This window comes from Andrena cerasifolii, chromosome 1, assembly GCF_050908995.1.
Source record: "Andrena cerasifolii isolate SP2316 chromosome 1, iyAndCera1_principal, whole genome shotgun sequence".
Taxonomy (NCBI): Eukaryota; Metazoa; Arthropoda; class Insecta; order Hymenoptera; family Andrenidae; genus Andrena; species Andrena cerasifolii.
Window position 1 is genome coordinate 3,855,539 of NC_135118.1, and position 120,697 is coordinate 3,976,235.

The 120,697-nt window shown below is 38.9% G+C and overlaps 12 protein-coding genes and 1 non-coding gene across 19 annotated transcripts; 6 read left to right on the forward strand and 7 right to left on the reverse strand.

The window, feature by feature from the left end:
* Positions 1-247: 247 nt before the first annotated feature.
* Inx7 (innexin 7) lies at positions 248-26,252 on the reverse strand. Its single transcript, XM_076807506.1, has 8 exons — positions 25,657-26,252; positions 21,459-21,549; positions 13,954-14,026; positions 10,330-10,507; positions 6,569-6,906; positions 6,141-6,331; positions 4,119-4,564; positions 248-697 (listed from the first exon to the last, which is right to left on the reverse strand). Exons 1-7 carry the CDS (start codon positions 25,742-25,744, stop codon positions 4,315-4,317), a joined length of 1,209 nt encoding a protein of 402 aa, XP_076663621.1. The 5' UTR covers positions 25,745-26,252; the 3' UTR covers positions 248-697; positions 4,119-4,314.
* Positions 26,253-45,695: 19,443 nt separating this feature from the next.
* Inx2 (innexin 2) lies at positions 45,696-50,487 on the reverse strand. The gene has a single exon (XM_076809317.1). The coding sequence runs from the start codon at positions 49,901-49,903 to the stop codon at positions 48,827-48,829; it is 1,077 nt and encodes a 358-aa protein (XP_076665432.1). The 5' UTR covers positions 49,904-50,487; the 3' UTR covers positions 45,696-48,826.
* Positions 50,488-52,390: 1,903 nt separating this feature from the next.
* Positions 52,391-52,463, forward strand: Trnar-acg (transfer RNA arginine (anticodon ACG)). Its single transcript has one exon. It is a non-coding gene; the product is annotated as a tRNA-Arg (tRNA).
* Positions 52,464-55,344: 2,881 nt separating this feature from the next.
* On the forward strand, positions 55,345-59,743 carry Kfase (kynurenine formamidase). The gene is made up of 9 exons (XM_076807606.1): positions 55,345-55,562; positions 55,762-55,802; positions 55,871-55,961; positions 56,032-56,133; positions 58,525-58,659; positions 58,736-58,814; positions 58,899-59,090; positions 59,201-59,336; positions 59,401-59,743. The coding sequence occupies exons 2-9, from the start codon at positions 55,791-55,793 to the stop codon at positions 59,536-59,538; spliced, it is 885 nt and encodes a 294-aa protein (XP_076663721.1). The 5' UTR covers positions 55,345-55,562; positions 55,762-55,790; the 3' UTR covers positions 59,539-59,743.
* On the reverse strand, positions 59,635-66,222 carry Daxx (Daxx-like protein). Of its 2 annotated transcripts, XM_076807437.1 has the most exons (7): positions 65,802-66,222; positions 65,588-65,687; positions 62,773-62,927; positions 61,505-62,654; positions 60,942-61,430; positions 60,558-60,779; positions 59,635-60,463 (listed from the first exon to the last, which is right to left on the reverse strand). In XM_076807437.1, the coding sequence occupies exons 3-7, from the start codon at positions 62,830-62,832 to the stop codon at positions 59,829-59,831; spliced, it is 2,556 nt and encodes an 851-aa protein (XP_076663552.1). In that variant the 5' UTR covers positions 62,833-62,927; positions 65,588-65,687; positions 65,802-66,222; the 3' UTR covers positions 59,635-59,828. The 2 variants fall into 2 exon arrangements, with proteins under 2 accessions (XP_076663552.1, XP_076663545.1); XM_076807430.1 differs by lacking the exon at positions 65,588-65,687.
* Positions 66,223-66,843: 621 nt separating this feature from the next.
* LOC143366477 (uncharacterized) lies at positions 66,844-70,645 on the forward strand. The gene is made up of 6 exons (XM_076807596.1): positions 66,844-67,247; positions 67,327-67,385; positions 67,447-67,569; positions 68,526-68,705; positions 69,507-69,695; positions 69,763-70,645. The coding sequence occupies exons 1-6, from the start codon at positions 67,040-67,042 to the stop codon at positions 69,901-69,903; spliced, it is 900 nt and encodes a 299-aa protein (XP_076663711.1). The 5' UTR covers positions 66,844-67,039; the 3' UTR covers positions 69,904-70,645.
* A 1,360-nt stretch (positions 70,646-72,005) lies between these two features.
* Positions 72,006-73,087, reverse strand: Rps23 (ribosomal protein S23). Its single transcript, XM_076807616.1, has 3 exons — positions 72,941-73,087; positions 72,404-72,563; positions 72,006-72,322 (listed from the first exon to the last, which is right to left on the reverse strand). Exons 1-3 carry the CDS (start codon positions 72,942-72,944, stop codon positions 72,055-72,057), a joined length of 432 nt encoding a protein of 143 aa, XP_076663731.1. The 5' UTR covers positions 72,945-73,087; the 3' UTR covers positions 72,006-72,054.
* A 1,047-nt stretch (positions 73,088-74,134) lies between these two features.
* On the reverse strand, positions 74,135-82,330 carry Klp3a (kinesin-like protein 3A). The gene is made up of 14 exons (XM_076807303.1): positions 82,195-82,330; positions 80,412-80,637; positions 79,673-80,108; positions 77,830-78,095; positions 77,304-77,744; positions 76,653-77,052; positions 76,199-76,565; positions 75,830-76,124; positions 75,575-75,711; positions 75,093-75,281; positions 74,823-75,017; positions 74,551-74,730; positions 74,417-74,478; positions 74,135-74,342 (listed from the first exon to the last, which is right to left on the reverse strand). The coding sequence occupies exons 2-14, from the start codon at positions 80,635-80,637 to the stop codon at positions 74,318-74,320; spliced, it is 3,219 nt and encodes a 1,072-aa protein (XP_076663418.1). The 5' UTR covers positions 82,195-82,330; the 3' UTR covers positions 74,135-74,317.
* Positions 82,331-84,280: 1,950 nt separating this feature from the next.
* On the forward strand, positions 84,281-93,388 carry Kto (mediator complex subunit kohtalo). 3 transcript variants are annotated; one of them, XM_076830122.1, is made up of 13 exons: positions 84,281-84,362; positions 84,459-85,233; positions 85,465-86,165; positions 86,280-87,060; positions 87,176-87,501; positions 87,585-88,116; positions 88,189-88,782; positions 88,861-90,575; positions 90,642-91,064; positions 91,150-91,627; positions 91,702-91,964; positions 92,231-92,392; positions 92,822-93,388. In XM_076830122.1, the coding sequence occupies exons 2-13, from the start codon at positions 84,690-84,692 to the stop codon at positions 93,029-93,031; spliced, it is 6,729 nt and encodes a 2,242-aa protein (XP_076686237.1). In that variant the 5' UTR covers positions 84,281-84,362; positions 84,459-84,689; the 3' UTR covers positions 93,032-93,388. The 3 variants fall into 3 exon arrangements, with proteins under 3 accessions (XP_076686237.1, XP_076686238.1, XP_076686239.1); XM_076830123.1 differs by having other exon boundaries at positions 92,825-93,388; XM_076830124.1 differs by having other exon boundaries at positions 91,723-91,964.
* Positions 93,389-95,062: 1,674 nt separating this feature from the next.
* On the forward strand, positions 95,063-98,829 carry Rho-7 (rhomboid family intramembrane serine protease rho-7). Of its 4 annotated transcripts, none has more exons than XM_076808903.1 (9): positions 95,063-95,226; positions 95,544-95,736; positions 95,805-95,988; positions 96,325-96,421; positions 96,494-96,659; positions 97,484-97,704; positions 97,782-97,883; positions 97,955-98,052; positions 98,600-98,829. In XM_076808903.1, exons 3-9 carry the CDS (start codon positions 95,873-95,875, stop codon positions 98,694-98,696), a joined length of 897 nt encoding a protein of 298 aa, XP_076665018.1. In that variant the 5' UTR covers positions 95,063-95,226; positions 95,544-95,736; positions 95,805-95,872; the 3' UTR covers positions 98,697-98,829. The 4 variants fall into 4 exon arrangements, with proteins under 4 accessions (XP_076665018.1, XP_076664999.1, XP_076665013.1 ...); XM_076808884.1 differs by having other exon boundaries at positions 95,064-95,226; positions 96,320-96,421; XM_076808898.1 differs by lacking the exon at positions 95,063-95,226 and adding an exon at positions 95,267-95,452 and having other exon boundaries at positions 95,552-95,736; positions 96,320-96,421.
* Positions 98,830-99,709: 880 nt separating this feature from the next.
* Positions 99,710-101,502, reverse strand: LOC143373199 (S-formylglutathione hydrolase-like). The gene is made up of 5 exons (XM_076820192.1): positions 101,348-101,502; positions 101,052-101,122; positions 100,606-100,983; positions 100,305-100,527; positions 99,710-100,027 (listed from the first exon to the last, which is right to left on the reverse strand). The coding sequence occupies exons 2-5, from the start codon at positions 101,120-101,122 to the stop codon at positions 99,845-99,847; spliced, it is 855 nt and encodes a 284-aa protein (XP_076676307.1). The 5' UTR covers positions 101,348-101,502; the 3' UTR covers positions 99,710-99,844.
* Positions 101,503-102,776: 1,274 nt separating this feature from the next.
* LOC143373171 (coiled-coil domain-containing protein 39-like) lies at positions 102,777-107,462 on the reverse strand. The gene is made up of 11 exons (XM_076820138.1): positions 107,173-107,462; positions 106,063-106,488; positions 105,779-106,000; positions 105,397-105,588; positions 105,093-105,308; positions 104,640-105,023; positions 104,310-104,564; positions 103,741-104,223; positions 103,448-103,660; positions 103,072-103,363; positions 102,777-102,968 (listed from the first exon to the last, which is right to left on the reverse strand). The coding sequence occupies exons 1-11, from the start codon at positions 107,275-107,277 to the stop codon at positions 102,874-102,876; spliced, it is 2,883 nt and encodes a 960-aa protein (XP_076676253.1). The 5' UTR covers positions 107,278-107,462; the 3' UTR covers positions 102,777-102,873.
* Positions 107,463-109,053: 1,591 nt separating this feature from the next.
* Positions 109,054-111,480, forward strand: LOC143378749 (putative peptidyl-prolyl cis-trans isomerase dodo). Its single transcript, XM_076830700.1, has 3 exons — positions 109,054-109,208; positions 109,701-109,913; positions 110,019-111,480. Exons 1-3 carry the CDS (start codon positions 109,154-109,156, stop codon positions 110,237-110,239), a joined length of 489 nt encoding a protein of 162 aa, XP_076686815.1. The 5' UTR covers positions 109,054-109,153; the 3' UTR covers positions 110,240-111,480.
* Positions 111,481-120,697: the final 9,217 nt, after the last annotated feature.

Genomic DNA, 120,697 nt, shown 5'->3' on the forward strand with positions numbered 1-120,697 from the left:
GGGGAATCCCCGCGGGCGCGAGGGTAGTTGTGGGATTTTTACCCACTAAAATCCCACGGCCACTATGAAATTTTTAATAATTGACTATTTACCTATTTACTTATTTTCGACATAGATCCATCCTGCCAAGGCTCATCAAAATCGGTCTCTATCACATGGTGTCCTCCCCTTGTCAGCTACAGTTATCTTAATATTTCTGGTCACGTCCAACAGAGTTGGGGAACTCTTATCCGAAATCGAAGTAAAGAATAGTTGGCACCTTGGTGCCAGTAGATACCGGAAGCTCGTGAATTTGGTGATTTCTATCATTGTGGTCCAGCGCTCGATAACGAAATATTTGTATACTCTCGACATTTTACGAAATACCGGAGAACGAAGTACCGCGGAATTCCATGTAGACGTAACAACCGTCCTCGATACGAAACACGTTCATTTCCGGTTTTGGTGGCAAGGCATGGTTTCATATAGTATCCGTGAAAATATCGGTGTCGCGTTATTTTTAACTACCAATTATATACATTTAACGAGGACAATTAAATAGAATTGGTTTAAACGGATAAGATGAACCTGTAAAGATGAACGTAGCTCATGAAATACTGTCTTTCGGGAATCGATCCAGTGGCAGCCCTGCGATCACAGTTAATTCACGATTAAAGATTCGTGTCGTGTACAGAAATATGGGCAGTATAAAGTGTAACTTAGACCAGGGCTGCCCTTTGAGGTGAAATCTGACGGCACGTGGATCGGCGAGCTTGGCACTCTTTATGTACTTGCAGCTCATTTTGATTTCACATCTTTTTTTTATTTTGTAATTATTACTATCTTCTATTTTTTTTTGTGATTATAATTTACCGGTACACCGCCTGGTGTCACTCATAGAAATTAGAAAACTCTGTAAATATACAATATGGCCGGTATTCATAGTCGCTACTTATTCTTGAGCAAATGCTTAAGCATGCGGCATCCCCTACTAACCTAGTAGCTAGTAGAGGTGTGCGGGTACCCGACTTTTGGGGCTCGGGTCGGGTCGCGTAAAGTCGGGCGAGCTCGGACGGGGGCCTACGGGTAGTCCGACTCTGTGATGCCAGATCGGGGACGGCTTCCCTCGAGAATTTCCCCCACCTCGCGCACACTACGCCGGAGCAGCGCGTCAGTGAGCTCGGCGCTTCGGAGTCCAACTCACGGACACGCAGCTCCGGCGTAGTGTGCGCGAGGTGGGGGAAATTCTCGAGGGAACCCGTCCCCGATCTGGCATCACAGCTCGGAGACTCGCCGAGCCCACGCGCCGTCAGAACGCTCATGGCTCGCCGATTCGCGAGCCTGGGCCAGCCGAGCCGTCTCGCCGAGTCCCGCGCCGTGAGAACGCTCATGGATCGCCCATTCGCGAGCCTGGGCGAGCCCAGGGGGGCCAAGCTTCCCTCTTACGAAAGTTGAAGCAGAGTTTGTAGCGCCTCCTACCAATGAGGTGCGTACTAAACTGTGAATGTGTGAATTGGTGTGAATCGGGACGTATGCGTATGTGTATACGTGTAATGCACCGTTTACTTTAAAACCTGTCCACGGATCGTCGCGCCAGCGACACGTATGCAGCAGATAGAAGGATATACAAAGAAATTGAATATATTTTCTTTTCCTAAGAAAAGAAGAAATATTCAATTTCAATGTTTATCCTTCTATCTGCTGCATACGCGTCACTGACGCGACAATCCATGGTCAGACGGCCTTAGAAAGGGTAAACCAGGGAAAGTGAGGACACTTCCTCGTGTCTGCGCCAAACATTTCTAAATGACGACGGTCGTCATGGTAACATTTCACCAACGTCGAAAGGTTGTGTGGCGTGCTCACTGATACACGTAGGTATTTGTGTGTGATGTACCTAGCGCCTCCTACCAATGCGGTGCTAACTAAACGGGAAAACTTCAGCCAAACAAAGACAGCTTGGTCCCCCTGGGCGAGCCGGCTCAGCTCGCCGATCCACGTGCCGTCAGATTTCACCTTTGCGGTGCAAATACCTCCTCAACTTCTGGCACCCGGGTAACGGCCGAGGGCTGAACTGTTACCTTGTTAACCGTCGCGTGGGGTTTTGGAAGTACTGCAAGAGTGTGTGTGCGCGCCCATACGCGTAAGGCCCAGCTATATAGACTCATGGTATGAGCCACTATGTTAAGGCTGACCCGAGGTTAGTTTAGTACTCTGCCCTCCATCGAAAACGCGGCCTTAAGGCCCCTACTTATCCGTGACGAGGTTCTTACCCGTAAACAGCTCGCCCCCGGCTACTTGTCGCCTCAGGCGTTTATTTCCTGCGATAGCTGGGGCATGATCCAGGACGCTAATGACGTTTCCCTAATATTCCATTGGCGCCGTAATAAAGCCAATAAAAGACTGGCGATAGGACCAACCGATGCCCCACCCGATAGTGAGAAATTCATGTTCTCTATGTCAATCCCCAAAAGGGACTGTAACGACTTCCATCGCCAGAATTTCGAAACATATTGGTGGCTATCCATCGACAGCCCTCATTTGAGAGAGCTCAGGGACCGTAAGCTTGCCCGCTAGCGGGACGGACCCCCCTAGTCTGAATAATCCCATAAGAATCCTGACTGAGTGCCAGTACTCTTATCTATTGCGCGGTGGGTATGCGGCAGACCCCTTTGACTGTTGGACCAGTGGACTCGCTGGCTCCTTGCTCACATGTACATTTCTCTATACCTCTTACTTTGTAAATAGTAGCTTGTAAGTTTAGTCTGTAAGCCCAATTGTTTATGCACAGCCCAAAGAATGATGCAGGGTTTTTTCCCTAACTCAAATGTAAGGAGCTCTTTTTCCCCCACGCTGATGTCCCTCACTGTGGGATCTTTCAGTGATTAGCACTCAGTTACTTGATTAGTTTTAAGGTCCTCTTAGCATATCTATGTCATACAGTATTAAGGCGGAGCCGGGAGTTTTTGTGTAATACAAACATACGGCCCTTTTCTGGGCAGAGCAGCACGGGATGGTTGCGGTGGCAGGGCGACTCCCCTCCGTGCAACTCTGACTCTCTGAACGACTGGCAATTTTTATATTGTGTTTTTGGTGCCTCTAATTTGTTGACTGTGAATGTTCTTCTAATAAACAACCTTTTATAAAAAAAAAATAAAGAAAAAAGTGGTATGAGCCAGTATGGACGCACGCACAGTCTTGCGGTCCTCCCGCAGTCCATGCTGTGGTTAGCAACGTAGGGGAGACCGGGGCAAAGTGAACCTCGGGTAAAATGAGCTTTCTTAATTTATTCTTTAACAGTAGAATATATTTACAAATTTTGGTGACGTAATAAATGTGTGTAATACCACATGATAATTATACACATTCAGATATCGCAAAATGGAAATTGATTTAAAAAATTAAAAATGAAGACTTCCAATTGGTTTTCTTTTCAATTTAGCTTTTTGGATAGATGAGTCTTAAATGTGTTATTTTAACTCAAATTTTTTTCTGCGTGTTTATAACACGCTTATAAACATACATGTACTCGCGTTTGAGAAAACATTAATCCTAACATTATTAAATAATTAATTTTCCATTGAGTACACATTCGGGGCAAAGTGAGCTGCAAAGAAAAGATGCGCGAGTGATGTGCGCAATAACCTAACCTGTCTGCTAGCTGGGAGACCACGCGGCCTGATGGGACAGAATCTAACCTCAAAAAAATGAAAAATCTGTCACAGTTGTTGACAACCACGGCGCAAAAAAAGCCAGAAGCTGCCGTACTACACACGTCATTCCAGCGCAAGGGGTTAATATTTACCTGTATCCTTAATTAAAGTCCTAATTTTGTTGCACCTCACTTTACCCCATACATGGGGTAAAGTGATACCTCTTGCATCATTTCTTTCAAGTTGATTTTTAATATACTCTAAGTTTATTTTAAGTATTGCTATTCGTCATTTATCAATAGTGATGTTTTAATTATATTATAAATCAATTTCCAAACATTTTTATTGAAAGGGAAAAATTTTATTCGACTTCAAACTTTTTCCGCCCCACTTTGCCCCGGTCTCCCCTAACAGTTCCGCGCTCAGCTGTTGCCTGAGTCCCATAACTTGAGGAGGTATTTGCAACCCAAAGAGCAGACCTGTGACCTAAACACTGAAATCACTCCTCGTTAAACAAGAAATCGGGAATGTAAAATACGAACCTTCCTTTACGAAGGATCGTAAGAAACATTTCATTCTCCATTGTCGATTCATTTTAGAAGGAGGAATAATCATCACGTTCGTTAGGCGTCTGCCGCGTGTTTCGAGTCACCTTGTACATTTGAAAGCCGCTGCGACGGAGTTACGTTATACGCGTCATCGCTTCCTCCTCCTTAGTGGAGACAGGCTGGTAGGCATGACGCTTCTGCTGCAGATCCTCGGCCAGTTTCTCCAGAAGCTCCTTGAAAATGTAATTGTCCAGGTTCTTCGCTATGTAGTAGAGGAACAGCCAGTCACCGAAGTGGCACTCGTGGGTGACCGTCAGCATGTTCCATGGATTGTACTTTCCCGGACAGGCCATGGAAAATACGGCCTTGTTGAAGACGTCGCTCCTGCGAGCGCGAGAAAAGAGATTAACACACCAGAGGGACCTGCACCCCGAGTTACATTCAGAACAGCTCAGGCACGAATTTCAATTTCCAAGGGTCGCATTCCTCGAAAGCCTGCGCCACTAAAAGTGCTAATTACCAAGACTAATATCAAGTGGATATCCTACATTGGAATTCTGGGGATATTATAACAGGTCGATGAAATTTTAGAAATTCTAACAATATTCTTACTGATTTATAAAATATAGTCGACGAAAAATGCGACCTTCAGGGGACTAGGCGGTCAGAAATTCGATTTCTTTTTTTGTTAAACTTTTCGAAAGTACCACCCCTCCCGAGTAAAGCGCCGTTTGGTTTATGTTAAAATTCGCAAAATTAGGGATTTTGCAGCCGAAAAGGTCGAGCGCGTCATAAATCGTTTCTGCGCCCGCGCAGGCAGACTAAATCCTGTTTCGAAACTTTAAACGCGTTTTTCTTGGAATCATATTTCCTCTTCGTTTTGCAGTGATTGCGACGAAAACGGAGGAACAAATGGATTTGAAAAAAAAATCACATGTGTGAAACATGTTTAGTTACGGCCTGAACCTAAGCATAAGTTTGTGAAAACTCCTATTTTGACAAAAAAAAAAAGTAAAATGGCTCTTCTCCCTGGCGAAAATCACATTTCTTTAAAATTTACCTTTTTACAACCGCTGTACTTATAATTTTGATTTTTTTTTAATAGATTCAGGACAGAATGGGGCCCGGGGCAAAGTATCAATTTCAGAGGATATTTCACAATTCAATTTCTTACGGCCAGAATCACTGCAAAATTACAGCGACGTCAGAAAAAAAAAAACACCTACACTGCGTTCCATATAAGAGCGTACCAACGCCCCTACCGATTTGCGAGCGATCTGCGCAGCTCCCACGGGTCCGACACACGCGATTGGTCACAGCACTCTCGCGATTGGTCTTTCCCTGCCGGTTTACTGCCAATCAACAGTGTATCCCTGCGCGAAACGAGTACGCTCTAATGTGGAACGCAGTGTGTATATCAAGCAACTGTAGCGCTGTCATACATATGTGTATATTCCTCAAATAATTTTCTTTTTACTATTTACAGTATTAACAAACATTACCCAAAAGTACTACTCACAATTTGTATTCATCTCCTTGTAATTAATTCGCAAAAAATACTTGATTTTCGAGCGATCTGACTGCCTAGTCCCCTTAACATTCAGTACCATGTTTCTTCGCAAAAAGATGGTTAAAGTTCTGATTAGTAAAGAGCACTGTTTACGCGCAGAAGCGCGCAGCGTTACCCCCTCCCTTCGCAGTGGGGGTAACGCCCCGCCCCAAAAGCAACAGCTCGCGATCCAAGTAGCCAAAATTTCACGTGCCTCTGCGAGATAGCAATTTGCTTGAAACACAAAGGGTCTTCTGATCTTATCTTTTCATCGAGAAAAAGTAGAATGTGTATAAACGAAAGAAATAGTTTGGGCTTGAATTTGAAGGTGCCTTTGAAGAAGTTCCTAGGGTTTCTTGCCCGCAGGTTCATCTGCGGGAATTGTGGCAATTAATGCAAGGGGGTAACAACCTGGAGTGCAGCAACATGGTCAGTATCCTCCAAATCAGTCCCAAACCGGTTATCACCGCAAGGATGATGAACCAGAACCAGAGGAACACATAGATCTTCTCGTTGACGATATTCAACGCCATTACGCACAGCGCGTCGTGCTTCTGTATCGTTCCTGAAGGACCATATTTGTGAAAAATACACTTTGTCACCTGTAAATGTTAATTCAACATCGAGTCCCTTGAAAACGTACAAACGAAACGCGACCAATGGCAGTGCAAGGCCATTTCATCGGTTTTATCTGGGACAGTCGTGCAGCATTAATGATCCTTACGCCCACAGACTTAGTAAATTATTTATGAGCGTTAGACTGGATATACGGAGATTTCTAGCGCGGAAAATTGTTACGTGGATCCCGGTAAACGGTTACAGTGGACATTTCGTTTTACCTTGGGAAAGACGACGTCGAGGGGGTCAATCCTCCCGTCGACACTGGCGTCGGATAGGGACTGACCGAGCCCGAGGAAAGCTCCGCCGAGGAACCAGTCGGTCAAGTAAATCTGCATCAGCACGTTTAGGAAATTGAGAACCTCGCAGAGCCCCAAATAGTACGCCCACGGCCGATTTAAGTGGATACGATTTATAAAAGAGATGTGGATCTGTCGAATTTTGTCGTCCCGGTCCTGCTTCGAGGGGACTGAGATCCCGTTCTCGGTCTGCAGAGACGTCTCGCGCAGAGCCAACGACGCCATGTTCAAACCGGATACCAAAATCTTCAGGCGACCACCTGGACCAAGCAATTTTCTATTATATTATTTTTCAGTCCCTCGATTGATTTTGGTCAGATTTAACTTAAATATCGTCGGTGAATTTTGAAGTGAGTGGTCCTCATTAGTGGATATATTCAACGGCTTACAATTAGTGCATGAATATTGCATGTCCACTTCTAGCGCTTTCGAGAGAAATAGGATTAAACATGCAATGGTACATAAGATTCAGGGACATACAATGAAGGAAAATATTGTTTTTCACAAATTTATGAATTAGATATAAATATGATTTTTATGTATACAGTATAAAGGAATAATCAAGAACTATTTGTTGCATATGAAAGCTGAAATTTCACAAAAAGTGGAGATACTATATTTGTGCACTAAGCCATCGATATGTACATACATGTACATAAATCCTATTCTGTATTCTTTCTACTCCATATTCTGTCTCATATTCTTCTAGCATCCCTTCCATATTCTGCATTATGTATTTTGTATTCTGTATTAAACGTTTTACATTTTACATACATTCTACATTCTACATTCTGTATTATGTAGTTCACAGTTTACATCCTGTATTCTACATTCTACATTATACATCCTGTATTCTACATTATACATCCTGTATTCTACATAATACATCATGTATTCTACATAATACATCATGTATTCTACATAATACATCATGTATTATGTATTCTATATTCTACACCCTGTACTATGTATTCTACATTTTACATCCTGTATTATGTATTCTACATTCTACACCCTGTATTATGTATGCTACATTATACATCCTGTATTATGTATTTTATATTCTACATCATGTATTATGTATTCTATATTCTACATCCTGTACTATGTATTCTACATTCTACATCATGTACTATGTATTCTACATTCTACATCCTGTATTATATATTCTACATTCTACATCCTGTATTATGTATTCTACATTCTACATCCTGTATTATGTATTCTACATTCTACATCCTGTATTATGTATTCTACATTCTACATCCTGTATTATGTATTCTACATTCTACATCCTGTATTATGTATTATACATTCTACATCCTGTATTACGTATTCTACATTCTACATCCTGTATTATGTATTCTACATTATAAATCCTGTAATATGTATTCTACATTCTACATCCTGTATTATGTATTCTACATTTTACATCCTGTATTATGTATTCTACATTATAAAGCCTGTATTATGTATTCTACATTCTGCATCCTGTATTATATATTCTACATTATAAATCCTGTATTATGTATTCTATATTCTACATCCTGTGTTATGTATTCTATGTATATTATATATATTACCTTTTCCTATATCCTCCCTAGTACTTACGTTCCATTTTACACGTTCCTACAGTGGGGGTCATTAATAGAAAGTTCAATACTGAAATTTGTATGCATGTAGATTAAATAAGTAAATACTACATTTTACTTATTGTGCTGATATCACTGTATATCTATCGATTGGTGTTCTGGTGTCTAAGTTGAAACCTGCTTTATTTGTATGTGCCCTGCTAGTATCAATGGTCTACTAACGGGAATTCTGCTAAGTATATGCATTATACAGAGTGGTGGATGTAATTCCCGTTTGCCAAGTTGTAGTACTTTAGTCATCATCCACCTTTTAATCCTTCTTTCGTCCATTATTGTACATACATGCATACATACATACATACATGTATATCGACCCACTCTCTATCCCATTCTACGTATTCCTATATTCTCCCCACTGTGTACCCTATCCCACATTGTTCTACATACAGTACCTAAGTACCGGACAAATATCTGTGGTTGTAAGGAAAATCGCCCCGTGTCACAATTTCAAAAAATTTCAGTTTCTGCATTAATGCAGCTCTAGACTACAGAATTTATGTATTTATCAGGAAAAAATGCATGAAAACAAATTTTATATGTTCAAAAAAGTAATGCAATTTAACCGAAGTCCAATATCGAATTCGTCTGGATTTAGCAAAACTACGTAAGTCCACAAAAATTGGAGAATACGAAGATTACTCGTATCTGTCTTTTACGATCGCCTATTATTTTCTATTTTCATTAATCTACTTAAATAATCTCCTTCGCGCCAGTAAGCTCCAAATTTTTTTTGCTGATCTTACAGAATAAGTACAATTCGACATTTATTTCGACACGTTGGTAATCGTGTCTCGCCAAAATCAATTTTCCCCGAAGATGTATTGTATGCTATACCAAAATTCCCATTTTCTTTCCTGGTAGCTCAAAATTCCCATTTTCTTTCCTGGTAGCTCAAAATTCCCATTTTCTTTCCTGGTAGCTCAAAATTCTCATTTTCTTTCCTGGTAGCTCAAATTTCTTAAAAAAAAAACTATTACTTTCTTTGCGTGACATACTGTTCGCATTAAATATTTCCTGAACAGCGCCAAGAAAAAAAAACAATATCTACATCACTTTACTGTCAATCTTATACAATTATACCGTAATTCTGTAAACAGTTTATTCTTTCTTTGCAGATAAAATACATAATTAATATTTAATTTTATGGTCAGAGTTATAACGTACTGCCCACTTCAGAAAATGCATCCATTTCCGTCAAATTCGTATCTGAAGAATACCGAGTAATGAGATCCATTTTCACATATATATATATATATATATATATATATATATATATATTTCGCACATAATACAGTTGAATTTTTATGTAATTGTATGTTAAACGTTACTAAATTGATTTAAGACGCTCATTACGTAAGAAGCAAGTTCGCATTGACTGAACGGGGACGCACTAACACTTCAGACGCGTGCGAGGCTCGCGTCTCGCGTAGAATGCTCACGCCTTACGTACAATGTTTATATTTTGCTTTGGAAAAAAAACTACTTAACTGGGACGCGGTTAAGCAGAATAACACAAATCCAGTGGACTTGCCACGTTCTGCCTACAGTGTCCGTAAATTATTACTATTCTGTTTATTACTATTTACGTTAATTATGCAAATATTGAATATTGCGCAAAATAAAGGAAACGTGCGTTTATATCGCAAAAAGTAAATAGGGAAACGTTGCTAATAAGAAGAATTGGTATTTAGAACTTTAAACGACAATTACATATCTCGAGAATGAAAACATATGACATGCCGCTTCTTTCCTGGCAACCACAGATATATTCGTTCAGAGTTTTCTCGGGTCGTTTACTATTACTGTGACCGCATACTTTTATCACTCAAATTTTTTTATTATTCTTTAAAATATGTATTTTGCTTTAGAATATGTTATCGTAACTTATTTATCACCCTGTCCTCTAGAAACTATTCAGTTAACTTAATGCTAATACGTAGAATCGTTTAAGCATATTGGGAAAAACCATTTGTCCGAATATGTTGCGCATACTATGCCCAATTGAATCGCGCTGTACATAGCGGGACTGACCTTCGGCGCTTCGCCACAGGTAGTGAGGTACGTAAAAGAGAATCGCCTGAAAGAACAGAACGAAAGGCACCCATTGGTAGTAGGCATGGTGCACGACTGGGTCCCCGCGGCCTGCTGGTCCGACGCCAGGATGAGCGATTTCGCCTAATTCCACCGATGTCACATTCATATGCTTCGTCTGGGTAGAGATTTATTGCCTGCATTAATTACTATTCCATGCAACAATTATGGCGGGTGGTAGAAGTATAGTGAGGTTGTGAAAACACCAGGGTCCAAGCCGATAGCCCACCAGAGTGTTAGAAGTCTAACTACAAGGTGTTTCATAACAGTTGTTGGAACTGGAAGAGTCGCGAGTCCACACTCCACATGAACAAATAAGTGGGAAATATAAAATGCAATAGAATTTCTCCACAGGAGGCTTCTTTTGTGAAAATTCGTCTGGTTCATATTCATTATGGTACAACTGTACAGGGTGATTCACCGAAGTGTGCCACCTAAATTACTTGCAAACACTTTGTTATATGAAAAAACAGTTCGAACAAACGTTGCACGGTATCGAGGGGGGGCACATCGCGTAATAATTAATTTTCTACTATTTTGCTTTTTTATCGAGATATGAAGGTGATCTTGATTTTTTTAATCGCGATGGGTAAAGTTTGACCCCGCAACTGGAAAGCGTGTTGAACGCCGAGTAAAAATCTATTAGAGTGTATGGGTGCAATAACTAATAATTACTTAGATATTTTGTAAATGATTTTTAATGCAATGCTCAAAATATCGTCCATTACAATCGATATAAAATGATTAATTGTGCGCCTCCGCTCCGCCCCCCCCCCTACTTGATGCCATACAAGTGTTGCTCGAACTATTTCTCCATATAACAAAGAGTTTACAAGTAATTTAGGTGGCCCACTTAGGTGAATCACCCTGTATAACTAGGAAACGCTCGCAACCCGAAAATCCTGATTTTAATAAAAGTTCATGCGACTGTGGAGCATATTGGAGTATGCGGGGAGCATTTTTTTCCGTAAAAATTCACCCTGGCGATGCAAAATCGGCAATTTAGCGTCTGAATCGATACACCGACTGCCAATCCGGTTATTTTCTAGGCATAGGGGAAAGGTGGGATAGTTGATCACAGTTTTGCTTCTTTTTTTTTATTAACGCTTTGCCGGCCGCTGTCACGTACGCGTGACTTCTCTTCGCCAACTGTTATTGGGCGCTGTCACGTGCGCGTGACTTCTTTTCGCCAGCGGTGAAACTCACTGGCGGCAGCGTAACGGCGATACGATAAATGAGCGGCCGGCGAAGTGTTGAAACAATAGTAATGGTTTGACTTTTTTGTATTTAATTATGTAAATTCTGATTTTTAGAGTACTCTCGATATTATACTTGCAAAAATTTGAGAGCCGAAAACTAATTTTAATGACTGAATTTCAACATTTGCCGGCAGTGACGTTATACACAAGTATCCCCTACTGAAGGGCAGACTTGATCAGTGAACTTTAAGAGTAGATAACACATTAACTTCCTAAAAAATATTTATTATCTTCGTCGATAGCATGAAATAAAGAGAATATCGTAAAAAGAAAGTAAACTATAACTAACTTGAAAGAATTGCTGAAAAAAATGAAACCGGAGAATTAAACTCTATGACATAAAGCAACGTAAATGCAATCTTAAAAGACATTTCACTTATTGTTAGATATCATCTGATTAAGATGATGATCAAGAAAATATTTTCCTTCTCACTTTCTTCGCCGTATTTTTCTGTTTCATTAACCGTTCTATGGTTCTTTTTGGGGCATTTTCAGCTGTTCAGATATCCCACCTCACACACTGATCAAGTATCCCTCAATGCACTCAATTTCAAAAAGATGAGAAATTGAACTTACCATAAATAGTTAGATCAATCAATAAATAGCATTGCCCATACAGCACACTTCGCGGCGGCAACGTTGCAGGATGGTTGCAGTAACCTTGCATTGTTGCATGGTTGCAGCGCAATGTGGATGTAACGTTGCTGCGACGTTGCCGTGCAACATTGCACGTGGCGGACATAGAATTATTGCTGCATAGTTGCGGTGCAATAATGCAACGTTCCTATAATATTTCTGCAACGTTACGGCAACGTTTGGTAACGTTTCCACAATGTTACAGCAACGTTGCGCCAGTGTTGCGGCAACGTTCCTGCAATGTTGCCGCAATGTTGCTGCAACTACCATTTGAACTTAAAATATTTCCGTTGTTTGTAATCATACGAGAAAATGTCTAAGGATAACAATGTTTGCTTCAGAGAGACAATTATTCTGACAGGGACGATTTTTGTCTCAAAGTTATATTTCCCGAAATTTCAAGATCATCGATGGTTTTTTTTAATGGAATGACGTATTTTCATTACTGTAACGTTATAGCCAATAAAAATACAAATACAGCCATGTATAATATGTTGTCCTTTTTGTCTAGCAATCATTTTTTTCCTCAGACATTTTCTCGTATCATTACAAACAACGGAGATATTTTAAGTTTAAATGTTAGGTGAGTCACCCTGTATATTTTAATGCGTAGAATGACACATGGTGGAAGTTGTAGTACATACCTACTAGTGTTACAAAACCCTAATGGAGTTTGTCAAAATGAGTCTTCGTTTTTGAATATTTTGAGTTTAAAGTTTTGCATGGTAGGAGTATACTTCTATGATTCTGCACACATATATACGCCGTTATTTATATTTTTGGCCCTACTGCCCGAAACGTTGCAGGAGGCGGACATAGAATTATCACTGCACCCTTTCGGCAACGTTGCCATGCGAAATTGCACGGGGCGTAGGTACATCGAATTGTTGCTGCATAGTTGCATCAATGTTGCGGTGCAATATTGCACGGCAACGTTCCTACAATATTTCTGCAACGTTACGGCAACGTTTGGTAACGTTTCCACAATGTTACAGCAACGTTGCGCCAGTATTGCGGCAACGTTCCTGCAATGTTGCTGTAATGTTGTTGCAACGTTCCTGCAATGTTGCTGTAATGTTGTTGCAACGTTCCTGCAATGTTGCTGTAATGTTGTTGCAACTACCATTTGAACTTAAAATATTTCCGTTGTTTGTAATGATACGAGAAAATGTCTAAGGATATCAATGTTTGCTTCAAAGAGACAATTATTCTGACAGAGACGATTTTTGTCCCAAGGTTAATCTTGCACTGCAACCATTCTGTAACTTTGCTGCAACGAGAGTGTGCTGTGTGGGTAATAGACCAGAAATTGCTGTTTTTACTTAGTATATTTCAAATCATTGAATACGCAACATTTACTCAAAAAGGAGGACGAACAAGCGGACCGAAATATTTACTTTTTGGCTGCAAATAAGACCGAAGCTTCTAACAACATTGTTCTATGCTCCCAAAAGGAAACTGCAACGCGAAGTGTGCGGTAATGCGAACATTACCAGGACAGCGTGACAGCAAGCACAAATTGCCAATATATTAATTAAAAAACTGACGTGATCATGTATCCCCGCTGATCAATTATCCCACCTTTCCCGTACTGTGTACTTGAGGGTGTTCCAAGTAGCTCACTAGATCTCTCCCACCCCTCGCACGCCGCCATAACAATAATAGTTACCACGGTGTAGGTGGAAGTAAAGAAGCAGAATGTGTTGATCACTTGCTCCGCCACTCCAGACCCAGCGATGCAACTTTTTCGTTAAGTGTAACAAGGTTGAGTGCAATTAGTCGTCGTAGTTACACGCTATTACATGACGAGACAGTGAGTGCCACCATTACAGCCTTATCGGTCGGTGTCGTCGGTGATACGTGAAACAGTGTCTTAACTTCCAACCAACTCCGATCTGCTATCACGTGCAACCAACGCTGAGAACTCACAAGGGGAGGGCAGGGTGTGGTAGACATCGATTTTGATGAGCCATGGCACGATGGATCCATGTCGGAAATAAGTAAATTCGTCCGAGCGCTTAATCCGACAGGCCTTAATAATAGAAATATTTTTATGTAAATTATTAAACATTTCATGGTGGCCGTGGGATGTTAGTGGGTAAAAATCCCACACTACCGGGGCGCCTCCGGCGGATTCCCCTCTGGAGGCGTCGGAGTGTCTTTTGAAAAATTCCCACGTTAACAAAAAAAAAGTTAATTATATTTATAACTTTGTGTAGAAAATGTTAATTATATTTATAATTTTGTGTAAAAATGTTAATTATATTTATAACTTTGTGTAGAAAATGTTAATTGTATTTATAACTTTTTGTAAAAATGTTAATTATATTTAGAACTTCGTGTAAAAATGTTAATTATATTTAAAACTTTTTTTAACGTGGGAAATTTTCAAAAGACACCCCGACGCCTCCAGAGGGGAATCCCCGGGGGCGCCAGGGTAATGTGGGATTTCAACCCACTAAAACCCCACGACCACCCTGAAATGTTTAATAATTTCCATGTAAATATCTCTATTATTAAGGCCTGTGGGATTAAACGCTCGGACACCCATTTACTTATTTTCGACATAGATCCATCGTGCCAAGGCTCATCAAAATCGATTTCTACCACATCCTGTCCTCTCCTTGTCAGTCTCCTTAAAATTACACACGGCAACATGATTTCGTGTAGCTTGGAAGAATATGGTAATAGAAACGACAATTCTCAGTTGGCAGATTATTTATGCGTACCAGAAGTGTATCTATTCAGACAGATAAGTGACACTTGACACCAATGCAAATTCTCAAATTTCTAAACTGTTGGTAGAACTTTCAAATCGTTCGTAATTTTCGCCATTCGTCTCTCAATATTATACAGAGTGTTTCGGAAACTAGAAACATGTAAATTATTTTCACAGACTCCTTCAAGCTGATCTAGAAGATCATTTCAAGGTCATTGAGGTTTTTTTTTCTTGACACTATCTAGCTTTTATCACATGGTGTTGTAATCGATGTCGAGACAAGTTCAATGAGTTCAATTATATTATGACTATGACCTTGCGATGACTTTCAAGATTACCTTGAAGGATGTTGGTTTTTATTAAGTATCACTATATCCAAGTCTTTGAACCCTGTATCACCCCCCCCCCCTCCCACTCCTCCTCTATTCGTTCTTTCATATCTTCTACAGCAGTGGAAATAATTCAGATGTTCATAGTTAGTGAGACACCCTGGGCAATTGAGAGACGTCGATTTCGGTTGCAATATATTATGACATATGATTTCAAAGTTCAACGAATAGGTAGTTGAGAAATTTCATAATTCGCATCGGTGTCAAATGTTATTTATCTACCTGAATAGATACACTTTAAGTACGACATATAATTTGCCAAGTGACAATTGAAGACCTTCCAGCAAGAGGGGTGCAGCTCCATATTTACCGACTTCGAATAAATTAGGAAAAACTATACAATTATTGCTTTGACTTAAGGGGTCATGCTCAGCCAGGAGGCCGAAAAAAGGGTGGTTTTTGGAAATTTTTTACTCGAAAGCTATAACACATTTCTCAGAAAATCTTTTTTCCTTTTAAGGATTGCATCTAGTACCGTGCATCGTAATTGTTTTATTTAAAAATATTTAGAAATAACTAAGTTATTGTTCATCACTCGAAGGTTCTCTAAAAACAAGGCTTCTGCGGTGACCACTGCTGCTCGAAAGTCATCTGAAATAAAAAATTCAAAAGAATTTACTTATTATATTATATTATCTCGTATTTGAACGGAGGATTTTTCGAAATATTGATTTGGCAAAAAATGGCTGATGTTTAAAGTAAAAGTTTCAATTTTTATCATAAATCGTGCCTGATTTTCGTCAATTAAAAGGAAACTAAGCATCCGATAAAAAAACCCTTCGTTCAAATACTAGATAATATAATATAATATAATAAGTAAATTCCTTTGAATTTTTTATTTTAGATTATCGACTTTCAAGCAGCGAGCTTTTGAGAGAACCTTCGAGTGATGGACAATAACTTAGTTATTGCTAAATATTTTTAAATAAAAAAATTACGATGCACGGTACTAGATGCAACCCTTAAAAGGAAAAAAGATTTTCTGAGAAATGTGGTACAGCTTTTGAGTAAAAAATTTCCAAAGGCCACCCTTTCTTCGGCCTCCTGACTGAGCATGACCCCTTAACATTAAAAAGAGAACACTAATTGAAGAACATATATCTTCACACAATAAATAGTAGTCATCGATTTGATAAATTTTTATTTATAGTTTTAGCGAACTTGTCAAATCTGGAGGTGGCCGAAACAAAAATATTGCAAAAGCAGCAATGCCTGCAGGTTCAAGATTTGCAATAAATCATTTGTTATCGGATTTGCATCAAACGTGCACCAAGAGATTTAGATTTTTTACGTATATTTCCTACACGTCGTGCAACCCTCTCGCTGCAAGGTCCTCAACTGAAGTTTCTATTACCCCATTCTTCCAAGTCGCACGAAAGCATAGCAAGTAGGGTAGACCGGGGCTAGTTGACTAACGAGGTTAGTTGACTAATTCCCTTTAATTGTTGTGCTATGGAATAAATTATGGTGCGATTCGAGATATTGAAGCATATGGATGACCAGCTTGCCATTTAATGCGTCACCGTGACAAAAACTTGCGTGTTCCATCAGTGAGAATGAAAGATCTAAAAAGGTCGGCGGAAAGTAAATATTTTTTTTCTCGACTATTTATGAATTTTTGTCCACTAAGTACTGCTCGATGTTTTCTTTTCATGAATATTTTGTGGAAACGTGATACATTGACTATAATTTAGGGTATTTTATTTTTGCCGGTGCGTGGAGGTTTTGTACGTACGACCCTTAACATATTGACAATGTTGGACGGGGTTACTTGACTTACAAGGAAACATATCGAACCCGAAAATTCTGATTGTAATGAAACTCCGTACGATTGTAGAGCATGTCGGTGTATGTAAGAAACGATTTTTTTTTTCTGCGGGAAAACACTTTGAGGGGGTGAAATCAGCCCCCAAATTGTAACGGTGCGAGGTAGAAGAAAACCGTAAATGGACAAAATGTTCAGTGTTTGATGCCGTATAACGCGCTGCAAAAGAAATCTTTGTACGTCCAACAATTGATAAATAAAAAAAAATTCTCGATTGTCAAGTGGCAGATGGTAGTAATATGGACAAAGGCGGAAAATTTTTGTAAACAAATAAACAAATGAACCAAAATTTTTTCCTTTTACACTTTAGTAAACCATTGCGAATTATAACTTTTACACGGAAAAAGATCGTCCCCAACCCTCACGGTTAGAAATTATATGTAAAATAACGAAAATTTTAATTTATTTATAAATTGTTGGACGTACAAACATTTCTTTTGCAGCGCGTTATACGGCATCAAACACTGAACATTTTGTCCATTTACGGTTTTCTTCTACCTCGCACCGTTACAAAGTTATACTCGAAAAACGAAAAATCACTGAAAATTTGGGGGCTGATTTCACCCCCTCAAAGTGTTTTTCCGCAGAAAAAAAATCGTTTCTTACATACTCCGACATGCTCTACAATCGTACGGAGTTTCATTACAATCAGAATTTTCCGGTTCGATATGTTTCCTTGTAAGCACAGGAATATCACTAAAAATTCCACTTTTTATCCTCAAGATGCAGTCGAGGCAAAGAGTTCAGCTGCTCAAATCCACTTCCCCCACCACAAATCCCTCCAAACTCACCCCTACCAATTTTACACCCTATCCCCCCTTCAAGCTCTCAGGCCTTCTAAATAAACCATAACAGACAAGTAGAAAATAATTACAGTATTTAGCACCATGATACTTAATTAAAAAGAAATAACAGTGTGAAGGGGTGAAAAGAAATAAAAAAAATTTGACGGTCGTAGGATATATATGTACGCCTTTCGTATACTGTATTTATGGAATTAACTGCGTATATATACGCCGTTTGTATACAGGGGCATCCGTTAAAACTGCAACCTACGCGCGCGCGAACAGACGAAAATGGCAACGCCGCCTCGCGGACGCGTTCGACTACAACCATTCACCGACCCGGCGCACAGTGGGGCTGGAGAGGAAAAGATTCTTACAATGAAAGTTGTATTTTTATGTATCCATCACTATATCCTGAAAGCCAATAGACCAACGTATCTAACGTATATGACAGATATGTCATATTCGTGTTAATTGCAAAGAAAAATTGATCTGAAGTTAACCTTTCGTATTCTAACGGGAAACGTGTCAATATTCGTACGAGATTGTCGAATTTTTTCTGAATTCCTCTAGATATTTTTATTTCTTTACCGCATGTATTTCGAATGTGTATAGTCTCAGCTTATTTGTGACATAAATATTTTTCGAAAATTCCTCACTGTAATCCCACTGTACGACTTCAAACGAAGCTACCCAGTATTTCAAGTTTTCATTAACTCTTTTAGGTTTATAAACAAAGCTCCGGCTTCCTCCGGGCTCTAGATAGTACTAATTGAAAGCAGATACCATCTACTAACAGCCATAAAAAAATTGGCTGCAACTATTTGCAACTTTGGCTGTTATTAATACATAATCACCCGAGTGCGCTGTGCACTCTTCGTTTCTTCGTTTTATTACTATTTCATTTGTTAAAGATGCTTCAATTTTATTTATGTTGCTGTCCATGTAACCGTTGGCTATTAACAAATAATATAAAAAAAGTACTCAAAAATATTGAGAAACATCGAAGTTATGGCATTTTTTCCGCGAATCCTATGTTACGTGCCCCACTGTGCGGCGTTCGGAGGGCTGTCAGCGACCGCTGGACAGCAGCGATGCCCGAGCTTCGACAATTTTAGAATGGTCTCTTTCAAATTAACGTCGCAAGGAGGTATTTGAAATTTCCAGGCCCGGGTTGAAGAATTTGGGGCCTTTTTCGCATAACTTTTAAACTATAAAAGAAGGAATACAATTTGCGCCGAAAAATGAGGAAAAATTATTCCCTCCTAATGATGGACAATTCCAAATATTTTACGTTTACTTAATTTTTCTTTTATCATTCTTTTAACCATAATTGTTGTGAAATTGTTGATACTGTATTTAATGCTCTTTTTTAAATTCATGGTATTGATAAACAATAGGCTAGCTGCTAATTGTTTCTGTATCATTACTTTCATAAATCGAGAAATTAAATTTTTATTCAATTATGTGTTAGTTCTGCTAACCTCAGGATCTATTGTTCTGGTTTTCTTTTTTTTATAATTTTATCCTTAATGCAGTGCATGCATACATCGGACGTAACGGGTAACTAATAGGGGGTATCTTTGATCGTGGCGGTGTTTGAATTTTTTTCTACAATTTTTGTGTCTGAATGTTTTAACCTTTTAGCTATTCAACGCCACGCCTATACCGGCTTCCGTTAATGTCGTTTTTTGGAACTATGCGCCATTATTGAGGCTTTTACACGCAGGTGGCGAAAAATCTCTCTGTACAGTGGTACAGCGCCGCGGTCAACCCTGTCGTAGCTAAAAATTTTTAAATTAAGACGGGTACGAGACCAGTCGACATTGTTTTCAATCCTCAGTACAGTGATCTGGGGTGCGAGTGGTAAACCGATCGTAAAAGCGCGCGGCTCCGTTACCTGGGCCGGAAAATTCCGCACAGCTCTTTGCGACGTTAATTTCAAAGAGACCATCCTAAAATTTTCGAAGGTCAGGCATCACTGCTGCCCTGCGCTCGCTGGCAGCTCTCCGCTGGGCCGGTGCATGGTTGCAGTGGAATGCGACCGCGAGGCGGTGTTGCCGTTTCGTCTGTTGGCGCGCGCTTAGGTTGCAGTTTTAACGGATGACCCTGTATATTGATGGAACTGTGACAGCGTATGTATAGGACTTTCGCAGGCAAACGGTTAAAACTGAGAAGTCAATGTCAAGTCAACTAACCCCACCATATTTGTCAAGTAACCCCACAGCCGGGGTTTGTTGACTTATTCGTCTCACTACTCTAAATATAATAAAAACTGTTACCTAGACTCGATTAAAACAATTTTAAAAATTAAACCTGTATACCTAATGAAATTTGTAAACTTTTGGTGTGCAACAAGTCAACAAAATACCAATGGTGCTATTTATAAAAATTAGAAATGTTAAAAATTAGTCAACTAGCCCCGGTCTTCCCTACTCGTTTCGAAGAATTTCATTTGAACTGCTAGATTCTGAAGAAGTTTATAACGCTTTGGCTGTGAGATAATGAGTGACACTCGCCGTAAATCTCCCCAAGGACCTTGAGGGGAGGTTCCAGTCTAGAGCCCCAAAAAATAGGTGATCTTTAGGAATTAATTAAAGGAAAACTACTATATATAATTTAATGGGACTTTTTGCATTGTATTAAGGATGTCTTAAGTTATAGAAATATATTTTTTGTTTTATAATTAATCATTGCAGACAGCCTTGGGGAGTCGTTAAAGTCAAGGCGTCAAAAAATTGATCCAAATCGGTGGGACCTCTATCTCCAAAAGTTATAATCCGATTCGACTGAAACTTTTTTTACTTTGAAGAATATACTTCTGGCTAGGGGGGAAACCAGAAGAAATTACAAAATAACATTTTTTTAGTAAATAACGACATTTGAAGTTTGAAATCACCTTTTCCCTATATTTTTCACCCTTTCAACGCCTTTGAAAATTATAAATTCTCAATTTTTTGTATTTCTTCTGGTTTCCCTCCTAGCCAGAAGTATATTCTTCAAAGTAAAAAAAGTTTCAGTGGAATCGGATAATAACTTTTGAAAATACAAGTCCCACCGTTTTGAGAACACTGTTTCGAGAAAAACGCGTTTAAAGTTTTACGTGGGCGCCGAGTGGCCGCTACTCAAATGCCTATAACTTCGGGGATTTTACGAATTTCAACGAATCCTTTTAAACACGTATTCCTAAAAGGTTGAATATTCGAAAAATGAAAAAAAAAAACTTTTAGACCGGAAGATCCCCTTACAGTTTTACGTGAGTGCGGAGTGGCCGGGTGTTTCCCATGCATTTGCCGCTACTCAAATGCCTATAACTTCGGGAATTTTATGAATTTCAACAAATCCTTTTAAACACGTATTCCTAAAAGATCGAGCATTGGAAAAATGAAATAAAAAAAAAATCGACTTTTAGACCGGAACCTCCCCTTAAAAGTACTTTCAACATTCTGTGTATACCTGATGTGCTCCCCGATGTATTGCTTGGATGACACCAGAAGCGTACTGATCAACAGTATCAGAAACGTGGCTCTGTAGTGCAGCTTGAACACTATAGTGACAGAAAAACAGTCAGTCCTTGCATTAGGAGGATAAGGGTAAAATCAGCCTGAACCACATTTAATCGACGAAAAAGTTCTGCCGTCTTTACTCGTGCAGCGTTCCTTCGAGTTTCCCCGATTTATCTTGCACAAAGAAAGCAGCAAACCAGTATGGTTATCTTAAACGTAATTACTGAAATCGGTACAATTATCTTAAACGTAATTATTTAAACGCAACATTTGCTCGGGCAATCGCATGAACGTATCCCCGTACAAAGTACCAGGGATTGCAATACCGGTAAACCGGTTTAAATCGTGAGAAATACCCTAAAATTTTTACCGGTAATTCGCCAAATTACATATAGCAATATAGCTAATATATGCGTTCATTAATTCCATCGACATCTACTACGTTGTCAGTAAGAAAAACACTTCAATTACTAATAAAGACGAAAACCGAAGTATCTCATGAAGACCCAACTCTGATCCAAAAGAAAACTAAGAATTGGAATCAGTCATGAAAAAATGGACGTATTTTCAAGAAGAATAAGTAAGGAGAAAATATATACTATGAATGGCATATGATCTCTTAATGCCTACCCGGCCAACAAGTGTAGAATCTGAGAGCGCTTTATCCGTGGCTGGATTATTTTGTACAAAAATTAGGTAGCGATCTGGAGACCAAAGTTTAGACGAATTAGGTATGTTTCTGCGTGCTTATTTGATAAAAAGAATTGTTAAATAAAAAATATTTAATTATGTATGTAAGTTATGATTCTTTTCACTGTTTTCGTGGTGATGATCCATATTAATAAATATTGTCAATAGTTATACAAATATATCTATTTTGTGTTATATGATTTTACATTTTATTTTCAGAATAGTTTTATTTCCATATATTTTTTCTAATGCTCGATTAGAGTTAAAAAAAAAGTTTTTTCTGTAATGTTTACTCTTATTAATTATCGGTAAACCGGTTTTTATTAAAAATTTTACCGAATTACCGGTAATTGAAAAAGTAAATTATTAAAAATTTTATACTGGCCGTGGGGTTTTAGTGGGTAAAAATCCCACACTACTCTGGCACCCCCCGGGGGATTCCCCTCTCAAGGAGTCGGGGTGCCTTTGGAAGATGTCTCCACGTTAAAAAAATAACTATAAATTTTTTTTATAAATTTTTTTTTTAACTTTGGGAAATCTTCAAAAGGCACCCCGACTCCTTCAAAGGGGAACTATGAAATTTTGAATAATTTCCATGTAAATATCTCTATTATTAAGCCCCATTGGCAGAAACGCTCGGACACCTATTTACTTATTTTCGGTTTTTCAAAATCGGTGTCTACCACATGTTGTCCTCCCCTTGCGAGCTAGCAAACATTTACGTGAATCTTTTATCATATAAATCTATCGCAATCTAACGACCATCCGAAGCTTCCAATGACGGTTTGAAGAGTACTGGAAGAAGATCTAAGTTAACCTCATATTGTAGATCTTGGAATGTGTCGTACGGCGGTATTTTTTATCGCATTAGCACTTTGAGTGGCGCAAAAGATTTTGAAAAACGCCCCTTCAAGTCGGTCAGACATTTTCATTGCCGATAAAGTTTTGCCTAACAGGCTGATTACGTCGCAATTGTCCCACGTTTTTCGTTCACTCGCATTCAATCAAATGCGTATTGTTAGAAATAATAATGTTTCACAATCTAATGATGCACTTGTTACTCTACATCATTCCTAATGGCAGTGATACGGAGTTCCCCAGTAATAGTAGTACAGCAGAGAATGGGTTGATTCTTGGTGCCAACGCAAATCGGAGACATGGAATAAAATTTTTTTCACATGCCTTCCTGTTATATTCAGACAGGGGAGACCGGGGCTAAAAGTTCCGATTTCGATAAAACATAAAAAAATGACTGGAAAATAATGTAGTTATTCTCTTCACTATTGACTAATTTTTTGTTAAATTTATTATGTTTTATGATGTTAAGCTTGTGCTTAAGGGGTTATGCCTAGTCAGGCGGTCGAAAAGAGGCGAATATTTGTGATTTTTTTTTGAAGAAGCGGAAGCGTATAATTTTACAAAACTTTTTGCGTTTAAAAGAGCAACATTTAAAGAACATTTGGTAATTTTTTCGTAGAAAAATATTTACGTTTATAATAAAATAACAAGCGACATCCAAGAAGCATTTTTAAAAATTTGGTTTTGCGGTGAGCACTGCCATTCGGAACCAGATTATCTAAAATCAAAAAACAAAAAAGATTTCGTTAGTATATTAATGTATCCTCAGGTTGACGGAGAGAATTTTCCGAAATATTTAGTTAAAACACAATGGCGACTATTTAAAGTTGAAATCCTGATTTTTTCGCGGGATTCTTGCACGGAAAAATCAGGATTTGAACTTTAAATAGCCGTCATTTTGTTCTAAATTAATATTTCGGAAATTTCTCTCCGTCAATCGGAAGATATATTAATATACTAACGGAATCTTTTTTGTTATTTGATTTTAGATAATCTGGTTCCGAATGGCAGTGCTCACCGCAAAACCAAATTTTTAAAAATGCTTCTTGGATGTCGCTTGTTATTTTATTATAAACGTAAATATTCTTCTACGAAAAAATTATCAAATGTTCTTTAAATGTTGCTCTTTGAAGCGCAAAAAGTTCTGTAAAAATATACGCTTCCGCTTCTTTAAAAAAAATTCACAAACCTTCGCCTCTTTTCGACCGCCTGACTAGGCATAACCCTTTAAGCATCACGGGGCGGCGTACTGGGGAAAGATGGGTGGCGACCATTTTTTTCTCCCGGTGCGCTGCTACTGCTGGCACCCGAAGGGAGAGAGGAGGGACAAATGGAACGACTAATAATGTTCGTTGGGCAATATAAGCGAAATGCTTTGAAACGCCATCCTGTGTAAAAAAAAAACACAGGAAAAAACAAAATACAAATTAATGAATATTCATATTAACGTGAATTTGAATAGCGAATTCTTACTTTGATATCGATTTAATATGAAAAATATGTGGCATATAGGGGTGGAAGGATACTTTTGTGAGTAACTTCATGTGGCCTCAATGAATAGTGATATGTATTCTGCTTATGCCAGGGCAGGGGAAGACCAGTACACGATGAACTTTTCAAAGAAGGTAAAACAGTGAATTTCGAAAGATATTGTCAACAGAGCCAAGCCGCTATTGATGATAAAAGTCCAGCACTCGTGACCAGAGTAAGAAGTCCCCGTCCTCCATGACAACGCGCGAGCACGTGCAGCAATGGTGGCACAAAAAATACGCTGCGTGATAGGAGCTTGGCAAGTATTCAACCATCCATCACGTTCTGACTCGACACCGTCAGGTCATCGGCATTTTCGGTCATGGCAAACTTTCCCGAATGATAACGAATTCAATATTCACGAAGAAGCCCCAAATAGGCCGTCCTCGAGCATTTTCCAGCGCAAGAAGTGTCCTCATGCAAATTCACTAGATAAACCGTCTAAACATCAGCAAAAAGAGGCAGACAATGCTGCTCATCGTGTATAAATCAATCCTATTACAGCAACGTTTCTTAACAGTCTTAAAACGTAGCTGATTTCGAATCGAAGTATTCCGTGCAGCTCTGACGCGTTTCTTTATCTGTAATTGCGCTGATTCACATCGAAATCCACGTGCCCGAAATCCATGCAGGGGCAGAAAATAAGAGAAAATAAATCTGTATGATTTCTATTTTACAGCCCAGTAAGTATTGTTAACGAACCGGTGAGATCTTTCTGATTAAAATGAGCCCAAACACGGCATATATCGGGCTAGTTTTAAAATTATTAATAGCTACAGATATATAGTCCGCCACTGTAAAGAATCCCACAAAATAGTCCGATTTATGGCGTGTTTGTACTCATTTTAATCAGGATGATCTTTCCGATGCATTAAAGGTCCTTTCATCGCGACAAAACAGAAATGATAAAAACTTCGTTTTTCATAGATCAGAGTGCCCTCACTAGCGCGAGCAGGCTCGAAGGAATAACGGCAGTTTCACGCGCACTTTCGGAGATATTACTGTACTCCGAACGAGAAAGACGGCAGAACTTGCTCTATATACTATATAGTCCCCGCAGTTTGCGTTACCAAGGTTGTCGATGGCCACGGAGTCCTGGGAGACCTTCCACTTCACGTGATCCTTGAGGACCGAGAACGTGGCTAGCACAGTGGACATCTTTAAGTAGCGCGTGGACTGCCTTCTTTCACGATTCTACCATCAGTTCTCAAAATTCCGATGTATCCGCGATGCATCCGTGAGTAGCTTGTTGAGGCCCGGTGGCGCTGCTGAACCCGCGTCATCCGGCGCCCGGTGTCTTCCTGCCTTCCGTTCCCCCCGCGGACTTGTTTCACAAGTGCTCGGTGTAGCTGGCCCGAAATGAAGGTTCCACAATACCGATGGAATGTCGATCAAGTCTGCACTGAACTCTCGGTCACTAGTAATTCTCGCTTCTCCTTATCAGTGGACTACGATTGCGCAGTAGCATAGAGTGACAGCGCTTGACGAAACTGGCGTATCGTCGAAGGAGGCACAGTCATTATTATCGCGTAAGTCGCTTATTCGTGAGAAGATAAGGTTAGATAACATTGAGCTGGAGCGTGGAATATAATAAGAAAACAATCAACCGTGATATAACTACGCTAAGATGATTTTCTCGTCTCATTGGCTCGATTCAAATGGCTGCAAAATGCAACGACTATTCGGGCGACGATCTTCCGGTGTTAGGTACCTGCGGTAGCTCTAGCATGTTCGATCAGGGGAACGGGGCCTCTTGGATTTTCTTATTTAACCCGACAGCGGCTCGCGCTGGGCCAGATAGATACGTAGAACACCTACATAGGTGTCTATGTATTTGTTTTTATCTTCTATGACAAATGGCAGCAGGTTATAAAGTTACCCTATTCGGTACCTTCCTGAAACTGTCGTTTTAAGGGGTTATGCCTACCTGCATGGCCTGAAAACTCAAGTATTTTCGGGATTTTTTCTTTTTTAAATTTGAAGAAGTTTTTAAATAAACGGTTGTATATTCGAAAGTATATATTTTCAAGTTCTTGTAGTTTTTTTTTGCAATGCGATATGTAAATAAATAATGGAATTATAAGCGATCTTCCGGCAGTGTTCTTTTTATTACGGTAATCACTGTAGCTTTGACCTGGTTCAACAGAAATAAAACAATCGACCGAGTTTAGTTAGTGTATTAGATTATCTTGTCCTTAATCGTGGCTTTTTCGTTTCCGTTGCGTAGTTTTTAGTTTACAGATGAAAAATGATGAAACAAGACCGCGATTCTGTGGTGAAAATCGATACTTTTGATGTGAGAAGTTGCCATTTTGTATCAAATTAATATTTTGGGATAATGAACGATCAAGGATAATCAAGATAATCCAATATACTAACTAAATTCCCGCGAATTCTTTATTTCAGATGAACTAGGTTAGAATTAGAGTGGTCACCGCAAACTACTGAAAAAAAAATCGCTGCCAGGAGATCGCTGATATTTTTTTTATTTATTTATATTTTCCATCGGGAAAATTACCACAAGTAGTTTAACATGTACACTTTCGAATACATACAAGTTTATTTAAAAAACTCTTCAAGTTTGTTAAAAAAAAAATCCCGAAAATGCTTGTGTTTTCAGACCTTGCAGGTAGGCTACTAGGTTAGTAGAGGATGCCTCATGCTTAAGCATTTACTTAAGAATAAGTACCGACTATGAATACCGGCCTATCCTCTTATCTTTACATTCCCCTACACCCCTATGATTCCATTAATATTGAAGGTGGTAGCTCTTATTGGTCCGTTGTTAGTTCTAGCAGAATCGGTGTTTGCGCGAGAACTTGCGAGAAAGCCCGATCGGTTGAAATGCCCTCTCGTGGCGAGTGCAGAAAATCGCCACATGAGTTTTAAGGAGACCTTCTGGTCTAGAGCCCCAAAAAATAGGTGATCTTTAGGAATTAATTAGAGGAAAACTACTATATATATTTTAATGGGATATTTTGCATTGTGTTAAGGATATCTTAGATTATAGAAATATATTTTTTGTTTTATAATTAATCATTGCAGACGGCACTGGGGTGTCGTTAAAGTCAAGGCGTCAAAAAATTCATCCAAATCGGTGGGCGCTGTATCTCCAAAACTTATTATCCGATTCGACAGAAACTTCTTTTATTTTGAAGAATATACTTCTGGCTAGGGGGGAAACCAGAAGAAATTACAAAATAACATTTTTTTAGTAAATAACGACATTTGAAGTTTGAAATCACCTTTTCCCTATATTTTTCACCCTTTCAACGCCTTTGAAAATTATAAATTCTCAATTTTTTGTATTTCTTCTGGTTGCCCTCCTAGCTAGAAGTATATTCTTCAAAGTAAAAAAAGTTTCAGTCGAATCGGATAATAACTTTTGGAGATACAGGTCCCACCGTTTGGAGAACACTGTTTCGAGAAAAACGCGTTTAAAGTTTTACGTGGGCCCCGAGTGGCCGCTACTCAAATGCCTATAACTTCGGTGATTTTACGAATTTCAACAAACCCTTTTTAACACATATTCCTAAAAGGTTGAATATTCGAAAAATGAAATAAAAAATAACTTTTAGACCGGAAGGTGCCCTTAAAGTTTTACGTGAGTGCCGAGTGGCCGGGTGTTGTTCATGCATTTGCCGCTACTCAAATGCCTATAACTTCGGAAATTTTACGAATTTCAACAAACCCGTAATTTAAACACGTATTCCTAGAAGGTTGAATATTCGAAAAATGAAATAAAAAAAAAATCGACTTTTAGACCGGAACCTCCCCTTAAGTGGCGACAAGACAATTGTCAGTTTAATTGGCGGCAGAAGCCTTTGCTTTTGGATCGGTTCTGTGTGAGTAATGCTCGAAGAGTTCTAGAGGTACATAGTGACTGAGATAATTTTCAAACAAAGTACTGATCATATAGAAGCAGGGATGTGAAACATTTTCCCGCGTCGTTATTTATTCGTTATTTTAAGTAAAATAGCTTAAGGTGACAGTAATTGGTTAGTTGCCAGTAATTGGGTCCTTTACCCTACCTCTTCATTTTCCCGAAAAAATGGGACTAACTGCATTACGTGGTTATATTTTGCCTTTCTTCAACGGCAAAGTAGCAACATACAGTGGATTGTGGGGCTCAACTGATAGATCGTACATCACTGGTTTGGTGCAAGAAGGAGGCAGATCCGGATACTACATTCGTATTGCACAGAACGGTCATGCGTGCAAGTCTAAAATTTGGAATAAATTGGACCCTCCGAACGTTTGCCATCTGGGCCATTTTTCTTAAATCCGCCACTGTCTGCAACCCTGTGGAAAATATAGGCTACCGTGAAATCTGCACGTCCCACCCCTTCCCCCTTATTTCACCCCCTTGACACTGCGTGATAATCGAAGTTTTACCCGGGCAAACTAAGCCGGGCACTAAGCTATAAATAGTTACATATAAAGCGTTAACGTGTGCAATGTCAGTTTCATACTAAAGTAGCGTGGACTGTATTCATTTTTATCGTTGTAACACCTATGCAGAAGAATGGGAGTATACAGGGTGGTCCGCAAATAAGGCCACCCAAATAGCTTTTCCAATTGTGATGGCACAAAAATATTTGATATGCAACTTGAGTGGTATCAAGGGACCAATATGCTGCAAGAATATTATTTTTCGTGGTTCTCGCTTGTCGCGTCTTTGCCAAAGTCTGCGATCATCCCGATAGACATGAATTTCACGACCATTTCAAGGTCCTGCCATTATACTGTCTGAACGCATTTTAATATTAACTACGTGGAAAAAAAACATCGATGACCTTGAAAACTCCGAATAGAATTACCTTGAAACAAAAAATATTCTTGCAGCATATTGATCCCTTGATACCAATCAGATTGTATATAAAATATTTTTTGTACAGTCACATTTGGAGGGAATATTTATTATTTAGGTGGCCCCATTTAAGTGGACCACCCTGTATATTACGTCTGCGTATTTCAGTAATGAAGGACATACAACGTATCTAATCGTAGAAGGGAATATACTGCTCGGACAATAAACGTATAAATGGCAGAACGTCTGTATAACAGGTGTTTAAATACTGAAAGTTCTACGTACTGTATTTCCTTATTTAATATTGGATTTGTGTAACAAGATATCTTAACATATTGTTCGTTTCTGGAAATATTGATAAGGTGACGCGGAGGAAAATCCAGAGTCATTAGCTTGATAAGGGTCTAACATATAGAAACGCTCAATTGAACCGTTGCCTTATAAGAAGTCGAGCCCATGGTGCGCATTGTGCTCCCTATATCGAAGCAGACGCCGCACAGTGGGGCACGTAACATAGGATTCGCGGAAATAATGTCATAACTTCGGTGTTTCTCAATATTTTTGAGTACTTTTTTTTATATTATTTGTTAATAGCCAACGGTTATATGGGCAGCAAGATAAATAAAATTGAAGCATCTTTAACAAATGAAATAGTAATAAACCGAAGAAACGAAGGGTGCACAGCGCACTCGGGTGATTATGTATTAATAACAGCCAAAGTTGCAAATAGTTGCAGCCAATTTTTTTATGGCTGTTAGTAGATGGTATCTGTTTTCAATTAGTACTATCTAGAGCCCGGAGGAAGGCGGAGCTTTGTTTATAAACCTAAAAGAGTTAATGAAAACTTGAAATACTGGGTAGCTTCGTTTGAAGTCGTACAGTGGGATTACAGTGAGGAATTTTCGAAAAATATTTATGTCACAAATAAGCTGAGACTATACACATTCGAAATACATGCGGTAAAAAAATAAAAATATCTAGAGGAATTCAGAAAAAATTCGACAATCTCGTACGAATATTGACACGTTTCCCGTTAAAATACGAAAGGTTAACTTCAGATCAATTTTTCTTTGCAATTAACACGAATATGACATATCTGTCATATACGTTAGATACGTTGGTCTATTGGCTTTCAGGATATAGCGATGGATACATAAAAATACAACTTTCATTTTCAGACTTTTTTCCTCTCCAGCCCCACTGTGCGCCGCGACGTGGTTGAATTCAACGAAAAAGCAGTTACGAAATTCTTAAACAAGCGTTAACGTACTAATATATAATAGTCATCAACGAATCATAGACTACCTAAGTGTATCTATTTTGCTCTTCCATTTAAGGGGTTATGCCTAGTCAGGCGGTCGAAAAGAGGCGAATATTTGTGAATTTTTTTTGAAGAAGCGGAAGCGTATAATTTTACAAAACTTTTTGCATTTAAAAGAGCAACATTTAAAGAACATTTGGTAATTTTTTCGTAGAAAAATATTTACGTTTATAGTAAAATAACAAGCGACATCCAAGAAGCATTTTTAAAAATTTGGTTTTCGGGTGAGCACTGCCATTCGGAACCAGATTATCTAAAATCAAAAAACAAAAAAGATTTCGTTAGTATGTTAATATATCTTCCGATTGACGGAGAGATTTTTCCGAAATATTAATTTAGAACAAAATGGCGGCTATTTAAAGTTGAAATCCTGATTTTTCCGTGCAAAAATCCCGCGAAAAATCAGGATTTCAACTTTAAATAGTCGCCATTTTGTTTTAACTAAATATTTCGGAAAATTCTCTCCGTCAACCTGAGGATACATTAATATACTAACGAAATCTTTTTTGTTTTTTGATTTTAGCTAATCTGGTTCCGAATGACAGTGCTCACCGCGAAAGCAAATTTTTAAAAATGCTTCTTGGATGTCGCTTGTTATTTTATTATAAACTTAAATATTTTTCTTCGAAAAAATTATCAAATGTTCTTTAAATGTTGCTCTTTTAAACGCAAAAAGTTTTGTAAAATTATACGCTTCCGCTTCTTCAAAAAAAAATCACAAATATTCGCCTCTTTTCGACCGCCTGACTAGGCATAACCCCTTAAGGAGGTTCGATACCTCACTTGCGGGGCAGGCGGCGAGAGGGGTAAGCCTATGCTTATACATGGGAGCTCTGCAATGATACCAATCTTAGATAAAAAAAATTATGTAGACAAAAATGTTATTTACATGTCTATTCCTAATAAAATTATTACTACATATTTTGTTTTGGAATTCAATTAAACAAAAAGTATGTTTAATGCAGTTAGAAATATAATATTTTCATTAAAAGTAGCGTAAATATGCGAGCGAAATGCGGCAACGTCGCTTTGCGTCCATCTTTCTTTCTCTTTCCACTTTACACTTGTGACGTCCCTTTGCGCGTTCGTACTGGTTCGCAACAAATTACTAAATACATGTTTACAGCTTGGTAGTGTTTTTACAAATTTTTACTGTATCCTTTGTACAAGTATACACTGTATAGATGACTACCTGGCGCACAGCGTTGCCACGTTTCAAACAGTTCCTTCAGGCAATTCCAAAAATACGAGCACATTGCTATCTATTTATTCAATTATCTAATAAACCGTACGGTAAATGTCCAATTTTTTTTTAGAATTTCATAGGAATACTTAAGCTTTTCATTGCAACATTTTTTAGGACTTTCTCACTATTTTTAAGGACTCTGTGTAACATTTTATAGAAATTTTATCGCTTCTCCCATAACAGCCTGTGTATAAGAGAGCAACTTTGATTTCAATTTTTTCATAAACCGTGCTGTCAATCGACTTGAAATTTTAACGCAATGCGGACTCCACTTTGGACATTAGATCAAAACGCTTTTCAAAGATTTCTCATTATTTTTGCTCCGGTATCGAACCTCCTTAAGTTAACTGTCACACTTACAACCTTAAAAGTGGTTCATATACGCTGTTTCCTAATATAGGCACCTACATATGTAGCAACCGCTGCGTCACGATTCCCCTACAACAGTGAAACACAGGTGTCCCCATTAATCTTCCATTCACGTGGATTTCCGACCGAACAGTTACGAAACGATTCCCCAGTAATCTGTATCGAAATCGTCATTTGATTTCACTCGATCACGCTCGAATCAGGAAAGATACAATGGTCAGTGACTAACTTCCCTTATCTCCAGTTCTCTTCTATTCACAAGTGGCGTCCCTGAGATACAAGGCTCGCTTATTGTCACGTATCAAGAGTATCAAGACGCAGTGGCCGGATAATTTAAAGGGACTTGGAAAACCGAAGGACAGGCTACCCGCCTGTTTAAGGGGCTAGACTACTGTAAAACGGTAGAAAAATCGTAATTTTTATTTTTCGCTTAAACATTAGTTTGAATTCTCTAGATCGACATGCAAAAGATTTGAAATATAAATACAGCTTAGTTCTCGAGATTCTTCTTTTCAAAATTCTTTTCAAAACGGTAGACAGCTTTCTCAATCTGTATCGATGCAATTCTCTAAGCATTAACGGACCATTTTCTGAAAATTTTTGTTTTTTACAAGAGTTACATGTATCGTCGCGAAAATCAGTATCCTTTTGCTTCAACACACTGTTATTCAGCGAATTTTCAAAATATTAAGAATCAGGTCCGTTAATGCTGGGGCATAACATTATTCTTAGAGACAACTGTTTTTTTGTTTTGTTTTTGACAATCCAAATTTGAGTTAGGAGGTACACCGTTTAAGAAAGACCATCACCCATACGGTACACTTCGTGGCGGCAACGTTGCAGGATAGTTGCAGTAACCTTGCAGTGTTGCATGGTTACAGCGCAATGTGGATGTAACGTTGCTGCGACGTTGCCGTGCAACATTACACGGGGCGGACATAGAATTATTGCTGCATAGTTGCATGAATGTTGCGGTGCAATATTGCACGGCACCGTTCCTCAATATTTCGGCAACGTTTGGTAACGTTTCCACAATATTACAGCAACGTTCCTACAATATTTTGGCAACGTTTGGTAACGTTTCCACAATGTTACAACAACGTTCCTACAATATTTCGGCAACGTTTGGTAACGTTTCCACAATGTTACAGCAACGTTGCGCCAGTATTGCGGCAACGTTTGTGCAATGTTGCCGCAATGTTGCTGCAACTACCATTTGAACTTAAAATATTTCCGTTGTTTGTAAGGATACGAGAAAATGTCTAAGGAAAACAATGTTTGCTTCAGAGAGACAATTATTCTGACAGAGACGAGTTTTTTCTCAAGGTTATATTTCCCGAAATTTCAAGATCATCGATGGTTTTTTTAATGGGATGACATATTTTCATTACTGTAACGTTATAGCCAATAAAAATACAAATTCAGCCATGTATAATATGTTGTCCTTTTTGTCTAGCAATCATTTTTTTCCTCAGACATTTTCTCGTATCATTACAAACAACGGAGATATTTTAAGTTTAAATGTTAGGTGAGTCACCCTGTATATTTTAATGCGTAGAATGACACATGGTGGAAGTTGTAGTACATACCTACTAGTGTTACAAAACCCTAATGGAGTTTGTCAAAATGAGTCTTCGTTTTTGAATAATTTGAGTCTAAAGGTAGGTAGTTGCATGGTAGGAGTATAAGTTCGAATACTAATAAAGCATTCTTATCAATCAGTGGTTGTAGCTGCGGCGGTAAAGTGTTCACCTACAACGCTATATTACGCCCAAAGAGTGCTTCCTGGTTTTAAAGCCGATTTTTCCAGGATCTTACTTTCAAATGTTCTGCCACCGGTTATGCACGGTTATAAATAAGTACAAATTTACATTAAGTATGAAAAGTTCCTGTTTATTTTAGGCAGGAGCGCTTCTCTTGAGACTGTTGCCTAATACATTGTGATATTGTAACGTGGTGCCATTGTCGGTTGTGTTTATACCTGTAGTTATATATAAGAATGTTATGTACTCATAGTTCTGTTCTTGGCTAAATAAACACATTTAAAAAAAATAAAAATAAAAAAAACCTACGACGCTACAGGTCGCCGGTTCGAATCCCCTTGGGGGAAAAGAATTTTCTTTGAGAAAAAGAAACACGAGCTTTATACTTCTATGATTCTGCACACACCGTTATTTATATTTTTGGCCCTACTGCCCGAAACGTTGCAGGAGGCGGACATAGAATTATTGCTGCACTCTTGCGGCAACGTTGCGTGCAATCTTGCACTGCAACCATTCTGTAACTTTGCTGCAACGAGAGTGTGCTGTATGGGCAGTTTCGGAGCCACCTCGTGGCATATATCTATATTATTTTCGTAATTTTTATAATGGTTTTTAATGCTTTGCAATATGCAAGAAATCAAGTGCTAAACAGCAATTTAATCGGCTGATTAGTTTCTCTACAATTTCCATCAAAGGATTACCTATCTTTCCGGGCCGTCACAGTAGTCTACCCCCTTAAAAGAACAGGAATGGCGTTGCTGGGAAATGGGTCCGGCTCGAGCCTTTTTTGCGTCCTAGAACAACTCCCCAAATTGCGCCCTTTATTTGTAACGCATATATTTCAGCTTTCTCATGACCTTACTCTGAATTTTTATTCGTACCTTGAAACTTGGAATATTTCATTTCAAACTTTATTTTAAGAAATGCCAACAACGAAATAACCATTTTGCGCCCCTTGTCAACATTACGTCCTAGGCAGTTGCCTAATTTTGCCTTAAGGGACGAGCCGGGCCTGGTTGGGAAGCCCACCATTCAATACCTCCAATACAGGGTCCTCACTTGTGTTAAGGGGTTATGCCTAGTCAGGCGGTCGAAAAGAGGCGAATATTTGTGATTTTTTTTTGAAGAAGCGGAAGCGTATAATTTTACAAAACTTTTTGCGTTTAAAAGAGCAACATTTAAAGAACATTTGGTAATTTTTTCGTAGAAAAATATTTAAGTTTATAATAAAATAACAAGCGACATCCAAGAAGCATTTTTAAAAATTTGCTTTCGCGGTGAGCACTGCCATTCGGAAGCAGATTATCTAAAATCAAAAAACAAAAAAGATTTCGTTAGTATATTAATGTATCCTCAGGTTGACGGAGAGAATTTTTCGAAATATTAAGTTAAAACAAAATGGCGACTATTTAAAGTTGAAATCCTGAATTTTTCGCGGGATTCTTGCACGGAAAATTGTTTCTGAAACTGAAATAATTTTTTCTTAAAACTTCAATGTCTTCTCTACAAATCGCCGTAAACCTCATCTCCATCCGTTTACTATTTCCATAGTTATAATTTATTGAAAAAAAGTTAGCACTTCCCTTCAAACAGCTGTAAAATCGACACTTTTCAAAATTGTCAAAAATCCTTCGAGATATGTTTATACATCCCTAAAGACTACAACATATTCAAATTCCAGCCACATCCGAAATGTTACTCCAAAAAGTGTCCGATTTCGCGTGGAATGACCCGAATGTCGTCATGCATCGTAACAGCGTTGGGGGGCGCAACGCGACCATCATCCTCCTGTTTTCACAGGTTCTCGAAGTTCTTCTGGAACCATAGGAAACGCCACGAAGAGGTATCAAGGTGGACATACGGACAGTCCAGGAACGAAAATTAGGGAAGGATGGACGAAAGAATGCTCAATATTATCAACGCCGAAGGGACGAGATACGAAGGCCAGGTTGAAGGAAACGGGAGAGCAAACGAGATAGTGGGAGAGCTATATAGAAGGAACGCAAGTATACATACACCAAGGTGGAAGAAGAGCATGCCCCCTCAAGGAAAGGAGGAACGGTGAACAAGAAAGACGGGAACAAAGAGGTAGAGGGGATAGAATGTCGAAGGCAGGACTTTGACCGGCCGTTGGCCCCTGATGCGGTCGCCTCCAGCCAGCAAACTGAACGGATCCTCGAAAGAAAACTCTGTCCTCTGGTTTCTACCTTTGTACACGCACACTATCCACCGTGTGCCTGCCTACCTGTGCATTTACAGAGCGCCAGAATCGCGGTGGAAATGCTCAACACATGCCAGTTTTATGTCTAGCCTTAACGCCTGAGGCCAGTGACGCTTACGTTTGGGAATAAGGGGATGCTTTTTCTTCTATATACTATGTACTTTTTCCAGGGACAAATCTTATGATCATAGTAGACCCATTGTAAAGTGCTCGTCGCGGTTAAACAGTTTTTGTTTAAGGGGTCATGCTCAGTCAGGTGGCCGAAAAAAGGGTGGTCTTTGGAAATTTTTTACTCAAAAGCTATAGCAGATTTCTCAAAAAATCGTGTTTCCTTTTAAGGATGGCATCTAGTACCGTGCATCGTAATTTTTTTGTTTAAAAATATTTAGCAATAACTAAGTTATTGTTCATCACTCGAAGGTTCTCTAAAAAAAGAGGTTTCTGCGGTGACCACTGCTGCTCGAAAGTCGATCATCTAAAATAAAAAATTCAAAAGAATTTACTGATTATGTTATATTATTTAGTATTTGAACGAAGGGTTTTTCGAAATATTGATTTGGAGAAAAATGGCTGATTTTTAAAGTAAAAGTTTAAAGTTGTTATCATAAATCTTGCCTGATTTTAGTAAAGTAAAAGAACACTAAGCATCGGATAAAAAAACCCTTCGTTCAAATACTAGATAATATATTATAATAAGTAAATTCTTTTGAATTTTTTATTTCAGATATCAGAAGCCTGTTTTTAGAGAGCCTTCGAGTGTCGGACAATAACTTAGTTATTGATTAATATTTTTAAATAAAAAAATTACGATGCACGCTACTAGATGCAACCCTTAAAAGAAAAAAAGATTTTTTGAGAAATGTGTTATAGCTTTGGAGTAAAAAATTTCCAAAAACCACCCTTTTTTCGGCCTCCTGTCTGATCATGACCCCTTAAGGTGTCGAAGAGTCCATTGGGGGAGTTAAACGCAAGCATTCCACAGTGAACTGCAGATTTGAATGATCGGTACATGTGTATATTTTTTTAACTAGATGCTAGGTGAATTTATAAGCTATCTCCAAGTTCCATAGTGGCAGAAATATTCAAAACCACTTCTTTCTATTTGGACTGCCCATTTTTTATTTTCCTCCCGACTTCTCATCATTGAATGCTTCGGTATGCATATATAAAAAAGAAAAAGAAAAAAGAAAGAAGTGGTTTTGAATATTTCTGCCACTATGGAACTTGGAGATATATATATATATGAACATATGTACCTACGTGTATTTGAAAGGAAACCCAAGGCACAGCCTACCAGCGGATACGACCACTGGGCAACAGTCATTACCTTGCCTTTTAGAACAGGTCATAAAAGTCACTCCCCTCGCGGAGCCTCTACACTGTCTACAGACTCGTTTACCTGAAGCGCATCATTTCAAGTCCACCCGACAGGCAAGGAAAGATGGTATTTCCCTTCCATTTGCATCTTTATGTAATCGTGTGACTGTATGTAGTCCTCGTTCAGTCGGCACTTTTGGTTCATCGAAACGAAGGGAAACGGATAGGGAAAATGTTGTAGGGGTCGATTCTGCTGGCCCTTTTGCTAACTAATGCCCATATTTCGTAGTGAATTAAGGGAAACACTGTATGGGTGTATGGAGTCGGCTTTTTTTTTAACTTTTTTTTCCACATTTTCCTATCACTGATATTCATTCGAATGAGAATCAAATGCACGTCGTTGGAAATGTGAATTTTTCGTGATGGATTGCTTTACATCGTTTACAAATCTCATGGTTTATTTATTGTAAGGGACGTAAAGAAAGATTATAAGCTCGTGGCGGCGGCCACAAGTGACCTCCGTAGCAGTCAACGCGTTAATTTTTTACTATTTAAGGGGTCAGGGTCAGTCAGGAGGCCGAAAAAGGGTGGTCTTTGGAAATTTTTTACTCAAAAGCTATAGCAGATTTCTCAAAAAATCTTTTTTCCTTTTAAGGGTTTCATCTAGTACCGTGCATCGTAATTTTTTTATTTAAAAATATTTAGTAATAACTAAGTTATTGTCCATCACTCGAAGGTTCTTTAAAAAAAGGCTTCTGCGGTGACCACTGCTGCTCGAAAGTCGATCATCTAAAAAAAAATTCAAAAGAATTTACTTAGTATATTATATTATCTAGTATTTGAACGAAGGATTTTTCGAAATATTGATTTGGGAAAAAATGGCTAATGTTTAAAGTAAAAGTTTCAATTTTTATCATAAATCGTGCCTGATTTTAGTAAATTAAAAGAAAACTAAGCATCCGATAAAAAAATCCTTCGTTCAAATACTAGATAATATAATATAATATAATAAGTAAATTACTTTGAATTTTTTATTTCAGATGATCGACTTTCGAGCAGCAGTGGTCACTGCAGAAGCCTTTTTATTTAGAAAACCTTCGAGTGATAAACAATAACTCAGTTATTGATCATTATTTTTAAATAAAAAAAATACGATGCACGGTACTAGATGCAATCCTTAAAAGGAAAACAGATTTTTTGATAAATGTGTTATAGCCTTGGAGTAAAAAATTTCCAAAGACCACCCTTTTTCGGCCTCCTGACAGCACGACGCCTTAAGGGGTTATGCCTACCTGCAAAGTCTGAAAACACAAGTATTTTCGGGATTTTTTTTAAAACACTCGCAGACTTTTTTTTAAATAAACCTTTATGTATTCCAAAGTGTACATGTTAAACTACTTGTGGTAATTTTTGCGATGGAAAATATACAAAAATAAAAAAAAATATTAGCGATCTCTCGGCAGCGATTTTTTTTGTCAGTAGTTTGCGGTGAACATTCTAATTCCGACCTGGTCCATCTGAAATAAAAAATTCGCGGGAATTTAGTTAGTATATTGGATTATCTTGTCCTTAACCGTTTATTATCCCAAGATATTAATTTGCTACAAAATGACAACTTCTCCTAGCAAAAGTATCGATTTTCACCACAGAATCGCGCTCATGTTTCATCATTTTCCATCTGTAAAATAACAACTACCCAACGGAAATGAAAAACCCACGATTAAGGACAAGCTAATCTAATATTCTGACTAAATTTGGTGGAATTTTTTATTTCTGATGAACCAGGTCGTAGCTACAGTGATCACCGTAATAAAAAAACACACTGCCGGAAGATCGCTTATAATTCCATTATTTATTTAATTATCGCATTGCAAAAAAAAACTACAAAAACTTTAAACTATGTACTTTCGAATATACTACCATCAAATGTAAAAAAAAGTCTTCAAATTGAAGAACAAAAATCCCGAATACACTTGCGTTTTCAGACCTTGCAGGTAGGCACAACCCCCTAAAAGAAACTGAGAAATTTCATGTCATAAAATGAAACTTTCAATTTCACATAGCACCGTTTTATTATAAATACGCAATTATTTCGCAATCTTGATAAATAAGCGTTCAAACGATAAGCAACACACCTTATCACGCACTGGTAACAGTTATATTTAATCAATTAATTAGATTTCGAGGGGTCCTGCCGTTCCTGACAGCCAGCGAACAGCTTTTTCTTCAACAGCTCAACTTAAACCACAAATAACCTGACGTAAAGTTCCCTTCTTTAATAATCTTCAAACTTTCAACAAAATTCCTAAATCCCAGCAATGAATGCAGATATGCATGTACCTACGTACGTACATGCCAGTGGGCTCAGAAACATAGTACAAAGTTGGCCTTACTTTCCGACGCGGCACCGCGGTGATCCCCCTTAAGGCTGGGTTTCACGGTGCAGTTGCTAACCGGCAAAACGAGAATAATCTTGCCCCGTGTCCCCAGGATGCACGGCGAGCAGAGGGATCCGAAATTGAATGGACCTCGAGCGCGCAAACGAGCGTCGAGGCCCGTTTCCACTGATCGTTAATCTCTAATCGGCGCAGAGGCGCGTGCAAGGAACCGCTGCGACCGACTGGTCGTTACGCGATTATAATAAATTCCGCCGGCGCATTGGTGGGAATCGTGCAGGGTCGTCGGTTGACAGTTTCATAGTAAAAGGTCGCTATGAGACGAGTCAGCGCTGCGTCGCTGGTCCCGGGGATCGGATGACACGCATCGTCGACGATTGCGATCTGAACTGTGCAGAAACGAGATAAGAAGAAACGAGCAGAAGGGTGGGAGGAAAATTGGGGCATGGCTTGAATCGTTTAAGTTACCATGCTGGGAAGCAGGCAGAAGAAGTTGCAGCGGGACAGAAATAAACGAGGCAGAAAAAGAAGTGTCTTTCCACCTTGTACTCGCGATCTGCATGCATATGTATGAACAGATACAACGCTGTACATAAGCATTAAGGCACCTGTCGTTTCTATTTGCGCGGAACGTAATACAGAATCGGCAGAAATTCAACACTTTTCACTGCTTCTGTTTTCTGGGTTTAATTTAAAATACCAAATAGCTACCAAGAGTTTTAAGATAAGTTTGCAACGCTCCTCAGAATTATTGCATAGAGTAAGTGGCTTAATACTTATGACTGGGACTGTATGCATTACTATATGTAGGGATATATGATACACAGGGTGTTCCTAAATTAAGTGGGCCAGCTTTATGAGTGTATTGTAGTCGTCGTAGTGATGAAGAAGCATTTTCTAAACGCAGATCCGCAAGTGCTCTATTTCCGAGGTATGCGCATACAGCGTTGCAAAATTTCTTATCGAAGGGAATACTTTGTTCGAGGATATGGTATTAAGCAGCTTGTCTATCGAAGGCCAGTTGAGAGTTAAGAAGATATCTCGGCAGCCGTGTTGTAGAAGGTTGTCAAACTGTTCGAAATAATCTAGTGATTTGACTGTGAAGCGTACGTCGTTGGTTAAAAGTGTCATTTTGGAGAGTTCCTTTAATTAAAGAAGTTTCAAACGCTATACCTCGGAAATAGAGCATTTGCAAACCTATCGTTGGAATCATAGGTTCCCTTTTTTTAGGAACATCCTGCATATTGACCGATGTTCTCTGTGTAGGTATTCTAGATACTATTTTCTTTCTCAGGTTAGGATTAATAGTAACGGAAAGCTGTACTTCTCGTCTTTTACACTGTAATTACTATTTTTCTTATATTCTCTTCGGCTGTACTTCCGAATGGCCCCACCCATACAGCACACTCTCGTTGCAGCAAAGTCACAGAATGGTTGCAGTGCAAGATTGCAATGTTGCACGCAACGTTGCCGCAAGGTTGCAGTAACATTGCACGCAACGTTGCCGCAAGGTTGCAGTAACATTGCACGCAACGTTGCCCCAAGGTTGCAGTAACATTGCACGCAACGTTGCAGTAATAATTCTATGTCCGCCTCCTGCAACGTTTCGGGCAGTAGGGCCAAACATATAAATAACGATGTATATATGTGTGCAGAATCATAGAAGTATAAAGCTCGTGTTTTTCTTTTTCTCAAAGAAAATTCTTTTCCCCCAAGGGGATTCGAACCGGCGACCTATAGCGTCGTAGATGAACACATTACGGCCGCAGCTAGAACCACTGATTGATAAGAATACTAACGTATTCGAACTTATACTCCTACCATGCAAAACTTTAAACTCAAATTATTCAAAAACGAAGACTCATTTTGACAAACTCCATTAGGGTTTTGTAACACTAGTAGGTATGTACTACAACTTCCACCATGTGTCATTCTAGGCATTAAAATATACAGGGTGACTCACCTAACATTTAAACTTAAAATATCTCCGTTGTTTGTAATGATACGAGAATATGTCTCAGGAAAAAAATGATTGCTAGACAAAAAGGACAACATATTATACGTGGCTGAATTTGTATTTTTATTGGCTATAACGTTACAGTAATGAAAATACGTCATTCCATTAAAAAAAAAACATCGATGATCTTGAAATTTCGGAAAATATAACCTTGAGACAAAAATCGTCTCTGTCAGAATAATTGTCTCTCTGAAGCAAACATTGTTATCCTTAGACATTTTCTCGTATGATTACAAACAACGGAAATATTTTAAGTTCAAATGGTAGTTGCAACAACATTGCAGGAACGTTGCCGCAATACTGGCGCAACGTTGCTGTAACATTGTGGAAACGTTACCAAATGTTGCCGTAACGTTGCAAAAATATTGTAGGAACGTTGTAGAAATATTGTAGGAACGTTGCTGTAACATTGTGGAAACGTTACCAAACGTTGCCGAAATATTGTAGGAACGTTGCTGTAACATTGTGGAAACATTACCAAACGTTGCAGAAATATTGTAGGAACGTTGCCGTGCAATATTGCACCGCAACATTGATGCAACTATGCAGCAATAATTCTATGTACCTACGCCCCGTGCAATGTTGCACGGCAACGTCGCAGCAACGTTACATCCACATTGCGCTGCAACCATGCAACAATGCAAGGTTACTGCAACCATCCTGCAACGTTGCCGCCACGAAGTGTGCTGTATGGGCAGTGGCAGATCGACACGAGACTTGAGGGAAGAGTGTGTGGACTTTTGTATTAAATAAATAAATTTACCAATTATATTAAATATCTATGTTTTCATTTACACAAATTTTGTATAAATTAGACAGGAATAATCATTTAGTTAAAGTTTTCTTGTGTTTCTGATAAATATTAACAAAATTATTCCAAACATATCATTTTTGCAATATTTTTTTCAATTTCTCGAGAATTCTCAAGAAATATGATCTCATTTCTGATTTCTCGAGAAACAAAAAATATCGAGAAATCAGGAACATTAGATCCATCCTATTATACAGGGTGCATACCTATTACTCTACTGATAGTCAATACTCAAGGGGCTGAGTCCACAGGCCAAAATAAGACGAAAATATAAAATACAATTTTTTAATATCGTGCTTCGTTTTCGAGAAAATTGGCTTTGAATTTCAGCTAAATACGAATGCCTTTGGGCCCCTGAGGGGCATGCGGAGGTAAGGGGAACGCGCCAAGCTGTCCGTAGAACGGTTGGGGGGGGGTCAGGATGGACCACCATAAGGGCAACGTATAAAAAAATAATTTGAAAAAAAATTAACAATAATTTTTTATTAATATTTCGGAAACTAATAAATACCCGAAGCTACAATTTTAGATTTAGGGTCCAATGGCCACTGGGGCCATTCGGAAGAATATCCGATTGAATTAACAGCCTTACTTTGGGCTTGGATCGCTTGGGAATATAATAATGGCGTTCATGTTTCTCTCTGTTCAGTGATTCTCGTCACTAAAGGCTTCTTATTGCCCTTCCTTTTAATTTCGCGTCCGCATCTTATCTTTTTCCAAGTTCTCTTTTGCTTCTTATCGAACAACCACGCAGGAAGTCGGTTGAGGGTTTCAGACAAGAAAGGTCGGTACGAAATGTGCCGACGTTGCAACATGTGGCCGAAGTCAGGGCCGTCCCTGGGTTTTGCCCGCTCAGGTGCAAAAACAATGTTGCCGCCCTTATTAATTCAATATTCTTTAATTAAGAATTTAATTTGCAGCGTTTACTTTTATATCCACACATACATAATCTCAAACAGTTATCATGGAAAAGAGTTTCGATTATTATTCTTATTAATAAAAAAATTACGTATAATAAACGGCCCGCGACCGCCCGGGTCCGGGGGCACCTTCTGCACCCCCGCTAGGAACGGCCCTGGTCGAAGTGAACGAAGATGAAAGCTTAGCGACGACCAGAATTCTTTTGCGTGTCCGTAATTTATTTCAACTACCGCGAAGATATCATATACATCACAGCGAATCCCATCTTCTAAAATATCAAGGATTTAAATGCCTACTGTGATTGAAAAGAACCAAAGAACCAACTGGAGAACTCCTCAAAGTTCTAATTTCTTCCGATCAATTTGAACGATGTACCAAACCACCGTAAAAGTGCAGCTTTAAGCACAGTAAGGTCGTATTCGAAATATACAAGGTTTATCGCTAACTCTGGCTTAGTCACCTCTGTTACAGTTAACCCTATTAGTGTTTAACGAGAATCTGTTAGCAGTGTCGACGACATTTTATGGCCAAGTTTGCTAGTACAACGTTTCACTACATTCCAATGGTGCGACGGTTCCGTTGTCACTGATTCGATAAGAAAATTGGCGATCAGTAGGATTATGTACGAAGTACGCTGTGATTCGTCGTAAAAATCACCGTGGGCTGATTTCTCATTGAAAAATCAATCGAAACTGTGGAGTAACGGTTCTCTTTTCGGGGCATTATGGTCGAAGGAGAAGGGATTGAAAGTGGCTGCGCGCTAGCGCTGTAGCGCGAGCGCCCCAGTGGTTCTCAACGCGACTTCCCCGCGACGCACATACATGCAGTATGATCGTATTAGAGTAATTTATCGCTTATGTTATCACGGTTACCTGTGAATTGAGGTTGAAGGTTCTTCGAGTGCATTAACGTTGAAGGTTCTCATATTTTATGACCGCTTCTGCCCCGCAGACTTCAATTTCTCACGCCTAAATAATAAGGTGCGGTTTTAATTCTTGTAATTCATCGAAGTAGATAGGACTTTGGTCTTTGCATTGTACGGTTGCAGATAATATACGCATCTTCCATGCGAGCACGATAATAGTTCGCTCGAAGAGCCACTGATCTCGCCAGTGTTACAAATGTGTTCTCACGGTAACTTCGGAATCGATTTTCTGAAAAGCGAAGCGTCGCGTGAAAAAAATTTTTTTTCCACAATTTCCACCTGCTTTTTTAACCGAAGAATGCGAAACCTCCTCTGTCTGTGTAAAGACCTGAACAGCTCGAATATTTCTTGCAATAAAGTACACTGCGCATGCAGATGCTATACCTCCCTTTCCTGGAATTCTTTGAGCCGCAAACTGGATTCGCATTCAGCAGAAATTAGTTTCAACTCTTTTCATCATACGAATGGAAATCGCAGGGTTACCAACGATATTATAGTCCACAATAGGTTGTTTAACTCTTGCCGAATTTTGCAATTTTTTGAAGATCCTTGGGAATAATCTTCATCGACAGGGAAAATTTTACTGCAAACAATTTTTAATGAAATACACGTTTCGAGAGTTACCTACGAGCGCACATCGCTCCAGCCATATTGGTCCGCGAGGCGCTATTGACTGACCAATGGCCATGAACGACCCCCCCCCCCGTGTCCTTGCTCAAGTTTTTATACGTCAGATTAATATTCTTAAAAATATCGACCTTAGGCACGGAGGACACTTTTTTCCCCCAAGAATTGCAAACAGTTGGTTTATGATTTACGCGTGTCGGTGCGGAACGAGTTACGGATCTACTTATGACCGATGCCATCGAAGTCCTGCAGTCCCCCCCACCACCACCCACAAAGACGAATTCACACGCAATTCTCGGGGAGTCGAGGTTGTCGTGGACAGCGGAAGAAAAAAAAAAGAAGGAAAATCGTGAAAACGATCGGGGTTACTCGCTGACATGTTTATTTCATCATTGAATATCCTCATAAAGAACATAGTTCGTACGAAAATATAGGATATATACTCCGGGGGCAGTATTGTCAGTCGTTGGGAAAGCATGATGATGGCGAACGATAGCGTAATTTGCAAATCAATTATATTATACGCGTATACTGCGTTCGGTTCGTTATCGGCACTTTTATCATTCGGAAGATTTATTTCTAACACCTCCCTCTTATAGCAACTGCGCGTATCAACGAGCAAAGAAGAACAGGATTATCGATACAGGGCAAAAAAAAAAAAAATAATAATAACGCAGCAAATAGTTACAACTAATAATTAATTATCACTCATTCCAGCAAATCTCAGCTAGCTGGGTCGTTACAATTATACATACATATATTTTCTATATATATATATATATATATATATATACTTTTTCTCTTCGATATCTCTTATCGCTCCTACAGCCGCGAGGAAGCACGTACACAAGCCACGTGCACGATGCTCGACAAATTCGCGTGTGTTATAACAATAATAATAATATGCTACTCCTATGTCCAGCGTGGAAAAGAATGAAATTAATTAGAACGATGCACCGATAGAAAACAATCTACGGATGCACACTGCGGTCTCGCTACCATTATTCTTGATATGCATACGTACAAATATAAGCACTTTCTCTCTCGCTCCGTCTTTCACTCGTCGAACTTATTTATTTTTTTTTTTTTTTTTAAAAATTCATAGCCCTTAGGATACGCTTTTCGACAATGGACGTCCGATAGTTAGGAAACAAAGGGAGCGATACATGCGATTCTGGCATCCAAAGACACTACGACTAAAGCCGGGAATCCACCGGGGAGCTAAATTATGCTATGCGATGCTACGCTTTAAAAAGAAATTAGCTTCGATACATTCTTGTGGAACCGTTTCCACCAAAAGCTAAGCTAAAGCATAGCATTGCACAGCATGGCTTAGCTTAGCTTCTCGGTGGTTCCCCGGCCTAACGCGGCACTGTCCTTCGGTTCCTAAATTTCCGGTGGATGCCTGTAGTTCGAACGAAGCTTCCTGGGGGCGTCTCGATCGAGGGTTGTCCCTGGATCCGAAGGCTAAACGTTACGTACCGACTACGATTATGATATAAACTGTAACAAAAAAAAGAGATGGGAGGGGGGGGGGGAATAGAAGGGGGTGGGGAGAAAATTGGGGCAAGGAACGAATCGTCTATGATTACTATGCAAAATGGCGCGAAGCAGGGAGAGGAGGGTAAACAACGCAAGTGTGATCGGGGCAAAAGAAAGGTTTCGCTCTACGTTCTATTCACGGTATCCTAAGTAGTTACAAAATACAAGAAATCACGATGATACATGGAGTGTCTCGATTGAATTGGCAGTCTTACTTTGAGCATAGATCCCTTGCGAATATAATAATGGCGTTCGCGTTTCGTTCTAGTCTAAATTCTTACCCCCTAAGCGCATTTTATTGTCTTTCCTTTTAGCGTCTTTGTCTTATCGCCGATTTCACCGTTCACATCTTATCTGTTCCAAACTCGTCTTCTTTTTTTTTTCGCTCCTTATCGAACAATCACGCGGGACGGTTATACGCCTATAGCGGCCGTAATCGCAAGTATCATCGGACAGAAATAATTTCGCGACATAAAAAGTACAAAGACGCGATACCTGGGGTTCGAATAGAAGAGACTTATTCGTAATTGACAATGTTCCGTTTTCTGTTTCTTGGTCCCTCGATACGTGCATACTAACTGTGCGTTAAAGACGTGAGAATGCACTCAGCAAAGAGAAATTTATAGCGTTCTAAACTTATTTTACCTTCTTCCCTCTTATTCTCTCTCATTTACGCTCAGTCTCATTCATCCTGTCTCTCTTACGCTCTCTCTCTCTCTCCCTTCTTTCCCATCTGTTTCAATTATTTCACTCTATATACTCTCTATATATAATATATATAATAAATTTATATTTCCTATTTCTTAAGACGGTCTACAATATACAGAATGTATTTCTACGCCTATGTTATTGGAGGAAAAGGGAGGATTAATTGGTAAATCAGCGGAAATTACGTTCCGTGGGAGAACGGACGCGTTCGGGGCTCCGTCGCGGGAAGAGAAAGAGGTCGGGCTCCTCGAGACGGTACGCCCGTGCGGCGTACCAACTTTAGGGGACTTCGATCCTTCGCGCGTATCGCCGAAGTTAACAGCCGGAGATCTACTCGTAAATAGCGATGCAAGTTGCAAAAAAAGAGAAGACACGCCGACGGGAATGCGTCAGAAAATCGGAATGGCTATATAGGAAAATCGGAACGTCGTCCATCTCCGTTTTATCACACGATCAGAGTCTACGAGAAGAGGTTTCTGCAATCGTTTTTCATTTCAGAGCAATTTAATATTAAGCTCCCTCACAGATGCCTCCTCGTCGTTGCTTAGGCAGATGCTGCTAGGTTTATCGAGAGATATCAGAAGGGAAATTTTTTCTCTCTATTTATTTTTTTTTATTGCGTTAAAAAAGTCGCGGGGCGTTACAAAAATAAAAGGCAGCGATTTTCTTTGCTGCCCGTCCCTTCTATTTCACCCGATATCTCGGTGATAAATCCTTGCGCATCGTTGGCAACATTCTTCTTTCCTCGCTAGGTATCGTTCAAGTCGAATATTTTTATTAGAAAGATAAAGAAAGAATAACGGCTCACGGTACGAATTTTCGAATCTCATGCCGGGGAACACGAGATTATCGCAAGACGGGGGAGGGGCGAGGTTACATACCAGAGTATACGGTGGCATTCTGTGGTCTACAGGCTATTTGATGTAGCAGCGTGTACTAGCGCGAGGAGGCGAAAGGAATACGAAAAGAAATGAATATTCGCAGTTTCGATTTAAAAAAAAAAAGAAGAAAGAAAGAAAGAATGCTAATTTTCTGACGGGTACACTCTTCTACAGCTTCTTCGATAGCGTAGCGACCGTCCCTAAACGATTCCATAAGTGTGGAATTCGCGTGCCAGAGGGCGCCACCGTCGACGCACGAGATTGCCCCTCGATTTTCGAAGCAGCGCACTGTACATGTTCAGGATGCAGAATCAGGCAGACACAAGCGGAAGAAGAAGAAAAGAGGATAACGAGGTGACCGAGAACTAGACAGGCTCTTTGCCCTGCAGTTTGGTGGCGAGGTCCGTGACCAGCTGCTTATACACCAGCGGGTCCATGTTCTTTCCCAGCTGGTAGAGAACGAACCAGTCACCGATCTGGCATATCTCGGCGATCGTCTCGATGTGCTCCTGGGGCGAGAGGCGCGAGCGCGCGCGCAGCAGCACCAGGCGGAGCTTGGGGCCGGCTACCACTGCGGCACGGTAGGCCAGGGTCAGCCCGCTCAGCACGGACAGGATGATGAACCAGAACCAGAGGAACACGTAGATCTTCTCGTTGACAATGTTCAACGGCAGCACGCACAGCCCGTCGAACTTCTGCACCGTGCCGGACGCACCGTACTTGTGGAAGGTGCACTTGGTGACCTTCGGGAACACCCGGGACATCGGGTCGATCCTCTCCTCCGGCTCCATCTCCGTGAACTTCACCACGTCCGAGCCGTACGTGGTGAACTCCCCGTCCAGAAAGAAGTCCATGAAGTATATCTGGCCGACCACGTTAACGAAGTTGAGCACCTCGCACAGGAAGAACCGGAACGCGTAGAAGTTCTGCGTGTGCATGTTCGTGGTGAAGTAGTCGACCAGCAGCTTCCTCCTCTCCGTCTTGCACTCCTCGCTCATCACCGGGAAATTCAGGTCCAGCACCAGCATCTTGATCCTGCCGCCCTCCCAGGTCTTCCACAGGTACCGCGGCACGTAGAACAGTATCGCCTGGAAGAACAGCGTGAAGCACACCCACTGGTAGTACTTGTGGTACTTGATCTCGTCGTCGCCCTCGACGTGGGACGCCACGCCGGGCTGCACTAGGTCCTTGCCGACGATCCCGGTCCTGTCTGGGATCGTGAACGTCGAGTAGATCCAGCAGTACGTGTCCATCACGTGCAGCGGTATCTCGTCCACGATGCAGTCTATGGGGTCCCCGATGTACTGCCTAGATGTAACCAGCAGCGAGAACGCGATTAGTATGATAACGGTCGCCTTGTAGTGCAACCGAAACACATTGTTGTCGATGCAGACTGCGTCTAGCTTCAGCAGCCCCTTCACCGAGCCGAACACGTCGAACATCGTGGATAGCCTCCTTCTTCCCTAGTCCTTTTACTCAAATTCAACGGCTTTCTAGGGCCGCTTGGATGGGACACTTAGAAGGTTAACGAATGTCCGTAGCCGCGACGTGACGCCGCGCGTCAAGAGGCGTCTCACGGGCCCCTGGATCGCGCACACCAACAGAACTAACCTTCGGAATAACCCCTGAGACCACACGGATGTACCGATATTTCTTCGTTTACAAGGCAGACTCTCTCTCTCCCTGTTCACCACCGATTTCCGTTCCGAATTCCCGAGAACACGTGCGTCCCGTTCCGATCGTTCCGCGATCACTACGCGCGCGAACACGAACGTAGCGCAGCCAAGCGTCACCGAGAGCGGCTCTGTAGTAATGGCTGCGCTCAGAAACGCTGCACGATACGAGCACGCGAGGACATGCCGTTCCACCGGTGGCTCTCTTTCCCCCTTTTTCTTCCCTCTCTGTTCAGCTGCCGCGTCGCTCACTGCCCTTCCTCTCGCTCGGCCCAATTGTCGCAGCCCCTCTCTCTGTCTCGCTACCAGGTCGTACACACCAGCCCGCTACGGTACGGAGAACTATACAACCGTTTGCTTCTGCTGCACAACCGAGATTCCCTTATCCCCACCACCGCCGCCACCACCACCCGAGGAAACTCGTCTCCTACAATCCCTCTACCTAAGAACCTAACCCCACTTTTCGCCCCGTCGGCCACGGATCACAGGCAACTTCGGGTCGCTTCGCCGGGAGCGCAAAGGGGGTTCGGCTACCGTCGGTTCAGGTATCGCTGGGGCTCCGTACGCATGCGCAGAAACACAAAATCCACGAGTTCTCTCTGTGTCGTCCTGCCAGTGATGGGCAAAATTTTTATTCCGATGGACATCTCCAATAAGAGGCGAATAATTCAGACAGTTTTATCAACCGTACTAGCATTGTTCCAAGTGAATGTGTTCTGTAAAAGTAGATTTCTCTCTTACCTTCACTGTCGAATAATTGTTTATCCGTGCCTCTTCGACACTTCGAGTAGTTAGTATACGATAGGATTTCATATCAAGATTTTAATCCTATTGTGAAATTTAGATTTTTATTAGGAAACGTACGGGAGGCATGCGTTTAGGGTTATGTTTTATGAGATGGGACAATGGAATCGTAACTTACTTACCTAACCTCTCATCGGTTCGGTCTGTATTACTCAATATTCATTAAGGTCCCTATTAGTTAATCCTGGTTTCGTTATAAGCACACTGTCGATTTAAATGACAATTTAGCTGCCGCTGCGATTCTGACCCACAGCTGAAATGAGAAAGATGGGTTTTGATGTCTCTTGGAAAGAGGGATCATAGAAAATGCGGTCGAAGCAAGTTAGACGAGAAACATTGCACGATACGTTATAGAGGCCACGTGTTTCGTATTACAAATGCCAAGCTTAGCGTATCGTTTTGCGCGTGAAATTGCACACCGCTCTAGATTAACACTGCGGTGGACAGCAATCATCGTTACCAAATAATTGCTACCTTTTATCGATCACCATTAATCCGCAACGCTAATACAAACTTGCATCATACGCCAAAGAAACGAAAGCATAACGAAATTCAAACCACTGCTATTATTATTATTATTATTATTATTATTATTATTAAGGGAAACCCTTTAGCGTACAGAGATACAAAATTATTATCATTATTACGTAGAAAGATAAAAATAAGAGAAAGTTATAAAATATATATATATATATAAAATAATAACATAAAATAAAATAAAATAATATAATATAATATAAAATAAAATAAAATCACAAAGATAAAAATGCCTAATCCCGGAGCAAGAGAAAATTTACGATAGAAGATCTATGGTAAAGCTATCATTCGTGCTATCAAGAATGTTACTGTAGTCATTCGTACGAGCTCTACGAATTTTTGGGAACGCGATACGCTCGCCGGCGAAGGCGTTGGATTGCACATCGTGTGTTATTCGTATCGCGAGTCGCGACACATCTGCAACGCCAGATACATTACGAGCCGTCATTCGAATCCGTTTCGTGCTCTACAATTATATATCAATAGAAATTTATCCGACGTTGCATATCTATTTAAAGCGTCCGGTTAATTAATTTCGCTGGATCATGTTCTTATCTGAGATCGAGGATCTCTGATGATGTAATAACACGGCGTCTCCCTGCCTCCATCATCACAAGGTACTTCAGTCGAGATCCCTGTTCCTAGTGATAACTTCGAGAAATAATGGAGACATTAAGTGCTTAAAAAAGAAACCATTGTGGAAATCAATATCCTTGTCTCCCTGGCAGCTTACTAATTCTTTCATAATATTACGCCAGACTGTAATCGTATAGCGCACCGATAATTCCTGCGCGATCACGCTCAGACGATACCAGTCTTAACGTTTCGTTACATTTATTTCATTTCGAGCAGTCACAGATTGAATCTATGGATGCAATACCATGCATACGAAACTTGAAACAATGACTCAAGGCCGGTCCTGTGGCGCAACGGATAACGCGTCTGACTACGGATCAGAAGATTCCAGGTTCGAATCCTGGCAGGATCGAGTGATTTTTTTCCTTTTAAATTTTTCAACTGTTTTACGGAAGCCTCGCGTTCCTACGTCATGGTAATTACGATAATGAAAAGTTGAAAATATTTTGAATTAACGCCATTCTCGTACGGTAGATGGAAGAGGTATAGCGAGATCGTAAAATAAATCAACGAGCGATGGCACCGATTAATGTAGCAGTCGTAAGTCCTAATTCAAGCTTCGGGTTGCTGTCTCGAATTTCTATCAGTTCGCTTATGCCAACGCTCGATGGCATTCAACTTGTTTCCTCAAATTCTCCACTAATTTTACGACCTTGCTATATATCTACTTTTTCCAACTAATAGGTATACCGAAATTAGGATCCTTACGAACATTCGTATCGATCGAAAATGAAAAGGAATTAATAAATGAGTTTGACAGCACGTAAGTCTAAACTAAACAAGGGTCATGCTACGTTTAAAACAAAAAATATCTTCAATGCATTCTAATGGAACCGTTTCCACCAAAAGCTAAGCTAAAACATAGCATCGCACAGCATAGCTTAGCTTCCCGGTGGATTCCCGGCTTAAAATGTGAGAGCTTAAACAAATTATGAAATTTCTGAAATTTCGATCTTCCAAAATTGGTGCAGGTTCTGTCATTGTAAACGCTACGAATCGCGTCTAAACGCGATTAAAGGAACGCGTATGTATGTACATATGTACTAGCATCGTGGTGTTTCCAGAATTGAAGTTGCTCGAAATCACAAGTCGCTGACTAACAGCCTCGCTTACTCACGTTTCCCGCGAGAAGACACACATTCACCGTGCGACTATGCATACTTTTAGGGATCGTTCACACCGTTGGGTGGGAGGGGCGGACAGGGAGAAACAGGTTCGACAGGCGGGAATATTTTGTCCAACGAAAATATCCTAACCTAACCGCGTCTCCGTGCTTCTAGAAAATCAACAAAAACGAAGCGTGCTCTGTCCTGCGCCGTTCGAGCCCCTCCGCTCGCCGGCGAATCTTTTGTCCCGCGGCCGGGACGCTCGAGGGACGCCTCGGCTCTTATCGCCGGTCAAAATATCTCACACCTGGGAAAAGGTAGACTCGTGTTGACCGTTCCGACCCGAAAGGTACACGAGTCGCCCTTTGCCAGCACTTTCTCTCGCTATTTAGCCACTCGATGATGTTTATAGGCGGGCTGGGAAAGGAATGCCGACACGCGTGGGAATATCCATCGTGATTCCTCGTTAATGCGTTTCACGCCCACGACGGAGGATGACTCGCAGGAATATCGTCTGGGGGATTAGCGGCAGAATAGTACTATAAATAGTAATTCTGAATTTCGCTTAAGGGGATGCGTATATAAAAGGACATCTACTTAATAACGTGGAAACTAATTGGAAGCGAGCGTAGTCGGTGGGTCAAATAAATTAACCCAGTATGCAGGCCGGGAACCGGTTGCAACGACGTGTAAACTGAGAAGGGCTATCAAGGCAAGGATGCTTGCGAGGAATACGAAATTGACGAAATCATTCTGGCCTTATGTATTTGTTATGTAAAGTTACTGCTATTTTATCGGCGATTAGATCGAGCTGTTACCGTGTTCATTGGGAGTTGTAGATAAAACGGTGAACGGATATCGTAGTCATTTGTGATAGGACCAACCAGGCAACCCAATACTAGTTTCGAGTATTAGAGTTTTCAGCCGACCACTGCCTTGTGCAGGAAAAGAGGGATATTTCAAAATAAATAAATTTCAATATAAATTTATATATATATATAAATATTGTTAGGGCATCACATTTTGTATCTTAAATTTATATTTGTATTTATCACAAACGATCGTGCATTTTTCAGGAGTCAGTTTATTATCAGCATTATCAAGCATCTAGTAGTTAGTGGTAGGGAGCAGAGTCAATATTATATAGCTTCCATTCGATAGTAGAACAAAAAATGTTTTTATCGTACGTGGCTGGGAATACAATCTGTATATACCTTATGTATGCAATACAATTATATACGCAATTATTATATTGTTATGTACATAATAATTATGTATTAGTTGAGAACCTGAGACGTCCTTTAATGAAGAACGAAGAGTTACGATTCGGGGACTGCCCCCTCCCGGTTCGGTTAATTGGCCCTCCACTTGCAGTTGCGAGAGCTCTCTTGACAACGAAATATCCCTCGAACCGTCGGATTTTTGACTGGAAAAGGCTTCTCTTACCTGCGGTCTGCGGGTAGGCGTCGACGTGGCGCGATACTCGATACATCAGCTGCTACGGGCCTACCCGTGACTTCGCCATAGAGAATGGCGTGTGTTTCGGAAGAGTGGGGTCAAGAAAGAAAGGGACCGGTTTTTCTGGTTTTCAATCTCTGCCGGCCCCTCGCGCAGCCCATTCTCTTGCTGCCTTCCCCTCTTGCAATAGGATGTGTATATTTCGAACCAGATATATATTTCATCCTTTGTGCCACCAAGCGGAGGCCCGACTTCGTCTTTATCCACTTTTGCCAGCGGATCCATCGAATCTTAAAACTTTCTCGCCTATAAAACATTCCACGGTGTCCGGCACCTATCAAGTCGCACAGAAACATTTTAACGTTCGATGCTTGACAATATCATTTATTTATTTTAATTATTCCTCAATCACAAACATATTTGCTATGCAATATATTATCAGGAACTGTACAGTTTTATAATAATGTAATCATGCCATACGATTGCAATAGTGTTATGATGTAAGTTTTCACTGTTGATAACACAGCGCTCCTACCTACTGGCGATAATGCGAACACGCGAAGGGAAATGCAAGGAGTTTTTTTGTAAGATTTGAAACGTTTCCTTTATGGATTTCGAAAAGTCGAGTGAATCAAGGTATCGTGGTTTTGAAGCTGGAAAGTGTGCGATTACACGAGCTGCAAATTGTACTGCAGGCTACATTCTAGTTATTTATACGTTTGCTTAAAAAAACACGATAAACGAGGGCACGGAGTACTGGAACTGGCATGTAGTCATTCGCGCCGTATAGTCGGTACGTAACAGTGGCGCGATCTGCAACTAGGAGAACGTTCGCCAGTGTCATTTGTTTCCGACAACGGGATTTACAGGAACGAATCGAACTTAAAGTAAACGTGAAATTATCTTGCGGTTATAATGCTACGTCTGGCACTGCGGGTTTAGATTTATCTTACGGTGTTTTAAAATCATTCCTTGACGTTTCGCAATAATGTTTATCAAGAGTTCATGGGCCTGCCGATAGTGAAGAGAATCTTATTACTCTTACCCAGAGCGCTTACCGTTAAAGTTTAATTTTCTTTATTTTAGATCATTGTGCTCACGTTTATCCATCGAAAATGTCTATTTCGGTGCGTTGCTCGTTAATTGTTCACCGATTTTAAGGGATCAGAAATCTTTAATACGTTTTCCTGTGCAGAATCACGAAAAGAACTATACTCCCAGCTGGTGGAGCAAACGATACGGAAACGAGGAAATACTGCTGCAGCACTCAAAACTCGCCGCAGAAGGTGAATGACGTTTCCAGGTATTTTTTACTTTGTAAAATTCACAGAGGGGATAATTATTTGTCTGTTCCAGTTACGAGGGACGCTCGTAGAACCCTTAATTGCGAACTTGATATTCCGTACGGCGCTACGGATCGGACGAAATACGATGTATACGGAACTAACCTACCTAAATGTGCGCGTATAAATGTATTTTTTTACTTTTAAGTTTATAATGGTAAATAGTTCGATCCGTCACAGATTTAGATAATTACTTAGAGATAATATTATCTACGAGTGAAATCCTTTAGCTCGACGTGGCGTCGCAGGCGAAGTACGTATTATAAAGTTTAATACTTTCCTCTGTGGCGGTGCCATATTGTGCGTGAAGGGGCGAACACGTAACGTGGCATCAACTATAGGCAGAAAATATTAGTCGCTGGTAGACAATATACAGGGCGACACACTATACGGAAGATTGATTGTACATCGTTTGCCGCAGGCCTGGGCAACATCTTCCACGACCCCCACTACTAGTCTACCAGTTCCCCCACTATTAATCACTCCATATCCTCCTACTGTGATTTATTTCGCATGACGGCGAATATGCATATGTACTTATACAAATGACCCAAATGGATATGGTGGGGGTCGCTGAGAAGTGGGGAAATAAGTCGCATGTAGGCTCGCGAGCCGCAAGTTGCCCAGGCCTGGTTTGCAGGACGATGTACTGAACTACAGGGTATTCGAAAAGTTATTGCGTATTTTGATGGAACAAGGCGAACTTTAGACGTGCGTCTTAAGGGGTTATACCTGGTCAGGCGGCCGAAAAGAGGCGAATATTTGTGAATTGTTTTCTTAAGCAGCGGAAGCATATATTTTTACAAAACTTTTGCGCTTAAAAGAGCAACATTTAAAGAACATTTGGTAATTTTTTCGTAGAAAAATAGTTACGTTTATAATAAAGTAACAACCGACATCCAAGAAGCATTTTTAAAAATTTGCTTTCGCGGTGAGCACTGCTTCGGTGCCAGATTATCTAAAATCAAAATACAAAAATGATTTCGGTAATATATTAAGTATCCTCAGACTGACGGAGGGAATTTTCCGAAATATTAATTTAAAATAAAATGGCGGCTATTTAAATTTGAAATCCTGATTTTTTTCGCGTGATTTTTGCACGAAAAAATCAGGATTTCAACTTTAAATAGCGTTTTGTTTTTAATTAATATTTCGGAAAATTCTCGCCATCAATCTGAGGATACATTAATATATTAAAGAAACCTTTTTTGTTTTTGATTTTAGATAATCTGGTTCCGAATGGCAGTGCTCACCGCAAAAGCAAATTTTTAAAAAGGATTCTTGGATGTGGGTTATTTTATTATTATATATTTTCTAAAATTAGAAAATGTTCTTTAAATGTTGCTCTTTTAAGTGCAAAAAGTTCTGTAAGAATACATGCTTCCGCTTTTTAAAAAAAAATTTAGGAATTTGAGGACGTGTAGTGTTTATAAAAATAGACGAAAATGTCACGGGTAACGTAAGTTCGCAAATAAACTCCGTCAGAGTACTATGTGACTTATTGTTAGTACAGCATTATTGTTATCATTACACTGCGTTCCACATTAGAGCGTACTCGTTTCGCGCAGGGATACACTGTTGATTGGTAGTAAACCGGCAGAGAAAGTGCTACGACCAATCACGAAAGTGCTACGACCAATCACGAAAGTGCTTCGACCAATAGCGTGTGTCAGATCCGAGGGAGCTGCGCAGATCGGTCGCAAATCAGTCGGGGCGTTGGTACGCTCTTATGTGGAACGCAGTGGGTATACGATATACAGAACGGGTTTGGACGGGTGGTATAACCGAGAATAAAGTAATTCCTTGCGCAAAAATAAATCAAAAATATGGAATGCAATTGTTTTATATGCAAATTCGTCTGGAATGCGCGCACCTGATTAAAAGTCAGCAGAATTTATCAGTATACATGGTAAAATCGCGAAAGATATGAATTCAGAAATAAGTCGAAATTGTAGAATAATTTTTTTCCAAATCAGGCTTCACCTTTGAGATTATCGACTTTGAAAATCTACCGAGTTCGCGTGCATTTGACTAAAAAAGTCCATACCACTTCCAAATCAATTATATTTTGAAAAGAAAGCCCCGTTCGGGGAAAGGTATTTTATAATTTCATCGTATTTGTACACGAGGGTTTATTTCACTTTAATTTCTGTTGATTTTTAGTCACGTGCGCGCACACTAGACGTATTTTCGAACTCGATTTTCGGGAAACGAAGACTCATACACAAACAAAATTATTCGACATTTTCGATTTGTTGTTTGCATAAGAAATTACTTTTCACCAAATTGTACCACCCGTCCTCACCTAACCTGTACATAAACATAAAAGTCGAGAAAGTAGCTTTAAATGGTGAGTATTGTCTGCCTTAACTACATAGAAATTCTTGCCGAGATCTATGATCTCTTTTGCTTTTACACTTACTGGTTTTTCTTTCAAGATACGATTTTATCTCGTTTTATATTAATTTTCTAAGCTAATACAAGGCTTGCATAAATTGAATTTCAGATGCTCCCGTACTCGTATTTATTCACGGCGGATATTGGCAAGAAGGCGGCAAAGAGCTGGCTGCGTTTGCGGCGCCCGTGTTCGTTGCCAAAGGGATCAAAGTTATAACAGTTGGCTACGATTTATGCCCTAACGGTAAACTCCGCCCTCTTCCTATCCCCGTTTGATAATCTCAAAAATATCCTAATTAATTTCATGCACCGCATTTCAGTCAGACTTGGAGACATAGTGTCACAGATAAAAACAGTGATAGAGCAAATACTGAAATCCGCCTCGAGTAACGGGAATCGGTACGCTGCGTGTAATCAGTATTTAAACGAAGGTCGATTCGATTAATTTGCAATGTAATTATTAAATTAAACGAATGAACGCAGGGTCGTCTGGGTTGCTGGCCATAGCGCTGGGGCGCATTTAGCAGTGAGCCTTTTATACGATAAATTATGGTTGGACAAAATGATGGAATATGGTTACCTGAAACTGCTAAAAGGTGTCGTTCTACTTAGCGGTATTTACAGTTTGAAACCCCTACTCGGTACCACTATCAACGACAATTTACAGCTGACAAAGTAAGTTTCTTCGTAGGTGCCCATGAATTCATAGTGAATCGATTTATTAGCTGCCTGTATTTGGAAATCATAACACAAGTTAATGTAACTTTCATATTTATATGATTCAGAGATGAAATCGAGGCATATAGTTTCAACGCTATCGACACTAAAAATTACAAACCCATCGAGGGATTTAAAGTTATTGTAACTTGCGGGGAAGCCGATTCTCCAGTGTTCATCAATGAGACACAAGAATGTGCTCAGGTAGCCATCATCGTTTTCATTGTTTCTAGGTAGATTGTTGGTCTCCTGTCTCTTTTTGTTTTAGAAACTTATTAAAATGGTGGACCATGTTCAATATATTCTGCTCCGGGAAAATGTCGATCACTTCGATATAGCGGAGAGGCTGGTGAATACAGAATACATTTTAACAAAACTGTTGCTGAGTAATATATTACGCGACTAGTAAGGGCCAAGAAGTGAAGAAATAATATGAAAACCTGCAGCTTTGGCGAAAACTATTTATAAATAACATTCTATATATAACAATCGTATATATATGTTGGTGTTCGTATAAAATTTATTAAGTTTAACATATATCGGTGTAGCAATACATTGAGGTTAAATTACAAACTGTAAAAAACTGAATACATTTATCCTACTCCGGTTTATCCTGCTGCAGACTGGTCATCTGTCACCTTGTAAGTGTTTTGCGTAACAATGATCAAGATGAACAACTACCAGTTCTTGCTCGCGTCATTTCGGCTTAGACGGATGCTGCAGTGCAGTCTCTTCCTGCTTTTTCGTTAATAATACAGTCCGGTTAGTTTGAGGAATTTCTATGATTTTCCTATTGAAGTGTTTTATCTGTACGTTTTTCGCCTGATTGCTAGCATTGGTTTGATGATTAGTAGACACCGTAGCTGGTAAGCGCATAATCGTAGGTCCTCTGTTTATATCTACCGCTTGATGCATCGATGTTATAATTCGACCATTCTGCGATTTTATCAAATTACTCGCACCCATGTCTCGCGGATTCAACCTCACATAATTGTTCGTAATGTTCTTTACATTAATTATACTTTTGCCCGCTGGTATCACTAACGTTTTGTATTTACCTTTCACGAGAGGAAGTACGTTCGAGCCAATTTGAATTGTGCATTGCGCAAGTGTAGGAGTTTCATTTGGTACTTCTGCTGTAAGGTCTATGATCCCACTACTGTTTAATGTCTTTGAAGTACCTCCACCTGTGCTTGATTTATCTATTTTCTCTCGCACATCCTCCCATGTCGTAGGAGGTTTAGCAAATGAACGTACTCGTAGCAGTGGCTTTTCTTTCTCTAATGGTATATTATCCGCTGATTCGTCATTGATATTATTAGGTTCATTCTCTACAACACACATATACATATAAAATCTAAATGCTGCCTTTTTATATCTTTGGCAATTAAGTCTTTTTCATTGATATTATGTTTGAACACTAACCTTTTACTTCACCGACGAGGCTTTTATCTACCTCAGTGTTTTCATCTACTTCTGTAGGCAATATTGCATCGGGTGAAGGATCAGGCAATGGTGCTGTATCCATTTTTTCTGTCGATTCCGACTTAGAATTATCCTTGGGATTAGGAATGTTTGTACTGCCATCAGCGCTATTCGATCTTACATTATTATCGTCACTTGTTGACTTTAAATTATTATCGTCACCTGTTGACTTTAAATTATTATCGACACTCGTTGACTTTAAATTATCATCGACACTTGTTGACTTTAAATTATTATCGTCACTTTTTGACTTTAAATTATCATCGTCACTTGTTGACTTTAAATTATTATCGTCACTTGGTGACTTTAAATTATTATCGTCACCGTCCTTTAATTTGTCGCTCGCATTTATCTTACACTTTTCGTCCACCTCTATAACGTCCGGATCAGTTTTATCCGAACTGGGTTCGTCGGTTCCGTCTTTACCGCCTTTAGAAGGCTTGCCTCCGTCCGTGCTGTTCTCGTCCTGCTCTATACTCAGGTTCATGTCGTCTAAGCTGGTGTCATTTTCATTATCGATGTCCTCATCCTCGTTCTCTATACTATCCTCTTCGTCTTCTTCATTCTCCGACGACGTTTTCGAGTCGCAAATTTCATCCTTCATTTCTTCCTGCTTCCTCACAAACTCCTGGAATACATTCGTCAATCGCTTTTCACCCTCCCTTTTGTTCTGAATTAACTTCTCGGCCAGCTCTGGATTCTTTAAAGCGGGATCATCGTCCTGATTCTCAAGAAATAATGAAAACGTGTCCCAGTAATCGTTCCGCCGGGAGCGTTGTAAATATTCTCCTAATTCGGCAAATGCTTTCTTTGCTAGAACAGAATGGAATTGCGACTAATCGAATCCGGAGGCACGCGAACTTCGCTTACAATTCTAATTTACTCACCGATTTGTTGCTGTTTCTTAGTATCCAAATCTAAATCATGTAGTTCATTGCATTTCTTAACGCACTCCAGGATATCTCTGAAATCTGGAAAAATTATTGCCTGCGCGAAAGCACCGATTTTTTTGTGTTTGTTCCTCTTAGATATTTTGGAGTTGATAAAGCTTGTAATAGCATGATCCACGGCAACAATTCCAGTTGTACTGAAATGCTTTGGTCTTAAGTATTGCCGTTCTGCGTCAGCGTTCTCTCCCGTGTACTCGCAATACTTGTTATAAAGCTCCACCATTCGATACTTGTACTTTTCTAATTTAATATAATTACTATTACTCTCGCCATCGAAATCTAGCTCCGATTCCTCCAGTTTCACGATAATCTTCTGACAGTGGAGCATCGCACGTTCTATCTTTTTAATTTTCTCAGAGACAGGATTATCTTCCTGTGCGTCTTCGTAATTTTCATTAGATTCTTTCAAATCGTCACTATCAGTTACACGCTCTGTACTCGAACACGACGCAATGGCTTCGTTGGAACAATTATCGATTGTTTTGCTCGCGCTGGATGCGTAATTTCTGCCGTTTAACAGCAGGGTCGATTTACCGATGCAGCGATTTTTCATTTCGTTCATTACGTCTGTGATATGTACGTACACCTGACTATTCGTTATACAGTTCCTTTTCTCGTTTAAAAAGTTAATGAATGCCTCCGAATTGGCGTACGCTGCGTCTAGTTGCTCGTAGCGCCTCTTCAACTTGTTAACGATAGCTTTCATATCTTCGGAGCGATCCTTTTGCAAGCATAAACTGATGAACATCGGAAATATGTCCTGTCCCACTGGCGAGAATGTTTTCCTTTCTTTTACAATCAATTTCGGCTTCAATATTACTTTTTCTTTGCTCTCTTCCTTACTTGAAAGTTCGTTCGCACATTGCTTCGTATTAGACTCTTCGACATTGCTTCCTTCTTCCAGCACAAATACTTTCTTACTATTTTCAAGGCCAATGTCACCGTCGCTGCTCATTTCTGACACTTTCCTCTTTTTCCCGCATGTCTCCTTCCTTTCTGTTTCCTCTGAAATAACTTCCGTTTTTACAGGCGAAACAGAATCGTCTTGCGACTTAATAACAGAAACGCGCTCCTTGTTGCTTTCGGTCTGTAATAAAACAACATGCACGTTCTTCGGCTCGTAATCGGTACTACGATATTTGTAAATAACCATCGAGAATTTATAAGCTACGGGATGAGATAACTGGATAGACGCATGTACACACCTGTTCTGTTCTCTTTTCTTCGTCGTCTGACGAGATACAGATGACCTCATCCTTCTCCATACTCGTTAGATCTAACTAAACGAAAGTTAAATCGCGTTGGATAGCGAGAAATATCTGTTGATGAATTCTGTAAGACTTCTTCGATTGTTGAGATGCTGAAAATTAATAATCGACTCAATCCTACTTGCATTGTAAACATGCCAATGCGTACGTTACGCTGCGTGCAATAGGGCGCCAACATTTGCTTAAAAACAGTCCCTTCCGTTGACTTTAATGTACAGTGAGTATAAAAAGTATTCGTACAGCGACCAATTTAAAGTAAAACTTTGTACATCCATGTCAGTAATAAATTTTAACGGAATAAAAATGATTAATACATATTCTTCGATGCTTGTAGAATAGATTTTGTGTGAACAAAATTTTATTCCCCTTAACATTTACAAGGATATTAACAAAAACAGATAAACGTGCAGAAATGGACGCACGAAAAGTATTCGTACAGTTAAATAATAAAGAATTAATAAACCATAGAATTAAATTAAATATTTAATGTTTCAATAGTTTGTGAGATTGCCCGTTGATTTTATAATAGCTTTGAAGCTTATTATTGGGTATGGAATTTACTAAATTGGATGTTATAGCAGGCTGTATTATACTCTACTCTTTAAGCAGCGCAGTTTTCAAACTTTCTTTAAATGTAATATTATAATTACATATTTTTTTGTCCAGATGATTCCATAGGTACTCTATGGGATTGATATGTGGTGATTATGGCGCCGTTTTAAAATATTTTGGTGTGTTATATAAAACTCTCTGCCCAGTGTTATATGCTGAACGCTTTGGGTCAAGGGGTTTTTCTGGACATTTTTCCCCATATAATCATTGCATTAATGGTGCAACAAATGGTTACCTAGATGGGGCTACCGCACTATTAGACTGTAGTAGAAACAAAAATAGTACAAGACTGAGTGGCTACGAGTTTCAGAACTCTGAACAAGTAGCCCGTACCATTCTTATAGTCATAAGAGGTGAAACAATGGCAGTTTTTTCTAGATTTATTGAAGCCTTATAGTTGTAAGATAGAACTTTGTAATGTCCTTCAATAAATACTTTTTCAAAAAAAAAAAATGCTTTGGATCATTGTCATGGGTAAATATAAAATTGTCATTAAGTCCCATTTTATTTGCACTAGCATGGATGTGCTTCTTCAGGATGTCAATACAAACTCTATTGCACTCATACAGACCCAGCCAAATGCAGAACCCCCACGGTATTTCATTGTAGGTCCTGACTTTTCTTTTCTGAACTCCGTATTCTTTTTTCTCCATGCTGTGAAGTGTGTTTTGAGCCCAAATATTTCAAATTTGTTTGCGTCAGTGAATTGCAGCCAAATGCAGAACCCCCGCGGTATTTCATCGTAGGTCGTGAATTTTCTTTTCTGAACTCTGTATTCTTTTTTCTCCATGCTGTGAAGTGTGTTTTGGGCCCAAATATTTCGAATTTGTTTGCGTTAGTGAATTCAAAATATTTGGGTCCAAAACACACTTCACAGTATGGACAAAAAAAAGGATACAAACTTCAGAAAAGTAAATTCACGACCTACGATGAAATACCACGGGGGTTCTGCAGTTGGCTGCATCTGTATGAGTGCCGTTGGAGTGAAATCTCTACATTTCATCGATGGTAGTATGAATCATAGAGTTTATATTGACATCCTGAACAAGCGCATCCATGCGAGTGCAAATAAAATGGGAATTAATGACAATTTTATATTTACCCATGACAATAATCCAAAGTATTCTGCATATAATACTGGGCTGAGGGTTTTATATAACATACCAAAATATTTGAAAACGGAGCCATAATCACCACACATCAATCCCATAGAGCCCCTATGGTATTACCTGGACAAAAAAGTACGTAATCATAATATTACATTTAACGCTATTCCTACCATGACCAGTGAAATCACCATTTTTAAAATTTCGATTAGAATTTCCTATATACAATGTAATTGAATCACCTTTAAACTTTACGACTTTTCCTCCAATATACATTTGTACACGATATACTTCTGAATAAAAGAAACTATATTTTTACCCTGTCAAATTGGCGATTATCTTCATTCTATATTAAAAAATATAAGTTGTGCTAAAGTGCAGTCATTCGACCGGTCGCGGTAGGAATAGGTATACGTGAAGTGTCGGTAGGAATAGTGTTAAAGAAAGTTTGACAACCTCGCTGCTAGAAGAGTAAAGTATAATACAGCCTGCTATAACATCCAACTTAGTGAATTCCATAACGATGAGCCTCAAAGCTATTATAAAATCAAAAGGCAATCTGACAAACTATTAAAACATTAAATATTTAGTTTATTTCTATAGTTTACTAATTCTTTATTATTTAACTGTACGAATACTTTTCGCACGTCCGTTTATGCACGTCTATCTGTTTATGTTATTATCTTTGTAATTGTTAATGGGAATAAAATTTTGTTCATACAAAATCTGTTCTACAAGCATCGAAGAATATGTATTAATCATATTTTTTCCGTTAAAACTGACTACTGACATGGATATACAAAGTTTTACTTTATATTGGTGCCTGTACGAATACTTTTTACACTCACTGTATGTCGCTTTATTTATAGACAAACTGGACGTTTAACAGATACAGGATAAACTTGATAAATACAGAAGAATAGTTGCTTTCTCTATATTGGTTACTTATATGAAAATTTTACTTTTCAGTGAATGAAGATGACTAACTGTGACATTAACAAGAATGATACAATTCTAAATAAAGTTCTACTTACGAGCCACCATTATTACATATCGCGGAGTTTACATCGTACGTACCAGTTTTACTGGGAAACTAACGTTTGTTCCCGAAAATCTATCGAAAATCGATACTATCTACGCGCAGGGTATTTAAAAAGATTAAAAAAGGATTACTGCGTCCTTCTCAGATGATTTTCATGAAACGGGTGGTGATCAAATTGCCACAGTAGGAGGAGGAAACATGCTTACCCAGTAGTACGGTCTTGTTTAATTGTAACATAATACAGCGTGGTGTGTGGTTTTAATGCATTTCTCTATATTTTGTAATTGTATTTGCTTATTTCTTGACAGATATCATCTAAGATAAATTTTGAACGTAACTGAACGTAACTAATCGTCTCGCAATTCTCGCCACTATATATTGTATTGTATAATGTGAAGTGAATAGAGGTATAGGATATCGAGGTATCGAGATTCGATGGACAGCGATATTTAAAAAAAACCCTTTTGTATTAGATTACGGTGCGGTAGTTAAAAAACATATAGATAAATCGTGACATTGATAGAGCGCTGAAGTGAACGTGTTTCGAAGATCAGCACAAACGAATTCGAATTGACAGAAATTGACAAAAATATCAGGAGATAACGACTCGGAGCCTCAAGCGGGACTATAGATAACTATAGATAGGTGCCTGTCATAGCATTAGTGGGACATTTTACAGCGCCGCTTGTGATGTGTCTGGGCGAATTCCACTTACGTTCAAATCGCCCGTGGGTTTCATTAGGGTAGGTTTCCCTATACGCGACCGGACGCATCGTCAAGAATTTCAAAGTCAATTTTCTCGAAAATGAAGCGCGATATCAAAAAATTGTATTGTTTTTTCTCGATTTATTTACTTATTATAAGTCGATAAGAAAGAGCAACTTTTTTTCATATCGCGCTTAATTTTCAAGAAAATCGACTTTGAAGTTCTTGACGTTGCATCCAGTCGCGTACAGGAGAGCCTAGCTTAATGAAAGTCACGGGCGATTTTGGCGTAAGTGGAATTCGCCCTCTGATAGCTGATAGCGCATTCGGCAGACACGCATTGGCACTGCACTGGTGCCAGAAATTGCCGTTCGTGACTTTGATTGGTCGATTCTTATAAAGCTATCTTCGTCTCTGTCAGAAACAACCAATCCAAGTCATTTTTTGGCACTGGCCAGAGTCAGTGAGAGATATCGAATTTCCTATTAGTATTATCTTGTCTCCCGTCTGAACGAATTGTATAGTTAATGATTGTATTTAAATCATTCGAAAACTGAAATAACGACAACATAACTGACCTTATACTTACACGTTGAATATAATTGCGCGATCGTAGTATTTCTTTCGATAATCAATTATATCAAGTACCGTCAAAAATCACAATAATTATAGTGAAATATCCAGAATTAAAATTAATATAAAGAACGATTTGATTAATTTTACCGAACAATTTTTAACGATGGATGATAGTGAAGAAACGATGTCTGATATTTACAACACTTTAGTGCAGATACGTTATCCCGAAATTACAACTGCAACAGTTAAAAATGTAGAATTAACAATTCTGAAGGGGCAGAATCGAATTTCCTTACTGTCTTGGCTCTTGTGTGAAAAATCTTCCTCGACAGCAGCTACATTAGAAAAATTAAAAGGACCTGCTTTAGAAGGTTTTAGCTGTATTGCCATTGAATAAGGGTATCGTAAGTATAGTGTGTTTAATGTTAAAAACGATGTATATGTTTACAGCAAAGTTATTACAGCATTATTCCGAAATTGGGATCTGCGTTAACAAGGACTTGCTGCTGGTATGTGTTTTATTTAAATTTCTTTGTATTATTAAAATAATGTACGAATTATAATTTGCAGGGAAATTGTACTTTACAGAAACAACTTCCCACTTTAAAGTTGTTATTAGATTTTATGAAATGCATGTATATTCAACCTTCTGCCCAGCATATTTCAAAAGAAGCTGTCGACGATATATTACAGGTATTCAAATAAATGTTTAAATTATAAAGAGCAAGACATATGTGTATGTTATATATAGCGACGCAATAATATTATATACATATTAAGGTGGCTCTTATTTTCGACTTTTCAATTTTCTTTGCGGCACACTCCAGAATAGTTCCAAATAATTAAAAAAAAATCTGTGTAAAGTTTGAGCTCGATGGGATAACGGGAAATGATGCCCCTGGGCCCTTAAACATTTAAAACATTAACAGCTCGCGAAGTGGATTTTGTATAATATCCTCCAAGTTATTGATTAAATGAAAAAATATGTCAAACAAAAGTTGTAGATCCGGACAAGGAGCATCTTTTATGTTGTATTACTTTTTCTCGTGCGACAAACGGTTTTTGAAAAAAGGCGGAAAAGCTAAAAAAGAAAAAACTTTTCCTCTCATATTTTGAAAGTTTTGTTTTCGAAGACTATTTTTTAAACATAAAATTGTTTCCTTCTTATTTTCAGTGTTTGAGTCTATATCTTGAAATTCGCAAAAAATCGAGATATAGACTCTATATCTTCGATATTTTTGCGCATTTCGGATTTTTTTTTTTTGATTATTTGCAACTATTCTGGAGGGTGCCCCGAAGAAAATCTTGAAAAAAATTTTAGGTTAGGTTAGGTTTATTTTTCCTTTGGTACAGTTACAAAAAATTATACTCCCCATACCAAAGCGGCATTTCAAGAAAACTTCTTGTGTAGCCCAACGAACTCTAGTCCCTTATAAAACATTTCTATCTCTCCATTCTGAGCATTCTTCCCTCATACTCTCATGTCTCATACCTTGTTACATCTGTGATTATGCTAATATATTGATACGCAGACCATTAAACATTAAACAAAAATATCATATAACGATGTATTACAATAATAATAAGAAAAAAATTTTACCAAGAGTAAATAAGAACCACCCTAATACATATACATATATGTTAAATAGATGTGCATTAAAGAAGACTCAGACATAATGACGTCTGATACCGAACCAAAGTTAAGTTATTCCGAATCTCTACAGTACTTTGATAATTTAGAGAAGTATGTGCTTGAGCATCAAGAATCAAATTCAACTCATTACGCCGAAAAAGACGAGCACGACGCAGAACACGAAGCACGGATGATTGTAATAAATTATACGATCTTCTATTAAGGGGAGGTTCCGATCTAGAGCCCAAAAAAATAGGTGATATTTAGGAATTAATTAAAGGAAAACAACTATATATAATTTAATGGGATTTTTTGCATTGTATTAAGGATGTCTTAAGTTATAGAAATATATTTTTTGTTTTATAATTAATTATTGCAAAAGACACTGGGGGGGTCGTTTAAAGTCAAGGCGTCAAAAAATTGATCCAAATCGATGGGCGCTGTATCTTCAAAAGTTATTATCCGATTCGACTGAAACCTTTTTTATTTTGAAGATTATTCTTCTGTCTAGGGAGGAAACCAGAAAAATTACAAAAATGACATTTTTTTAGAAAATAACGACACGTCATGTTTGAAATCACTTTTCCCTGTATTTTTCGTCCTTTCAACGCCTTTGAAAACTATAAATTTTTAATTTTTTGTAATTTTTTTACCCCCCCCCCCTAGCGAGAAGTATATTCTTCAAAATAAAAAAAGTTTCAGTCGAATCGTATAATAATTTTTGGAGATACAGCGCCCACCGTTTTGAGAACACTGTTTCGAGAAAAACGCGTTTAAAGTTTTACGTGAGTGCCGAGTGGCCGGGTGTTACCCATGCATTTGCCGTTACTCAAATGCCTATAACTTCGGGAATTTTACCAATTTCAACAAATCCTTTTAAACACGTATTCCTAAAAGATTGAACATTCGAAAAATGAAATAAAAAAATAATCGACATTTAGACCGGAACCTCCCCTTAAGATGATACATAAGAATGTACATTTGAATAAAATTCTAGGAAGATCGAAAGGGAATTAACGAGGATGATCGAAATCTATTGTTTAATGCGGAGACAAAAAAGTTCATAGAAGCATTTTCGAATATTGGATCATGGCCCATGCCGAATGTAAGAAATGCAAATAATAGTTTGCATTCTATGGATGATGACATCAAAAGCATATGCTCAAACTTCTCTTCTTTAACAAAGGTTCTTACATTTATGTAGCAAGTAATAGATGTCTGTATCTTTGTTCTATTAAAAAAAATTTTTTTAGTTTTTACAAGCGAGGGAGGGAATATTGAATGCGACTATACCGAAAGGATTAGACAGAATGACTACACCTTTAACTGAAATTGTCGAAGACAATGTCATTCGCTCGGAAGAGCTTTCAAATGTGTACATAAATGATTTATGAATTTGAAATATTTTTAACGATTGACGGATTTTAAGAACTATGACTGAAATTTGCGCAACATATATTTCCTTTTCATGATTACCTGCTGGACGGGCGCACGCTATCATGAGCGTCACGGAATTTCCACCAAGCGAATCTTGCAACAATCTCGTGACGTTATTGTCTCGGCAACCAACATAAAACGTAGAGCTACCATCCCCTAATTAAGATATAACATTCCCTAATCCTAACAAACCTTTATTCATATTTACTCCTTCTTTAAATCTTTCTCCAATTGGTTGTCTTTTTACTACGTTCAGAACCAGCTAAGTCGACCAAATGAAGCTGGGCATTGTATCTTTGGGTCAGACATTGTAACGCTTCCGTTGCTTTCGTCACCTTTCTCCTCTATCCCAGTAATTTTTATATTCTTTCCATCGTCTCTAATGTCAACGATAGATTGATTACGTTGTTTGTCGGTCAAGAGATCGTACAAATGTTCTTGGTAGAGTTCCATGTATGAAACTGTAACTCTGAACCACCAGTCCTCTTTCAATAAAATCGTTTTAAAAATATCATGTATAGCTTGTCGTATAACGCCTGAATCTGTTGATTCAACATAATTTGTACCCATCGAATGGGTTTTACCGATACCAGTTTAACCATAAGCTAATATAGTGACATTGTAGCCTGCAAATAAACATATAATTGTACTATATAAATAAAATAGCGAAGAAATATAATAAATTATATTTTCATATAATCGTGCACTTTTATTACCTCTTAGTTACCGTAGTAACTTTTCTGCATTTGGATTCATATACATCTCAACAATATATAAATTTCATAGTTTTATTCTACTACATGTACAAGATACTTATTTTCACTTTTAGTTATGCAAACAGAAATCTCTAAGTCGTAGGACATCTACTCAGTTGTAGAAAGACGTGAACTGCATTACGAACACTGTCTAATAAAAAAAAAAATCGTTTTCATTATTTTCATTTAAGAGGACCTTCCGGTCTAAAAGTCGATTTTTTTTATTTCATTTTTCGAATGTTCAACCTTTTAGGAATATGCGTTTAAAAGAATTTGTTGAAATTCGTAAAATTCCCGAAATTATAAGCATTTAAGTAGCGGCAAATGCATGGAAAACAATCGGCCACTCGGCGCCCACGTAAAACTTTTAAACGCGTTTTTCTCGAAACAGTGTTCTCAAAACGGTGGGACTTGTACTTTCAAAAGTAATTATTCGATTCCACTGAAACTTTTTTTATTTTGAAGAATATACTTCTGGCTAGGAGGATACCAGAAAAAAATACAAAAGTTGAAAATTTATAATTTTCAAAGGCGTTGAAAATGTGAAAAATATAGGGAAAAAGTGATTTCAAACTTCAAGTGTCGTTGTTTTCTAAAAAAATGTTATTTTTGTAATTTATTCTGGTTTCTTCCCTAGACAGAAGAATATTCTTCAAAATAAAATAAGTTTCAGTCGAATCGGATATCTTTTGGAGATACAGGTCCCACCGATTTGGATCGATTTTTTGACACCTTGACTTTAACGACCCCCCAGTGTCTTCTGCAATAATTAATTATAAAACAAAAAATATATTTCCATAATCTAAGACATCCTAAACACAATGCAAAAAGTCCCATTAAATTATATATAGTAGTTTTCCTTTAATTAATTCCTAAAGATCACCTATTTTTGGGGGCTCTAGATCGGAAGGTCCCCTTAATAATCACAATTTATAGTGTTTAGTCACTATCCATCTAGCTTAAATTGATATTGATATATACGTACCTTACACTATAAAGCAGAAAGTGTTTCGTATATTTGTGTGTTTGTCTGTCGCCTAAACACTTTCGACCGGTAAACTTGGGGGTCACGAAATGTACCTCGGCTCGTTATGCGTGGCTAATCCAGATAAATGTGACTATTTTCGCCAAAAAAAAAATAAAAAATAAATTTTTCTTTTATAAAATCAGAATCTAAATTTTGGGCGAAGCCGAGTAGTAAAGCTAGTAATTTCATAAACGCAACCTTTCTATATTGAAATGTACAACAGAAGCTCCTTCTTTTCTTTCCTTAAAGGTGGAGAATATATTACTAAACACCAATATTTATTTAAAAAATTTTATTGGGGCAATTACAAATACAAGATAACGGTTTTATGATCTGGGTCGTTCCTTCTTCTCTTTGTAAAGCGCAAGCAAAGAAACATTGGCAACTTTCACTACTTTAAATCGAACCCCAGGAATGTCACCGACGGCATGGCCTTTACGACCGAATCCCGCTACCAAAACTTCGTCGTTCTCCTCGATGTTGTTCAGACAACCATCTCTAGGTACGAAGGCTGTGATTTTTTTACCATTCTTGATAAGCTGTACTCGCACGCACTTACGAATTGCAGAGTTGGGCTGTTTTGCTTCTACTCCCCTAAAAAGTAAAGTGCAATTACAATTAAAACACCTCTGTTATTAATCGATCTAATAACACTGCATCTATGTAAATACATACACTTTTTCTAAAACAATACCCTTAGCATGGGAAGCACCACCGAACGGATTGGCCTTCCATCTTGTTCCCAAGTGAGCTTTCTTGTAGTCTTTATCGTTCCAGCGTTGATCACGTCTGTGGTTCACGTGTTTACGTGCAGTACGAAGACCACGAGGTTTACCTGTGAAAGATTTCAGAAAATGAGGTTATGTACGTACTCCATCTGAGGCTTCGAAATTTTAATTCAGTTCAGATTTAATATTTGCTCATCGATGTTGCACCACACGATAAAACATATTATTGATTATTTATAAGCGAAATATTAATGATAACTATGTCAGATTATGTTTGATTATTTGCATAGAATAGCGCATTCACACGCAACCACGTTATCAGCGATACAGTTTAGTAAAAGATATAATTCAGAAACTGGTTGTGGCGTATTTAACGAAATAATTATTAAACTCGATAACAGAAAACTATATAAACTTCACATGCATATCGTAATATCTGTTTAAGGAATTTAAAAACAATATAATTGTAAGACTTTTCACGTACCCATCTTGCTCGGTGTGCTTCGCGACCGGAAGAGACCTAACCTGTATAAACGGAAATCTGAAATTTAACTTGAAGCTTTACCGCTACATTTGAAAAAGTTGCACATTTGTAAAGTAGACTGTACTCTTATTGCCAGCCTCAGACTCCATACCTGGGTTTCTTTTGACCCGCGTCTGAATTAGGGCTGAGACTATTCGAATAATTTAATATTCGAATATTTTACAAGTATTCGAATGCTACGAATAAACTCCGAATACTTGGATATTCGAATACTGATGTATCCGAATACTTGGATATTCGAATACTAATGTATCCGAATACTTGGATATTCGAATACTGATGTATCCGAATACTTGGATATTGGAATACTGATGTATCCGAATACTTGGATATTCGAATACTGATGTATCCGAATACTTGGATATTCGAATACTGATGTATCCGAATACTTGGACATTCGAATACTTGGATATTCGAATACTGATGTATCCGAATACTTGGACATTCGAATACTTGGATATTCGAATACTGATGTATCCGAATACTTGGATATTCGAATTATATTTGCCAAATAATTGCGAGCAACTGAAGTATTCGAATATTCGAATACCGAAAAATTCGACAAACTGTCCCAGCCCTAGTCCAAATAGTCTTCAGTCTACCTATATTGACTGACTAAAATCGGCAATTATTTATATTATTTATATTAGGGCCCATTATACCTTATGAGAATCGGCCTTAACATAAATAATATTCGGCGTGTCGAAAAAATGTATTTTTTCATCAGTTTTAAAATTTGCCTCAGAAAGAAAGAATGCATTCGCTCGCTTCGGAAATATAGATGTAACTTTTCAAAACGTTCTCTGGAGTTCAAAATACCACTTATTGTAAGAAAAGAATCACGTTTCTAATAAATAGAAAACGAAAGATGCATACGGGTTTAAAGTGGCCTAGCCGTAGCCTGAAACATGGATGTTTTTTTTCAGGAATTTATAAAGAATAAACTACGGATTAGATGGTTCACAAATTTTACGCAGATGTTCATTGGTTTTTGGACAACTCATCTAGCATCGTTTACAAATTTGCATAAACTTTTGGGTCAAGCTGGCTTCGACATAGAACTGGGTGTAACGAAATGCTGTATTGAATCAGACGCAAAGGGTTAATATAGAAAGGAGAAGTAAAACACATGTATTTACACTTTCTTTTCGCTTTAATTCTTGTATGCTAGGGTACATGGTTTGGGTAGAGAAAAATGATTTATGCGTACAGTGAGATGAAAGTCCAATATAAAAAGTTTCTTGTGCGTTATGTACAATAAAATCAAATTCTCCATATAATTGTCACGTTAACTGTTGCTTCATTACTGTACTCTAATTAGCTATGCTCCTCTTCCGCCAATCTGTTTGAAAAAAAAGGAATCGAAATTCTTAGTAATATATTCTAACATGCAAGATTACAAGAATTTAAACATACCTTTGTTTTTTTACTGTGTTGTCTTGTTCTTTCTCACAGTCCGAGAATAATATATAATTCAACTGAAAGGAGATGGTTGTATAAATAAATGTGCCAGTGTCAAAAAATTATTCCCATTGCCATTGTAAACTTACATTCTTTATCTCCCTGTTTGCGCATAATTCTGGATTACAGTTACAATTGATGCATATACTCTTATTTTTACGACATGCACAAATACGTGTGGCACACTTCGTTTTGCAAAAACACTTTACTTCACCGTCAGACGATCGTTTCAATGTCGAACGTCCAAGTGAAGAATTTTTAGTTTTATTCTGAAACCATAAATGGAAGGGCATTAAAGTGTCAAGATGCATCTTCCATAATGTTAGATCGGTATTGGAAGTCGTTCATCGATTCGAATTACCAGAAGTGACTGTATGCGATTGTATAGTGGTGTCCGCGTCCAATCTGGATCATTTTCGATATCATCATTCTCCACTGGACTGTCATCTGAATGAGGATATGAATTTTCATCAACTACGCCTGTCATCCTTGACATGGTAGTCTTTCTTCCACTTGGTCTTAATATTTTATTATTATCTATGATTTCATTTAAAACCTGTGAAATTTAGACGGGTTTCGCATAATTTTTATATAGTAAACTTTATCAACGAACTTAAAAAATTATATTAACCGATTGCTCCAGATGGTGACATTTTTCTTTGTAAAGCTCTAATTCTTCTTTCAATTTGACAGTCTCTTCGTTCCTCAACTGTGTAACAGAGTTTGCGTTATCCCATGCGCATTGCTTTGACATTCGTCGTCTATCCTTTTCTTTGACTCGATACTCATCAAATTGTGCTTGCAATAATTCGTGCTTTTCCTAAAATTACAGTTGGCGTTAGCTGCGTGATAAAAATTTCGTCATCTTATACTATAAAGCAGAAAGTGTATCGTATGTTTGTGTTCGTCTGTCGCCTAAAAACTTTCGAACGGTAAACTCTGGGGTCACGAAATCTACTTCAGCTAATTATGCATGGCTAATCCAGATAAATGTGCCTATTTTCACAAAAAAGGCTAAAAAAAAATTTTTTTTTCGCTTATAAAATCAAAATCTAAATTTCGGGCGAAGCCGAGTAGTAAAGCTAGTACATTTATATTGTGCAAATTACAAACCAAAAGTTCATTATATTCAGACTCCTTTCCACACTGTCTTCTTCTATTTTCCGCATTAAGATCGAATAATATTTTTAGTGCAGCTTTTGCTTCTTCCAACGTGTGTATTTTTTGCCATCTCGTATGTGCTCTATTTTCTAAGCAAACAAATATTTACATACGTAAATATATATACATATGTATATTCGATTGAACGCTAATATTAATTCCTTCGCCCAATACTGAAGCACTGAATTTAATACAAGAAATGCTTACCCTGATCCGATTCAACTATTTTCTGTTGAAGATCAGTAATTTGCGTGTTACGCAAATTTATGAACTCAGCGAGTTCAGAAATTTTTTCATCGCTTGCATCATCATTGTTTTGCATTTTATCCAACAAGCGCGTCAGCGATGCCCTGTCTTGCATTAATTTCTCAAGAGAATATTCTGCGTCCACTGTGCTCACCATTATTTGCATTTCTTGGTTCAACCAACTTCGAATCTTGTCCGAACGGTTGTTCATTTTCTCCTTTCTCATTCCTGCTTTCTTCTGCAAACCAAGGGCGTCCTAAAAAGGAAAATGCGTTAATTGGAAGTGTGTTGGAGGATAAATGCCGTTGTTTTATTTTAAGATGAATTTACTTTCAATCTTTTGTTGACCGCGAAAGCTTCTTCCATTTTCCTCTTGAAGACAGTTTCCTGTTTACTCTGCCATATTTTCAAGCGTGTCACTTCGTTCACTTGCTTTCTGTTCTGATCTTTCAATCTGTTCAGTTCCTTCTCCTTTGATTCTTTCCATTTCGCGAATTTATCAGAGTCGGTGCGCATTTGCCTAATTAATTTCACTCTAGTTCGCTTTAACATTTGCATCTCGTTCGATAAATTTTTTATCTGCTGATCTTGTTTCTCTTTCATTTTTACAATTCTATCTTGCTCTGTAATCTTGCGCCTTAATTCAGATATATTTTTCTCTAACTCCTGTACCTTTTTACGCCGACTTTCTGCCAATCTGTGCACAACATTTTAAGCAAATTAGGAATCTTGTATATCAGAAGGTAATATTCAACTAAAAATAAATAAATCATTAGTTTCTTACTTCGAACTAACTTTCTTCGACTGAACATTCTGTAACGCCTGCAAGAGTTCTTCCCTTTCCGTTTGAAGTGTTTTTATCTCTTGTTCCATGTCCTGTATTTCTTTTGTGTAATCAATCATTTGAGAAGAATTTTTTAAAAGTTGACTTATAAGACTTTCTTTGATGGCCAATTCTTTATTTATATTCTGTACTTCAGTGTTCCTTTTTACTTGAAGTAGAGTATGTTCTTCCTGTTTCTCATCGAATTCTTGTAAACTATTTGACTGTTCCGAATGTGTTCCATCTATAGATGCTTGATCCAAATCCTCATCACTATTAGCTGCGACTGGATTTAAATCAACAGTTGCTATTCCACAATTTATAAGCTGCTCTGATGCTTTCTTCTGATCTTGCTGAATGTCTGTCCAACAAAGAAGAAACAGATTTAGTTATTTGTTTTCACCTTCCATTAAAATATAAATAAGTAAATAACTAAGTAACTAACTAACTAACTAACTAACTAACTAACTAACAATAAGTAAATAGGTAAATAAATAAGTAAATAAGTAAGTAAATAAGTAAGTAAATAAGTAAATAAATAAGTAAATAAATAAATAAATAAATAAATAAATAAATAAATAAATAAATAAGACAAGAAATCACGTCACTTACCGAGAATTTTTAAATATAAAGCTTCCACCTTTGTACGATATTCGGAATGGTTATCTGGATCCTTATCGAAAGTATCTAAAAGCTCTTTACACTCTTCTAATATTCTCACCATATCGGACTGAATCTTTTCCCTAGCTTGCTCGGCCAGTTCTGCTCTTTCGTGCAAAACTACAGTTTCGACTAAATTTGTATTCAGACTTTCTGCTAAGTCTCGTATTTTCTTTTGCAAGAGCTGATTTTTCATTACAAGCTGTTGATGCTCTGGCGGGCAAGAAGTCCCAATTTCTTCTCCGACCAGAGCAAGCCTCAGTTCTTGCACCAATTTGTTCAACCGATTTATTTCTGCTATCTGTGGATCTTGAGTTACTACAGGCTTATTCTTAATCTTACGTGCTCTGTCGGCGTATCTCAATGTACTTAAAGTCTCATCTAAATGATAATCTGCAAATATTTTAAACAAACAATTGAGTGATTTTAGGAACTGCAACGGAAACTCACGCGTGATACATTTTGTTTTCATAATCACCTGCTGGACTGACGCACGCTATCATGAGCGTTATGGAATTTCCACCAAGCGAATCTTGTAACAATCTTGTCAGTTTACTGTCTCGGTAACCAACATAAGACGTAGAGCTACCATCCCCTAACTGAGATATAACATTGCCCAATGCTAACAAACCTTTATTTATATTCACTCCTTCTTTAAATCGTTCTCCAGTTGCTTGTGTCTTTTTACTGCGTTCAGAACCAGCTAAGTCAACGAAATGAAACTTGGCCATTGTTGCTGTGTTACTAAATCATATGAGTAGTTAATTATTTCCTACGCAAACAACAATACAGTGTTCCTCGGATTATTGAAAAGACTCTGGGGCTCGGATCATCGGGAATGACTTACCCACCCCACAGTTTTGCTTCCTCGCTGCGAGCGAGGAGCTTCGGTCCCAGGTAGGCCGCCCACTGACAGCCGAGAGCAATAAAACATTCGGGCCAGGTAAAATACCCAATACAGAAAACTATACGCTACGGATTGCGTGCGGCGTGGTTCCTTCTTAAGAGGTAATGCCACTGTAGAGTCTGGAAAGGCAGCCCGATTTTGAGAATTTTTTATGCGAGTATAGTGAATAGAATACAAAATCTGTTTGAAGGCCTTTATTGTACATACCTTGAAGTATGATCACAATTTTTTTATAATTTTTTTTACACAGAATGGCGCCACAGTTCAACTAAAGAAGCTTCTTCTGAAAAACTGTTCCGCGGCCGGAAAGATTTCTCCTTCAATTTTTAACCCAGAACAAAAAACCAAACATTTTTGAGTTCTATATAAGATTATCTCAGAAAGTACACGAGGAAATGAAAAAATACTGTCTTTTGTAAGAATGCTGCGGGATTGAACAAAAAGTTACGTACAAAATTGTTGAAACGTTTTGTTCAATCACGCAGCATTCTTAAAAAAAAACCCAGTATTTTTTAATTCTCTCGTGTACTTCCCGAGATAATCTTATATAGAATTAAAAAATTGTTGGTTTTTTGTTTTAGGTAAAAAATTGAAGAACAAATCTTTCCGGTCGCGGAATCCTGTTTTTTCGAAGAAGCTTCTTTAGTTGAACTGTGGCGCTGCCATTCTGTGTAAAAAAAAATTATAAAAAAAAATTGTGATCATACTTCAAGGTATGTACAATAAAGGCCTTCAAACAGATTTTGTATTCCATTCACTATTCTCGCATAAATATATCTCAAAATCAGGCTGCTCTTCCGGGCTCTACAGTGGCATTACCCCTTAACCACGCTCCGTCCGAGGGACCCGCTTCAGGTCTCAACTCTCGAAAATCAGACTATAAGATGTTCATGTTTTTTGATAAATGTGAATGAAAGTATTATCAATGGATTTTTTAGAATTTCCCGATGAAGATGAGTTGAAACATGGAAAAATTCGGTCCATTTTTAGTGAATGTAGTGTGTGTCGCTTAATCCGGGAACACTGGAATTCTAATAGTGCTTTCATAATAAAAAAATAGGACGAATTTCTTCGTGTTTGGACTCATTGTCATCGGCATAAACTCACCAATCCATCGGCAGTACTCTCATCAAGCTGTAATGAGAAAACTTTCATATTCAATAGTGGATGAAGCAAGTCGCCGTCGACCGAGGATCTCCCGCTGGTGCGCTATTTCACTCGCTTTTGGTTTACGTCGTTCATTCTCCTTGTCAGACGGTTCGGAAGAAGGCCCCGACAAGGGTGAATCTATTTGGTGCTAACTACTGCCCCTGCCTCGGATCATGGAGAATTTTCCAATCCCGAATCTTTCTTCACAATCCGAGGAACACTGTACTTTTAAAATTACTTTGAAATTATTAGGTATAAAACTTACGGATCATTTTTCTCCTGTTGATGGATGCAGAATGTAAATATAGCGTGGCTGCGACTACTCTGAACGTTCATTGCAGTTGCACCAGTCGCACGACCCAAAGATCCTTGGGTCAAACATTGTAATGCCTCAGTTGCATTCGTCACCACTTTCTCCTCTATCCCAGTAATTTTTATATTCTTTCCATCGTCTCTAATGTCAACGATAGATTGATTACGTTGTTTGTCGGTCAAGAGATCGTACAAATGTTCTTGGTAGAGTTCCATGTATGAAACTGTAACTCTGAACCACCAGTCCTCTTTCAATGAAATCGTTTTAAAAATATCATGTATCGCTTGTGGTATAATGCCTGAATCTGTTGATTCAACATAATTTGTACCCATCGAATGAGTTTTACCGCTACCAGTTTGACCATAAGCTAATATAGTGACATTGTAGCCTGAAAGTAAACATATAATCTTAATATATAAAGCAGAAAGCTTCTATGTGTTTGTGTGTTTGTCTGTTGCCTAAAAACTTTCGAATGATGAACTCTGGGGTCACGAAATGTGCCTCAGCTCATTATCTCTGATTAATCCAGATGAATGTGACTATTTTCACAAAGAGAAACTTAAAAAAAAATTTTGTTATAAAATCAGAATATAAATTTCGAGCGAAGCTGAGTAGTAATGCTAGTTGTACTATATAACATAGCGAGAAAGTATAATAATTATACTTTGATATAATCCTGCACTTTTATTACCTTGAAAAATATATTTGATCATCTCTTTAACAGCTGTATCGTAAAACTCTTCTTGGCCAACCTCGGGAGGAAAGACGTAATTAAATGTGAAAGACTTCTCAGTGTTGCGTATAACTATTTGTGGTTCTCCAGGAACAACTTCTAAACACCTTTGACAGCCTTTCTCAATTTCATTATCGACTAAAGGACGGATGCGCACAGCAACACGAACTGTATCTTCAACCATCTGCAACAAAATTTTTAGAGCTGGTATATTCCTCTACACTCAAAATCGATGACTACTAATCTATTAATTAACTTGTTAACAGTAACTTTTCTTTACTTAAACTCATAGTCATCTTAAGAAGAGAAAGAATTCTAAAACTTTGTGAATATGTAGGGGATTTTCTCCTCATTACAACGCAATTATTTTTTTGCTGCCAAAATTCACTCGAAGGGGGTGAAATTAACCCTTGAAAATGCGGCTACATTCCGATTTTATTTTGTAACTCGGAATCTGTAAGAGATAGAATGAAAGTTTCAACACAAAAGTTACTTCTTTTAATTAGATCTATTATTTGGTAAAAAAAATATTTTACAGTTCACGAGTTATAACACAAAATCGGAAAATAACCGGCTTTTCAGGGGTCAATTGCACCCCCTTAGAGTGAATTTGGGCAGCAAACAAAAATTGCGTTGCAATCAGGAGGAAATCCCCTACATGTTCACAAAGTTTCAGAATTTTTTGAATTTCCGGGTTCGGGATCTTCCTTCGTTAGAAGGGTGCGTCAATTTTTTCAATGTTTCAATTTTAAAAACTGTACAATTTCAGCAACCTTGAAATATGTTGCGAGGGACATGATTCTGAGCAACTTTTTCCCATACATGAAACCGGTAGCGGGCCTTACTTTCCAAGATATTCGTAAAAAAACTTTAGTAAACTTTTCTTCATGGATTTGATCAGATTTTTTTTAATCACTTTACCAGGCCCCCCCTCTGCACAACATTTCCATTGATTAACACCGACAACCTGCATTCCACTTTTCAACTTATCCCAGGTATTAGAATTATGTTAGGGGTAGGCCAGTGCAAAGGAACGAGTACTGCAGGCGCGTAAAGCATTGCAGCAACCTGACGTGAGTTTGGGAATGCTAAAAATGAGCCTGGAGTTACAAGCATCACGCAGCGGTGCGCAATAATTGTTTCTCTTCTGCCTTCATCGAAAACAAACATAAATGTTACACGCCATCGTGCGATGCTCCTGTAGCGCGTAGCAATTTTAAGTAAAGATTTTTACAAATATCTCGGAACTAGGGCCAACCGACAGTTACATGTACAGGGAAAAGTTGTTTAGAACATTGACCTCGACAACATATTTTAAGGTCATTGAAATCGGCGAGGGGCATGCTTGCTAATCGACATGTTTACCTAAAGCGACGTTTAAAATGATAGTTTGGATCTGTAAAAATAATGTGAAAAAGGTCCCATTGAAAAATTCATTGTAATAAGGTATGGCCCATAAATCGAAAGCCTGCACGACGAGCGTGGACGCGTCTGACGAACTTTAAACACGTTTTTCTCGAAACTATACTTTTCAACCTGGATTTAATGAAATTTGGTACGGGTATTCTCAATTACATCATCATTATTATTATTATTAAAAAGTAATAGATTCGTTAACACTACAAGCAAGCAAACGTATACTTTCAATAAAAGAAATTCTGTATTAGCATCTTCAAAGCCTTCGTAATTTACTTTCGGAACGGTGACATGCGAAGGGAAATAATAAACCAAAACTACTTACTTTCGATTTGTTGGACGTAAAACACCTAGCAGATTGTAGAATCTAAAATAAATGCGTCTTCACAAGCAAGTGCGAAGAAGACAAGCATTACAAGCAATACAAGTTTGCCTCAACGTATTTGGCCTCAACCGTTGCGAGAGCATTTGAAAGTTCTATACACGGTTGCCAGGAAAGTGCTATACGCAGTGGAGGGGAAACCATCCTTATCGTCGATTGGTTTGGAGGCGTCATGACGTCATCACGCGCATGCGAGACGAGTTCCATCTCCACCGACAATTTTGTGCATTGTTGCGACTACCACCTAATGGCGAGTAGCATAAACTCTAGGAGCGCGAAGTTTGAATCGGATCATACGAATGTAATAGGAAAGGGAAACACAGTGAAGTCGCACAAACATGACGGGTTTGAAAATAGTTATAGCAAATTCGGTAACTCGCACTGACTCTGCACTGGTGCCAAAAAATGACTTGGATTGGTTGATTCTTATAGAGCTATCTTCGTTTCTATCAGAAACAACCAATCCAAGTCATTTTTTGGCACCAGTGCGGAGTCAGCGCGAGGTACCGAATTCGCTATTAGAGACTCTTTTAATAAATAAACTTCAGAATTATAAATTAATCTATACCTACTTAGAAACGATTGTTTGAATCTTAAGACCGTCTATGGCATGATGTATGGCCGTACATTATGTAAGCTTGGTGTTAGTAAGGGGGATGCATGGTACTGCGCATGTGGTGGTAGTGGACGATCGGTGATTGGTGAATGAAAGTGACATATCATTGATAAGAGGCATTGCCTCCTCTTTTATACGTTTTTATGGTTAAGTTTGTCGATGAGTTTGAAACGTTAATACGTAATTGCAACATTATATTTTGGTCTCTTAAGACCTGGTAAAACTTATGCCACTCGTCAATTGAGGGGCTCATAATATGTAAGTACATATATATAAGTGATATATAAGTATACATATTTGGTGATCGTACTGATCACCAAGTAAAGAAAGGAAAGGAAATGAGCGAGGCTGTACTGATAGACCGTGCCTCAGACGCTGGGGTGGGTGGTACTTGGACGGAACGAGTGAGAGAGCTTCGGGAGTGGAGCGCCGAGTGGCCCTCTGGTGGAGACGGCATGTCACCCGAGACCGCCGCATATTTTAATCATTGAGCTATAAGAATACCTGGAGAGAGAACAGCAGTGGGAAGAAGTAGAGGCGACAGCGGTCCGAGGGAAATAGAAGATCACGGGTGAACCTTCTTCTTCCTATTATCCCTCTCAGTCTGTACTATCTGTGTTACGTATGTATTTTGTGTGCGCAGTAACTTCACTCACATGCACTATACATCCATAGCCTGTTGTAAGACAGAGATAGGTTCACCCGTTACATCCCTCTTTCTCGGACCGGTCGCCATTGCTCTGTTCTCTCTCCAGGTATTCTTACAGCTCAATGATTTTAATACACCCTATATAAACATTCCGTTTCAAATAAAGCGCGACGCATGCGTACTACTCCGCCAATCAGAAGCTGTCCACCACGACTTCTCTCCTCCCGATCGACTGGCTCGACCCCCTCGTCGATGTTGGGACCATGAAGTAAGAGCACTCTTAATTCATGGTTGAGACTGTGCTCCGTGCGTTTTATTCGTAAGGTGCAATTTCATGCTGACGCTCGACGCTCGTTTTGAGCGTTAAAACCAGTCACGTGATCGGCCCACGTGACTGTCAGCGTCGACGCTCGTTTTGAGCGTCAAAACGAATCACGTGACCGACGCTCAACCAATGAACGAGCGAGTCAGAGTGAACGAGCGTCCAGCGGAAAAGATAAACCGGGCTTAGCTTTTCCGCTTGATGCTGAAAGTCACGTGGACCGATCACGTGACTGGTTTTCACGCTCAAAACGAGCGTCGAGCGTCAGCACGAAATCGCAGCTTAAGCTTAGACCTGCGCCCCTACCGATTTGCGACCGATCTGCGCACCTCCCACGGATCTGACACGCGCGATTGGTCGCAGCGCTTTCCCTATCGATAGTGATTTCGATAGTGTCGGCTATCGATAGTTCTCCACCTCTAATGTACAGATGTTTGGAGAAGAGAAGTTCACACTGTGAACTTCACAGTGCTATATGATAATATCGCTGTTGCAGTGTATCCCAAAGATGATGCGATGTCCAGGTACCTGTTCGGTTCATATTAATTTATTAAAATTCATACATAACTACACGATAATTCGAAGGATCGTCACTTGGACATGTGAAACTGTATTTTCAGGAATCTCTTGATTTCAACAGTACCGCGCCACCTAGAAGCCTCCGTACGCGTAGCGGACCGTGTCGTAGCGTTACGGTTATAGTACGGTGTTGGGCAATTGTAAATATGTCAACGACGAAGGTTATATCTGGAAAATGAGTCCTTAACACTAACAACGGTTCTATTCATTCTTTGCATAACGCCGAACGATGTCGTTAGCCGGCTGACAGCTTTTGATAATCTCCATATACCATGATGGGAATATTGTATGAGAAACGGCCACTAAAACGACCCAGACTAGGGCCACCTGATGTCTATCCCCAGGAACCCAAACAAAAAGAGGACGAGCTCACATCTATAAACGTTAAGCATGGATTCGCCACGATGCCTCAGTTGTCGGATGAGTTCGGGACTGCGAGACATTGCAACGTCACTGCTGCCAAGGTGGGAGCCTACTTCAATGCGATCCTCGCAAAGAAGGAGGAGCTATCGACGATGCCGGATACAGGACGTAAAAGGCAGCAGATCAACCCGAAGGATAATTTCTGGCCAGTAACCGCTAGGACAAAGAACGGCATCGAGGCTTGGTTCAAAGATTTGTCTGGTTGTAAGCCGTTGATAGCTCTCGCTAAGAAGGCCCCAAACTTCAATAAGAAAGAAGAAATATTTATGATGTTGTGCGAGTATCAAGTCCCGATGCTAAGGGCAGCCTGGTTTATTAAACTCAGCTCCGCCTATACAGTGGCAGTTTCTGAGGCCAAAATAAAGAAGCGGCAGTTGCCCGATCCGACTACAGGTAAATGAATGTATTACTTAATTTCACTCGTCGTGCTTTATTTAGACAATTTGTTACTGACTGTTTTATGCTTTGATTTATGCGTGGACATATATTTTTCCAACACAGTTTCTGATTCATACCCTTACTTTGAATATTATAGGCACAGTTATACATTGCATCGCATGTCCGTATATAATGAGGAGAATCTATATGATTTAGTAATTTATATTTCTCTGTTTCTTCGTTTAGAATGGACAGGAACGCTTATCAAATTTTTGAAGGATCAACTTTCTAAGCTGCAGGAGTATTACTATATAAATAGTCATGCGACAAGTAGCAGTAGTAATAATGGTATAACAAATAATCCATGCAATGGCAATGGCTCTGGGAGTAGCAACAGCAGTAATAATAATGTTAATAATACTAACAGTAATAACGGAGTCGCTAATAACCAACCAGCCACGCCAAATTCGAGTAATCAATCAGTATCTGGGAGTACCATGAACGAAGAGCATAAACTAGCTTTAAAACAATGGCATTATTGTGTACAATTAGCAAAGTATATGTTCGAGGAGGGTCTATTGGATAGGCAGGAATTACTGCAATGGATTTTAGAACTATTAGACAAAATTAAGTCTTCCCCTTCGGAGGATGGTATATTGAAGCTGTTGTTGCCATTGGCGTTACAATATCTGGAGGAATTCGTGCAGTCCGAATTACTAGCTAGACGCTTGGCGTATCTGTGCTGCCGTAAATTGGCGCATATGTGCAGTAATATGGAAACCAATGGCAATCCGCAAAGTCCGTCCGTAAATAAAAGCGACGTTAATGGTGGGAAAGACACTGCCACTGCTAGTCAAACGACGAACCCATTAACTACTGCTTTTAATGACTATTTATCTTGTCCACATCATAGAGATGTGATATACAGCCTGTCGACGATAATACAGGTGAGAATAACTTTTACTGGATATTTTCAAAGTCCGATGTAACGATAAAATTGCAGCAATGGTTGTAGCGATAGTTTGTTAATATAATGCGTAAATATGCTGATTGTTGTCTAGGTTATTACATTAGAATGCCCAACGGCGTTGGTATGGAATAGCGTTGGCGAAGGAAAAGCCCCATCTGTGTTGAACGGTTCCCCTTTAGACTATTTGCCATGCCCACCGACAGCTCTGCCTTGTCCACCTGCGAGCACAACTAATCCTACGCTGAAGCAATTGAAGATTGCCCAGGAAAATATTCGTGCGAGGTCTCAAGCAGCCGAGGGGAAATGGTCGTGCGACAAATGGCAGCAAAGCAGCGCGGGCATAATGACAACTAAAGTGCTGGCTGCATTGGATGCGCTGGATCGGCACAGTTTCGATAGGATGGATTCTACCAATTCGTTGGACACCTTATACGCTAAGATATTCACGTCACCTCCAAAGGACAATGCTAACGAGCGAGATGCGAAAACAGAATATAACCCTCAGCAAGACTCCGCTGTGGTTGAGATTCTGTGCGAATGGGCTGTAAGCGCAGAACGATGGGGGGAGCACAGAGCGATGGCTGTAGCGAAACTGCTCGAGAAACGGCAAAGCGAGGTTACTGGGGAAACGAACGATAGTGATGATAAAGATAGCGTGTGTAGCAACGGAAATCCACCGGTGCTTCCGATCTTTCAGCCGTTGCTTATGAAGTTTTTGGACATGGACGCCCCGGTATTAGACAATACATCAGGTCAATCAAAAGTACAGTTCACGAATTTGGTTCACTTATTTTCAGAATTAATTAGACACGATGTGTTTTCACACGATGCGTACATGTGTACGCTTATCTCCAGGGGCGATCTTATACAAGGTACAGTGGATTGATATTTTACCCGCTATTGATATTTAGCTGGAGAATATTCCTCTACGTTTGCGAGGCATTCCTTTAATTTTGAAGATATTGAATTTTTTTTCGATTTATGTAGGTCCTGCAGCCAGCAAGCCTGGAACGCCAAGCAATCGAGAACCAATCGATGAAGATAGCCTGTTTCCAGGAATGGACTTGAAACCAGCCAAATTAGAAGTACCGGATCATGGAAGAACAATGGATTACGATGACAGTAAAATTGACGACGACTTGGACAAGCTACTGCAACATATCAAAGAAGATCAACAGAACAGCATGGACGCTCCTGACAGTCCGAAGGAAGACGCACTAGCTGGGCATGGGACTCAAGAAGGGCTAGATTCCAAAATGCCATCGAGCCACAGTAGACATTTACTGTATACGACGCACTTCCCATTGCCACAAGTAATTATCGGAACTTACCTATTTCTTTGCGAACTGTATAAACGCGAGCACACACTGAAAGATCATAAATATTGTGTTTGAAGGATGAAACGTGTAGCCAACATGACTGTAATCAACGACATGTACTCCTTTACGGAGTAGGACGCGTTAGAGACGATGCCAGGCATATCGTTAAGAAAATGACCAAGGAAGTGTGCAAGTTGTTCGGCAAGAAGTTTAGCATTGATGTTGCAGAGGGTGGAAAAGTGAAGAAACATTCCCGTAGTGAGTTCAACTTTGAAGCGATCACCTTGAAGTTCCAAAATCTGAGCTACTTCGATCAGCATGTGGTGACATGGCAGTGCGCCACGCAAGTCATCGAAATGCTCAACACATTCGCCTTAGCTGGATCGTCGTACTTACCAGTGCAGGAACACGTGGCATTTCTTTTCGACTTGATGGAGCTAGCACTGAACATATATGGCCTGATAGATGTTTGCATCCAAATCCTCAAGGAGCTACCAGAGGTTGAAGCGCAGTTGACAGCCAGAAATAGTCAACTCGTTAGAAGTTATACGACAAGCTTAAGTCTGTATGTTGTAGGTGTATTAAGGAGATATCATTGTTGTTTATTGTGTGAGTATCGTTATATTACGTTTCGCAGATAAAAATCGTAAACAAGAACTATGCCTATCGTTATTCTTTTAGTGTCTCCAGAGCAAACAACAGCAGTATTTGATTTACTTTGTAAGGTAGTGAAACATGTGTCGAACCCTAGCGATTGTAGTTCTGCTGAGCGATGCGTGCTAGCACATCTGTACGATTTATATTCTTCCTGTTCCCTTTTGAAGACCAAGCCACACGGAGTGGAAGCGTTCAGTAATGCTTACCCAAAGATTCGAACAGCTCTTTATAGCACGCTGCAACCGACCACTTCAAGCCACGTTTACAATTCACAATTCATGGTGGACGTTTTCACTAGCCCAAGACGTGGTGGAAAAATCGAACCCCAATGGGCCAGGCAGTTAAATGAGACGCCAGCGAATCGCTACAGTTTCGTTTGCAACGCGATCGTTGCCGTTTGCAGCGAGACTGACAACGATAAACTGAACGATATCGCGATAACTTGCGCCGAATTAACGGCCTGCTGCAATGCACTGAACGCAGAATGGCTTGGAGTCCTTATGGCCCTCTGTTGTTCCTCCAATAGCTCGGCTTTTTACATTGATGTTCTGAACCAAGTGGACGTGCAGGACTTGAGTATACATAATTCATTAGCTGTGTTCACATCAATTCTGATCGGTAAATATCTTGGAATCAAATTTTATTCAACGTACAGAGTGTATACTTTTTATTTGTAACAGCATTTCATGTTCGCAGCAAGACATTGCTTTTCTCTGGAGGACTTTGTTGTGCATATAGCATTGCCGTCGTTAGTGAAAGCTTGCAACGAGGGTCGCGGAGACGCGGATATGGAGGCTGAGGCTGGGGCACGTTTAACATGCCATTTACTTCTGCGATTATTCAAGACAGTTGAATGCCCTCAACCAGCATTGTACTCTGTCAGCACGAGCCCTCACCCTCTGCCAAACGGAAACTCCAGGGGCTACAGTATCAAGTTAAGTTGCGACAGACATCTACTGGCAGCTGCTCACAACAACATCAGAGTCGGCCCAGTGTTGGCAGTGCTCAAGGCCATACTTGTAGTCGCCGATGCAACTGCTGGTAAACAACCATCGAAGAAGCCAGACGTGCCAATGAATCATTCGAGCAAATCTGGCGGACCAGCCAGTGTTGGAGTTGGTGTCGGCGTCAGTACTAGTGGACCTAGCGAATTGTCTATTAGTCACATTTTGGGCACTAGTGACATTCTAGGAGGCGGGGATGACTTGGGGCCAGATTTGGCAATGTCTTCATCTAGCAGCAGTGCTGGAATGACTACGGAGAATGTCAAAGGGCTATCAGACTTTGCGCAGCATGTTCTGAGGCAGATTTGTAGTCAAGAGTGGGTGCTGGAGAGATGTTTGCAAAATCCAGAAGAACTGTGTCACCCCGATATGCTACTGGACAACATGTTGACACCTCGTCAGGCTCAACGATTGCTGCACATGATTTGCTATCCAGACACTTCTATCGATGCATTCATTGACCAGAAGACTCACATAACTAATATCTTGGAGAATCTGGAGCAATGGAGTCTGAGGATGTCCTGGCTCGACTTGCAGCTTATGTATAAGCAGTTTTCCCCAGGATCGAGTGATCTTTCTCAGTGGTTGGATACAGTTGCCAAAGCTGCAATCGATGTGTTTCAATTAAACACTATGTCCAGTAAACCGGACAAACGGTCTGGCTCCATATGGCTGGTGGCACCACTCGTTTCGAAATTGCCAAGTGCAGTGCAAGGCCGAGTTCTGAAGGTGGCTGGACAAGTTTTGGAGTCTGGTAACTGGTCGAAAACCGCAACAGGTCGTGAAAGAGGTAGATCCAAGTCACCATCGCTCTTCAATCATCAGCCATTCCTCTCGCTGGTGCTCACTTGCCTGAAAGGCCAAGACGATCAAAGGGAAGGTCTACTGATGTCACTGCATTCTCAGTTGTCGCAATTCTTAAATATCAGCAAAGAGGAGAAAAATTCTGCGACTGAAGACCCTAAAACTAGAGAGGTGTTACAGGATGCACTGCAATTAAGATTCAGTCTTGTCGGTGGTGTATTCGATACGATACAAAGGAATACAACTGCTACTACAGACTGGGCAATACTGCTGGTTCAGCTGGTCAGCTATGGTGTTATAGATCTAAATAACAACGCCGAATTATTTACCACTGTCATAGATATGCTGGCGACCCTGATACACTCCACCTTAGTTTCCGATTCGCAATCCGAGAAAGATGAGAATAAGAAGCATTATCAAAATCTGATGAAGAAATTGAAGAAGGAACTTGGCGATAGAAATTCTCCAAGCATCCGATATGTCAGACAATTGTTGCCATTACCAAAACTGACGATGGAAGTGATTACATGCGAGCCAGTTGGATGTTTGACAGACACGAAGGGCAACAAGATAGCTGGCTTTGATAGCATCGATAAAAAGCAAGTAAGTTAAAAAACATTTTGCTACAATTAATGATTAAGAAACTCGTATTAAAATGCAATTTATTAGGGTCTACAAGTGTGCGATTCACAAAGAGTATCTGCATGGGAAGTACTAGAAGGGCACAAAAATCCAGCGCCAATTTCCTGGGCCTGGTTCAGAGCGGTCAAATTGGAACGTAAACCCCTAACGTACCAAAACGCCCATAAACTTTTACGATATCACACTCACAGCCAAATTAGAATACCTAGCCACTACTTGGATCCACCGCCACTGCCGCCGGAAGATTTAGAGCCGGATAAAAAGGAATCCGAGCCTGGCAAGGCTGATACGCCGATGAGTATCGATTCTCCTGGAAGAGTACCAGGTAGTGTTGGTGGCAGTGGAATTGGCAGTACTGTAACTAATGGCAAAGGAAAAGCTATGAAAACTCGGAGGCACAGAAGGAACAAAGCCGCTACACCTACCACACCTGTATCACAGCAAATTCAGGTTTGTTTAAATTTCAACGTTTTGGATTCGGAGCGTATCTTTCTTCTTCTTCGCTCTTCTGAAATGGCTCTTGTGTGTTGTGCAGCAAACGCAGCAAAACCAACTACAACAGATAGCATTCGGAAACCAGCAAGTACCTGTCAGCCAGCAACCTGGAATGTTCACCAGTCAGCCAGCACAGCATCAGCAGCAATGGTACGCCAACCAGCAAACTCACACACCAGCTCAACAATACGGATATGGTCAGCAATTACCACCAGCTCCGGTTGGGCAAAGATATGACAGACCAGGCATGAACAACCAGTCGAAACAGGCACTTTCACATATGTTACGCTTACGATTACCCTCGAATCAATTAATGGGCGCTCAACAACAACCAACTGCTGCACCTGTTGGTGGTCCGGGAGCTTTCCAAGGAATGCAGAGACAACAGTTCATTCGGCAACAGCTGAGAGCTCAGCATGGGGCTCCGAACATGAACCCACAACAGGGAATGTTTGCATCGCAGCAGCAACAGCAGCAACAGCCGCAGCAACAGGGAATTTACACTGGGATGCAGCAAGGTAATCATAAATAGTTATTTAACATCCTAAACAGATAGAGCTTTGAAATTATGTTTGTCTCATTCCGATCACAGGAATGAATCAAAATTATGCAGGATACGGAGGTCAACAAATGATTCCACAACAGCAACCGCAACAGCAGCAGCAACAGGCACCTCAACAAGCGCAACAACAACAGCAACTGCTGCAGCAGCAGCAGCAACAGCAAGGTTTGATAAATCAGCAGCAGAACATGATGTTCTCAAATCAGCAACAAATGATGGGGCCTCAAAGGGGGCAGGAATATATACCACAACAGCGTATGCAACCTGGAGTTACCAGGCCGCCATACCTTCAGGTACTGTTCGAACAAAGAAGTAGACAAAGCGACAGAGTTTTTAGTCTATAGTTTGATTTTCAGGAGTTGAGACCTGAGGCGGGTCCGTCGGACGGACCGTGGTTTAAGGAGGAACGCGGCACGCAATTCGTAGCGTACCATTGGTTCCTCCTTAGGCCACGGTCCGTCCGATGGACCTGCCTCAGGTCTCAACTCTCGAATATCAAAGTATAATAGAAACAACATTACTGAATAAATATGACGTGTTTGTTTCTCCGTGTTTTCAGGCTCCAAATGTTACAATGAATACAATGGGTCCAATGGGAGGGGGAGTACAAAATCAACCAGCACCACCATATAGACAAACTAGTGGAAAGCCTGGCACAGTTGGAGTGACAGGAGTAGGCACTGCTAGTGTTGGTTTGCAGCAAAATCAACAATTCCAACAGGTAAGGTGTATTTCTTTGTAGTTATGAAACAAACTACATGGCACGTTGTATTCAAACACTTTGGGATATGGTCGAATCCTGTATCAATACCCCGAAGACACAGAAACAGTGCGTCTGAGTATAATCAAATCCTAATAACAAACATATGTTAGAAATCTTTCCTGCTCGTTTGCACACACAACATATATTTTATACATTCGACAAAGTTTGAATATCACTTGCAAGTGATTTGATCGGCTCCCATGCGTATGGTAAGTTTTCGAACCTTGCATATGTATATTCGTTGCAGGATTTCGAACCCAATCTAATGTTACTAAGTATCGTATTTTAAAAATACGAGAAATCTAACATTTGTTTTTATGAGTACAATTTCATGTATACACTGAAACATATATTTTACATAAATAATTGTGGTCATTCTAATTATAGCAGCAGGTGATAAATCAGCAGCGTATGAAACAACAGATGCTTGCAATGCAGCAACAGCAACAAGCACAGCAATTGCAGCAAGCGCAACAACAACAACAGCAACAAGGGAATGCTAGTGGACAACAGCCAACTCCTCAATTGGTGACGCATTTACAACGGCACTTGAGCCAACCGCCACAACATTATCAACATCAACCTCCGCCTTATTAGTAATTTAAAATGTATATAATTAATTGATATGCTGTATAAATACAATTTACAATGAAGCGTGTAAATCTGGCTTGCAAGAGTTTACATAACTTAATTCGCAGTATGAATGTGTATAGTTAGTGTGCCATGGCAAAGGTAATGAAATGAGAATAATTTTAAAACGACATTGGAAACTAAATTACTCCGTTTCTGTGCTTTCATCATGGAATATATAGTGATTTAATTAAACTGATGATTTGTTCAAAAGATTTTATAGTTTCTATGCTTGAAAGCACAATAAATTGAAGAACGAGTTTTGTTTTACAGGATTAGTGGTAAAACGTTACGAAGAAGGAAATATAATTGATTAATTCAAAATGTCTTTTAATTTAAACAAAATGACCTATCTACAGAATCGATGTTTAAAAGAAAGTTTATTCAATAAAATTCAGTGTTTCTGAATGCACAAAACATCAAATCGAAGCTATGAAGGTGCAATCTCATGCTGACGCTCGACGCTCAATTTGAGCGTCAAAACCAATCACGTGACCGGCGCTCAACCAGTTTAGCTTTCCCGCTTGTTGCTGAAAGTCATGTGGACCGATCACGTGATTGATTTTGACGCTCAAAACGAGCGTTGAGCGTCAGCATGAAATTGCACCTTAAGAATTGAATGGACGGAGCACAAGGTCTCAACATGGACGGCTTGTGATTGGCGGAGTAGTACGCATGCGTTGCGCTTTATTTGAAAAGGAATGCTTATATAGGGTGTATTAAAATATGCTTATATGCATAAAACTATACATATATATGTATACTTATATATTACTTATATATATGTACTTACATATGAGCTCCTCAATTGACGAGTGGCATAAGTTTTACCAAGTCTTAAGAGACCAAAATATAATGTTGCAATTACGTATTAACGTTTCAAACTCAACGACAAACTTAACCATAAAATATATAAAAAAGCCAATGACTCTTGTCAATGATATGTCACTTTCATTAACCAATCACCGATCGTCCACCACCACATGCGCAGTATCATGCACCCCCATTACAGACGCGAGCTTAGGCCCCGCAGCTTTGTGCTCCGTCCATTTAATTCTTAGATGCATGGCGTCACCATGAAATCGCACCTTTAGGCAGTGGTGGTTTTACTAAGTTACATCGAATTTACTTATTGCATTGAATTTTACTGCACAATATTTTAAATTACTTTAAAAAGAAAGATTGAAATGTAATTATAAAAATTATAAATAATTTAAATTTTTGTAGTAAAATTCATATCCTTGGTGTGGAAAAGATACTCGAATTTTTACATATATCAACATGGATTCTGAAGAAATTGATAAAACTTTAGCAGATTATTTCTTTGGATGTAACATTCCATTTAAGTATTATCCCACACAGCACACAGGCGCCTTAAAGGCGCCGTGAGTGTCCCACGAGCGGCTTATGAGGGTCCAATATGCGCCTTCTGAGCGCCTGATGTTACCAAACGGGGCGCCTTAAAGGCGCCTGAATTGGGACTGATATGCGCCTTAAAGACGCCTGCAGCAGGCGTCTAAAAGGCGCATGGAACTGGTGCCTAAAAGACGCCTGGAACAGTATCTTCAATATTGAATCTGACCACTTTAGGAACTTTGTTCATAAATTTCAGCTTATAAAATTCCAACTCTCATCTTTTTTCAAACAATATGATTTTATACAGTAAAATGCGTGAACGTAATAAAATTAAGCTATTCACTACGTCTCATTCTACACGTAGAGAATTCACTTTTCTACGTTAGGTAAAATACGGACCCACTTATCTTATCAACCAATCACATTAACGCTAATAAAACCATAAATATAACACGTATTACAATTCGAATAAACATTATCAACAAACTTCATTTATTCTCTTAATCAATTTTCCGCGCGCAAAACCATTCACGCATGCCCATTCATGCAACACTCGCAGCAAACCCCCACAGCTTTTCATGTTTGACATACATACATTACACATTATGCCACCTAGCTGATTCGTCGTTACGTTATATATATATGTAACGACGGTTACCCACTTTTAAGTGTCCAAAATGGTCCAAAATCACTTTCCATATATTTAAATTATGCCTTTAATTGGTAATTATAAAATACAAATAAATAAAAACAATTTCTAATCACAGACTTATAAATTTTAGTAATAATATATGTATACATACTAGGTAAACAATATAAGTAATTTTTCATCCACCTTAATTTTTCGTCACTGTATTCTTATACTTTGTCATTGATATACAATATCGCAAAAACCTGTGTATGATTAATTAGGCGTATATAAAGTATCTGAATATAACAAAAACTTTCAATTTCACGTTTTGAGTTAATATCTGTACAGTCGAGCAAATGTACGTGAACGAATTTTGTGGAAGGAGATTGTAAGATCCGCATGTACCCTAAATTTTCAGTAATTACATATAAGACAATGCTTAATTGCTCATGAACCGTTTTAAAAAGTCACTTTACGTTTTTTATTTTTCAGATAAAAAGCTACAACGCTGTTAACGTTTATTCGTCGTTTATTTCGTTTACCTTAAAATCAACTTTTTTGTTTTCAATATGCATATGCTTCGCGAAATCGATTCGTGATTAATAGACTCCTCCGTTAGTTTCCAAATTATTAGTGATATGGCTGTCAGACCGTTTTTGTATTTAGGCGATACTGTATGTAAATGGTGAGACATGAAACGAGGTTATGTTGAGTATCATCAAATTACACGAATTCACAACTATGTTTTCCCAGCGTTTTCACGTCGGTACAACTTAAGCCTAAGTTACACACAGCTCAACTGTACAAACAGACCAGAAATCATGGGAAGTTTAGAAGCAGAGCGAAGGTACCAGAGGCACCTGTCCCGAGTAGCTATATCGAAAAGGGTCCTGTACATTTCTCAAAAATGTGGAAACCGTTCGCTTTCACGATTATCGTAAGTAAGACACGAACAAAACGCAAAGTACTTGTCTTAACCCTTTTGCTAAAAAAAAGTCAATGCAGTAGGATATAAGGCTATAGAGTTTTCTTATATAAGTAACGTAATAACTACGTAAGCACGAGTAAAAGCCTTTCCAGTTGCCTCTTTCATAGGCAGCTGCCTAAAATATCTTCTATAGCGTATTATAACGACTGTGCAGGCGTCGATAGCAAAAGTGTTAACTTAGAATAACACAGTCACAGAAGTAGATACTTTGTTTATCAAATCAATCTGAATATAATCTGCTTTTCTTGTGTCATAAGTTTCATGGTTTCCGTCATGTCAGTTTAGTGGAACCACATTTATTGGCGCCGCCATTTGGGAATACGAACGTATCAGAGAAAGAACCTACAGGCTGATCAACCATTATAAGCATTGGGGAATACGCGTTTGTATAATGACACATATGTCTAAAGAGATAATATTTATTAGATATTATTAGAGCATCAATTCTATTTAGCGAACAGGATGGAGACAAGAGATCGGAAGTTGGTGGAGGAATTTAACGCAAGGCGAAAAGATATTTGTACCTATATGTTTTTTAAACGTCATAGTATTTCTTTCATGGCGTATTCCTGCGCTCCATAAAGTAATGGCGCAATACTTCTGCGCTAATCCGGCATCTCGTAAGTTGCACATACATTGTATGTATACTGACTGCAGAGATGGGCATTATCTAGATCAGGGTTGACTAACTGGTGGCTCGCGAGCCACCGGGGGCACCCCCGCCTTGTTGCCACGCTGAAAGGCCCCCCTCCATACCTCCCAGACTCTGCCGATCGCAGTCAAAAAGAGAAGGAAACAAGGAGTAATCGATTGCGATCGTCAGTAGAGCTGTTCGAGTACTTGGAAAAAGTGAGCCGGGATATACTCGGTTCGAATAACCGAGCCGAGCCGAGCGCTCGAACGAATCGAGCGGCTGGAAAAAATCGGGTGGCTCGAACGATCCGAGCACGCGAGCAGGTCCGGCGTACAGTGTACAATGTATGTACATCGGATCGGTCGATGCCACCCGATTGTTTCGAGCCGCTCGCTTCAATCGAGCCGAGCGGCTCGAATCGGAAACCGGGTCCCGGCTCAACTCGGAAACCGAGTCCCGGCTCGACTCGAATTTTTCGAGCTACTCGAATATTCGAGTACTCGACAGCTCTATATTCGTCAGAGTTTGGTCGGTATGGAGGGGGGCCGTTCAGCGTGGCAGCAAGGCGGGGGTGCCCCCGGTGGCTCGCGAGCCACCAGTTAGTCAACCATGATCTAGATAAAAAATTATTTAAATAACGAGTGGAATAAAAGATAATTTATCTTTATTCGCTATTCGAAGCCTCGAATAACGAATAAAGGTAAATTGTCTTTTATTCGACGTTATCTAGATAATTACATTTGCCCACCTCTGACTAACTTTTCATGATACAGATAAAGAAGGATATGAAAGTTTAGAATTTCAATCAAGGTGCGGTGTGTTGGCCAATGCTGCTATCAACATTTTCCCACTACTCGTTCTTACATCTAGCTGCTAACATGTATGTATTACACAGCTTCAGCTCTTTGGCTGTAGCAGCATTGGGTAAAGAACAATTTGTAGCACTTTATCTGACAAGCGGAGTGGTGTCTAGTTTTGCGAGTCATATATACAAAACTGCGTTTGGTTTTCAAAGTCCTTCATTAGGAGCGGTGTGTATTTGTCTTGCGCATGTTTTTTGCACAATTTCGAAGGCGTTCCCAGTGGTAAATTTCTATTTATAATTTAGTCAGGAGCAGTGATGGGTATCCTTGGATTTGTGTGTACTCAGTTTCCCGACACTTACCTCACTATTATATTTCTTCCCATATACAAGTTCACAGCAGGCATGGTATGCTAACACTATAAAAGGAAGTTAAGTGTATAAATTACATTCCTTTTAATAAAAATATTTCTGAATAGGCAATCAAAGCGATAATGGGTATGGATGCCTTAGGATGTCTCTTGCGTTGGCAATTTTTTGATCATGCTGCACATTTGGGTGGTGTACTGTTTGGAATGTAAGTGCATTCATGGAAAAGTTGTATTCTCTTATCTTAAGGGGTTATACCTAGTCAAGCGGCCGAAAAGTGGCGAATGTTTGTGAATTTTTTTCGAAGAAGCCGAAGCGTATATTTTTACAAAACTTTTTGCGCTTGAAAGAGCAACATTTAAAGAACATTTGGTAATTTTTTCGTAGAAAAATAGTTGCGTTTATAATAAAATAACAAGCGACATCCAAGAAGCATTTTTAAAAATTTGGTTTTGCGGTGAGCACTGCCATTCGGAAGCAGATTATCTAAAATCAAAAAACAAAGAGGATTTCGTTAGCATATTAATGTGTCTTCCGATTAACGGAAGGAATTTCCGGAATATTAATTTAAAACAACATGGCGGCTATTTAAAGCTGAAATCATGCTTTTATCGTGCAAAAATCCCGCGAAGAAATCATTTCAACTTTAAATAGCCGCCATTTTGTTTTAAATTAATCTTTTGGAAATTCCCTCTCCGTACTTAGGTATAACCCCCTGAATCTATGTCTTAGTCTTTCCCCTTCATTTATTATAGGTTTTGGCAAGTATGGGGTAATGCTAATATATGGAAAAAACGTGAACCAGTATTAGCACTTTGGCACGAAATCCGTGGACCACCAAAGTCTGGGTAATGTTTCATCTTCGTAAGTTGATGTGCATGTACCTCGTGCATTATCAGTTTTATGAAAAATTGTAAAAAAAAACGATATTGAAATTAAGCAAAACTGTATAAAACAGATAAATTAAAGACAAAATTATGCTTTTTATGCTTTTGTTTCAATTGCCCTTTACAAGTGCCACGAAGAACAATTCAAGATTGTAGCATGCAGAAACGAAGCTTCGAGAAACTCCGACCATTGAGAAGTTTCCCAAATACGTTTGTAGACCGCCCGTGAACAGAGACGTACGAGCGCGGAACCGTGGCTCGCGGGGCCCGCGCTTGACGACGCGTCTGTTGATTTCTGCGACCGCGGATAGCAACGATTTGATATAAATTAGAGGCCCGCAAAGGCATTTCCTTCTTCGCTGTTCCGAGAGAGAGGACGAGGTAAAACCAACAGCCGCTCTCGGACAGCTTAGCGACTCCGGCAGGAGAGTTCGGCGATAATACCTGGACGCCAACCGAACGGGAGAATACTATTGCGAGATGAGAAGAAGTCCCACAAGCTTAATTGTCACAGGAGCAAGGGGAATCGCCTGCTCGCTTCACCCTATCCCCTCCAAGAAGTCCTACTTTTCGGTTCTTAGCGGCTGTCCATATCCGCGAGCTGTCGTGATTTGTTTCGTTCGCGTTCTGCGTTACGCGGCGGACTTTGTTGCAAGGAATTGGGTGGAGCGAGCGGGCGATTCCCCTTGCCCCTGTGACATTTTAGCTTGTGGGTAGTCGGGCTTCTTCTCATCTCGCAATAATACAGAGTAACTCCTGGACGCCTCAGTAGAGTAGAGTCAAGTGCCGTCGGCACAGCAGAATCTTGTAAAATTGTATAAACACAGCGAGACGCAACGCGTCTGTCTTCCGAAATTTGTAGCCCCGTCCTGGCAACCAAACCATGTATTCCTACCTAATCCGAATAAACCTTGTCTGTCCAGAATTTATCCTTATTCCTATCCTGGAAGGCTACAAGATTAAAGAAAAGTTAGAGGATTTTCTGTAGTAATAATTTATTCAAATATTTAGTTTTCACTTTGCCCCCTTTTGTTTTTCCACTTGCAATTACATTATTAAACTTTTCGTTATTATGTAAAAGTAGGTACATACCTAAATATAAAAAATAATGAATTAAGTTTTAAGATATTTTACATGGTGCTTAATGTGATCTTCGATGAATGTGGATATAAAAAAGTAACTGTGATCGTAGCCTGTTTGATATCTAAGAACCAACGGTACTCCAGCATCTTTCGCAGCCGACGACAAATTTTCGGGCAGTAATTGTCCATCAGTCAAAAATTTATCTTCTTTTCCCTAAAATTACAAAATACGTGTTGTTTTTATTATATTCTTCTTCTCTATTTCTGAATATATTATGATACAATCGAAAAGAAGGAATACTAAGAGGCGACACTCCGAGCGGTATCTTTGAAGTTCTTCGTTGGCTTGTCCCTTTAAATTGGATGTACAGACAGCTGTATATCTTCGTCTTACTATAGCCTCTTGTTAATCCCTCCTCTTTCCGATTTCCGACTACCGTTTTCTTCGTCAGAGTGTCGCCTCTTAGTATACCTTCTCTTTGATACAATACCTGATCGATTAAAATGTGCAAAGGAGGACCGTTATATTTTTTAACTAGTTCTGAGGCATCCCAATCCTTCCATGCGTTAGTCTCGGTTTTACCAAGATAACCAGAGAAAGCTTTCTTGCCCCACGGGCAAGAAATCGGATTGCTTATAGGCGCAAAAGCAGAGGCTGTTTTGTATAAACCAGGATTCTTTAAAGTGCATATCAGAGCTCCGTGTCCACCCATGCTACCGACAAAGTAATACTCGTCCATTTGTTGGTGCAAACCAAAAGTACTTTATGCAAACAATTTCTTCCTGTTTTACCTATGACCCATTATAGATTGCGTGTGTGGCATGGCAGGAAACTTTTCATTAATTAAAGCTGGTAGCTCTTTAGTAACATAACTGTACATTCTGTAATTTTTGTTCCATGGTTCCATTGTTGCGTCAACATAGAAACCAGCCCCTGATCCAAAATCCCAATCATCGTCCTGTCCAGGTATGTTAAGGTTGCGAGGGCTTGTATCAGGTGAAACTAAAATCACCCCATGCTCGGAGGCATACTTCTGCGCACCGGATTTCTGAATAAAATTGGCTTCTGTGCAGGTCAGACCGGATAGCCAATAGATAACAGGCACAGAACCTGCTTCGACTTGAGGTGGCAGGAAAATGCCGAAATTCATTTTGCATCCTAGTTCCTGGCTGTATTGCAAAGGGTATTTGAATAAATTTTACATTTTTTTTTATTAACGACCGTAAGATCACAATACCTTTCGTGAGAATAAACTTTCTGCCATCCTCCAAAGACCTTATTACTAGAAACTTCATTAATATCGGGCATCTGAAAGAAACATTGCATATCTTGCAGCATTGAAAATAAGGAAACGTGAGTTTTTCGTACTCATTATTCGTATGTATTAAAGGGTTAGTTATGATGAACGAAACAAGTCATTGAAGTTTCGTCATACAGAATATAATAGGGAACCTGTTATGTAGATAAATTAATATTTCTTAAGTTCAGCGAGATATTTAAACTTGAAACTAATATTTAGTTTTAATAACGTACCTTGTATCCGGCAGAATCACGCACATATGTACGTAAATACAGCGTATATACAGGCTTTAAGTAACGGATCTGCGCTGCGTTTCGCAATAAAATAAAAGTAGTGGTTATACGTTATCAAACATGTAAATTGATAACCCTTCTTTTTTTAGTTACAGTGGCTCACAGTCATAAGCGTATACTCTTTAAAATCGCATAACTTTTTTAAAATTAATCCAAACGACTTGAGTTTTTTTTAGAGGCTAGAAGGATTAGTTTGCTAAGTGACGTGATTCGTCGTTTTAAAAAAAAATGCACTTGGTCGGAATAGCAAAAAAATAGAAAAGGTCGTTTTTTCAACTTTTTTTGAACCTGTAATGAAAATTCAAAAAATCCGTTTGTAGATTGAAGTAAGTTGTATACGTGTCTAAAATTTCATGAAAATCGGTTAACGTTGCGCTGATTTGAGCTAGAAACGCGTAAAGATCGCAGAATAAGGTCGAGAATCGCAGAAATTCCCAAAATCAGCGCTTCTCGACCTTATTCTGCGACCTTTAAGCGTTTATAGCTCACAAGGGAACATCCCGAACCCGGAAATTCAAAAAATTCTGAAACTTTGTGAATATCTAGGGAATTTCCTTCTGATTACAACGGAATTTTCGTTTGCTGCCCAAATTCACTCTAAGGGGGTGTAATTGACCCCTGAGAATCCGGTTATTTTCCGATTTTCTGTTATAACTCGTGAACTGTAAAATATTTTTTTACCAAATGATAGATCTAATTAAAAGAAGTAACTTTTGTCTTGAAACTTTTTTTCTATCTCTTACAGTTCCTGAGTTATAACACAAAATCGGAAAATAGCCGATTCTTCAGGGACTAATTTCACCTCGTTCGAGTGAATTTGGGCAGAAAATAAAAATTGCGTTGTAACCAGGAAGAAATCCCCTACATGTTCACAAAGTTTCAGAAGTTTTTGAATTTTCGAGTTCGGGATCTTCCCTTGTCAGAGCAACGTCAACCGATTTTCATGAAATTTTAGGCCAGTATTCATAGTCGATACTTATTCTTAAACTTATTCTTTCTGATAAAGAAAATTCCATGTAACCATCATATGATAAGGTTTAATTTGCAACCATTGCAACTAAACGGAGGTTTCAAATTGTTTTAACACGTTGACTGCCGACTACACCGATCGGATTATTTTTGCTTTGCTCTTTCACCGATTAGATGGTCTGGAAAGGTTAAATCAATGGTGTAGGAATAATTGAAGGGTCGGATCCAATAAGGAAATTAGCCACGATCCCTTTTTTAAACAGTACACTCCCATAGGGGCATATTCGGCGTCGAGGAAAGCACCGTCCGATTTCATCGACAGTCAACGCGTTAAAAGAGTATCAGTTGGAATAACATCAATTAATCTCATTAAGGCTTCGACTGTATTTTATATTGCATGATTTTCACTTTATTACTTTGTTCTTTACTATATACTAAATATGAACAATAAGGAGAAATATGTATTTAATACAGAATATCCTATGTCAAAAGTTGTATTAGATATTCTTTTTTGTTTGTAAATGCAGAGAACTTTTTACGGACTGCTTCTCGAGCCTTGTACTTCTTTTCGATGAGTATTTCGCTGCGGTTGCTGAAATAATTATCCTTATTGATAAATTGAAACTACTTAAAATTTATGAATATGCAGCGGTGGAATTCACATATACATTCACGTATAAATTAATAGAACATACTTCCAAACTCTGGTTCCAAGTTGACGATGTTTCTAATACTTTCTCTAGATGATGCAACCGTGCTTCCACGGGTTGTACTTTTCAGTAGGCATTCTACCGAATTTGTAATACTGCAACGTTGACTAGATATTGGCGATTGATTAAATAGAGAAAGCGAAGGTAACTCTATATTTTTAACGGCTAGAAGCTTCTTAACGTAACTCTCTGCTTCCACGTGATGAATCGTAAATTCTGCGATATCTTGCAAGACAATGGAATTCTGTTCTTGGATTTCGCGTAGTTCTACCTCTTTCTATAGTATGTGCAAGTATTATCAAAATATATTTATTAAATATTTCTTACGGCTGCTATGAAACGTTCCATTTAATTTACAAACCTGTTGTACGATTACTACGTGGTCACCTCTAGCTGCGAATATTTTTTTAATATCCTTTTGAGCACTCTTCAAATTTCTGTCAGCTCTTAATAACTTCTCATTCTGGTCATGAATCTGTTGCTTCAGCTCAATTAAAATTTGGTTCTTATTTTCTTTCAACTCTTTAGTTTCTTCTATAGTTTTAAGGACCCGGGCGTAATCACTTTGCAGTTTCTGCCAAAGCCGTTTACACATAAACATTAACATTCACTTTATACAGCATAAGACATAAGCTCAAACATATTATAGGATACCTGTAAATCTTCAGTCGACGAATGCAATTCCTCCCGTTTCTCTTTTAAATTCTGCTCCGTGCTAGATAGTTCTTCGTCCAATTTTCTGTGTTCTTCTACTTCGGATTTATATTTGTCATCCGCAGTCAGTGTTATCTTATATTTGTCGTTACAAGCGTTCACTACCCGCAGTGTATTTTCCATGGCTTGTATTTCGTGCTCAGTTCTTCTGATCGTTTCATCTAACTTATCACCTTGCTCTTGTAAAAGATATCTTTCTTGGGCGTTTTGAATTTTTAAGTGGGTAGTATTTACTGGAGTCCCGTCGAGATTAGTGCCTAACGCAGCTAAGCCGCTATCGTACCTTGCCTGCAATTGTTTCATTCGCATTCCCCTTTCACTGATAGAGCACCTTAAATCTGAACATTCGCTAGTAGCGACTCTTTTCTGAATGGTCAGCGATTCCTTTTGCACAGCAATTTCTGCTTTACGTTCTCGTATTGCCTAGACAGTTATGCGATAATAATTCTGACAGAACATCCGGCTTCCCAGAGAAATATCTCTGCTATCGTTCCATTGAAAAAACTTACAGCTTCTAATTCAAGTCGATATCGTTCCAGATCGTAAACATTATTTCCGAGATTAGATATCATCTTTTCCATCTGCAGCAACTTTAGCCTCAGGAGACTCTCCTCTACTTGCTTCTCTTCGTAAAGATTCTGAGCGGACTTCAGTTGTTTTTCTCCAGCATCCATAAGAAGAACAAGATCTTGCCTTTTGTTTCTTAAATACTCTAATTCGTTGTTGTCACTCGCTAGGCTGTTCGTCATTTTTCTCATGTCATACTGCACAGAAGGAAGGTACACGAATTATATGCTTGAATAAATGATTTTTAACTTAATCGTCGAAAAATTACATACTTCCAAACTTGCAGTCTGTTTTTGTAACAACTTTGATACTTCCATTTTATCGTTTAAGACACTTTGCAACTCTTCGATTCTTCTTTGCTTCCTTTCAGCCTCAGATTTATCCCGCTCGTAACCTTTCAATCTCTCTAATTTCAATTCCGACTTTTGTAACTCAAACTGCACTTGGTACAACGAATCCGTCTTTTCCTCTAAAATCTTTTCGTTCTTACTATACAGTTTATCTGTATATTCAATCTTTTTAGACTCATTCTGACACTGCATCTTCAAAATCTTGTCCTCGTTCTCTAGTTCCTTTATCTGATTTACGACACGTAAATTTGCAGTCTGCAATCGATTCACTTCTTTCATCATTGCAGCTTTTTTCCTTTCTTGTTCCTAAAGCATATTGCGTATCAAAAAGGCGTATAATCCACAGAAATTAGTGGAATTCATATTAGCGAATACCTCGATCATATTTTCCAATTCCTTTGCTTTTTCTTCTATATTCAGCTTTTGACTGTCAATATTTTGCAACTTATCCGCCAGATCGGTTACTTGCTTGGATATTTTCTCAACTTTTACATATTTCCCCTGAATTTCTGATCTTTTGCGTTTTATATCAGCTCGCACTTGTTGCACACGTTGGGACGAGTCTTTCGCAATGTTTTTTTGTATAATTAACTGCAGCATCGGAAATGAATCAAAAGTGAGAGGAGAGCGATTTTAAAAGATTCTCTAAGAATCTTGTTTCGTTAAGCTACTTTCTTACTTGGTTTTCGTATACACCAAGCATTTCCTTTTTTTTACGCTGTTCTTCTTTCATATTAAAAAGATCTTTCTCCAATTTTTTAATCAATTCTTCGGCTTCTTTATTATTTTCGGTTTGCTCCTTTAGAAACTTCTCTGATTCTTGCAGTACATTCCTTTTGCCTTGTGTAATCTCACGCGATGTTTCGATTTCCTGTATAAAGCAATCTATCAGTAATTAGAGCAGCATTTGATGCAATAAAAGATTCATTAACAGTTGATTTCTAACGGTTCCGTAAAATAATAGTACAATGGTAACTTTTAGGGGAATTCCATACTGGGTACGCACTCATTTAGAGCGATGCATTGTTTAAGGTAAAAAATATTTTAATTTGTTACTGTACTTGGAGAGTCCTCTTAATATCTTCATTCTTTTGTTGCATCATGACCACACTCTCCTTCCATTGATTAAACATTTGCCGATATTCTGTTAGTGCTTGGTCGTATAATTTAGTTGTTCGATCAAGAACAATTTCCATCTCTCGTGCTTCGTTGCTAGTCTTAACGATCGCCTCACGGTACGTTTGCAACTCTGTGTTGAGTTTCTGCCTCTTTAGTTCCTGTTCCTAAATTGCAGAGTACGATGCGTCGTTATTGTTTATTATAATTTCCTCCCCATCCTATTTACCTTATATTCCTTCAAATCTTCTTTCATGTATTGCTCTATCAATTGATTATTATCCTCGTTCTGATTCAACGTTTCTTCCCATTCTCGTAGACTTTTCTCATCGTATTTAACCGCTTTCTTCGATGCCTCGATTTTCTTTGTCATTTTCTCTAATTCTCTTTTAACATTCGATATAGTCTCGTTGACTGTCTTCCATTCCTTTTCAAAATCTCGCGCCTCTCGGCGAAGACTTGATTCGGTGCTACAGCTCAGTCGGTAATGATGATCCTCACTCTCGAGTTGTGTGGAATGCACATTCAAAAGTTTCTGATTCATATCATGCTCCGTCGTTAAGTAACTGGCATGTTTCTTCATCATTGCAACTCGATCCTTAATGGTCTCAAGTTTCGTAGTCAAATCTTCTTTAAATTTCATTTTCTTTTCGATCTTTCCATAGAATATGTAAATTCTGTTTGAATATTCCTACCTATGTGCTACTAATTCTTTGACTGGCAGCTAAGCTCCCGAACTACTGTCTCAATCCTACTAGACTTTTTTCACGTGCCCACTAGGTATCTTTGAGGAAAGCAAACTGCCCAGTCTATTTCGTATGACTAGATCTTATTGATAAGAGTTTTCATTTTTTATATTTGTCCGTATCATAAATTGTGGAGTACCGATATTTTCTACAAGTAACATTATTTTCCTTCTATATATACTACCTATAAATTCGCCTATATGAAACTTGATGAAATTTGCGATTTATTTAATTTCAATATCCCTAGAGGCGTGGGTTAGTAATTTATCTGTTACCTCGGCGTGGAAACACGTCAATGCCAGAGGAGTAGTGGAATCGATTGGACATGAAAATACGCAAATGCCAGTCAAAGACTTAGTAAATTAATCGATCTTATAACGCATATTTGGGAAGTCAATTTAGTGGAGTAAAAATTTCATTGACACAACGTGCTCTCAGTTTTAATTAAATTTATTTACTTATTTATTTACGCCTCCTACTGTGCAACAATTTATTACCACCATATGAGAAACAAAAGCATGCATACAAAGGCAAATAGAAAAAGTGGATATGTGTTCGACAGAAATGAAGCCAATATAACGCAAATACATTACTTCTTCTTCTAATCGTATGTTCTCCTCGTTCGCTACTGGTATTCGAAATCCATCGTGCCAGCCTAGCGCACTCAGCACCGTGTCTATATTATTATTTATCGACATGCTTGACTCTTATTCCTTCAACAAAGTCTTTGAGAAATAAATTGGCATATACGTTGAGAGAATGTAGCATCCAGAGGGAAAACGTTTGTAATTCGCCGTCATGGCAACCATACGCGCATCGATATATCTATAATACATACAGGAAAACTCCATTTATCCGAAACCGTCTGGGCCGTGGACATAGGAATATAAGGACGGTGTAATAGTTGCTGCTTTAAGGCGTGGGAAGTGAAGCAGCTTCTGGGGAGCGAGGAACACGGTCACGTGGTACTCTGGTGCCGCATTGGTGATTGGTTCTAGCCTAAATGCGCGAAATTTCAAGATGAGACTTTTAGTTTGTTTACAATTATAAATATTTTTAGTAAAACAGAGAAACACAGTGTTTTATTTATAACTCAACATAGATACTGAAATGTTAATGGTGATTGAGATGTCAGAATTAAATGTTTAAAAGTTTGAATCATAGATATGAAAAATCTTTATTGTTTTCGTTTGATATTTAATTTTGCAAGTACGCAATGAATTTAGTAAGATTTGCAATATTATTATTTGATGAGATCTGTAAATAAATAAAACATGACTATTTAGGAATAGGTATATATAACTATCCTCCATTCGATATAAGAATAGACCTGCGCCTCTACCGATTTGCGACCGGTCTGCGCAGCTCTCACAGATCTGATACTCGTGATTGGTCGTAGCACTTTCCCTGCCGGTTTCCTACCAATCAACAGTATATCCCTGCGCGGAACGAGTCTACTCTAAAGTGGAAAGCTGTATACAAGGTTATCTTTCACTTTTCTGCACTTAAGAATGTGATTTAACGAATTTTTCAGCAACATGTACAATTTAATTACAAAATGTTAATCTATTAAAAGAAGTAATTAAATGTGTAACTTTATTTCATTTGTCTCATTTTGATAATACAATATAATTTTTATGTATGCAACTGCAATATGTATTTTTCTTACTGGTGATACGAGAGATTCATAATATTTTTAAAGGATTTTATTCAGCTTCCGAGGAATAGTTGCGGGAGGGGTGATATCCTTGCGGAGGGGCGACGAGATAACATACGCCTTCTTTCTATTGGCTGCTGCTTCACGCAAGCGCAGTGATGTGTAATGATGAACGTTTATCGCGTCGCACGTAGAGATACTGGCAGCCATATTTGAAGCGTTTCTCGTAGTGTGGTATGCAGTGCGTATTCACCTGATATATTTTAACAATTATAGATGCATATTTCTCCTCAATTTTCATTATTTTTACAATTTATGTTCGTGAATAATCACTTCGTTAGTATATACTTACAATTAGACGTCTGTATGCAAACACTTTTTCATAATTAGCGGTACGGAGCATGCGTAGAATGCGACCAATCAGATCCAGGCAGATGCAGGTGCTCTCCTTCCCCCTCAAATACGTATCACTCCCCTCGCCTGTAGTCGCACTATTTCTCCGCCCTATATTCCTATGCCCATGATTCCACATAACTGCCACATGATAGCATCCAATTGGTCGTTCACTGACTGGGACTTTATTCGCAGTTGAAGGAATCGGGCATTAAGGAAATATTTATTTAAGCTAATGAAATAGAAAGAAAACCTTTAGTATATGTTAAGAAGTCAGAAATAAATATGCAACTATCTCTTCCTTATTGGAATATTATAAAAATTTGTAGTTATGCTGAATCATGCCGAATGTTTCCTAAATTTTCCGTTGAAACGCATTGAAACAACACATTATGGTAATTTCATAATCATCGATAAAGTTGCCCAAACTGAAGGCATTAGATTCAATAGATACCTAGAATGCGGTGAAAACGTGTTCCCTCTGTGTTTGACGTGAGTCAAGAGTAAGAAAATATTGGATAACAATGGCGGACGAAGAACTACCAGCGGGTTGGGAAAAACGTTTGAGCAGGTCTACCGGTACGTCAATTCGTTTCTGGTAATTGACACACGATGCAGACACACATCACTGTAGAATTGTTTGTTTAATTCCCTGTTTCTTTGTTCTGTGAATTGTACTTCTTTGTTATACAGTCGGTAGTACCAGCTATACGGCCGGCATTTTTCCATATAACTAATGTTTCACCGATTAACATCCTATGTTAAATGCAGTTGCCCTAGAATCATAACATCCCAATTATCATGCACTCTATTTTCCAACTGTTCCGTGGAAATATATAGAACAAGTTTAGTCTCAATCGCCTTAGAGAATCTTCCGTTTTATTGGGTCAAAATTTCCGCAATCTTTCTAATTTTAAGCGAAATGCTCAATATCTTATTACTGTTATAAAAATGTACTTTCATAATGAATTTGTTGCCCCACTGATACATTTTATTCATCCAAGCGTGTAACTCAAGCATTGGCTGCATATTGAAGAAAATATTTTTATGGCTCAATGCCTTTGTTTACAGGGCAGCATTATTATTTAAATATTTATACTAAGGAAAGTCAATGGAATAGGCCGGACAAACCTGCGGATCCATCTGGAAATAATAAAGGAGATGGCCCCGAAGAAGTACAGTGTTCTCATTTATTGGTAAAGCATTCAGGTTCTCGACGGCCATCTTCGTGGCGGGAAGAAAATATCATAAGATCGAAGGAAGAGGCTCTTGAACTTATTAAATGTAAGTTGCCGACTTACTGGTTGTATATCAATTAGTTATAATGTATATATCATCCTGTGGAATGGTTATATTTCATAAATTAATGTAAATTGTATTCGCGAACAGCTTACAGAGAACAAATTGTATCCGGGAAAGCAACGTTTGGTGAACTGGCTTCGATGTATAGCGACTGCAGTTCAGCTAAGCGAGGCGGCGACCTGGGGCCGTTTAGTAGAGGCGCGATGCAAAAACCTTTCGAACAAGCAGCATTTGCTCTGAAAGTCGGCGAACTGTCTTCGCCTGTGCACACAGATAGCGGTATTCATATTATCCAGCGAACAGCATAAAGAAGATCAATCTTTAATAAAGTATTGAATCCTTTAAGAAATATTCCTTCAGTTTTGCTGATAATGTGTTTACAAAAGATAGGAAATTTTCATACCTTTATGAAGAATCGCGTACAGTTACTTGCACGATCAGAGGACCTTTATGTACGAACAATATGTATGTAAATGGTAATTCTTTTCCTCCTAATTCAATGTCAAATTACATATTTATGTCTTCCAGCAATCCTAGCCGAAGCAATACACGACATGCTCTTAATTCGTTAAAATTCTGTTCACAGTGACGGGATGCATATGCGCGTATACAAAGTAAAATGAATCTCTAAGAGTAAAGGAACATAAAGTAGAGAAATCATGCATACATCTTCAACCAACTTCTCTATTCTCGTTTGCTGCCCTTACATTCCTTAAGTGTTAGATTAACTTCACATAATCTTGCCGACCGTTTTGTGCTCTTCTACTTGAATACACCGATACGCAATCATGTCCCAAGAGAACATTCGAGGCTTTAATCTTCTTTTGCACTACAATCTACTATTTCTTGCATTTCCAGTAAAAGGTGAAATTATTAAATTCAGATTAAACCGTGAAAGCTTCTTATTCAATTCAGGTGGAATATTAACAGAATGTGTGTATAAATATGTAAAATTGTGAAGTTGTTGCTCAAGTAAAGGCATATGTTCATATTATCATTTTAGCGTTATCCTCATAGTTTATATTATAAATGAAGCAACTTTTGTAGACACAAAAAAGGTGGATGTGGAATATTCATATGCGATTCATTTCAGGAATTTAATTTTCACTAGCAAAAATTTATATCGGTTGAATTAAGGAACGCAACTTTTATTTATTTTTGCTATTGTTAGTTGATGTATAAAAAAAAATGCACGAAATGTGGGTCTTTGCATTTATGAATTTTGTTGGGAGTTGTGAATGTGTAATTAGAGAACATAAGACTACTTACAGCTAACGAAGGATGGATTTAACGAAAGCATTAGACAAATTTTTTTCACCTGTTTTAATCAGTTTTTAAATTTCAATTTTTACTTTTACTTCAGATACGGTAAGAAACAAACGTGTCCAGCGATCCTCGCCATTCAGAGCAATTTCCATTTTTCTAGTCTATTATCTATATCGAAAAATTATTAATTATGTTTCCAGAGACTGTGGAATTTGCGAAACGCATCCTACTTATTGTACTAAGATATGTATTACAATTATATTAAATATTTCTTACGATCTAACTTGCAATGCTTTTGTTCTTTGCAAAGGATATACTGCTAATTAAATATAATATTAATTCATAGCACAGTGCATTTATTGACGCTAGCGGAATTAGTACATTTAAACGACATTTTATGTTATAATTATTAAGTAGACATCTTTAGAATATATTTTTGTTGGAGACAACAAGCGTGAATAAATCATTATCCTCTAAATAGCGGAAATTGTGATAAATATGCATTGTTCTGAACAAAGGAATACTGTACTCATAGAACATGTGGAAAGCAATGAAATACATGCAACAAATACATTACGATACAATTTAGATTTTTTTATCTTTTTTTTTCATATCGATAGGGACCATAATTCATAGGATCGTGCTCGCTGTTCCTGTGCCTAAAGTAGGCATTGTTGGAAATATTCAATGCCAAATTACTTGCGCGTGTATTTAACAGACGTACGCGCTGGGCTATCTATTATTTATACATATATAACGTTCTACGGCCAAAGGAAATCCGTCATTCAATCACTTCCCTCTCAGCTGGCTACCCTACACCGAGCCTGGTTTAAACCATTACATAATCATAAGTAGGAGCGCATATTCTCTTCGCCAGAGGGGTCGGCATATGATTGGCACAATGTGCTAGAGGACGTTGCATATCCACATACATACAGCGTTCTACCCGCGTTAAATATAAACGATTATCGTGGTTCAGTAGGTCAGCTTAAAGGTGACAAGCATGCACCGCATTATTTCTAAATTACTTTTCTTCTGCGCTTAAACGAACGGGAACAGATCAACCATTCATTACGTACGGAGAAAGCGGATCATCAGTCGATGATCTAAATCAAATCTGGTAATTTTTTATTTGAAACGCTGTTGAACAGTGGCGGATTCAGAGTGTGTGTGGGGGGGCGCCCCTCCCTCAAGGGAAAAATACTTATTTTAATTTGCAAAATACTTATTTTAACTTATCAATATAAGAGAAAATATGATAAATTGATACAAAAAAAAAACACTTTTTCATTTAGCAGGAAAATATTATCGGAAAGGTCCCTGGTTTGTTTCTCAGACTTACGCCTCCCCTCCTCAAGAAAATCCCAAATCTGCTCCTGCTGTTGGACCGCGTGTCGTGCGTGTATACGAATTTAATGTATCGTGCGCGCATCGGTCGGCCTGTGCAGTGTGTATACCGAGTGTCCTTGATGCGAAGGGTCACCAACAATTGCGCGATTCCGATTCTTCATTTTAACGACCTTGCGTGGCCGAACTAGGTTCCCGCGAAATGGTCACGGTATCTGATCGCGGCCGATTTCGCAGCACGCAATTTCCGAACGATCCTACGTGTTCGAAACGAGATGGCTCCGTGCTCGCCCGCGAACCATGTTGTTTTTGTTTCGCGCTGAAAAGAGAAGAGGAAATTCGGGAACGCGATACGCTTCTGACGCACGAGTGTAATAAACGTAGATATGATTAATGGGATACGCGTGTAACACATGTATAATTGGCCGTTTTATAAAATTTGTCGCGATAGGAGGCGTCGTCGTATTCTGAAAAGGATGGGAATTGTAATTGTTGATTGCCGGTCCCGACACTGTTCTCAGCTTACGTCGGTCATATATATATATACGTACACAAACACACACGCACGCACATACACACACGCACACATACATATATAAATATATATATGCGTAAATTTTCTGTTTAATTTATGTACAGATATTAGTAGTAGAAGGACATTATGACGTACAGAGATATGTACTATAAACTATTAGTATTATTTTACTATTAACTTAAAATATATATATATATATATGCGTATTTTTTCTGTTTAATTTATGCATAGATATTAGTAGTAGAAGGACATTATGACGTACAGAGATATGTATTATAAACTATTAGTATTATTTTACTATTAACTTAAAATATATATATATGCATAATTTTTCTGTTTAATTTATGCACAGATATTAGTAGTAGAAGGACATTATGACGTACAGAGATATGTATTATAAACTATTAGTATTATTTTACTATTAACTTAAAATATATATATATATGCATAATTTTTCTGTTTACTTTATGCACAGATATTAGTAGTAGAAGGACATTATAACGTACAGGGGTATGTACTATAAACTATTAGTATTATTTTACTATTAAATTAAAATATATATATATATATATATATATATGCATAATTTTTCTGTTTAATTTATGCATAGATATTAGTAGTAGAAGGACATTATGACGTACAGGGATATGTACTATAAACTATTAGTATCATTTTACTATTAACTTAGTTTTAGCCGACGAAAATGAGTTAACTCGTCATTTAAAAATACCACTTCCACTGGACCAGACGAGTTAACTCGTCACTTGAAAATACTATACATCACTAAGTACCTAAAACGCGTCAACTGCTCACTTGAAAACGCCACTCCACCGGGCAAGACGAATTAACTCGTCACTAATACCAACAAATTGCGGCCTTTGCCAAAGATTGCATACGTGCATCATTTATTTCACATTCCCGCTATAGAACATTAACTCGTTCTTGTCATGAATCGCAGCCCAACTAGAGAGTGCTTCCGATTGAAAAATCTGCCGGTTAACAGGTTAATATCAGAGATATTATTAATAGAACTAATAGTACAGCAACTACTACCACTTTCAGTATCCTCGAAGCTATGAGTGCTGGAAAAAATGTGTGTAAAATGAATTGTCTTTTTTTTCTGCTGGAGGCTTCTCGGAAGTCTGTGGGTCAGCATTGTTTTTTTTTTTAATGGAATGCTGTATATCTTTTTTACTTTTTGATAGTGGCTTTTAAGATGAATACATCGACCTATGACGTACGGCCACTCAAGATCACCGGGGGTCACTTGTATCGAAAATATTTTACGTCAATGATCACATGAAAATAAAGGAAACTCACACACACAGAAGGTGTTCAAGGTTCACTTGTGATAGACCACGCATGTAAGGTATTATCGTACTTCGGAAGGTTCCTAAGCGATAAAAAGTGCAACTGATTGCAGTCAGCAGTTACAACTAATATAACTTAATAGACTTAGTGACCTTCAGTGACCGTATGTCGTAGACCGTTATATTCGTCTTAAAAACGAATGCTATCAAGGAATAAATAAAAAGTGTAGCGTTCTATTTAAAAATGCGATGCTTTTTTTAAAAAATCGATAATTACTTCCAGACCTCTGGAGTGCCTCCAGCTAAAAAAAAAAAAAAAGTCATTAGCGTACGACGATGTTATTTGTACTATGCAACTTTTATTATATAGATTTTTGTCCTGCCCTGGTAGCTTCGAAGATAGTAAAGGTGGCAATACTTAGTTACTGCCTCACCCTGTACGATATATAAATAAACGGGGACTAAAGCGAGCATCGCATTTTGGATCTTTTAGATCACTAGTTTTTATATAGTTGTTACGTGCTCGAAGCGACGGTAGTAGTAGTATTCTGAGATTGCTCTCGTAATCTTGATAGATGTTTATTTCCATTATGTATGTACGTACATTGAAATTCGTACGGGCAGGAATAAATCTCAGCGAAATTATTCCATAGGGTAACTCGGGGAGAGATGGCCCACTTTTTTTTAAAACAATCAGTACACCGTGAATTTAGTAGTTTTATAAAGGACAAAAATATATTTGCAAGAGGAAATACAGTTAGATAAATAATATAAAATTGAATTAAAAAAATAATCATTCATTTAAAAAAAATAAAATAAAATTGCAGCCTATGCGAAAGGCCATCTCACCCGGATTTTCCGGGTGAGATGACCCATATGAAGAGTATATGTTATGAGGTTAATAAGACGAAATTTTTTTTTTCTCCACACAGAACTTTTCCACAAATCCACACCACATTGCATAAGTTCAAAAAAATTGAGCATACTTCGTGAAAGCATTTTTTACAGCTCATACAGCAAACCCAGTCATCAACCCACCTATTTTGCCACTTTGGACTGCTTGTACGGCTTTCAACAATGCCCAAGGGCGGATCCAGAGGGGGGCGATAGGGGCGATCGCCCCCCCCCCTCCCCAAGAGTAATAAAAGAAAAATATTACGACACTGTGTACTATTCTGTATAAATAATTAATGTGAATGTAATTATTTAGGTTATAGTATCAGATAGAGATATTAAAATATAAATTACAAGGAAATTTTAAATCTTGTAAAAGAAGATTAAAAAATGTACTTTCATACTTTTACATATTTCGCCCCCTCCAAGAAAGGCTCCTGAATCCGCCACTGACAATGCCTCGTTTTGTCCATAACTTCCTACGCTCGTTATATCTTCGTTTGTATTCCGTTGGCATGTTCCACAATAACATTTACTAAGTAGCTATTATGCATGATTTTATGATGAGAAGCGCTGACTCGCTTGTTTTTTCAATAATGCTACGACAATATCTCATCACAAGAACGTAAATATAACCCCCAAACATTAACGCACTGCATTAAAAAAAAAGTCATTACTTTTTCGTAAAATGTCAGTAAACAATAATTTAAAGAAAGCGTAGAAAAATTTCGAGAATAGTCAATTTTTACATTATAAATAACTTACCTGATTTCACAGTTGAAAGCAAACAGAGAGCACGATTAATGCGGCGTGTGAGCGACGCGCAATATATCACTAAAAACGACTGAAAATAAACGTTCTAGAACATAAACGTGATCGAGCCATCTCACCCGCAAGGTCATCTCACCCGGAATTACCCTACTGACAACTACAGTAGGACCTCGATTATACAAATAATGCCCAGAGGCGTGTCTAGGGTGGGGCAAGTAGGGCTGGTGCCCTGGGCGCTAAAGCCGGGGGGGGGAGGGGGCGGAGCAAAAAAGCCGAAAGAAATAGTGTTTCTTGAATAAATTTATTTGGATGGTTAATGTTAGTAGTTTACGCTTGTTATTCGTGTGCTTCCCATGCCTCTTTAGAGAAGCTTCGAAAAAAACTGGCTGCATTTCTCGGCAAGGCCGGCGGAACCCATTGTGCAAGTTGTGCGCCAGCCGAAGGGGGCGCTAAAAACTATATCGCAAGCTTAATAAAAAAGGGATCCAACTCCCGCATAAACAAAATGTAAATGTACGTAATTATTTTCTTTTTATTGTACCTCGTAAAGACAAAATATATTAAAAAGAAAACAGGTGCAAAAATTTGGGGGCGCCAAAAATGTTCTTGCATAAGGGCACCAACCACCCTCGCGCCGGCCCTGCTTTTCGGCTTCATCTCCCTCCAACTTTCGCCTCTTTCGCCCTTCAGCTCCACTTTTTTTAAAAGGATTATTTCAATTCTAAATAAGCTTTTTAATTCTAAATTCTATATACGCTTGCCCTGGGCACTGTTTACACTAAATACGCCACTGATAATGCTACGTGGTAGTGGAAAAGAAATATTCTAGGTGCAGGTATGTTGCATTTTTTGTTTGCCAGCCAGATATTTTCGGTGCACTAATGTGTCGGCGAAACGGAAGCAACAAAAAATAAAATTCCAACACATTCGGAAGCACTCACGGCATCAAAACGGTAATTAATTAAATAATCAGATTGTACGAAGCACAGAAAGAAAGTAATCCCGCGGGATTACCAATTTTAAAGGAAATATGCAATTTAGCAGCTGAGAAAGATTCTCCAAGTACACTGGAAGACGAAGAAAATGATAGAAAAATCTGTATAATATTACTAAATGGCTTCACTACTCGGCTTCGCCCGAAAAATTCTGATTTTATAAAAAAAATTTTTTTTTAGTTTTTCTTTGCGAAAATGGTCACATTCGCCTGGATTAGTATGCATGGGTGTACAGGAATTTATAGAATCCACTTCCAGTGCACGCGCGCCCCGACTTCATTTAGAAAATGAAAGATATATTTTTCGAGATCGTCACCCTTATCTCTGCGAAGATACGTGTAACTAGAATCGATAACGACATGTTCGACAAATGCCGCGAGTTTATCTTAGGCACATTTCGAAACATAAAATTAGCGAACATGTCTTTCCTAAGCAGCGAAACTTGTGGCAGCAAATGGTATAGCTGCGAAAAGATAGATTTAAAAGTATTTTGTCCCCGAACATTGATGTATTTAAATATTCCGACAAGGGGCCGCCCTTAAATTACGTAAGGGTAATTTTCTCGATTTCTTACCCCTCCCTCCTCAAGTACAAGAATTCGTCGGATTTTTATTTCAACCCAGTCCCCCCAACTTACACAATGTTTTCACATTGCATTTCTTAAGTTGTTGAATTTTTTTTAAAGGTTTATATAATTTATTTAACTCGGTTTCGTGTGTCCGATGAAATATCGTTTCTCAGGCTACAAATATTGAGAATTAGGTTGAAAAAAATATTACGTAAGACGCTACCTGCCCCCCCCCCCCCCCGGTAAGAAGACGTATGGAATTCGGGACCCCCTCCTCTCCATAAAGTCTTCCGCAATTTAAGGACGACCCCTTAATGGTTACCAGTTATAACGGGTTACAGATTGAGCCACAACATAGTCAGTTAGCCCTTCAAGATCACTCGCAATCAGATGCTATCCTTACTACGTGACACGGTTTCCTCATTGATGCGTTTATATAAAATAGTTACGCTCTTTAGATCTATCCCTTACATTGCCTTACACCGTTGACGTGCAACAAAGAATAACTCTAAATACTACGCAATCGTCTGGACGTTTTGTACATCAACTGAATTGTTCTTTCAGTATAGGTTATGTAGGGGAGACCGGGGCTTGCTGATACGTTTTTCAATTTTCAATTTTTCTCATTTTCGTTTGAATTAACTACTTGATAACAAATAAGCTAAAATATACATCGGCCTTTGCTCTTTAGTTTGTTGTAAATGAAAAGTTGAGAAAATACATACAAAATTAATGAAAAAAATGTTATTTAGACGAAGGTAAAGTGTGTCAATATACCCCACTGCGGGGCTAGTTGATACGTTATTCTGTTTTCAATTTTTTTCACTTTTTATTTGAATTAATTACTTAATAACAAATATGCCAAAATATACTTTGGTCCTTCCTCTCTAATATATAGCAAGCAGAAGCTTGAGAAAATACATACAAACTGAATGAAAAAATTTTACTTGGACGATCAACTTGGATGTATCAAAACTATTTACTTTTTCTCTGTATAAACGAAAACAGTTAAGAAACGATTGTTAACGTCAATGTACACACACGTGCGCCGGATCGTAGGAAAGAATTGGACAAGAATCTTCACATATCTGGCTCAAATGGAGCTACATATATACAGAGGCGGCTTAAGGTCGGTTGAGGCCCCGGGCGCAAAAGAAAATATTGGGTCCCTTACAAAAGGGGAAAGACAGGAAAAATAAAATCACGTTAACCATATTTTTAAACACATAAACAGATTATATACTCATAATGTTTTAATTTCATTAAAATTTGAATAAAGTATATATATATATAATTAATAATACAATTATAATCACAAAGTTTTGAACTAATAGTTGAACATACAAAAAAGTATGGTTATAATTAATGATACTATACATATAATAAATTAATAATTATACATTCAAACAACAAAAATTATAGAACTTTACTTAAAATTAAAATTACGATCCGCATACAATATGAAATCAAATTTGGTGTCATTAAAAAAAAAAATGAATAGTTGGTTTTTGTGGTGCCCCTGGGAAGTCGGGGCCCTGTGCGCCCGCCGTTAAATCCGCCCCTGCGTATATACGGTGTCGAGATAATTCGTCTGTATCAACTAGCCCCGGTCTCCCCTGCCGCATGCAGTACCTACATACAAACATTCTAAATGACGTTCAAGCACATTTTCGAGTATTGTTCAATGAAATACGTAGCTGTCTCGTGTCTTGCATCGCACGAGGGAAAACGAGCGTAAGGAGCAAAAACAAACGATAAGAAGCGATAACAGCTGCTTCAAACTTCGAGGCTGCAATCAAAAGTAGAACTTAGTTTTCATTCGAAATCATCGTATCTGTCAATTTCAAGGCATTCGTTCGTTTAATTTCAATCCGCATAAGCACATATCACGTTCAGTTCTTTTCTATTCGGTCACGACCGGGCATGCTGGAAAGCAAGAGATTTCCTTGGACGACGCGCCCAGCGAACGAAAGCCCTAACCAATGTTTTAAACGGAATCCCTTAAGTCTGTTACATCTGTTGCTACGCGACACAGTTGAAACTTGTAATTCACTCGAAACAAATCGCGAGTACTTGGCGTTATCGCGAATTATTGTTAGCTATCTGTCCAAACATTTTCGCCTCAGTTATCCGAAATGATTAAAAAAAGACGGCGCGAATTGCCATCTGATTAGCGCCAGCTAGAAACGCAGACGTGAAACGCGACGGTGCTCATTAAAATGTAAACGAACATAGTAAATAATCGAACCGATTACATGATTGCGACGCGCACGAACTGTTACGCAATAGCCTGGACACGTGAAACGAGGCATCTCCATGCTTAAATTCTAAGTGGAAAATGAGAAACGTATAAGAAGCTATCCAACTGCGTGGCGATAAGTTTATCTCGTGTAACTGAAGTTTTAGGATATCGTACAACTTGCCCCCCTCCCTCCCCTCCCCACCCCCCTCCCCTCCCCCCGCACCAGCACCATTTTCACCGATCCATTTGTTGCATCGCTCCAATCAGAATTAATGAGAAGAAAAATTCGACTAGGAGAAATATGCACGCACATCTACCGTTTTACGATCTTATCTCATTCGCTCAGCTGTCGCCGAAATGTGTACAGGCACGATTTTCTCTTTATCGCACTGCCGATTAATAGTGGAGCACTCGTTTGTATTCTGGTATCGTGTATTCAAACAACAACGTCGCGCCGTGCATCTCAAGCACGCGTAAAAACATTCGTTCTCTGCTGTTTACCCGACAGAGCGTGCCCCACGATCGGGCAACTGTTTACGAAATGCCCTGCGACAAGAAGAATTCTACTTTCTTCCTTTCCCCACCGGTTGCCGGATGCCTAGCGCCGAAGAGATACCTTTATCGACAGCCGTTCGCAGCGATAGAATACGTTATCTTCGCTCGCTTGCATCATGTTTATTGCTTTCGAGAATGTATTGTCAAGGTGAGGCCTCGCTCGTGCCTCGTTTACTATGCTTGCCTACGTTGACAAAAGATGTCACGCGAGACGACAAAAACACGGCTCCTATTTCGCCCGCACTTGGCAAAAGATGCAAACGTTTCTTTATTTTTTTTACTA

Bases quoted from the DNA above. Each gene is read 5' to 3' on its own strand.
- Kto (XM_076830122.1), top strand. From the start codon at position 84,690: ATGATGGGAATATTGTATGAGAAACGGCCACTAAAACGACCCAGACTA. The intron at 85,234-85,464 runs GTAAATGAATGT...TTCTTCGTTTAG, and splicing joins GTTGCCCGATCCGACTACAG to AATGGACAGGAACGCTTATC. The intron at 87,502-87,584 runs GTAATTATCGGA...TTGTGTTTGAAG, and splicing joins CGCACTTCCCATTGCCACAA to GATGAAACGTGTAGCCAACA.
- LOC143366477 (XM_076807596.1), top strand. From the start codon at position 67,040: ATGGATGATAGTGAAGAAACGATGTCTGATATTTACAACACTTTAGTG. The intron at 67,386-67,446 runs GTATGTGTTTTA...TATAATTTGCAG, and splicing joins TTAACAAGGACTTGCTGCTG to GGAAATTGTACTTTACAGAA. The intron at 68,706-69,506 runs GTAATAAATTAT...ATAAAATTCTAG, and splicing joins AACACGAAGCACGGATGATT to GAAGATCGAAAGGGAATTAA.
- Rho-7 (XM_076808884.1), top strand. From the start codon at position 95,690: ATGGCTGTCAGACCGTTTTTGTATTTAGGCGATACTGTATGTAAATG. The intron at 95,737-95,804 runs GTGAGACATGAA...ATGTTTTCCCAG, and splicing joins GGCGATACTGTATGTAAATG to CGTTTTCACGTCGGTACAAC. The intron at 95,989-96,319 runs GTAAGTAAGACA...CCGTCATGTCAG, and splicing joins CGTTCGCTTTCACGATTATC to TTTAGTGGAACCACATTTAT.
- Kfase (XM_076807606.1), top strand. The intron at 56,134-58,524 runs GTGCGCGTATAA...ATTGAATTTCAG, and splicing joins CGGAACTAACCTACCTAAAT to ATGCTCCCGTACTCGTATTT. The intron at 59,337-59,400 runs GTAGCCATCATC...TTTTTGTTTTAG, and splicing joins AGACACAAGAATGTGCTCAG to AAACTTATTAAAATGGTGGA.
- LOC143378749 (XM_076830700.1), top strand. From the start codon at position 109,154: ATGGCGGACGAAGAACTACCAGCGGGTTGGGAAAAACGTTTGAGCAGG. The intron at 109,209-109,700 runs GTACGTCAATTC...CTTTGTTTACAG, and splicing joins ACGTTTGAGCAGGTCTACCG to GGCAGCATTATTATTTAAAT. The intron at 109,914-110,018 runs GTAAGTTGCCGA...ATTCGCGAACAG, and splicing joins GGCTCTTGAACTTATTAAAT to CTTACAGAGAACAAATTGTA.
- LOC143373199 (XM_076820192.1), bottom strand. From the start codon at position 101,122: ATGCCCGATATTAATGAAGTTTCTAGTAATAAGGTCTTTGGAGGATGG. The intron at 100,528-100,605 runs GTAAAACAGGAA...CTTTGTCGGTAG, and splicing joins CAATCTATAATGGGTCATAG to CATGGGTGGACACGGAGCTC. The intron at 100,028-100,304 runs GTATTGTATCAA...TTGTAATTTTAG, and splicing joins TGCACATTTTAATCGATCAG to GGAAAAGAAGATAAATTTTT.
- Klp3a (XM_076807303.1), bottom strand. From the start codon at position 80,637: ATGGTTGAAGATACAGTTCGTGTTGCTGTGCGCATCCGTCCTTTAGTC. The intron at 75,018-75,092 runs GTTAATATAATT...TAAATTTCACAG, and splicing joins GTCACCATCTGGAGCAATCG to GTTTTAAATGAAATCATAGA. The intron at 74,731-74,822 runs GTAATTCGAATC...TTATGGTTTCAG, and splicing joins ATCGCATACAGTCACTTCTG to AATAAAACTAAAAATTCTTC.
- LOC143373171 (XM_076820138.1), bottom strand. From the start codon at position 107,277: ATGTCGATAAATAATAATATAGACACGGTGCTGAGTGCGCTAGGCTGG. The intron at 106,001-106,062 runs GTAAATAGGATG...TCTGCAATTTAG, and splicing joins AAGATTTGAAGGAATATAAG to GAACAGGAACTAAAGAGGCA. The intron at 104,565-104,639 runs GTATGTAATTTT...CCTTCTGTGCAG, and splicing joins AACAGACTGCAAGTTTGGAA to TATGACATGAGAAAAATGAC.
- Rps23 (XM_076807616.1), bottom strand. The intron at 72,323-72,403 runs GTATGTATTTAC...TTTACTTTTTAG, and splicing joins GGTATTGTTTTAGAAAAAGT to GGGAGTAGAAGCAAAACAGC.
- Daxx (XM_076807430.1), bottom strand. From the start codon at position 62,832: ATGGAGAAGGATGAGGTCATCTGTATCTCGTCAGACGACGAAGAAAAG. The intron at 61,431-61,504 runs GTGAGTAAATTA...ATTCTGTTCTAG, and splicing joins TAAGAAACAGCAACAAATCG to CAAAGAAAGCATTTGCCGAA. The intron at 60,780-60,941 runs GTGACGATAATA...TAAAGTCAACAG, and splicing joins GAGCGACAAATTAAAGGACG to GTGACGATAATAATTTAAAG.
- Inx7 (XM_076807506.1), bottom strand. From the start codon at position 25,744: ATGTCCACTGTGCTAGCCACGTTCTCGGTCCTCAAGGATCACGTGAAG. The intron at 10,508-13,953 runs GTAACTATTATT...ATCTCTACCCAG, and splicing joins TTACTTCCACCTACACCGTG to ACGAAGCATATGAATGTGAC. The intron at 4,565-6,140 runs GTTGTTACCCCC...TCGCGCTCGCAG, and splicing joins ACCATGTTGCTGCACTCCAG to GAGCGACGTCTTCAACAAGG.
- Inx2 (XM_076809317.1), bottom strand. From the start codon at position 49,903: ATGTTCGACGTGTTCGGCTCGGTGAAGGGGCTGCTGAAGCTAGACGCA.